We start from the raw sequence: 144,179 nt of genomic DNA, 5'->3' as shown, positions 1-144,179 counted from the left end.
GATTGTGGATGCTCTGTGATGCTTTTGGGTGGAATAGCAAATCCAGGTACACACAGGAAGGGTATGCAATTTTTTATTTGTCTGCGAGTTTCGAAGTTAGCATACTTCTTCTTCAGGACAAAAAAACATATGTAAGCTGTGAAGGAAAATATATCAATAAAAAATCATAACAGTAGTAGAGTTGCATTTAGTGGAGAAAAGGGTAAAACTGGATATAGCAGTATTGCAAGCACAAAGAGGCTTGTGCTGTAGGTGTTAAATTCAGCACATTATTCCTGGGACCATGAGCTTCAAAGGGGTTATAGCAAATGGTCTACATTAGGCAGAATATTTCCTATTGTCTGTATAGGGAGACACAGGATATTTGAAATGCAACAATTTGGCTCATTGGCCATTTACAAACAGCATATTTTAAATAGATCAATTTAGGTCGACCAGGAAATATGAGTCTGTGGTCAGGTCTATAAAAAGCTGGGTTACACAAAGATCACATGTGAGGGCAGCCTGAAAGGCTGATGTGCGCCGTGATTCCCTTCTTCCTCCCTCAGCAAAACAGACAATAACTGTGGACAGAAACGTTTTAGGTATTTCTGTTGTTTCTCCCTTTTTATTTTATAACTGTTTTGCATATTTGTGTCATTGTATTTTTACCTTTTTATTGTAAGCATTGTATATTTTTATATTAAAGCTTAAAACCTTTAATAAGTTGACCCATTTTCGCTCTAAAAGAATCCATAGCCTTTAAGAGAGTATGTGACCTTTTGATTATCTGACAGTAACAGATTTCAAGAGCTCATCACCCCGTGTGTTTGATGAGTGATGGCAGCGTTAAGTTGGGGTGCGCTGAATGTGTTGTGGTGTGATTTATGCTCACTTTATAGCCTAAAATAGAGGTTGAGTGCTGGACTGAGTGAGAGGAGATAAATTAACCCATGCAAGCGCACTCCAAGTCACGTGCTGAGAAGTGTGTACGTGACATAAGCAAACATGATACTGACACATTTATAGTGATGAGATTTCAAATAATGGCGTAAAAAAACCCCACATGATGTGTCCAAGTTCATCAAGTCCCGCTTGCAAAGAACACGTAGTTAAAAGGATCATAAGTAAAAACATAAAAATGACAATACAACAGAGTAAAGATATTGTGAACATATAATAAAAAAGTGTGATGAGTGTGTTTCTAATCAATCAAATCATCTATTCTATTGTATTGTCATTTTTATGTTTTTACTTATGATTCTTTTAGCTACGTGTTCTTTGCCAACAGGATTTAATGAACTTTGACACATCATGTGTCTTTTTGACTCCATTATTTGAAATCTCATCAATAAAAATGTGTCTGTATCGAGTTTGCTTAAATATGTTTTTTGTCCAGATAAGTATGCTAACTTTCGAAACGTGTAAACAAATAAAAAAATGCATACCCTTGCTGCGTGTACCTGGATTTGCTATTCCTCCCACCAACAGCGCGGAACATCTACAATCTCCTTTACTCATGGAGAATACAGAAATAGCATTTCTGACAATAAAGATCTCAATATGAAATGTAAAAAAGAAATCAAGCTAGCAAAGTTATCTACAGAGACACAAATCGCCAACAACATTAAAATCCCCTAAAATTTTAGAAATACATCAATGCCAAAAATAATAAAACGTATTGTATCGGCTTCTTAAAAGGTGATAATAATATAAATATAGAGGATAAAGAAAAGGCTGAGATATTAAAACCCCTTCGCAACCCTGGGATTTTCCGTTTTTGCATTTTCGTTTTTTGCTCCCCTTGTTCCCAGAGCCATAGCGTTTTTATTTTTTGGTCAATATAGCCGTGTGAGGGCTTATTTTTTGCGGGACGAGTTGTACTTTTGAACGACATTACTGGTTTTACCATATCGTGTACAGGAAAACAGGAAAAAAATTCCAAGTGCTGTGAAATTGCAAAAAAAGTGCAATACCACAGATGTTTTTTTAATTTTTTTTTTACCACGTTCACTGAATGCTAAAACTGACCTGCCATTATTATTCTCCAGGTCATTACGAGTTCGTAGACACCAAACATGTACAGGTTCTTTTTATTTAAGTGGTGAAAAAAAATTCCAAAGTTTGCTAAAAAAAAAAAAAAAAAAAAAAATTTTCCAAGACCCGCAGCGTCTCCATTTTTCGGGATCTGGGGCCGGCTGAGGGCTTATTTTTTGCGCACCGAGCTGAAGTTTTTATTGATACCATTTTGTGGTAGATCCGATGTTTTTATCGCCCGTTATTGCATTTTATTGCAATGTTGCAGCGACCAAAAAACGTAATTCTGGCGTCTAGAATTTTTTTCTTGTTACGCCATTTACCGATCGGATTCATTTTTTTTTATATTGATAGATCAGGTGATTCTGAATGCGTTGATACCAAATATGTGTATGTGTTTTTTTTTTAATTATTTTATTTTGAATGGGGCGAAAGGGGGGTGATTTAAACTTTTATATTTTTTTAATTTTTTAAATATTTTTAAAAACATTTTTTTTTCACTTTTTGCTTGCTTCTATAGTCTCCATAGGAGACTAGAAGCAGCATTTGTCTGATCGCCTCTGCTACATAGAGGTGATCAGCAGATCACCTCTATGTAGCAGAAATGCTCCTGTGCTATGAGCGCCGACTACTAGGTGGCGCTCATAGCGATCAGCTCATGACAACCACTGGAGTCTGCTGCAGACCCAGGGTTGTCATGCCCACGCATCGGTGACCCGCGATCACGTGATGGGGTCACCGATGGGTGGGGTAAGTGACGCGCTTCAATCTCTGACAGTGGCATTTCACATGTTAACAGCTGCGGGTGGATCGCGATTCCACCAACGGCTGTTGCGGGCACATGTCAGCTGTAAGAATCAGCTGACATGTGCCCGCTTCAGTGCGGGCTCACCGCCAGAGCCCTCACTGAACCGGGGGTTACAGCCTGGAGCGTACTAATACGTCCCAGGCTGTAAAGGGGTTAAACAGGCACTTTTCATTCATGTTCACCAATGAACTGACTGATCCAGGGATCATTCCACAAGGCAAAAATAAAAGTTCACCACCAAATATGACTAGTTTAACACAAGAAGAAGTATGCCTATGCCCGAGCAAATTAAATATTAAAAAATCCCCCGGGCCAGATGGCATTCATCCACAGATATTGAGGAAATTGAGCTCTCATCTTCTTAGACTCTCTTGTTACAGGGTTAGTGCCACAGGATTGGAGGATGGCTGACGTGGTAGCGATATTTAAGAAAGGTAAGTAGGTGGATCCTGGCAACTTCCATCTGGTAAGTCTGACATCAGTAGTGTGCAAAGTTTTTGAGGGCATTATAAGAGATGACCTGTACAAATATATTGTAGAGAATAATATAATAACTGACATCCAGCATGGATACATTAAGGATAAGTCCTGTCTAACCAACATTATGGGTTTCTATGAGGTGTAATGACAGCGCCGGTGTGCTTGCATGATGTCTCCCCCTCCTCTGGCAGGGACGCCATTGCGCACTCACCCTCTCTGTTCCAGTCCCTGCCACGTCTGTTTCCTCCCAGGACCTGCACACAGTGTCTTAAAGGGGCAGCGCGCTTCTGAAATGTCCCCGGCCAATGGCTAGGAGACGTCTCATATTTAAGGTACCCTTCAAGATAGGGAGGTACCTTAGCAACATTAGTGTTTAGTGTGTATTCCTGCCACTTACTTGTAAGGTCTCTGTACTTGTGTTCCCTGAATCTGATCCTGACAGTCCAGTCTGTATCCAACGCTGTCTGTCCAGCCTGAACTTAATTCTGCCCATCCTCCTGATCCCGTCCTGCCTATACCAAGTCCTGACCCTGACCCTCTTGGTCTGTAACTGTCACCACCTTCCCCATCCGTCCAGTCTGAACCAGCTCCTGTGATCCTGCACCTGGCTGTCCTGTGTTCCTGTAACCTGACCCGTCTGTTCTTGTGCTCCAGTTTCCATCCTGTCTAACAGCCATATGTAGCGCCCCGAGGGTTTGGTCGCTACAGAGGTATTGCATCTCACCCAGAGGTGTGATATCTCACTTCCAGGTAAGGATGGAGTGTGGCTCAGGACCCTAACACCCACATGCACTACACCACATTTCCGGGGGACAGGGCGATAATGCTCCCGGGTGTGAGCACAACTGCCCCTGTCCCTGGCTGTAGTGGGGGGAGGGAACACCTAGGAAGGGGGAACCCGGTAGTGTGTGGGTGGGGAGAGTAGATCCCGAGTGCACTGTATAGAGGAGTATATATGGTGGGCACCATCTTAGAGTCAGAGAAGAGAAAGTGGGAGAGAGCAGAGAGAGAAGGAGGCTGGGAGCAGGGGCTCTGCATGGGCTCTGCTCCGCAGGCAGGCCAAGTCTTAAGGCCTGGGCCTGGAGGAGAAGGAAGGAAAGGAGAGGAACGGAGGAGGCTCCAGGAGTGGAGTGAAGGGACCCCAGGGGTGCAGACCGGCCAGCCGCTACCGCACGCCCGCCGCTACCAGAGTAGGGGGGTCAGGCGAAGAAAGGGAACTGGATCCCTCATCTAGTGGAGGAGAGCAACTACCCTCAGCTCGTCTGTCCTTGAGTGGTACCTGGTATCCACCTGGGATCAAGTTTAACCACACCATCAGGTGCTCTAGTGAAGAACCAGGTGGTCACTTATTTATGCCCCTCCAGGCTCTCCCAGGACCGTGGCACAGTGGTTCCATAACCACATGTGTAACATGAGGAAGTAAGTGCAAATATGGATGTTGGTAATGCAGCTGATGTGATTTATCTGGACTTATGCACCACATAACAGCCTTATAAGGGACTAGGGGGGAAACTAAATGCAGATGGGTAAGGAACTGGCTAAAAGACAGGAAACAAAGAGTCATAGTAAATGGTACATTCTCTAAATAGGATATAGTCAGCAGTGGAATACTGCAAGGATCTGTATTAGGACCGATTCTTTTAAATATCTTTATTGTTGTTACCACTAGATGGAAGTAATTGTTGTTGCCGTTAGATGGAAGTTGTTGCTGCTGCCGTTAGATGGAAGTTGTTGCTGCTGCCGTTAGATGGAAGTTGTTGCTGCTGCCGTTAGATGGAAGTTGTTGCTGCTGCCGTTAGATGGAAGTTGTTGTTGTTGCCTTTAGATGGAAGTTGTTGTTGTTGTTGCCTTTAGATGGAAGTTGTTGTTGCCGTTAGGTGGAAGTTGTTATTGTTACCGTTAGATGGAAGTTGTTGTTGTTGTTGCTGTTAAATGGAAGTTGTTGTTGTTGCCGTTAGATGGAAGTTGTTGTTGTTTTTGCCGTTAGGTGGTATTTGTTGTTGCTGTTTGATGGGAGTTGTTGTTCTTGTTGCCGCTAGATGGAAGTTAGTGTTGTTGCCGTTTGATGGAAGTTGTTGTTGCAATAAATGGAAGTTGGTGTTGCTGCTGTTATATGGAAGTTGTTGCCATTAGATGGAAGTTGTTGTTTTAGCCGTTAGATGGTGGTTGTTGTTGTTTCCGTTAGATGGAAGTTGTTGTTGTTGCCTTTAGATGGAAGTTGTTGCCGTTAGATGGTAGTTGTTGTTGCCGTTAGATGGAAGTTGTTGTTGCTGCCATTAGATGGAAGTTGTTGTTGTTCATGCCGTTAGATGGAAGTTGTTGTTGTTGATGCCGTTAGATGGAAGCTGTTGTTGTTGCCGTTAGTTGGAAGTTGGTGTTGTGGCCGTTAGATGGAAGTTGTTGTTTTTGCCGTTAGATGGAAGTTGTTGTTGCCGTTAGATGGAAGTTGGTGTTGTGGCCGTTAGATGGAAGTTGGTGTTTTTGCCGTTAGATGGAAGTTGTTGTTGCCGTTGGATGGAAGTTGTTGTTGCCGTTGGATGGTATTTGTTGTTGCGGCCATTAGATGAAAGTTGTTGTTGTTGCCGTCAGATGGAAGTTGTTGTTTTTGCCGTTAGATGGTGGTTGTTGTTGTCGTTAGATGGTGGTTGTTGTTGTTGTCATTAGATGATATTTGTTGTTGCTGCCGTTAGATGGAAGTTGGTGTTGTTGCTCTTAGATGGAAGTTGTTGACATTGTTGTTGTTGTTGTCGTTAGATGGTGGTTGTTGTTGTTGCCATTAGATGATATTTGTTGTTGCTGCCGTTAGATGGAAGTTGGTGTTGTTGCTGTTAGATGGAAGTTGTTGACATTGTTGTTGTTGTTGCCGTTAGATGGTATTTGTTGTTGCTGCCGTTAGATAGAAGTTGTTGTTCTTGCCGTTAGATGGAAGTTTTTGCCATTAGATGGAAGTTGTTGTTTTTGCCGTTAGATGGTGGTTGTTGTTGCCATTAAGTGGAAGATGTTGTTGCCGTTAAGTGGAAGTTGTTGTTGTTGCTGTTCAATGTAAGTTGTTGCCGTTTGATGGAAGTTGTTGCCGTTAGATAGAAAATGTTGTTGTTGCCAGATGGAAGCACAATTTTCCTACATAGAGTGGAGATATAACGAACAATAATGTTAAATCGCATTCCAGTCACAACATTGATGAGCGATTCTCAGGACCGATCTCCAAAGATCAACTGTTATAAGCTGTAAATTGACTGGGACTACATATTAAAACTCTATTTCATGTGTTTATATTCAGTCGGAGCTTATAATAGCTGATCAGAGGGAGTGCTGGGTGTTAGACCCCCACTAATATAATATTGCTGACTTGTACAAGACAACCCCTTTAAGTAACAGACAAGCTATATTTTTGTTTATTAACATTTAATCATCCTGGTTAGTAATGAATAAATGATTTACTTTATAGTTTGCTAGAGCTACAAAAAATGTCATTTAATGCTGAAACCATTCCTATATGTGATGGTTAATGGTGCACGATTTTTCAGAAAAAAATTAAGGAAATGCCTTTAAAATTATATGGTCATTGGCAACCCCATACACTGTAAAAATATTTATGTTTTAATAACCGTTCATTTAATAGGGTACTCCCAAAAGCATACAGTATGTATGTACAAAACTAAGACCATATATATTTTGTATGCCAATGCAACTCATATTTAAATCTCCCCCTTTTAGCAGCAAATCCCCCCTCATGTTGCCATCTCATGGCTAAAATGGTATCAGTCGAGCATGTGCACTGTTGTCTCTATTTCTCCATAGGCTGTTTGGCCGAGTATAAACGGTGAACTGGCCTGAAGCACCAAGGAGAAGCCGTGTGTTTCTGGGAAATTAAATTTGGAACAATAGGATGGTCCGCTCAGCCCTATTATTCTCCTGTTATTCTCCTTCAGCACAGAGGGGCTGAAGGAGAATAAAAAAACTCAAAAAAGATGTAAAAAAGTCTATATGCAAAAAATGGTCTGTATATTAACAATAACTATACAGATTTGGAGCTTTGTGTAAAACATTGCCATAGGAAGGGAATGATGTTTAAATGCCCAAATGCAGACAAAGAACAGCAGACGTTGACAACTGCCATGAATTATACTAGCTAGTAATAAGTTAGTAAAAATTTAGCGCACTGGAAATTTCAATCTTAAAGCTAGAGGCAGCATATTACAGAATGATGGTAAGACCTAGGGGTGTGTATGTTCAGAAAGAATCTTGTATACTCACTGTTTTTAGGTTTATCTGAAGCAACAGAAACAGGCTAAGAAGGACTGAAGCCTAAACAAAATAGATAGAAACAAGGTAACATGAGTGTTAAGAAAAACATCCTCCATTTCCAGAGATACCATGATGTTGAGTACACTCGCTATCTCTACAAATATGTCCAGAAGACTCATGAAACATGAGGGGATCTCCAGAACTCATGGGAAGTAGGCAAGTAGCACAGTGTATAGACTGTTCTGGTCACCGTCGGAATGAATGGAAGTGCCTGTTACTGCAGCTCGCACCATTCAAGTGAATAAAACCACCATCGATTAACTCTTTATCGACATCCACTACACATGTACGGTGCAAGTCAGTAGCGGGTGTATGGAGAAAGCTCATGGGGTGAGCCCAACCCATACCCGGCAAATAATGGCTGTAACACATAGCCAGAACCTACCTCTAATAGACGAGACTGTTAATCTATTAAATGACGCAGTCAAACTCTAACAGTGGCATTAATAGTTGTCATTGTGGCGCATCATTACATGCACCCATATAAAGTGATTGCAGGACACTGATGAAGTCCTCCATGCCAGTTAACACGGAGATCCTTTGAAACCCAACTAGTGACTGGCTTCAAAGGCGAGTGTGATTTTTACTCTGTGCAGCAAGTATAGTACAAGCAATGAGACTATCATATGTTCAAGTCCCCTAAGTGGACTAATAAATACAGTAAAAAGTTTTAAAAAAAAGTTTTAAGAAAACATGGAAAAACTAGAAGTATAAGTTCGCATCATTGCCTTTATCCCACATTTAGAAATCAAAGATAACAAAAAAATATACATCTGTGGTATCACCACTTCCATAAATGTCCAATCCATCAAATCATAAAAAGAAACAACCTGATGAGTAAACAACATAAGCAGAAAAAAATTCAAAATGACAAAATTACGTTTTGTAAAACAAACTGTAAAGAAAATGCTGTGATAAGCAATCGAAACGTCATATCTATCTAAAAATGGTATAAATAAAAGCGTATCACCCCACAAAAATAACTCACACAGCTCTATCGACAAAGAAATTAAAACATTATGAGTTTTAAAAAATGGCGACATAATCCCCCCCCTTTTTTTTTTTTTTACAAATATCAGATTTTTTTCACCACTGAAATAATGAAAAAAATTGTACAAGTTTGGTTTTGCCATAATCATATTGATGAGAATGATATTAGGAGATCATTTTTTACCACACAATGTCAATGCCAGAATTGCATAGGTTTTTTTTCAGTTTCTCCGCACTTGGAATGTTTTTCCCTTTTCCAGTACACTTTGTGGTAAAATAAATGGTGCCATTCAAAAATACAACTCGTCCAAGAAAAAACAAGCCCTCATATGTCAATGTGGACAGAAAAAAAGTTATGGCTCTTGGGAGACAGGGAGAAAAATACGAAAACACAAAAAACAGAAATTGGTCATGTCCAGAAGGGGTTAAACAATGCTTGTGTATTCTAGGGATAGAACATGTTATAGTCCTGGAGAAGCCTTTTAGCTCTACTAATTACTATCCCAGACCTGTGCTCGGGCAGGAGGTAGAACTCTAGAACGAACATTACTATAAAATAGTCCCCAGGCTTAGAGAGCAGAAAATAGAAAAAACAAATTTCCTATTAATTAAAGCTTCCCTGTTGGTGTAAAGACGTGGAGGGGTCAATATCACTAACTTTAATGCACAAGGGTAAAATAAGGAGGTAATGGATCTATTCTTAGTGTTGCTCTGCAGCTTGTGTATTATACACATAGAGCTTTACAGTACTCACATTATGTAAACTCTCTGCAGCACGCACATATACACCACACTGTTGCATGCACAGTATATGCACACTCAGCTCTGCTGTATATGCACAGCTCTGTAACATACAAACACAGCTCTGCTGCACACACAACTCCAATACATATTCACTCTTCTCTTACATACATATACACGCACCCACACAGCTCAGCTCTACAACATCAAAAAACACCCAGCTCTGCTACATAAACACACACAGCTCTGCTACATCACTAAACAAACCTCTGCTGCACACTGTGTATATACTAGCACAATTTGAAGTTCCTTCTATGCACATAAGTAACCTGAAAGGTCTTTCAGCTGGTCATGCCCTGCAGCATCTATGCAGGTCCTGGTACCTTCCTTTCCTGCCCTGCATAAATCAGATTGCTCAGTGTTGGGCTGGAGGAGAAAGAGCTGTGCAGCTGCATAGTTTTCTCAGTAACTGGGAATGCTGCTGTGTCCGCGCTCTCCTGATTCTGGATTATAAGGTGCACATACTTTAAGCATAATTTTTTCTTGCTAAAACAGTGCATCTTATAGTTCAGAAAATACAGTGTATGTGTCATATGAATTATAAAAAAATACATGGAATGTGGCTTTAGAAAAGTATATATTAGTTTGTAAAACAAAAAAAATAAATAAGTCGTCTTGTCAGTGTGATTGTACTTGGCTTGTAGAATAATGTTATCATGTATTATATACTGAACGGTGGGTGCTGTGACTATAAATCCCAATGAGCAATGGTGAAATTACTGCAGATTTAATTTCATTCCCTAAAAAACTCACAAGTTTTTCAACATTTATTACTTATGCAATACTTATTCTGTTAATAAAAATTACAATGCATCTCGCAAAATGAAATGATTTCTATTGAATTATCATGATGAAAAAAAAGGTATAACCACTGGAACAATGAGGGGAAACACATTATACCAGACCTTAAGAGTGTATTCACACTAAGTCTTTTCCCTCAATCTTTGGAGTGAGATCCAAGCAAAAATTCCTAGCTTTTGAGGAGTTTCGAAGTTTTGATGAAGATTTTCGAGATTCTGCTTTAAAAACTAAGTAAAAAGGGTCAATGTGAACACATTGTAAAGCTAACTGTAATACTATTGTAGGAACTCGAGGATTCTGATAGCGTGGGGCAATGAACAAGCAGAGACGGGTTTCTTTAATGCAAATAATGTATTTGTGCAACAGCAATAACACCCAAAAACAATATACAGATAACCCGTAGTGACATAAAATGAAATAAGTCCAGCGATATTAAGTCTTTGGAACCTATATAGCAAAGTCTGCAATGTTCTTACGACGGAGTCCTCACACAAATGTGATCAAAAGGAAAGTCTGACACACTGGTGACGTGGCCACAGGGAAGTCCAAGAACAAGTTCACAAGTTAATCCTAGATGAGGCGTAGATTCAGGGAAGTCCAGAAACAAGTTCACATTTAAGTAATATTCCAGTAAATAGTTCCATCAGCCCTCACCGGAGGGAGTGAACGAAGGGTTAAACAACAACACAGTTCAGAAACACAGTTCTTACCCGGTAGAGTGAGCCAAGGGTTAAATTCCAAAGTCAACAGGTTAATGATAACACAGTGAGTGTAGCTTACATATGCAGAGAATGTCCAGAGCCACAGGTAGAAGCTCGCTGCTGCTGAGAAACACGTGAAGATTAACCTGGTAAATACACAAGAGATCTGGGAGATAATAGTAGGACAAGGCAGCTGGACTGAAGGGAAACGGAAGCAGAATACTCCAGCAAGGAAGCCAGCATCTGAGCCGAGTTTTAAACAAACGAACAGGAAGTAGGGCATACAAAAACAGCAAACTCCATCTTAACAAAGGGCAAAATCATTCACAAGGTTACCTAGAAAACCCGGAATACTGACACTAACACTTGGTTACATCACAAAGAGTATGTGCACATAGAATTTTTTGATATTTCTTTTTAAGCAAATTCCCCTCCAAAATCCACCTCAAAAATTGCTCCAATAACTCTTGGAAAAAAATTCCAATTCAATCCTATGGGAAATTCACTTTGTTGTTTATATGAGATTTTTTAGCTTTTTTTTCTTCCTTGAAGAGGTTAGAAAAAACCTGGCAAAAAAAAATTTGCATACAATTTCTTTGAAGAGAATCCAAAAGGAAACCGTTGCAGACATGGCAGTGTCCAATCAAAAGGCAGCAAAGAACCATTCAGCAAAAACAAAAATTCCAAAACTTCTAAAAAATCAGGAATATAAGATGCTAAGTGGTAAGCAATAAATGGCTGCAATCTGTGCAGTCAGATATATCCAGTAGTAAGGAATCATCTCTATCATTATCATCTACAAGGTTTGCTCAATAAATCTCTGCTCTTACCTGCTCTTGGTGGTGGTTTTGTTTGCTTTGTTTTCGGTGGTCTCGTGCCTACAATAGATGAAATATATATCATATCATCTCATGTAAGTGTGCAAGTAACAGTGGGGATTAGGATTTGTAAAAGGTTCGTTTTCAGGAGCGTGAAAGAGTAAATTCCCCAGTTTCTTACTCCAACCCAAATACTCTCTATGCAAAATCTGTCTATTTCCTCCATCACGGCTCACAGAAAAGGACTTAAATTCAAAAACATCACAGAAAAGAAAAGAAGCCTTACCAACACTAGGTCAGATTACCAATGCGTTAGCAATATTTTTCATCTTTTTATTGCACTTTTTAAATTTTTTTGCGGGGTGCAGCCAGGCCCTTTAGTGTTGGTTGGGTGAATTAGGGCATCTGTCCTGTGTGGTGCACATATATAGTGCTGGGCAGCCCGCTTGATTTAAAATTATGGGCGTCATCAATAGGCTGTAAGCCAGACACTGTGCATCACACGTATCTGTGTGACTGGCATCCTATGCAAGTCTCTGCTGCCCCCCGCCTTTATCATGGGGTTCTACTGCATCCTGCTAGTGCATTGGTAATCTGACCCGGTGTTGGTAAGGCTGGTTTTCTTTTCTGTGATGTCATTTCCTCCATTACACAGATAAAGGGGTCTCCCAGTAGTAGAATACTGATGACCAATCATTAGGATATGAACCAAATACCAGGAAAGCAGACGTCTGAATTCAGATGGAGACCCTACTGATTAGCTGACACTGACTGTTACCTAGTAACAGCCGTGCAGACAGGGGGCTGCAGTGTCTACAATTTATTAGAATACATTAATGCCTCGATCAGATGTCCGTGAAGCGCGGTCTGAGTACAGACCTTGAGGCACTGACTGGCAAAACCTGACAGCCTCATAGGCAAACATAAGACTGTTGACTCAGTGACATTTTCAGGACGATTTGTATAATTGGACCAAAGTGGAGAAAATGGTGTAAAATAATAAAAGCCATTGCTCACAAGATAAATCTTGTACTGCAGCAATTAAGTTAGTGACCACCCACGTCACCACTGCACCTAATCACTGTCCTTCTGCCATTTTCCCATTTTTGGCCAATTTTTTTTATATTCGAAAAATCACAGAAATGTGACTGATATGGGTTATGGAAGGCATGAGAATTAATGATGTTGGAATCTAGATTCCATTTCTCCTACAGGAACACATCTATATTTTCTTATATTAACAGTAAATATCTGCACTTACATAACTGCGATGTTCTCATTCACCGTGTTCTCCTCCCTTATCTGTTCGTCAGTCTCCTCCCTATAGTACATGAAATAGTTATCATCCTATGTGTTAGGCGAGAGCTGAGACTTTTCGGAAAATGACGGTAATTGATTTTAACTATATACTGTACAATATACACACACTATATACTACATACACACTTTATAGTACTCTGTATACTGTATACATATACACACTAATATACTGTATACATATACACACAATATACTGTATACATAAGTACTCTACACTCTGTATACATATTCACACACTATATACATAGACACACACTATATACTACATATATACATACGCACTCTATATACTGTATACATAAATACTCTACATACTGTATACATACACACTATATACTGTTTACATACACATACACACTATATACATATACACACACACTGTATACTACATATATACATGCACACTATATACAGTACAGACCAAAAGTTTGGACACACCTTCTCATTTAAAGATTTTTCTGTATTTTCATGACTTTGAAAATTGTACATTCACACTGAAGGCATCAAAACTATGAATTAACACATGTGGAATTATATACTTAACAAAAAAGTGTGAAACAACTGAAAATCTATCTTATATTCTAGGTTCTTCAAAGTAGCCACCTTTTGCTTTGATGACTGCTTTGCACACTCTTGGCATTCTCTTGATGAGCTTCAAGAGGTAGTCACCGGAAATGGTTTTCACTTCACAGGTGTGCCCTGTCAGGTTTAATAAGTGGGATTTCTTGCCTTATAAATGGGGTTGGGACCATCAGTTGTGTTGTGCAGAAGTCAGGTGGATACACAGCTGATAGTCCTACTGAATAGACTGTTAGAATTTGTATTATGGCAAGAAAAAAGCAGCTAAGTAAAGAAAAACGAGTGGCCATCATTACTTTAAGAAATGAAGGTCAGTCAGTCCAAAAAATTGGGAAAACTTTGAAAGTATCCCCAAGTGCAGTTGCAAAAACCATCAAGCGCTACAAAGAAACTGGCTCACATGAGGACCGCCCCAGGAAAGGAAGACCAAGAGTCACCTCTGCTTCTGAGGATAAGTTTATCCGAGTCACCAGCCTCAGAAATTGCAAGTTAACAGCAGCTCAGATTAGAGACCAGGTCCTGGAGCATGGTCTGAAATAACAATGTTATCAATGTGTACAGTTATCAATTTAGCCAACAGAGAAGGAGAGACAAGAATATAGTTGATACGAGACCAAGAGTCATTGGCGTGTGAGAAATGTGTAAATTCTCTATTACTAGGGTTCAGGAACCTCCATGAATCAATTAAATGGCAGGTAGACATAAGAGGTGCTAGCGCTTTGTCATGCGAGGTTATTGATTGCGGAGTACCAGCAGTATTTTTCCTATCCTCGTTCACTGAAACCACCGAATTAAAATCTCCGCCTACTATTTTGTTAGGATTGGAGTCAAGCAAAAGTCTAGTCTCCAATTGTTTGAAAAAGGATTTGTTTCCTATATAAGGGGCATATACATTATAGATAGAGAAGGATCCACAAGATGTAGTTAATGTTAATTGTATCAACATTCCCTCTCCATCTTGTTGCTGGCTTATGATCTGGTGTATAAATTGTTTATTGATAAGGATTAAGACTCCAACCTTTCTATCCACGGACAATGAGCCATAGACACCACCCACCCATAATTTTTTCATCCGGGGGAAATCTGCCTCCGGTAAATGTGTTTCCTGAAGGAGGGCTATATCGGGCTTTAAACGTTTTAAATGTCTAAGGACTTTCATTCTTTTGGGGAGACCTCAAACCTTTAACATTCCATGACACTATAAACATATTCAGAGACTGTAGAGATAAATGACTTGCCCCCTGGGCTGTGGGGCACTCGGAACCGGGCTTCTGCGCGGTGATGGGGGGTAGTAGTGGCAACCCGATCCCGTGGCTCAGGGTGGTCAGACCAGTGGAAGTCTTCTCTATGTTTTAGGTCAATGTCCGACTACGCCACCCGTGGATTGCGGTCAGGGTGAAGCGCCGCTGCGGGGCAGATGGTTGAGGCTGGTGTTGTGGGTGCAGCAGAGAATAGTATAACTCCCCACGGGAGGAGTGTAGCCTCAGGGCAGTGAGAGTAGATGGTGGGGGTTGTGGTGCAGGGCGTCCCAGTACCGTTAGTGCTGGCGCGGTAAGAAACGCAAAGACAACGTGTTGCAGTCCAGGGTCTTTACTCATAGTTAATGTGAAAGTCACTTCCGCCGGTAATGACTGCCCAAGCCGTGCTGCGTCCACCAGGTGAGGGGCTCGGTCAACCCCCAGGCAATTCAAGAATATGGCACAGGACTCCCTTCTATCCTTTCTCTGGCTCGTGCCCCACCAGTGACCAAACTTCTGTCCAGCTGCCACGGATCTATGTGGGTAAACGTGGGCCCCGTTTCCCGCTATCCTTTATGGTGCCTTCCTAGCAGGTTTGGCGGGGGGTCGCACCAATAAATGATAACGACCTCCGGTCTTTGGCTGAGGGATAATTTACCTCCACCAACTTGGGAATCCGGTACCCTTATTCTACCTGACCCTTCACCTGTTATCTCGTGGGTTCTTAGGGTCCCTTCTTCCTTCTTGTTTCTGAGCCTTTCTACTCCTCTGTCTTTTCTCCTTCTTTCCTGTTCCTTCTTCTCCCCCTTCCCTCGGCCTCTTCTCTAGGCCTACTTCTCCTTCCTTCCTCCTCTCTGGCCCCGGCCTTTTCTCTAGGCCTGCCTTCTGAGCAGAGCTCCTACAGAGCCTCTGCTCCCTGTCACTTCTCCACTGAACTTCTCTTCTTCTCCTAGAACTAAGATGGTGCCCACCTTTTATACCTCCTCCTCTGTGTGTGAGCTCAGGTGACCAGCACCCAATGAGCTCCTTCCTATGCTCAGAACCCAACCCCTATCTGCTCATACACCACTGGGTTTTCCTCCCCCCTCCCCACTCCAGCCAGGGATATCGTCAGATGTGCCTGCATATATATATAAAAGGGAGCACCATAGAGCTGTCCCCCGGAAATGGGGTGTGTGTGGTGTATGCAGCTTACTGAGCCCTGGTCCATACTCCATCCTTACCCGGGAATGGAATATCACACCTCTGGTTGAGGTGCAATACCCCTGTAGCGGCCGAACCCTCGGGGCGCTACATAAACATGCCTGGTGAAATACTTACAAGACAATCATGACATGTAATTAGATTATGCACTAAGGAGCAATGCTTGAACATGTGTAACAAATTTAAGTAACAATAAACCAAAATTTTAAAAAACTGACCTAGCAAGAGCGAAGACAATTTGTAGCTGCTCGCTAGGAAAAAACAAAACAAAAAACCTTTCCCCTGGGCCTCACTTCTGCCCGACCATGTGTGTAACATTACAAATTACAAATTAACCCTCTTTTCCTAAGTTGTTTTTTAGCAGAATTTTTCTTCCTTTTGATCCCTTGTTGAATCCATTCTCCCCTCCCACCACAATTATGGAAAAAATAAATAACTTTAGTCAAAGTTGTAAAAGTCCGAGAGGGGAGACAGTCGGAAGCAGTTGCCTTCATATATACCTTTACTCCGGGGTCTCCAGGTGTATAAAAGGAGAAACTCATTGAATCAACGTTTGTTATAGCTCTTGTCTCCTCTGTCTCCTCGCCTCGTAGATCCCTTAGGGGACCGTGAGCGAGGAGTTACCTCTTGGTGGATCTGTTCAGGGCTAGCCCTTGGGCACAGGAGATTATTGACAAATGAATCCGCTTTAACAGGTGAAGTAAATTCCCGGAAAGAGCTATGTGTGTGTGACGCGCCCCCTGGGCCAGTGTTGTTGGGGATACCCGGAGCCGGATCAGATGGGGGTTGTAGTCTCCGAGTGGCTGTGACCCGGTCCGTGCCCAGGGTGTCAAGCTCAGTGTGTGGCAGTCCTTATGATGTTACTAGATGTTCTTTTGTGTCGACTACGCCACCCGTTGATTTGCGGTCAATACGGCCGCCGCTGCAGCAGGGTCCACTGAGGCTGATGATGTGAGTGCAGCTTAGGTAGTATAACCCCCAACGGGAGGGGTATAGCCTCAGGGGGTCAGCCGTGGAGGATGGTGGTTGTGAAGGTGCAGCAAGGAGACTCAGAGGCATAAAATGCAGTTCCAGGGTTTTACTTACTGGTGTTGCTCGGGTCACTGTGTACAGCAGTGACCACCCAAGCCGTGCTGCGTCCACCAGGTCCTGGACTCGGTCAACTCCCAGGCAACTCCGGAGTGTGGTCCTGAGCTCCTTTCTGTCTCTCCCTTCTTCTGGCCGTTCCCACCAGGGATCCACCTAAGTCCGGCTCCCTCGGGCCTCTTGTTGGTCAAGCCTCCTCTGGGCTCCCTGACCCTATTCTTGGTCTGCCTTCCGGGTGGATTTAGTGGGTGATCGTGGCAGATCCTGCCCACGACCTCCGGTTCCTGGCTAAGGTGTGCTGTAGCCTCTGCCAGCTTGGGATCCGGTACCCTGTTGCCGACCCTTCACCCTATTAGCTCTCTTATGGGCTCTTGGGGTCCCCTCTGCGCCTCTGGGTCTCTCTCTCTTCTCCTCTGCTCTGCTTCTCAGGTTACACTCTGACAGACTGACGTCTCACAGACTGACAACTGACTGACTGACTGACCCTGATCTAAGATGGTTCCCACCTTATATACTCCCTCTATGTGTGAGCTCAGGTGACCAGCACCCAATGAGCTCCTAACTTTACCCAGGCTGCTCCCCCTATCTGCCCCTACACTACTGGGATGTTCCACCCCCCTCCCACTCCAGCCAGGAACAGACACTGTCGTACCTGCACATTTCTCTAGTGGGAGTACCATCGGTCTGTTCCCCGGAAATGGGATGTGTGTAGTGCATGCAGCCTACTAGCTCAGTTCCACACTCCATCCTTACCCGGGAGTGGAATATCACACCTCTGGGTTGAGGTGCAATACCCCTGTAGCAGCCGAATCCTCAGGGTGCTACATGTGCTTCAAGTGTAGAGTAGCTGGGTAGCGGAGTTGAAAGCAAATTTTTTCTTTGTGCAGTCTGGTGCATATAGAGCTGAAGGACTTCCTTTCCCTGGTTACTTCGATGGAGTAGTCTTCGAAAAGTAAGATTTTATGGCCTTGAATGATCAATGGGTGGTTTAGTTGTTTGTATGCTCGGATAATGTCCGCTTTATCATTGAAGTCCAGAAATTTCATGATGACCTGTCTTGGTCTGATTGTATTATGGGCTCCAGAGATAGCAGGTGGAGAATCAATTCTGTGAACCCTTTCCCCCTTTTACATTCAGGTAGTTTTAGGGCTTTTGGGACTTCATTTTCACATAGGGGTTTCAAGGTGTTTTAAAGATACGATTCAGGTAGACCCACAAAACGCAGATTGTTTCTACGAGAGCGATTTTCAAGGTCATCTATATGGTCTCTCAAAATTATGTTTTCACTGACAATAGCAGATATTTTGGAATGGTCCTCTTTTGAATCATCCTCGATGTTCGATATTCGTGATTCTAACTCAGTAAGCTGTTCGGCTTGTTCATAGATCCAGCAAGGCAGTGTTTAGTGTGGATTGTATTATGGATTTGATTTCAGGTAATAGCCTAGCCGTGACCTCATCCGCTGGTTCTGAAGGGTCCACTTGTGTCTCCCCTTTCTTTGAATTAGAAATGCGGGGCGTTTTTGGGGGTTGACGCAAATCTTCTCCACCCTCAGATTGGGCAGTATGTTCCTCTTGGTCAAAAGTAGGAGCCATAGTATGATGATTGGAGGAGTCAGAGTGGTTGGAAAAGGAAGATTGTTTTTGCCCGCTACGGAGAAGGTAGCGGTCCATACAGGCCAGTGATATAGTTTGAAAATGGCCTTCAGCTGTGTGAAAATTTCAAAGAATTGCTGAGCTGCAGGAATCAAGAATCAGGAGCCCGGAGTAGATGTATAGGGGGGGTGAACATGAGCGGTTAATCAGAGTTCACATGGTCGGCGCCTGGACCGGAAGACTCACAGATTCATAGTTCGTAGATTGTAACTACTACATGATAAGAAAAGAAGAAGTCACCAGAGCAGATTATCTATTGACCAGTAATAGACTGGATATGTGAGGCCAAAGCTGGTTATTAGATGGCCATGGAGTGTTGGATGATCTCACAAGAGTAGTGAGTGAACAATATTTGTAATAAATTGAGGCTGAAATGTCCTTGTGGACCCCAAGATGGCGTTTGAAGTAAATAGTGAAAAATAGCTGTTATATTACAAATGTCCACTGGATGGAGTTTAGATGTACCACAGGGACAGTGAAGGTGAACGGTGAAGCGTTCTCAGAAATCAGCAATGGAAGGCGGTTACTTGGTGTTTAACACACTTCTATATAACTCCCCTGATGTGAGAGATGTCACTGTAATGATCAGAGTTCCATAAAGGAGTATTCACAGGGTTTTGGCACACTGCTTGGGCCAAAATCAAGGCACACTGACAGCCTCAAAGGTCTCTGTAGCTCTGCCTCACTGGCGGTGTTAAATCTTCAGAGAGAGATGGGCCATAGATTGATCCCCAGTCCCCAGCTCCTCTCCAGTCCACCTCCGCCGGATCGACACAGAGCCCAGGACAAGCGGCGCCCTCACACCTGCACCACATACAGTCCAAGGGAAAGCCCTGCCGCTCCGCGCCGCAAGACTCCACAGGGGACGCGGCGCACTCCACACCGGCCGCCCTGCCGTCTCCGGTCCACCAGGGAGGAGGAGGTGAGTGTCCCCTTAGAAGTGTCCAGGGGGTGCCGTTCCAAAGCACTTACCCCTAGCTAGTAGAGTCTCCTGTCAGGGGAGTGCAGCAGGAGCGGAGGCAGGATCCGGGGATGCGTCTCCTTGTGTCCAAGATGGCGGCCGCTCACGGTCCAGGACCCCGTCCTCAGCTTGAGACTCCGGCAGCTCCCACCAATGAGTGCAGGGGAGACCCGGGGGCAGTTTCTGCAGGCTTTGAGTGAGCAGCAAGCCGGGGAAGAAATTTAGGGTATAGTAACCCCAGAATTTGAGCCCACATCCTCCTATAAATCAGTGCTCTGCAGGAGCTCTTCACAAACACGTCCTGCTCCTTCAGCTTCCGATGAGCGGGCCACCTTAATAAGTTTTTATGTATGGTTGTCCTGAAGAAGTAGTGGGGGTGACTCTGAAACGCGTTGACAATAAACCTACATTTTACCTTACTATTGGATTGTTATGACTCCAGAGAGCACAGAATTACCTCCCGCTTTTTTATACACTAAAGTTATGACAAGTATAGACCTTTCAGACCAGGTGCTTCAACTATATCTGGTGAAGCGGAAAACGAGGGCCTGGTATAAAAAGCTAGCAATCTACTTCATCCAGATTGCTACCTACAACAGCTTTGTACAATCGCAAGGACCGCTCACTTTTCTCCAATTCCAGGAGAAAATTATTGAGTGTCTCCTATTTGACTCAACGGCACATGAGGCAGCCTATGATCCGGCGGTTTTAGTTTTTTTAAGAGTGCACATAAGCGTGGTCAACTACAGTTTTGTGCACCTCTGAAAAGAAGGCCCCGCTGAACAGAGGCCAGACGGAGTCCAGAGTAACTCTGCTGCTTCATTATAGTGAATGGATCCCTTGGGGGTTTTATCTTAATCACGTCATTTTTAGATATAGATGGAAACCCCAATGTAAGTGCTCAGTGTAGAGCGCCGGATAAACATGATCCAAAATGTTATGTAAAATGTTCCCAACTCAATCCACAAAAAAAAAGTCCCCACTCAGGTGCGTCATCAGTCAATGGAAATATAGGGGCTTCCACGTTACTGGAACTACAAAGGATCTGGAAAAGCGAAATGGCTCCTCGCCCCCCAAAAGAAATCCAGCGGATTCTGCACTCCCAAATTAAAATACCCTTCTGAGCCCCACAGTGTGCCTAAACCACATTGAGCGTCTACACGTTTGGCATTCTGTAGTGATAAGAGCCTACTTAATTTACGGGGGGTGGGGTGTGCGTGTCTCCAGAAGCACAAACTGGGCACAATGTATCGGCACTACAATGCACGGGCATTACAATGTACTGGGTACTACAATGGCAGGTTTGCAATTTTCACTCAGCAACATCCACTGCTGCTTGTTTCTGGAAAACATCCATGAAGTCAAAATCCTCACAACACCTGTAGATAAATTCCCAGAGGAATGTAATTTCTAAAATAGGGTCACTAGAGAGGGTATTCTGCTCTTCTGGCACTTAGGAACTCTGTATATGGAGTCCGCAAACTATTCTACAATAATTTGTTCTCCAAGAATCAAATAGCGCTCTTTCCTTCCCGAGTCTCGCAGTATGGCTAAGCAGTACTGTACAGCCACATTTGAGGTATTGCCACGATCAGCAGAAATTGTGCGACAAATTTTGGTGGCATTTTTACATGTAAAAATTAAAAATCTGGGGCCTAAACAAAATTTTTTTTCTTCACTACCCAATGGTATAAAATTCTGTGACACACCTGTGGGGTCAATATGATCACTGCACCCTCAGATGAATTCATTGAGAGGTGTAGTTTGTAAAATGGGGTCACTCATGGGTGGGATTCTACTGTTCTGGCACCTCAGGGGCTCTTCCAGTGGGTCATGGTACCTGAAAACCATAACAACAAAATCTGCACTATAATGTGGTGCTCCTTCCCTTCTGAGCTTTGCACTGTTGGTGCACTCAAGAGAGATTGCACAACAAACTGTGAGGTCCATTTTTTTTCCTATTAGCCCTTATAAAAAAAAACTTGGGGCTAAAACAACTTTTTAGTGGTAAAAATGTAATAATTCTTTCTTCACTGACCCAGTGGTATAAAATTCTGTGACACATCCGTGGTGTAAATATGATCACTGCACCCCTAGATGAATTCATTGAGAGGTGTAGTTTGTAAGATGGGGTCTCTTGTGGCGGGGATTCTGCTATTCTGGCACCTCAGGGGCTCTGCTGATGTGACATCGCACCCTCAAACTATTCCAGCAAAACCTGAACTCCAATATGGCGCTCCTTCCCTTCTGAGATTTGTACTGTGCCTCAAAAGTAGTTTTTGACCAGAAATGGGGTATTGGCGTACTCAGGAGAAATTGCATAACAAATTGGATCATTCCGTTTTTCCTATTATTTCTTTTGAAAATTGAAAACTTGGGGCCAAAGCAACATTTTAGTGGAAAAAAATTGTAATTTTCCTTTTACTTAGCCCAATGTTATACAATTCTGTGAATCGCCTGTGGTTTAAAAATCCTTACTACGCACCTAGATGAATTCCCCAAGAGCTGTAGTTTCCAAAATGGGGTCACTTGTAGGGTTTTTGCTGGTTTGGCATGTCAGGGGCTCTTCAAATGTGACATGGCATCCGCAATCTATTCCAGCCAAAATTGCGCTCCAGAATTCAATTGGAGCTCCTTCCCTTCTGAGCCCAAACAGGAGTTTTCCACCACATATGGGGTATCGATGTACTCAGGAGAAATTGCACAACAAATTGCATGGTGCAATTTCTCCGGTTACCCTTTAAAAATACAAAATTGGGGGCTGAAAAACATTTTTGTCCATTTTCAAAATTTTCGCCAAATTTCCATTTTTTTATACAAATAAACGATAGTCATATAGAAGAAATGTTACCACTATCATGAAATGCAATGTGTAACGAAAAAACAATCTCAGAATTACTGGGATACGTTGAAGCGTTCCAGAGTAATTACTTCATAAAGTGACACTGGTCAGAATTGAGAAAAATTGGCCTGGTCAGGAAGGTGAAAATAGGTTTTGGGGCAATGGGGTTAAAACATACGTTTACTTGTCAAACACAATAAAAGACTGTTTTGGCAAGGTATTTAGCAAGAAATATACAAATGCTGGTGGGTTGGAGGGCATGGGAGACCTAGCAGGTTCCCTTTAAAATGCGTGTGATATTGCCTCACAATAACTGGCTGTAAGGGTCAGCATTATACATAAAGCAGACTTGATGGGCTATCTAATTTCGCACAGAGGTTGTAGTTTTCATTTGCCGTAAGCACTGCAATAGTTCCTGGTACACACATGCTGTATATGCATTGACCCAGTTGTGGTCTTTTTGCCTCCATCATCTTAGTATTTTCCTTCTTTATTTGCTACATAGAATAGCGCAGCCTCCAGAGGTGTATCGCACAGCATTCTTGTTTTTACAATGGAAGCCCATAGGTGACAGATGCCACTGTATCACTCAACAATGGATTCCATCCATCAGGGAAACTGTACATGTCAGGAAATCTTCCCAAAATTTATCTCTGAAAGACACCAGAAAAACTCTGTGGAAAACGAGCCGTACAGGTAACATGCTATTGAAAAATTGAGTGGACAGTTTAACTTTTGTGTCAATATCACAGTCCCCAAGGACACAGCAAACTCCAAAGGTTGTTCTAACACTGGGTGATGCCACGCACGCTGTCAGGAACCATGGCACCTTACACTGCATTATGTGTCGTCCTCTCACTTTACTTACAACTGAGTGAGCCTTGTGGTATTTCAACACATATAGAGATAGGTAAGTCGGGCTCTGTATTGGTATATAGTATAATATCTAAGAATTACGTTAAAATAATGTAAGCAGCTTATTCTTTAAAGAATATTTTGAACTATATCCATCAAGTTTCAATTTTTCAATGTATAAAAGGGAGGTTATTTTTCTATTAATCTTACTTTTCATTGTTGAGCTGTACCTTATGCTATGTAATGCAGGGGTCACCCACCTGTGGCTCGGGAGCCACATATTGCTCTTAGGCCTATGATGCGTTGCTTGTGGCTCTCTGCCAGCTTGGTGCATTAGCACTAGGTGTAGCAAACAGGTATGAAGAGCAGGTCTCCAGATGGTGACTTTTGTGAGTAGCCCTACACAGAAGAGCAGATCTGGATGCTCATATACAGTACTGGCTTTGGAGGTGGAAAGGGGTTGTCTGAAATTAAAATGTATTTTAATCCTAAATGTCTGTTCATTTAATGTCATAATTTAATCTATTTTCAAATAGATTTTAATTAAAAAGTCCCTATTGTTCCCTCACTACACTATCTAGCTGTTTTTTTTTTTACAAGTTCCTCTTTGAAGATTTTACTGCCGCAGCCTCTGCCCGCACCCTGAAACAAAGTGTCATCAATGATGTCCGTTTCTGGGGTTGGGCTACTCGCTGCTCTATTGACCATATGATGGCTGTCAATTCTGACGTATGCACAGTAGGGTCTTGTCAATATGTACGGTGACAATGCGCTCCCTCGCCAGCTCTGATCAGAAGTGATAAGCCGGCAAGAGAGTACACTGTCAGTGCGCATTGTAAGGAGAGAACGACTGAGCAGAGACCAGCCCCGCTCCTGCAAGTGACGTCACTTTCGATCAAGATCCTACTGAGCGCACGTTGGAATTGACAACAGATGCATGCTCAGTAAAGCAGGGACTAGCCCAGCCTCCCTGGAACAGATGTCACTGATGACGCTTCGTTTCAGGGAGGGTGCAGGTGCATTTATTTTTGCACACATGAAAATCACAGATGAAACACTGATGGTTAATACTGATTAAACACTGATTGGATCCAAAATACTGATGATACACAGACTGTTTTTTTTTGCGTATGTGGAAAATCACTGACTTCTGAATGAGGCTTAATGGTGTCCATGTGGTTTCCTTCATGGCATTCATACTTTCACCAGTATAAATATTGTAGCATTTTGATGTGATCCTCCTTATCCATCACTCCCCCCCCCAAAAAAAAAAAAATTCCCCCATTGCATTACACAGCTGAATCATGTTCACAGATCTTGCTAAGGAGAAAGATAGTCTCTTGAGACTACTGGTATTCTGCCTTGATGAACTGGTATATGGAGAGATTGGTCACACAGTTGTTGCCGTAATTGCTCTTCCTTGAATGTCTCTCGCTCATAGACTTCTATAGAGCAAGCTCTGCCATATCCTAGCCGATTCAGACAACTTTTAGCTAATGTATATATGTAGGCACCATGAAACTATTTGTTTAAGAAACCTGAAAAAAAAATATTTTTTGTTATAGCTCACAGAGGACTGGAGTATTTTAATGAAGAATATGGAAAAGTAAATTACAGAGAGGTACAATTACAATCTTACTGAAAATAGTGTGGAAGAAATTGATATTGTGATTATGGTCTACCCACTCGCCCATAATAAACATTAGGGGAGAGGGCACACATAGGCATAGCAAACAAAATTGTTCAGGGTGTACTCATATATCACTAGCAGAAATAGGGGTATATCACCACACATTATACAATATCATTATGGACTGAGCTACACATATTTCTTTTTACACATTTCGCAAATGAAAATTACAAAATGAAAGAACGATTATTCCTAGTAATTGGGGGCACAATTTTTCATGATTGCTTATACTTGACTCTTATAGTTATCCCTAACTCAACCACTAATGGTGGACAGTCCATCAGGTGTCAGCTTCAGCCTATGATTTCTGTATGTCTGATATTCTACACATGACTCTCTGCCTTTCTCCATTATCTACTCAAAGAGGATGACCCAAGAAGACAAACCATGTCTTCAAAAAATGCTAGGGCATATCAACGTGGATATCATAGATGAGGGTTTATTGTTGTGTTGAAGCTTGGGTGCACTAAATGAGTTTACTGATTTTGTCTGAGAAAAGCTATTGGTAAGAAAGAAATAATAAAATACATTGATAAGGTATTGGTCATCAAGGGTAGATCTTATGGTAATTCACATTAAAGCAGGAATTGTCAAATTCAAGCACACAAAGGGACAAAATTAAAAACTTGGACAGAGTCGCGGGCCAACCAGTATACGGTATAATGGGCCCCACATAGTCCTCTATACAGAATAATGGGCTCCATATAGTCCTCCATACAGAATAGTGGGTCTCATATAGTCCTCCATACAGAATAATGGTCCCACATAGTCCTCCACACAGAATAATGGTCCCACATAGTCCTCCATACAGTATTATGGGCACCACATAGTCCTCCATACATAATAATGTCCCCACATAGACCTCCATACAGAATAATGAGCCCCACATAGTCCTCCATACAGAATAATGGGCCCCATATAGTCCTCCATACTGTATTATGGGCACCACATAGTCCTCCATACATAATAATGTCCCCACATAGTCCTCCATACATAATAATATCCCCACATAGTCCTTCATACGGAATAATGGTCCCACATAGTTCTCCATACAGTATTATGGGCACCACATAGTCCTCCATACATAATAATGTCCCCACATAGTATCCATACAGAATAATGGGCCCCACATAGTCCTCCATACAGAATAATTGCCCCTCATAGGGGTGGTGGTTCTGGTGTTGGGGCCAAATAAAACCATCCTGAGGGCCAGATTCGACCCTTGAGCCAGAGTTTGACATGTCTGCATTAATGGGAGGAAGTAGATATTAATGGGTAATTACTTTACTTTCTATATTCCACCATCTTTCTTCCATGGAAATGGGTGAGATTGCTTTGTTTGGTAATTGGATGGGGTAATAATGATGTTTTTTGGGGAAAGTAAAAATGGTGTGTTTTATATGATTAAGATAAGTTGATTCCAAGTGCTCATTTAGACGTTCGATTGTCAAATACAAGTGCTATCCATGTTTTTCATTGATAGGACTCGTACCTGTGATAGTCTATGGGGCCATCCATATTTCCGTGATTTTTTGGTCTGCAGAAAATGAAAGAGATACACTACCGTTCAAAAGTTTGGGGTCACCCAGACAATTTTGTGTTTTCCATGAAAACTCATACTTTTATTTATCAAATTAGCTGCAAAATGATTAGAAAATATAGTCCAGACATTGACAAGGTTAGAAATAATGATTTTTATTAGAAAGAATAATTTTCTCCTTCAAACTTTGCTTTCGTCAAAGAATGCTCCCTTTGCAGCAATTACAACATTGCAGACCTTTGGCATTCTAGCTGTTAATTTTCTGAGGTAATCTTGAGAAATTTCACCCCATGCTTCCTGAAGCCACTCCCAGAAGTTGGATTGGCTTGGTGGGCACTTTTTGTGTACCATACAGTCAAGCTGCTCCCACAACAGCTCAATGGGGTTGAGATGTGGTGACTGCGCTGGCCACTCCATTACAGATAGAATACCAGCTGCCTGCTTCTTCCCTAAATAGTTCATGCATAATTTGGAGGTGTGCTTTGGGTCATTGTCCTGTTGTAGGATGAAATTGGCTCCAATCAAGCGCTGTCACAGAGTATGGAATGGCATTGCAAAATGGAGTGATAGCCTTCCTTATTCAAAATCCCATTTACCTTGTACAAATCTCCCACTTTACCAGCACCAAAGCAACCCCAGACCATCACATTACCTCCACCATGCTTGACAGATGGTGTCAGGCACTCTTCCAGCATCTTTTCAGTTGTTCTGCGTTTCACAAATGTTCTTCTGTGTGATCCAAACACCTCAAACTTTGATTCGTCTGTCCATAAAACTTTTTTCCAATCTTCCTCTGTCCAATGTCTGTGTTCTTTTGCCCATATTAATCTTTTTATTAGCCAGTATCAGATATGGCTTTTTTTTGCCACTTTTCCCTGAAGGCCAGCATCCCAGAGTCGCCTATTCACTGTAGACGTTGACACTGGCGTTTTGCGTGTACTATTTAATGAAGCTGCCAGTTGAAGAGCTGTGAGGCGTCGATTTCTCAAACTAGAGACTCTAATGTACAGTACTTGTCTTGTTGCTCAGTTGTGCAGCGGGGCCTCCCACTTCTCTTTCTACTCTGGTTAGAGCCTGTTTGTGCTCTCCTCTGAAGGGAGTAGTACACACCGTTGTAGGAAATCTTCAGTTTCTTGGCAATTTCTCACATGGAATAGCCTTCATTTCTAAGAACAAGAATAGACTGTCGAGTTTCACATGAAAGTTCTCTTTTTCTGGCCATTTTGAGAGTTTCATAGAACAAACAAATGTAATGCTCCAGATTCTCAACTAGCTCAAAGGAAGGTCAATTTTATAGCTTCTCAAATCAGCCAAACCATTTTCAGCTGGGCTAACATACTTGTGCAAGGGTTTTCTAGGGTTTTCTAAACATCCATTAGCCTTCTTACACAGTTAGCAAACACTAAACACTGGAGTGGTGGTTGTTGGAAATGGGCCTCTATACACCTATGTAGATACTGCAATAAAAACAAGACATTTGCAGCTAGAATAGTCATTTACCACATTAACAATGTATAGAGTGTATCTCTGATTCATGTAATGTTAGCTTCATTGAAAAAAAATGTGCTTTTCTTTCAAAAATAATGACATTTCTAAATTACCCCAAACATTTGAACGGTAGTGTATGTCCGATTTTGATCCAAGGGACGGATCAAAATCGGCAATGCAAGTCAATGGGTCAGTGAAAAAATCAGACCATACATGGATGACATCCAAGTGCGGTCTGATTTTCACGAACTATCAGAAAGGAGAAGGTGGAGAAGCTTATTTTATTTAAGTTCTCCACATACGAGAAAAACGGATGACATTCGGACTATACTCAGATCAAACTCTGATGAAAGTCGGAGCAGAATATTCAGTCCATTTTTTTCTGTTGAAAAACTGGACATGTGAATGAGACTTAACTCAAGCTTCATGAACAATGGGTAATTTTGCAGCATGGGATGTCATTTTGATCATTGCATGAATCTTCTAAAAATAACTAGCAAAAAGACATTAACAGACAAGGGCACCCGACACTCATGTGTAGCTATATCTCCCTAATGTCTCACTTCATCAATATTGTAACAGCAAGGAGAGTATCAATAATAAAACTTAACTTTTAATAAATATAGATATAAAATTATCAAAGTATTAAATACAGTGGCATGTAAAAGTTTGGGCACCCCTGGTCAAAATTACTGTTATTGTGAACAGTTAAGCAAGTTGCAGATGAAATTATCTGTAAAAGGCCTAAAGTTAAAGATGAAACATTTCCTTTGTATTGTAGGCAAAAAAAAAAAATCTATTACATTTTAAAAATTTCAAAAAGGAAAATGGGCCGATGTAAAAGGTTGGGCACACTTGGAGATTTTGGTGCTCAGATAACTTTGACCAAGGTTTCAGACCATAATTAGCTTCTTAGGGTTATGGTTTGTTCACTATCATCATGAGGAAAGGTGAGGTGATGCAGATTTCTCAGCTTTATAAAAACCCAGCCTCCTCTAACCTTGTGCCAAAAAAACAGCAGCCATGGGTTCTTCTAAGCTTCTCCCTAGCACTCTAAAAATGAAAATGGTAGAGGCCCATAAAGCGGGAGAAGGCTATAAGAAGATAGCAAAGCGTTTTCAAGTTGCCCTTTCCTCAGTTCGAAATGTAATTAAGAAATGGCAGTTAACAGGAACAGTGGAGGTTAAGATGAGTTCTGGAAGACCGAGCAAACTTTCAGTAAAAGCTGTTCGCAGGATTGCTAGAGAGGCAAATCAGAACCTCCACTTGACTGCAAAAGACCTTCAGAAAGATTTAGCAGACTCTGGAGTTGTGGTAAGGTGTGCAACTGTTCAGAGACACCTGAACAAATATGGCCTTCTTGGAAGAGTCATCAGAAGAAAACCTTTCCTGCATCCTCACCATAAAATGCAGCATCAGAAGTATGCAAAAGAACATCTAAACAAGCCTGATGCATTTTGGAAACAAGTCCTGTGGACAGATGAGGTTAAAATAGAACTCTTTGGCCACAATGATCAAAGGTATGTGTGGAGAAAAAAGGACACAGAATTTTAGGAAAAGAACATCTCGCCAACCATTAAACATGGGGGTGGATCAATCATGCTTTGGGGTTGTGTTGTAGCTAATGGCACGAGGAACATTTCACGGGTAGAGGGAAGAATAGATTCAAGAAAATTTCAACTAATTCTTGATGCAAACATAACACCAACTGTAAAAAATCTGAATTTGAAAAGAGGATGGCTTCTACAAATGGATTAATGATCCTAAACACATGTCAAAATCCAGAATAGACTACCTCAAAAGGCGCAAATTGAAGGTTTTACAGTGGCCCTCACAGTCCCCTGATCTGCACATCATTGAAAATCTGTGGCTAGACCTCAAAATAGCAGTGCATGCAAGACGACCCAGGAATCTCACAGAACTGGAAGAATTTTCCAAGGAAGAATGGATGAAAATCCCTCAAACAAGAATTGAAAGACTCTTGCCTGGCTACAAAAAGCTTTTACAAGCTGTGATACTTGCAAAAGGGGGTGCTACTAGGGACTAACCATGCAGGTTGCACTTCCGGCCGGCACCAATAACAGCTGATCGGCGGGGGTGCCGCGTGTGGGACCCTGGATGATCATACATTGATGCCCTATCCTACGGATAGGGCATCAATGTAAAAGTAGTGGACAACTTCTTTAACTTTAGCTCCATTGGGGCTCACAACCTAAATTCCCTATCAGTATGTCTTTAGAGTGTGAGAGGAACCCATCACAAACACAGGGAGAACATACAAACTCCTTGCAGATGTTGTCCTTGGTGGGATTTGAACCCAGGACCCCAGGGCAGCAAGGCTGCAGTGCTAACCACTGAGCCACCTGCTGCTGTATGGAATACACAGCCTGTATCATGGATGTTAAAGACTATTCATAAAAATGCAAGATGTTTATCTCCTACACTGAACTACAATTTTTGTATTGTTTAATATACTATATTCTAGTATTGTTAGTTAATATGAATAAATATAAAAACATATCAGGAAACTGCAGGTGATTCCTCACTATTAAATGATATTTTAATATGAATGAATTCTATTTTCATACATACAATGTTGTACCAGTTATTACAGAAACATTCAGATGCTTTCCAAGCTGGAAGTGTTTATCCTGACACCTTTTATCAGGACCTGTGCAGGCAAGGTGGGTATATTTTTCCATTTATTATAATCGCTTATACAACGCCATTAATTTCCACAGCACTTTACAGACGTTATTGGCACTGTCCCCATTGGGGCTCACAATATAAATTCCCTATCAGTATGTGTTTGTAGTTTTGGAGGAAACCAGACAACACAGACAAAACCCATAGAAACATTGGTAAAACATACAAACTCTTTGCAAATGTTTTCCTTGATGGGATTTGAACTCGGGACCCCAGCTGCAAGGATACAGTGCTAACAACTGAGCCACTGTGCCCCACTGTATCTGAATGTTGACAGACGGATTATTCCATGACATTTTGGTTCAGTTGTCATCAATACAGTGAGGACTCTATCAAACATATAGACAAAATGAGATGTACCCAGAGGGGTATAATATGAGGGTGAAGTTTGGAAGTGTTTACTATCCCCCTCGGTTTTCCAATTCCATCTTAGTATATGTGCACACAATGTGCTTCAGGAAATGCTTTTGTTAGTTGTTTAATCCTGAAGTGCATTTTTTAAGGCTTCGTTCCCACGATCAACTCTTGGTGAGTTGTTTACGTAGCCTTACCGTTTTTGGTAATTTCCAGAGCGCTTTTGCAACATGTTTTCACCATCATTTTCTGGACCTTTTTTTCAACTCTGTTCAACAATGAAGAAACTGCTAGAGGTTTTTGAAGCTGAAATGCTGGAAAAATGCTCAAAAAGACACCAGGGCGTATTTTGACCCTTCCCCTTGATCTCGATTGTAAAGTATGGTGCATCTTTAGAACGTAAAATGCCTGAAGAATGGTCAGGTTATTTCTTTTAACTGATTGGAATCTTTGAAACCTGAAGCATTTAAAAGATTCCCAAAAGATTCCCAAAAGAATGAACATCTGCACAGCAGGTCATTTTTACACAGAAATGCATATGTTACATAGTTACATAGGTTGAAAAAAGACCAAGGTTCATCAAGTTCACCCTTTCTCCATTAATTATACATTTTTTGTCACTAAATTATCTATAACCTACAATGTTGTGTGTACTGAGGAAATCGTCCAGCCCTTTTTTAAAAGCTGTTATAGTGTCGGCCATCACTACCTCTTGTGGTCGGGCATTCCACAGTCTGACTGCTCTAACTGTAAAGAACCCTTTACTGTTTAGGTGCCGGAGTCGCCTTTCTTCCACCCGTAATGAGTGCCCCCTGGTCCTTAGCATGGTGTTTGGAAGGAATAAGTCATGTGCCAGTACTTTGTACTGACCACACATATACAGTTGAAGCCAGAAGTTTTCATACACTATATAAAAAGACACATATGCATATTTTTCTCAATATCTGACATGAAATCAGAATAAACCTTTCCCGTTTTAGGTCAATTAGGATTACCATAATGTTTAATATTTGCCAAATGGCAGAATAATGAGAGAGATAGAATGTTTTAAGGCATTTTTATTACTGCAAATTCAAAAGTTGACATACATTTCATTAGTATTTGGTACCATTGCCCTTAAACTGAATGACTTGGGTCAAACATTTGGGATATCCTTCCTCAAGCTTCTCACAATAGTTGGTCAAAATTTGGGCCCATTCCTCCTGACAAAACTGGTGTAACTGATCCAGGTTTGTAGGTCGCCTTGCTCGTAACTGCCTTTTCAGCTTTGCGTTTTTTTTATTCTGTTTGCCCATATGGTGTGAATTGGCTCTTTGTAAGTGCATTTTTTATGGAAATATCATTCTTCAAATAAATGGAAATTTTAATTACACCACATCGCTGGAGTCTCCTCACTCACTGGATTTTGGTCTGAAGTTTCCTTTTTAGCTTTGCCCACAAATTTTCAATAGGATTGAGATCAGGGCTTTGTGATTGCCACTCAAAAACATTGACTTTGTTATCCTTAGGCTATGTGCCCACAATGCAGAAATGCTCTGGATTTTTCCTGAGCGTTTCTGCATCTCCCCTGGCAGAAAAAACGCATGCGGATTGTACATGCGGGTTGACCACCGCTTTCCAAGCGATTTTAGCATCACTTGGAAAGGGCTTGTCAACTTGGTCACACTATATAATCCATGCAAACAGCATAGCATCGCGATCTGCCGGCATGAGAGGACGAGTGCACCGGGGGCCGTCAGAAGGTAAGTATAACATTTATTTTTTATTTTATTCTTTTTTTTTACAGTTTTCTATGGTACCTGGGTCCAGAGGAGAGTCTCCTCTCCTCCAGACCCGGGTACCATCCGCACATTGAACGCATGTATTCCACATGTGCTTATCTAGTGAAGCTGAATACATGCGTTCTAATGTAAGTCAATGGCGGCGAAAACGCAGCGCTTCCGCAAAATAATTGGTAGTGCTGCGTTTTTTTCCGCAATGATAATCCGCAGTGGAAATTTCCGCAGCATGTGCACAGCACATGCGGATTATCATTGGGGAACATGGCAGGCCTTCTACCAAGTGTTTTTTAAGCATTTCTGCAGCGTTTTTGCCGCTGCGAAAACGCTTAAAAAACGCATCGTGGGCACACAGCCTTAATCCACTTTGTTACTTTTTATACACCCTAAAATCTTGTTTGCTTTTGCCACTGCTGCCTGACATTGAGTACTGCTGCTCAGCTTACTAGTAACCAGAATACCCAAGTCCTTCTCCTGTTCTGTAGTCCCATGTATACTCCCATTTAATGTATATGCAGCAATTGGATTACTCCGTCCTAGATGCATTACTCTACATTTATCAACATTAAATCTCATCTGCCAAGTGTTTGCCCTTTCAGTCATCTTATCCAGATCGTTTTGTAATATTATTTTTAGTATCCTACATAGTTTAGTGTCGTCAGCAAAGACTTACACTTTACTCTCAATCCCATCCACAAGGTCATGAATAAATAGATTAAAAAGAATCGATCCTAGCACAGATCCTTGTGGTACCCCACAAATCACTCTTTGTTTCCTATCATTTAGCCAGTTCCTTACCCATCTGCATATAGTTTTACCTAGTCCTTGCTTCTGTAGAGTCAATATAAGCCTGATGTGTGGAACCATATCAAATGCCTTTCAAAGTCCAGATAAATCACATCAGCCACATTACAAACATCCAGATTTGCACTTACCTCCTCATAGAACCCCAACATGTTGGTTAGACACGACCTACCTGACGCCCCCCCTGGGCCGTGTGTGCAAGTGTGTGGGATACCCGGTGCCGGGTCTCTGGGGGTTGTAGTCTCCGTGGCGGCGACCCGGTCCCGTGGCTGAGGGTGGTCAAACCAGTGGCAGTCTTTATAGGGTTTTTGTGGTTTAATGTCCGACTACGCCACCCGTGGATTGCCGTCAGGGTGTACCGCCGCTGCGAGGCAGTCCGCTGAGGCTGGTGTGGTGTGCGCAGCTAAAGATGGGATAACTCCCCACGGGAAGAGTATGGCCTCAGGGCAGGGAACGTGGATGATGGGAGTGATGGTGCGCGGGCGTCCCAGTACTAGTAGTGCTGTATGCGGTGAGAAAGCAGGAACGACTCAGAGTCTTTGCAGTGCAGTTCAGGGTCTTTACTGATGATATTAAGGCAGACCCTCCCAGGAGTACTGGCTAGCATAAGGGGCCTGGTCAGTCTGCGAGCAAGCAGGAGTTCCCCTGGCCAGGTGGAGTTGTAGGCCTCCCCGTCTATCTGCACTCTTCCTGGCTACCTTGCTGTAAGTGAGTGGAAGTAGCCCACGTCCCTGAGTATACCGTGTGGTGCTCACCCGTATGGCTGGTGACTTGGGGCCTTCTGATAGCCTCCGCTCCGCGATGGTGGTGCTGGTCCCTTCCTTGTGACTGAGCCTCCGGGCTTCTTTGGCCAGAGGACCTGGAATCCCCTGCCGGCTGGTTTCTGCTGCTGAACTTAGAGGTTTCCACAGCCTCGGACTCCATTGTCCGGTAGTAGTCTCTTCAGCCAGGACGAGCAATAGATCTGCTTCCAGTCCCTGGCACTCAGCTCCTGCTCCTACAGAGCTCCTAGCTGTTTCTCGCCCTGTGTCTGGAACTTCACTCCAGGCTCTGACTGACTAATCCCGCCCCAGACCCAGTTTATAAGGGCAGATTCCTCCCCTCCCAGGACTGGGAAGGAGGTGTTGCATGCTTAAGGGCTCCTGACCAGGAAACCTCCCACTTGCTCTCAGACTTAATATTTCTATTACTGTGGTAACCAGACCCCTGGGGTGCCACATTCCCCCCTAGTAAATTTTAGTACTCCAGGACTAAACACATTTTTAAGAAAACACAAGTACAGGGTATAAACAATAATACAACAACATATGTACAAGAAGCTTTAGTCTTTAGAGGTCACGGCGTGTCCGTAACCGGGTGTCCATGTCACCCAACAAGGTGAAGTCTTGGAGTAGAGTAGGGGACCTGTCCAAAGCAAACCCCAAATGTTGGCCCTGTGCGTGGCTGCAAGGCTGAGGCTAGCTACTTTGGGCCACAAGGAGGCCACGCCAGACAGGTTTTTCTCTTCCGCGGCCATCTTCGCAAGAGGCACCAAGGTGCAACTATCTACAATTTAGTTCCGGTTACTCAGCGTCCATAACCTGTCAGTCCAAATAAACCTGCAGGGTAACTAGAGAAACATAATCAATGAACAGGCAACAAAAACATAAACCTTTTTCAGCATTTACGTATGTACAGGTAAATATATACTTGGCATTAGACTCTCCAGCGAGTGGGCATCTGTCCTCTAGTGCTCCTGGTGGACGTACGTAACCCACTATCTGGTTCTGCACTACAGGGTGTAGAAGGTGTTACGGGCAGGCCTGGCAGCTTTCTGCGTACTCTTTGGCTTACTAGGGGCACGGCAGGCTCACTACTAGCAGAGGGTTGATTCTCCTGGGCTGCTGGTATGGATTCTTCTGCCTCCTGTGCCGGCTGCTCTTCTGACACTACCTGTTCTTCTGTAGGCCCTTGAGGGGCTGGCTGGAGAAAGGTGAGGACGGGTACCACGACTGCGTTGTTGATTTGAGTCCAGGACCTGGGAAAGTCTCCGAGTACGGTACTGATCATTTCTTCCCTTTCCTCTGCGGGTTGAGGGTTCTCTTGATCTTAGTAACATAGTAACATAGTAACATAGTTTGTAAAGCCGAATAAAGACTTGCGTCCATCAAGTTCGACCTGTTAGTTCTGTAATTGCTAAAGTTGATCCAGAGGAGGGCAAAAACCCCAAATGATTTGGCCAATCTTCACCTGAGGAAAAATTCCCTCCCGACTCTGAAACCAGCAGTCAGAATAAATCCCTGTATCAACCTACTATTTTATTTTATTTTTAAGTATACGCTGAAATCTGCCTGGTATCTAGAAATGCATCCAGTCCCCGCTTGAACTGGTGTAGTGAATCCGACATTACCGTCTCCTCACTCAGTGAATTCCATATTCTCACTGCTCTTACCGTAAAGAACCCCTTCCTATGCTGGTGCTGAAACCTTTTCTCTTCCAGTCTTAGTGAATGCCCTCTTGTTACCGTAATATCCCTCCTTTTGAACAAATCCCGGGCAAGATCTCTATACTGTCCCCTAACATATTTGTACACATTTATTATGTTCCCCCTCAACCTTCTCTTTTCCAGGCTGAATAGTCCTAGTTTTGCCAACCTCTCTGGGTATTGCAGTCCCTCCATTCCCTTTATTAATTTTGTTGCCCTCCTTTGTACCTTTTCAAGCTCATTTATATCCTTTCTATATATTGGGGCCCATAACTGAGCACAGTATTCCAAGTGTGGTCTGACCAGTGCTTTGTACAGTGGAAGAACAATGTTCTCATCCTTTGCAGCTATACCTCTTCTGATACATCCCATTACCCTGTTTGTCCTTACAGCAGCGGCCTGACTTTGGGCACTCCAATTTAGTTTGCTATCAATCAAGATGCCCAAGTCCTTCTCCATCTCTGAATTCCCCAATGATTTCCCATTCAGTGAGTACTGGTGACTTCCATTTTTCCTTCCCATATGTATGACCTTACATTTCTCCTCGTTAAACCTCATTTGCCATTTAATGCTCCACATACCCAGCTTATCCAAATCCCTCTGTAGGTCTGCACTGTCCTCTTTTGTATTAATTGTTTTACATAACTTTGTGTCATCTGCAAATATTGATATTTTACTATTTATCCCGTTGACTATGTCGTTAATAAAGATATTAAATAACATTGGGCCTAGTACAGACCCCTGTGGTACCCCACTAGTGATGCTTACCCAATCTGAGTATATTCCATTTATAACCACCCTCTGCCTTCTATCCTTTAGCCAGTTAGCTACCCACTTGCAGACATTTTCCCCCAGCCCCATCATTCTCATTTTGTATACCAATCTATTATGTGGCACGCTATCGAACGCTTTTGAGAAGTCAAGATACACGACATCCACTGGATCCCCCTGATCTACTCGAGAGCTAACCTCCTCGTAGAAGTCAATCAGGTTTGTTTGGCAGGAGCGATTCCTCATGAATCCATGTTGGTTCGGGATTAAAAGATTATTAGCATCAAGATGCTCCGTAATTGCCTCTTTAATGAAGCTTTCAAAAATTTTGCCCACAACGGACGTCAGACTCACCGGCCGATAGTTTCCGGCGTCACTTTTCGCTCCCTTTTTGAATATTGGCACTACATTCGCCTGTCGCCAATCAAGTGGCACAGACCCAGTCTCAACAGAGTCCTTAAATATAAGATATAACGGTCTGTCTATCACATTACTTAGTTCCCTTAGTACCCGTGGGTGTATGCCATCAGGTCCTGGTGATTTGTTTATTTTAATGTTACTGAGGCATTTCTGTACCTCAACTTGGGTTAGATTTGTCATACTTAGTGGAGGATTAAGCTTGTCACTTCTCATTTCTCCTGTTAGTTCGATTTCCTTTGTGAAAGTTGTCGAAAAAAAATTATTTAATAGATTAGCTTAATCCTCATCTTTCTCTATGATTTTGCCTTCCTCACTTTTTATCGGTCCAATATTATCCGATTTAATCCTTTTACTATTTATATACGTAAAGAACAGTTTGGGATTTGATCTACTTTCCCTAGCAATGCGTCTCTCTGTTTCCTCCTTCGCTATTTTTATTTGTTTTTTACAGGTTCTCGTTTTTTCCTTGTAACACATTAGTGCCTCCTTACTGTTTTCCTGTTTTAATCTCTTGAATGCCTCTTTTTTGCTATTTAACGCCCCTTTTACGTTCTTGTTCAACCATATTGGTTTCCTCTTATTTCTGGCCCTTTTATTCCCATACGGTATATACCTCTCGCACTGAGTATTCAGAATTCTTTTGAAGGTTTCCCATTTACTATTCGTATTCCTTTGATTAAGAACTTTGTCCCAGTCAATAAATTGAAGGCTTTCTTTCAGCTGATCAAACTTCGCCCTCCTAAAGTTTAATGTTTTTGTTGTTCCCTTATTGATAACCCTACTGAAGGGCATTTTGAAGTCGATAATATTATGATCGCTATTACCTAGGTGCCCCCCTATCTGTACCTCAGTTATTCTATCAGGCCTATTAGTCAATATGAAGTCCAGCACGGCCTTCCCTCTCGTTGGTTCCTGCACTAATTGGGAGAGATAATAATCCTTAATATTTGTCAAGAACCTTTTTCCTTTCTGAGATCTACAGGTTTCTGTTTCCCAGTCAATAACCGGGTAGTTGAAATCCCCCATTACAATCACTTCATTATGTTTTGCTACTTTGTCTATTTGTCCTAATAGCAGATTCTCATTCTCCTCTGTTATATTTGGTGGCTTATAGCAGACCCCCAGTAATATTTTATTATTATTTTTTGCCCCCTCTATCTCTACCCACATGGGCTCGACCCCCTCTTCTCCCTCTCCTATATCTTCCCTTAGTCTGCGTTTTAGACATGACTTTACATATAAGCAGACTCCTCCGCCTTTCCCCTGTTTCCGGTCCCTTCTAAATAAACTATAATCTAATAAATTTACCGCCCAGTCGTAGCTATCGTCTAGCCAAGTCTCTGTTATACCTACGATGTCATACCTCTCCTCCGATATAAGCGCCCGCAGCTCATCCGCCTTATTGGTCAGGCTTCTTGCGTTGGTCAGCATGCAAGATAAAACTTTGGGGTTATTTAGCATCCTATTCTTCTCTAACGATCTAACTGTACTATCCCCACCCCCCTCTCCACCCTCATTATATTCACTTCTCCCCTTCCCCCTTGCTTGCCTCACATCCCACCTATTTCCTTGGTTTCCCCCCCCCGTCTCTAGTTTAAAAACTCCTCCAACCTATTAGCCATCTTCTTCCCCAGCACCGCTGCACCCTCCCCATTGAGGTGCAGCCCGTCCCTACGGTAGAGCCTGTAGCCGACCGCGAAGTCGGCCCAGTTCTCCATGAACCCAAACCCTTCTGCCTTGCACCAACTCTTTAGCCACTTATTCACCTCCCTAACCTCCTGTTGGCGCTCCTGTGTGGCTCACGGGATTGGTAGTATTTCTGAGAAAACTACCTTGGAGGTCCTTGCCCTAAGCTTCCTACCTAGGTCCCTGAAATCATTTTTAAGGACCCTCCATCTACCACTCACTTTGTCATTGGTGCCGATGTGGACCATGACCGCTGGGTCTTCACCAGCCCCACCCAGTAACCTGTCAACCCGATCCGCCGGACTCGAGCGCCAGGGAGGCAGCACACCGTTCGGCGATCCCGATCTTCATCAGGGCTTTGCAGCTGCTCGGGACACTTTTTCAGGTGGTCTCTGGAAACAATGGCTGTGGTTTCTCCTCCATCCTTACTGATTACACAGACTTTTGGGTTATCATGACTTGAAGGCAGTACGGTGTACGGGTCCTTCTCCCACTGGTCGTCCAACTTGTGGAGTCGCCTCTTTCTCTTCAAGACCTGCTCTCCAGGTACCAGGGGAACAGCGGGAGCATGCTGGTTATAAGTCTTCTCTTGCCTTTCTCTTGCTTGAGACAGACTCCGCTCGACGCTCTCCTATACTTTCCGATATTGCTGCTGCCGTTCTGTATCCCAGTCTGCCTCTGGCGAGGTGTCCTCAGGTGTCAGGACTCCCATATCCAGGTCAATAGGCAGCTTACCAGGTCTTGCTCTCATTAGGTAAGCCGGGGTACAGTTGGTGGAAGCTACGGGGATGTGAATATATAAGTCCACCAGATCAGGCAGTTTTTCAGGCCAGAGACTTCCAGGGGCGTTCTTCCAGGGGCAACGTTTTTAGCAAGTCTATCACCACCTGGTTCATTTTCTCACATAGTCCATTGGTCTGAGGGTGATTGGGCGTTGTTCTTATCTTCCTGCAGCCATACAGATTGCAGAACTCTTGGAAGACCTCCGCTTCGAAGGCTGGCCCTTGGTCCGTCAGCACTTGCTCCGGATACCCGTGTGGACGGTAGAAGTGCTGCTGGAAGGCTCTAGCTGCTGTTTGAGCCGTTAAGTCCTTGACAGGGACCACCACCAGGAACCGGGAGTAGTGATCTACGATTGTGAGGGCGTAGACGTACCCAGATTTGCTTGGTGCCAGTTTCACATGGTCCAGAGCTACCAGCTCCAGTGGCTGCCTGGTGATGATGGGCTGCAGAGGAGTCTTCTGGCTGGCACGGTCCTTCCTTCTTAGGTTGCACAGGCCACAGTCTCTGCACCACCTCTCGATGGCTCCTCTCATGCCTACCCAGTAGAACCGTCCAAGCAACAGGAACTCCAGCTTCTTCCATCCGAAGTGTCCTGCTCCATCGTGGTATGCCTCCAGAACCATAGCCGCATCTCGTCTTGGGACCACTACCTGCCAGGTCAGCTCATGTGTTCTAGAGTTGACCATTCTCCGGCACAGCTTCTCCTTGTAAAAAAACAGCTTACTTTTCTCTTTCCACAGTTGCTTGGTCTCCTCCGGAGCGTCTGGGTCAAGACGGGCATCAGCCTGTGTCAGCATTTCCTTCACCAGACGGACTGCGGGATCACTGTCTTGTGTCTCCGCCCAGCTGTAGTGGGGTAAGGGATTGAACGTAGCAGAGCACCTGTCCCTTACACGGTGGGAATACAGGGTAATCCCATGACGGTGAAACGCAGGGAGCTCGACTTCTTCCAGTTCTTCTGGATCTTCCCCTACGTCCGGTAAGTTTGGCATTCTGGACAGGGCATCCGCATTGGCATTTGAGCGTCCCGCCCGGTATTTGATGGTGAATTCATAGTTGGACAGGCGGGACCATCCATCTCTGCTCCAGGGCACCAAGTCTTGCAGTGTCCAGGTGTGTCAACGGGTTGTTATCCGTGTACACGGTGAACTTGGAAGAGGCAAGGTAATGCTTGAAATGTTCGGTCACTGCCCACACCACTGCCAGGAACTCTAGCTTGAATGAGCTATAATTCTCAGGGTTTCTCTCTGTGGGCCGTAGTTTTCGGCTGGTGTAAGCGATTACCCGTTCTTTCCCCTGCTGGATCTGGGACAGTACGGCTCCTAGCCCAATGTTGCTCGCGTCCGTGTGGAGGATAAAGGGCTGGCTGTAGTCAGGGTACGCCAGGATTTCATCCCCCGTGAGGGCCATTTTCAGCTGGCGGAAGGACTCCTCTTCCAGCTTTTCCCACCTGAAGGGCGGCTTCTGGTTTTTGGCCTTCCTGGATTGACCTATCAGGAGGTCCTGCATAGGAGCTGCCATTTTGGTGAAACCGGGAATGAATCTTCGGTAGTAGCCTACCAACCCGAGGAACTGCCGCACTTCCTTTATGCTGGAGGGTCTTGGCCAGTCTTTAATCACGGTGATCATATCGGGGTCGGGAGCCACTCCGTCAGCACTCACCACGTGTCCCAGGTACTGCACCTTTGGTTTCAGCAGGTGACACTTGGAGGGTTTCACCTTTAGGCCGTAGCTTGCCAGGGCGTCAAACACTTCTGCCAGGTGTTTCAGATGGTCCTCGTAGGTTTTGGAATAGACGATGACATCGTCCAGGTATAACAGGACCGTCTCGAAATTCCGGTGTCCCAGACAGCATTCCATCAACCGCTGGAAGGTTCCTGGTGTGTTGCAGAGCCCAAACGACATACAGTTGAATTCGCTGAGACCCATCGGGGTGGTGAATGCAGTCTTCTCCTTGTCTGCCTCTGCTACAGGAACCTGCCAGTACCCGCTAGTAAGATCCAAAGTGGAGAAGAAGTTAGCAGATTTTAATGCGGCTAAAGATTCTTCTATTCTAGGTAACGGGTACGCATCTTTGTGTGTGATACGGTTGACCTTTCTGTAGTCCACACACATTCTCATTGTGTTGTCCTTCTTTTTCACTAGAACTAGTGGAGCTGCCCAGGGGCTACAGCTGTCCCTGATTACCCCAGCCTCCTTCATGTCCCGCAACATCCCCTTTGCATGCTGATAGTGTGCAAGGTGTACAGGTCGGTATCTTTCCTTTATGGGTGGATGGTCTCCTGTGGGGATGTGATGTTCTACCCCCTTTACTCGCCCGAAGTCTAGCGGGTGTTTACTAAAGACTCTTTCGTACTCCTGAACCACCCGGTAGACTCCCTGTTTTTGGTGTGAGGGAGTGGAGTCAGTACACAAATGCAGTTGCTGACACCAGTCCTCCATTTGTTTCTTAGAGCCGTTACCTTCCTCTGGTTGAGATGGAGTCAAGGGTTCTACGGCCTTTACAGAATTTTGGTTTATGGTGAACAATTTGGCTAGCGTGGCATACCGGGGCAGGTGTACTTCTCTCTCCCCGATATTTACGATGCGGACACGTACCCTCCCATGACGTACATCGACCACTCCCCGTGCTGTCAAAATGGTGGGCCTACTGTCTGAGTAGATGGGCTCTACCATGGCTTGGTAGTCTCTACCTCTTAGACCAATAGCTGCCCGGCACCATATCATCATCTCACTTTTCGGGGGCATGGCAATAGGGAACGGGTCACACATTCTCACGCTACCAATCTCACCACCAGATAATTCCACCTGTTGCCGTTTCATCAGTGCCCGGATCTCTTTTTGGAGGACACGCTGCTGGCTGGAACTGGCGTTCTTGGCAACCTGCTGTAAAATGAGAATCACCTCTGCAAGACAATTTTCAATCACGTTAGTTCCCAAGGTTATTCTAGGGTGACTCTCATGACGGTCAATGTCCACAATGATCAGTCCTTGTGCCGCCAGTTCGACTTTACCAATTTTAATGGTCACCTCTTTGAATCCCACCTGCGGCACGGGCTGACCATTGCTGGCGATCATACTCAGGTCGTCATCTGGGTAGCGGGTTATGTCCGAGTCATTCCAGTACCGCTTAAAGAGCACGTACGGGATGGTAGTCACCTGTGACCCAGTGTCTAGTAGGGCACTCATAGGAATGCCATCCAGTACCACAGGCAAGACTGGACATCCCCCTACGTATTTATCACGCCAGTTCGATGGGCCTGATGATCTTATGCCTGGGGGTTGGCCCTCTGCCCCAGGTTGTGCCCGTTTAAATGACAGTACCTTGCCATATGTCCGGGTTGATTGCAGCGGCGGCAGATGGGTTGTCCGTCCTCGTTGTATCTGTCGCTGGGTCTTCCTCTGGACGATGGGATCCTCCTCTGTCGGTGCCACGGGACGTCCTCCGGACTGGTGGCCAGCTTGATCCTTCCTGGAGGAGAGACCTGTAAAGACTGCACATTTCGGGTTAGCGCGGCTACGCTCTTAGTTAGCTCTTGGACCTGATGGTGCAGGTCTGTAGCCGGGTTGTTGTCCAAAGCCTGCGCACCAGCTCCTATAGGCTCTGAAGACAAGGGCGCCGCCTCTTGATGATAGGTAATAGCAGGGCACCGGTGGGTTACAGCGCTACCCGGTGCCAGTTCTCGGAGCACCCGGATGGCCCTGTCTTTGAACTTTGCAAAGTCTAAACCAGGGTTCTGCAAGGCCATTGCACGTAATTGGGTTCGGTGGGCGTTGGACAGCAGACCCTCAATGAATTGCTCAGTTAACAGTTCATCTGCATTCCGCACACTGTCAGGGTCTGCCTGTTTAATGGCTCCCAGGGCCTCTTGCAAACTCAAAGCATAGTCTCTTATACTGTCTTGGGCCCGCTGCTTGCACCCATAAAATCTCATTTTGATCTCGGCTGAGGTGCGGGTATCAAAAGTGTCCTTCAGACGGGCCAAGATCTCCTTTACGGTCTCCTTGTCCCGGACTGACCAGGACTTTACTTCACGCTGAGCTGCGCCGGTTAGCTGGCCTATCAATATGCTCACTTTCTGGCCCTCTGTCAGGGGGTATACCTTAAATAGCTTGTACAGTCTCTCTTTAAAGTCGCTTAGGGTATGCGACTCCCCTGAGTATTGGGGCAGCCAGGCCGCTCCGGGGATGTAAGGCATTGTAAATGGCATTACTGCGGCAGTGGCCGAGCTGGTGGTAGAGGGTCCCTCCGTGTCCGTCATCTTCCTCCCCCCTAGTTAAGTGTGGCCTACCTTCCGATGATCCTTTTCTGTAGGCCGTGGCTCCGCTGGTGCTGCTCCGGACGAGGACCTTGCGTCGCGTCCTGGTGACATCAGCGTCGCTCTCTCTCCCTTCCAGGACCTTGTGCAGCGTCGGTGCGTAGGGCGGAGCTTCAGGTCTCGCGCGCTTTCGGCGTCCACGCCCCTCTTCTTCCCGCGCGGCGTCCCGAAGATGGCGTCCGATGGCGGGAAAACGACTGCGGATGGCGGGAAAACAGCTGCGGATGGCGGGAAACTTCTGAAGATGTCGGGAAACGGCTCCGGATGGCGGGAACCTTCACCACGGCAGGTATGACAGTCTTTTGAAGGCACGCAGTACCCGGTGGTTGCGGGCACGAAATCCTGCCGACTACGCCAAAGTTGACGCACCCCCTGGGCCGTGTGTGCAAGTGTGTGGGATATCCGGAGCCGGGTCTCTGGGGGTTGTAGTCTCCGTGGCGGCGACCTGGTCCCGTGGCTCAGGGTGGTCAAACCAGTGGCAGTCTTTATAGGGTTTTTGTGGTTTAATGTCCGACTACGCCACCCGTGGATTGCGGTCAGGGTGTACCGCCGCTGCGAGGCAGTCCACTGAGGCTGGTGTGGTGTGAGCAGCTAAAGATGGGATAACTCCCCACGGGAAGAGTATGGCCTCAGGGCAGGGAACGTGGATGATGGGAGTGATGGTGCGCGGGCGTCCCAGTACTAGTAGTGCTGTATGCGGTGAGAAAGCAGGAACGACTCAGAGTCTTTGCAGTGCAGTTCAGGGTCTTTACTGATGATATTAAGGCAGACCCTCCCGGGAGTACTGGCTAGCATAAGGGGCCTGGTCAGTCTGCGAGCAAGCAGGAGTTCCCCTGGCCAGGTGGAGTTGTAGGCCTCCCCGTCTATCTGCACTCTTCCTGGCTACCTTGCTGTAAGTGAGTGGAAGTAGCCCACGTCCCTGAGTATACCGTGTGGTGCTCACCCGTATGGCTGGTGACTTGGGGCCTTCTGATAGCCTCCAGGCTTCTTTGGCCAGAGGACCTGGAATCCCCTGCCGGCTGGTTTCTGCTGCTGAACTTAGAGGTTCCCACAGCCTCGGACTCCGTTGTCCGGTAGTAGTCTCTTCAGCCAGGACGAGCAATATATCTGCTTCCAGTCCCTGGCACTCAGCTCCTGCTCCTACAGAGCTCCTAGCTGTTTCTCGCCCTGTGTCTGGAACTTCACTCCAGGCTCTGACTGACTAATCCCGCCCCAGACCCAGTTTATAAGGGCCGATTCCTCCCCTCCCAGGACTGGGCAGGAGGTGTTGCATGCTTAAGGGCTCCTGACCAGGAAACCTCCCACTTGCTCTCAGACATAATAGTTCTATTACTGTGGTAACCAGACCCCTGGGGTGCCACATACCTTTCATGAATCTATGCTGGTTGTCAGTTATTATATTATTCTCTACAATATATTTCTGCAGGTCATCCCTTATGATGTCCTCAAAAACTTTACACATTACTGATGTCAGACTTACCGGTCGATAGTTACCTGGATCCACCTTTCTTACCTTTCTTCAGTACCACGTCAGCCATCCTCCAATCCTGTGGCACCACCCCTGTTACAAGAAAGTCTAAGAATATGAGATACAGTGGTCTGTCAATTACTGAGTTCAATTCCCTCAATATCTGTGACTGAATACCATCTGGGCCGGGAGATTTGTCAATGTTTAATTTGCTCAGACGCAGGTATTCTTCTTCTTGTGTTAAACTAGTTATATCAGGTGGTGAACTTTGATTTTTGCCTTGTTGAATGATCTCTCGAACAGTCTGTTCATCTGTGAAAACGGATGAAAAGTGCTTGTTTAATATCTCAGCCTTTTCTTTGTCCGCTATAATTATCTTGTTATTACCATCTTTTAATGGACCGATATCATCCGTTTTTTTCCTTTTTAGCATTGATGTATTTATAACATTTTTGGGGATTTATTTTGAGGTCGCTGATGATTTGTCTTTCAGTAGCTAACTTTGATAGCTTGATTTAGTTTTTACATTTCTTATTGAGATCTTTATACTCCTGAAATGCTATTTCTTTATTCTCGGCCTTCACGATTTTGAATACCCTTTGTTTTTGTCTTATTAAACTTTGTACTGTCTTATTTATTAATAATGTTGTGTTTTTATTCCTGGACATTTTATTACTAGAGGGTACAAGTTTTCTACAGAATTCTAGTAGTATATCCTCAAACATGCCCTATTTATGTTCAGTATCCCCAGTTACCATGACACAATCCCAGTCTACATGCTTAAGCTCTTCCCTTAATTTGTGTAAATCAACTTTCCTAAAGTTCCAGGTTTTTGCATTTCCTTTTTGAAATGTTTTATTGAATATTACATTGAAACTGACCATATTATGATCGCTGCATTTCAAATGCTCCGGACCTGTAGATTTGAAATTGTATCTGGTCTATTTGACAGGACAAGAGTCAGAAAATTATCTCCCCTGGTTGGTTCATCTACCAACTGAGAGAGGTAATTGTCTTGAACTGCAGATAAGAACTTGTAGCTTTTAGCACAACCAGAAGATTCTATGTCCCATTGTATGTCTGGATAGTTCTGGGTCCTGATTTTCCCCACCTGCACCCTCCTCCATATCACTGGTCCCAGCCAGCGCAAGCTCAGTGAGCTCTAAACGCCTATACAGGTTTGCAATGCTTCTGAGTGTTACAAGATGCAAATTTAGATCCGTTACCTGGGCTCCAAACACAGCACAGATATATTTACCATCAAACGGCTGTTCAAGGAATGCATACATCTCACGGACGCACACCTGGTAGTATTGTCGTTACACTCATTAATATGATATCTGGGTTGATGAAATCCATCCTGTGGTTCTTTTTTAATCCTTATTTTCATTTTTAGAGATAATGATATTCTCGTGCTTTGGGGTGGGGCTTTGGGGAAGGGCTTTATCTGGTGCTCTGCTTATGTATTCCACTGTATGGCTTATGACAGGTCACTGTGCCCTCAGTAACCTGCTTCCTTTTTTAAATACTGCATGTGTAATTCTGTGGAACAAATCCAGAAATTTGCCTGCAGCAATAAGGCGCCAGCTCCCACACATGCACAGTAGGATGTCTCATTTGCCGAGAGATGCAACTGCACAACAACGGCTGGCGACACCATATAGCTGTAGGCAATTTTTTTTTCCTCCAAAAAAATGGCGCCGCTGCCGGCGCTTGTGCAGTACCATCTATAAGCAAGCGATAGATGCTACTGCACACGTTCGGGTGCCATTTTGCTGGAGGAAAAAAAAAATTTGCCTGCAGCAATATCATCAGCCGCGCTTGCACTGTAGAGCGTGGGAGCCGGTGCCATATTGCTGCAGGCAAATTCTGGTTTTGTACCACAAAATTACACATGCAGTATTTAAAATGGGAGGCAGGTCACTGAAGGATCAGTGACTTGTCAGAAGGCATACAGTGGACCTGTTCTTCATGGAGCAGGTTACAAATCAGAGTAGAAAGCTCAAATGTGAAAGTTCCTCCAATACAGCGGTGAGAAGCTGGCCACAGGCTAAAGACTATTGGACCAATGGATGTAAAGCTGCGTCCACGGCTCTAAGGGATGCAGACTTTTTCCAGCATGGAGCTCCTGTTACGTCGATCTTATTGTTGAGTTTTAATAGAGATTTCCTTGCTGTGTTTTATTAGAGATTTGCTTGCTCATCAGTTCAGCTTCAGGAATGAATGTTTCCTTTCAGTCACAGTAGTAAGCAGAAGACTGCTGGATCTTATGTATACATAAGGCCAGACAGGAGATTGGTAAAGGTAAATATAAAGCAATCATTATATTACTCTCATCAGTGTCTCAGGGGCCTCAATAAAGCCATTGTTCTCCCAGCCACTAGTCACATTGTGTGGATGGGGGTAGTAGACCCAGTGGAGCTGTCACCATATCTCTGGAATAAAACATCGGACTGCAGATATCAAGGTATCATTTTGTTCAACCTACTATGACCTGCATACCCAAATAGATGGCTTAGGAGGGTAGGTCCTACTGACAGATTCCCTTTAAAAAAATCTAAAATTGATCATGGCTGCTCAACACTTTTCAAGATTCTGAATGGGGTAAAACTTTGAAACTCTGAACACTCTATGGATTCTAAAACCTAACTAAAATCTGTGGAAATAATATCTGGGATCAGCTTTGTGGTAGCAGTCAAACAGGGACCCGTTATTCCCATTTATCAGACTCATGGCAACGTTAACTAAGAATCGGAACTACACAAAGTGTAAGACTGTAAAAGTATGTTTATGGCATTATACATTACTCCAACTTTTATCTAAACAATGCAAAAAACAACATACTCAACACATTGATTAGATGGAAAACAATTGGCCACGGCCTTTATTTAAATATTTAAAATATTAAAAACTCATAACTTTAAGTATAAACCAATAAATATTTCAACTTTATTAAAAAACAAGTTCAAACCTTTATCAACCCGCAGCTTAGCCATAAGGCTCAAGCCCGTTAACCAAAATTACCTGTCCATCCAGATCCCTGGACGACTAACCCCGGCCGTGACTAAACGCATAAAATAGGGGAGGGAGGGTGGGGCAGCTCCCAGGTATGACAGCGCCGGAGAACAGACACACACCTCCGGCACTGCCCACTTATATCACCCTGCACTTCCCCGGTAACCAAAGTCCAGACCAATCAGGGGCAGTCACCAGGGCAAAAAATACTGTCTGCCCTACTACTGACCCCTGAGTGGCTGGACCCACTCACCAATCACTTCACCCTATCACCTTGTTGACGTGACCTAAGAAAAATAGCGGGAAAACATCTTCCTTCCATTTAACCCCTTCAATACAAGGCACCAGATAATGCCATGTATTCCCCTCCTGAAGGTCCGGGGAAAATCATGGCATTATACATTACTCCAACCTTTATCTAAACAGCGCAAAAAACAACATACTCGACACATTGATTAGATGGAAAACAATTGGCCACGGCCTTTATTTAAATATTTAAAATATTAAAAACTCATAACTTTAAGTATAAACCAATAAATATTTCAACTTTATTAAAAAACAAGTTTAACCCTTATCAACCCGCAGCTTAGCCATAAGGCTCAAGCCCGTTAACCAAAATTACCTGTCCATCCAGATCCCTGGACGACTAACCGCAACCGGCCATCTTGCCTAACCAGGCAAGCATGGCCACACCCCACCAAGGGCTATTTCCACTATTGCTTGCAAATTTAAATTAAAGATATCATTACCAATATCCGATAAATTAACCAAATCATTCCGAAACAGGCCGCGGATATCACCCTCTAAATCAATGTGTCGAAATGCAAAACCTCCTAAGGATGGCAAAAAATTACACATATATCTATTCAACCTTTTTCTAATCTTGTTACAAAAGCGCAGCTCCTTTGACTCCGACCACACCAATCTTGGGATAATCTCAGAAAAGATGATCTTCACTCCTGAAAATAAACTGGTGATTCTCTGCAAACTTCTTTTCATCATAAACAAAAGGTTCACAGTTCCTAATTTTCCGATATCATTACCCCCAAGATGCACAATTATAATGTCCGGCGCTGGAAAGGTATCACCCATGACCGAAATTTGCTCCAGAAGTTCATCCCATTTTTGCCCTCTCACGCCCATCCTATACACTCTTACCCGCTCCGTGGGCAAAGATAGATTGGGTCCATAACACCTCTCCAGCGCTCTCTGCTCCACCCAATGTACAAATGAATGGCCTAGGATCCAAACTGTGAAACCTGTAAAAACTACATAAATAGACATTAAATATTTCTTCCTAATATGCAATTTATAACAATTTGACTGCCACCTCCCCAGCTTCTTAATAACTGATGCGTCCAAACCCAGTCTCGCCGCCTCTGTAGCAGCTCCAATGCGAAAAGAATGTGTGGAGAAGAATTTATGACCAAAACCTATGTCAGCCATACACTTGTGAAAGATGCTTCTAAATTGAAACTGCGTCAGAGGCACGCCAGACTGGTGTAACAGTAAAAGCTCACCCTTGTTAGGACGTATATCCAAATATTTACGTGTTAAACATATTGGACATATATTGATTTCTGGGAAACATATCAACTTTAAACAAACCCCTTTGCCTAACTGATCAGTTTTGGATCTAGCAATATTAATTAACATATAGACCGATCCAACTGTTATGCACCCCAACTTCAAACCGTCTCCTCCTCTCTTCCCCCTAGGTAACAATTCCCCAATTCTAAGGGCCCCAAAAAATAACAAAGATGCTGCTGTGGAAAAAAGCACTGCTTCAAAAGCATTATAACAACAGGACTCGGCTGCTTTACATACAGTGCCTACAAGTAATATTCAACCCCCTGCAGATTTAGCTGGTTTGATAAGATGCAAATAAGTTAGAGCCTTCAAACTGCAAACGAGAGTAGGTTTTATGAACAGAAGTATAAATCTTACAAACCAAAAAGTTATGCTGCTCAGTTGAATTTTATTAAATTTTAAACATAAAAGTGTGGGTCAATTATTATACAACCCCTATGTTTAATAATTTGTGGAATAACCCTTGTTTGCAATTACAGCTAATAATCGTCTTTTATAAGACCTGATCAGGCCGGCACAGGTCTGTGGAGTTATCTTAGCCCACTCCTCCATGCAGATCTTCTCCAAGTTATCTAGGTTCTTTGGGTGTCTCATGTGGACTTTATTCTTGAGCTCCTTCCACAAGTTTTCAATTGGGTTAAGGTCAGGAGACTGACTAGGCCACTCCAACACCTTGACTTTTTCCCTCTTGAACCAGGCCTTGGTTTTCTTGGCTGTGTGCTTTGGGTCGTTGTCTTGTTGGAAGATGAAATTACGACCCATCTTAAGATCCTTGATGGAGGAGCGGAGGTTCTTGGCCAAAATCTCCAGGTAGGCCGTGCTATCCATCTTCCCATGGATGCGGACCAGATGGCCAGGCCCCTTGGCAGAGAAACAGCCCCACAGCATGATGCTGCCACCACCATGCTTGACTGTAGGGATGGTATTCTTGGGGTCGTATGCAGTGCCATCCAGTCTCCAAACGTCACGTGTGTGGTTGGCACCAAAGATCTCGATCTTGGTCTCATCAGACCATAGAACCTTGAACCAGTCTGTCTCAGAGTCCTCCAAGTGATCATGAGCAAACTGTAGACGAGCCTTGACATGACGCTTTGAAAGTAAAGGTACCTTACGGGCTCGTCTGGAACGGAGACCATTGCGGTGGAGTACGTTACTTATGGTATTGACTGAAACCAATGTCCCCACTGCCATGAAATCTTCCCGGAGCTCCTTCCTTGTTGTCCTTGGGTTAGCCTTGACTCTTCGGACAAGCCTGGCCTCGGCACGGGAGGACACTTTCAAAGGCTGTCCTGACCGTGGAAGGCTAACAGTAGTTCCATAAGCCTTCCACTTACGGATGATGCTCCCAACAGTGGAGACAGGTAGGCCCAACTCCTTGGAAAGGGTTTTGTACCCCTTGCCAGCCTTGTGACCCTCCACGATCTTGTCTCTGATGGCCTTGGAATGCTCCTTTGTCTTTCCCATGTTGACCATGTCTGAGTGCTGTTCACAAGTTTGGGGAGGGTCTTAAATAGTCAGAAAAGGCTGGCAAAAGAGATCTTTAATCCACACATGTGAAGCTCATTATTCTTGGTGCCTGAACTACTTCTTAATACTTTAGGGGGACCAAACAGAATTCTTGTGGTTTGAGGGGTTGAATAATAAATGACACTCTGAATTAACTTTTAACGTTTTAAAAAAAAAAAACAACAAAAAAAAACAACAATATTTGCTGCAGTGCATTTCCCACTTCCAGGCTGATCTACAGTACAAATGTCACAATGCCAAGTTAATTCCGCATGTGTCAACCAGCTAAATCTGCAGGGGGTTTAATACTACTTGTAGGCACTGTAAATCAAATAGAATACCCGGAGTGATAGGACACCTACCATCTCTTACACAATGATCCTTTCTATACCCTTTCAATACCTGTTTAACTACAAAATAACTATTCAAAGGACGCTTACCTGCTATTTTCAGGAAAAATGAAATACCTGCCAACTGCTTCAGTAACGTACTATATGCCACACCTTTCTACAAAGATAGACATGCAAAAAGACAAAGCGCTTGTTCTAGTACTCCTAAACCTATCCCAACCTCTACTACTACAAAATGAAACCCACAATTCCCACGCCACTAAATAACCTTTCCATGTGGACGCTGCAACCGAACGCTTCAACAATTCCATAACTAGAACCATATTAAGCCCCATAAGTAATCCGGACACCTTTCTCCTGTTGCTCTGGCCTCCGGCACCAGCTCGAAAAACTTGCCGAACTGCAAATGAGAAAGTGCATTGGCTATTAAATTCACCTTCCTTTCAACATGCACAGCCTTCAACCAAATATTACGCTTGAGGCAAATAAGGACTAAATGGCGCAACAACTTCACCACCATAGAGCATTTAGAGGACACACAATTAATAGCAAAAACTAACCCTTTGCTATCTGACTGTAACAAAATACTTCTATTAGCCAAACTCTGCCCCCATAAAACTAAAGTGACTACCACTGAAAAAAGCTCCAACCTTATTAGCTACCCACATATGCTGGCAACCCTCTGCGCACCAATTACCGTTATAATATACTCCAAAACCTACTGCACTTGAAGCGTCTATACACAAATTCAACTCATCACTTGTTATAAATGGCTCCTGCCAAACTGCCATTCCATTAAAATCCTGTAAAAATTCCAACCATACTTCAAGGTCCTCCTTAATCTCCTTGGTAACACGGACATAAAATGATGAATTCCTAATACCTGCTGTATGCAATGATAATCTTCTACAAAACACTCGACCCATAGGAATCACTCTAGCAGCAAAAGCTAATAAGCCGAGAACAGATTAAATTTCCTTAACTTTAGTTTTCTTCTTGACATACAGCGCTAAAATTGCCGTCTTACATTTCTCAACCTTATTAGTTGGTAATCTGAGCTCCCCTCTCAATGAATCAATGACAATTCCTAAAAACTCCATACAACAAGTTGGATAAACTGTCTTTTCAAATGCTAGTGGTATACCAAAATCATGACAAATATTCTCAAATATCCTCAACAATTCCAAACAAACCTCACTCTCCTTAGGCCCTACAAACAAGAAATCGTCTAAATAATGGACCACGCCACCTTTAGCACACTGCATGGCAACAACCCATTCTATAAAAGTAGAAAATGCCTCAAAATAAGAACATGACAACGCACAACCCATCGGAAGACATTTATCAACATAAAATGAACCGTCAAACTGAAAACCTAGAGTTAAAACTATCTGGATGAATAGGCAATAATCTGAACGCAGCTTCCACATCAGCCTTAGCCATCAGCGCACCAGTCCCAAACTCCTTTACTATCTCCACTGCAGTATCAAATGAAGTATAACACACTGTCTTTAGATTCTCATCAATACTGTAATTAAGGGATGCACCATAAGGAAAAGACAAATGATGAATAAGTCTGAACGCATTAGGTTCTTTCTTGGGTACAACCCCAAGCGGTGATAAACGAAAATTGACAAAAGGTGGAACATCAAATGGTCCCGCCACTCTACCTGCCGTAATTTACTTATCAATTTTCGCCTTCACCACCTCCGGGTGTAAAGCTACAGACTTTAAATTATTTACCCATTGACAACCAGTACCACCAAAAGACGGTATAACAAAACCATTTGTAAACCCATCAATTAACAGGCTGGCTGTCATGTGATTTGGGTACTGATTTAACCATACCCGCATGTTCTCCACCTTTACCGGCGTCAATGCCCTTGTTAAGGTACTCCCTTGAGGAGGGCTGCCCTGGCAAGCTGGCTTTTTTAAAGCATCTCGCCATTGGGTGAGCCCCTCCACAAAAGGAGCACTCGTGTCTATATCTGCAGGTGTTAGGCCATTTACACTGATTTTCATTAAATGCAAAACACGTCCCTTTTCTCAGCAGATAAGCACTCCGTGTATCCGAACTCAGCCCATGGGTTTGTGGCTTCTGAAATGTATTAACATTAGTAGGTGTCATTAAATTTAACCACAACCCCACATCTTTAACCCCCCATTTTAAGGACGGGTACACAGCTAATTTCCGCCTGAAATTCTCATCATAGAAGAACCAGCTTAATCCATTAAAATTTTTATACGCTTCAAGGACAATATCTACATGCTGGAATAAGCCTGAACATCTGCCAGGGAACCTTTCCCCCATTATGCTAGCGTATATACAAAACGCCTGCAACCAGTTATTAAAAGACCTCGCAATAGGTCTCCTCCTATCTTCCTCATCCTTCCTCTCTATACGTTCTAACACTTCTTTAGACGCTGGTAGTAATAACAATACATCTATAAACTCACCGCGCCATATTTTTTCTTTAATAGCCATAGGCAAATGATAACCTAATGGCGGAACTGCGCACGTTAGTGCCTCTTTAAAACATGTCTCCCCCACCCCCTTGGCTCCTGACGCTATGGGTGTCACTACCAAGTCATGCCCCCCCACCGGCCCGTCCAGACCCTTATCCAAATGCCTCCATACTTCAGCAGCATCCTGAAGCTGAGAAGACCGGCTCGCAGAGGCTGACATGTCAGACTGACAGGGGAGCATACCCTTCAGCGACCCCAATAAACTAGCTAGCTGAGACAAGGAAGTGGGGAGTTGGGGATGAGCAGTGTCGTACTCACCACTCGATGTGCTGTCCTGGATCCTGCCGCTGTGACCGCCAGCACCTCCAGCCTGCACATTGCCTGACCCGGGACCATCAACGGCGTTAGGCAGCCGGAGGTCAACCGAGTCCTGGCCAACCCGCAGACACTCTGCACTTTCTCCTGGTGCCCTCCGCTTCCTCCTCCTGTCAGACCGTCTGGCCACGGTGCCCTGTGGTGGTGAAAAGGCAATCCTCCTCTTCTTCATGCGCGCTCCAGCGCGCACACCGGCGGGTCCTGATGATGCTTCCTCACCAGGCGTCGCATCATCCGTGATGTCCTCGCTCACTTCCTGGTCCCGGCTCACTTGCGCTCCGACCGCAGGCACAGCAACATCACCGCTTGCTTCGGCAAGGCACCGCTGGATTACAGCCCGCGCTCCTTCTTCTCCCATCTTCACCCGCAGCTCGTCCAGGAGGGCTCCATGTCCAGATGTCCTGCAGCTCCCAGGTATGACAGTGCCGGAGAACAGACACAAGTCCAGACCAATCAGGGGCAGTCACCAGGGCAAAAAATACTGTCTGCCCTACTACTGACCCCTGAGTGGCTGGACCCACTCACCAATCACTTCACCCTATCACCTTGTTGACGTGACCTAAGAAAAATAGCGGGAAAACATCTTCCTTCCATTTAACCCCTTCAATACAAGGCACCAGATAATGCCATGTATTCCCCTCCTGAAGGTCCGGGGAAAATCATTATACAAAGGGAAACAAGATTATTCAGAAACAACCGTGAGCAAACAGACACATCAATAAAAGTCTTGGCAGTGGCACACTCAGGACTCAGTCCGTCCCCTTGTTTCAACTTCTGCGAGTGGTGCCCCATGAAGAAACCAGGAGGGTAAAACTCCAGGTGGGGTTGAGTACTGAGTATTCTTGCTATTTCTTGCATAAAAAATATACTTTTACAGTCTTACACTTAGCGTAGCTGGTTTAATACTATAGTTAACAATACCAGAGATAGAAGTCTAGATTAAAAATTATGTTAAATTAAAATTAAGTTAAAAAGAACAAGACCTGTTGTCCCGTACCTGGCAGTGGCTGCTACACATTGAATGCAGCTGTGCTTTGCATCTCCATTCAAACTGTCTATATCTAGTGGCTGACGGAGCAAATAACAGCTGTTCGGAGTGAGTGGCACATGTTGGAATCCCACCGATCTGTTGTGCCTGGACAACAACTCTAATCTACAGGTCAACAATGAGCGTAACCTACTTACCAGTATAACATATGAAGATTAAAAAAAATGATCTCTGTGTTATCTTTAGGGAAATATCATGATGTGTCAGAAGACTCTCATTGGACACCGTTTTTGGAGACTAGTGTTAATTACATAAGGAGAACATATCCACTTCCCTGGAATGAGGTATTACTCAACTCTATCACTGTTCTTTACATGTCAGCTGAAGTTTGCTTAAAGGGGTATTCCCATCTCCAAGATCCTATCCCAATATGTAGTAGGTGTAATAATAATAATATTAGCCAATACCTCCAATTAGAAATGTAGTATAGTATTTTTGATTCGCTATCTCTCTTTCCTCATGTGCAGTTATCACAGGACCTTAGGTATCCATGGTTACGACCACTAGCAACTAGCTAACTAACTGTGACTTTATCAGTGGACGTAACCATGGATACCCAAGGTCCTGCGATGCCTGCACATGAGGAAAGAGAGATAGTGAATCAGAAAAAATCTACTACATTTATAATTGGAGATATTTGCTAATATTATTATTATTACAGCTACTACATATTGGGATAGAATCTTGGAGATGGGAATACCTCTTTAAGCATCATCATTTCTTTGGTCTGACATGACATCATATCTTCTTTGTGGTGTGCTGTGCCCATAGGCCTTTATTGGGTATTTCTACATTTTTGTTCTTCACTATGACACAGGAAGCTCAGAAAATGGTGGCCTTCCTCTTTGGCATAGCCTCCCACCAGGTGGCTGATGTGAGCTGGCACAGCTTGGGAATTGACCAAGGCTTCCTACATGCTATGGCGGAAGTAAGTTTATGTATACAGAAATGTACTCGGAATTTCACTTCTTTTCTACTACTGTCATTACATAAAAAGTAAAATGAATACGTTGGTAGTAAATGAGATTATACAGATAATGCCTTGTTTAATTTATATTCTTCTTGTAATTATTTCTATTTCCCTTTCATGTCTAATGTATTCATTGCTATAATTCTATATTAATTATTATATTTCTTTCCTCCAGATTGATTTTCATGGTTCATATTCTGAAGCACATCAGGCTGGTGATTTTGGTAAACCTAAGTTTAGTTCTAAGCTACAACATATCCACTTAGAATTAGCGCCTTCCAATATGTAAATAGTCTTGACTATTAGTATTACATACGGTGCAATAGGAATATTAACATATCCGAAGAATCCATAGTCTTCAGTAGTTTATTTCCCATTAAACTGGGTATACATTAGTAAGATTTTTTATATATATACAGAACAGACCAAAAGTTTGGACACACCTTCTCATTTAAAGATTTTTCTGTATTTTCATGACTATGAAAATTGTACATTCACACTGAAGGCATCAAAACTATGAATTAACACATGTGGAATTATAAACTTAACTAAAAAGTGTGAAACAACTGAAAATATGTCTTATATTCTAGGTTCTTCAAAGTAGCCACCTTTTGCTTTGATGACTGCTTTGCACACTCTTGGCATTCTCTTGATGAGTTTCAAGAGGTAGTCACCGGAAATGGTTTTCACTTCACAGGTGTGCCCTGTCAGGTTTAATAAGTGGGATTTCTTGCCTTATAAATGGAGTTGGGACCATCAGTTGTGTTGTGCAGAAGTGCACAGCTGATAGTCCTACTGAATAGACTGTTAGAATTTGTATTATGGCAAGAGAAAAGCAGCTAAGTAAAGAAAAAAGAGTGGCCATCATTACTTTAAGAAATGAAGGTCAGTCAGTCCGAAAAATTGGGCAAACTTTGAAAGTGTCCCCAAGTGCAGTTGCAAAAACCATCAAGCGCTACAAAGAAACTGGCTCACATGAGGACCGCCCCAGGAAAGGAAGACCAAGAGTCACCTCTGCTTCTGAGGATACGTTTATCCGAGTCATCAGCCTCAGAAATCGCAGGTTAACAGCAGCTCAGATTAGAGACCAGGTCAATGCCACACAGAGTTCTAGCAGCAGATACATCTCTACAACAACTGTTAAGAGGAGAATTTGTGCAGCAGGCCTTCAGCCTGGAGGTGTGTTTGGGGTCACTGTCCTGTTGAAAAATAAATGATGGTCCAACTAAACGCAAACCGGATGGAATAGCATGCCGCTGCAAGATGCTGTGGTAGCCATGCTGGTTCAGTGTGCCTTCAATTTTAAATAAATCCCCAACAGTGTCACCAGCAAAGCACCCCCACACCATCACACCTCCTCCTCCATGCTTCACGGTGGGAACCAGGCATGTAGAGTCCATCCGTTCACCTTTTCTGCGTCGCACAAAGACACGGTGGTTGGAACCAAAGATCTCAAATTTGGACTCATCAGACCAAAGCACAGATTTCCACTGGTCTAAAGTCCATTCCTTGTGTTCTTTAGCCCAAACAAGTCTCTTCTGCTTGTTGCCTGTCCTTAGCAGTGGTTTCCTAGCAGCTATTTTACCATGAAGGCCTGCTGCACAAAGTCTCCTCTTAACAGTTGTTGAAGAGATGTGTCTGCTGCTAGAACTCTGTGTGGCATTGACCTGGTCTCTAATCTGAGCTGCTGTTAACCGGCGATTTCTGAGGCTGATGACTCAGATAAACTTATCCTCAGAAGCAGAGTTGACTCTTGGTCTTCCTTTCCTGGGGCGGTCCTCATGTGAGCCAGTTTCTTTGTAGCGCTTGATGGTTTTTGCAACTGCACTTGGGGACACTTTAAAAGTTTTCACAATTTTTCAGACTGACTGACCTTCATTTCTTAAAGTAATGATGGCCACTTGCTTTTCTTTGCTTAACTGCTTTTTTCTTGCCATAATACAAATTCTAACAGTCTATTCAGTAGGACTATCAGCTGTGCACTTCTGCACAACACAACTGATGGTCCCAACCCCATTTATAAGGCAAGAAATCCCACTTATTAAACCTGACAGGGCACACCTGTGAAGTGAAAACCATTTCCGGTGACTACCTCTTGAAGCTCATCAAGAGAATGCCAAGAGTGTGCAAAGCAGTCATCAAAGCAAAAGGTGGCTACTTTGAAGAACCTAGAATATAAGACATATTTTCAGTTGTTTCACACTTTTTTGTTATGTATATACTGTAATTCCACATGTGTTAATTCATGGTTTTGATGCCTTCAGTGTGAATGTACAATTTTCATAGTCATGAAAATACAGAAAAATCTTTAAATGAGAAGGTGTGTCCAAACTTTTGGTCTGTACTGTACATATATATGAACAATTTTTTTTAAATCTGACTTTTATTTGTATTAATATTTCACTCTAGCTTTATGCAGAAATAAAAAGTTAATATTATAGTCCTACAGTATTTCCCATTATTTAAGTGTAGAACATTTTTTAAAGAGTATTTAAACTTTTTAGCATTTTATTATATTTTCCATGCACTTCACATGCCTGAAGATCGTTAGGGGTCTTAGGATCCAGGCCTAAACCAATCTGTGCCTGCAAAATATAAAAAAATGCAAAAATGTTTAGATACTTTTGAAAGAGTAGCCACCGCTTTAATTTTATAAATCAATAGTAGTAGTACACATGAAACTAATCAACTTTGTAATACGGCTATAGGCTGGAAGGACAAAAGAGTGCAAGGCAGGGCATTAACCAGACAACAGGCACAACTCTATGAATAACTCCGAAACAAGGGTCCCGCTGCTGCTGCTCCGCTGGTTGGCAAATCAATTGTTGTGGAGAAGCTGTTATGCTGCACTGCTGGCGTCTCAAAGAATGAGGATGTCCAGAATCAGAAATGTTGTTTAATCTCTACACGTTTCGAACTTTAAGTGACTTCTTCATCAGGAGAACCACAAGCACATAGAATGACAGTAATTCTGTGTACTTGTGGTTCTCCTTAGGAAGAAGTCAATTGGACTTCGAAATGTGTAGAGATTAAACCGCAACTTTATAAAATATCTTATCGAAGAAATCAGCTTCTTTCTCCTTCTGATGGATCAGTCATTCCCAGTTCATGAGTAAAATCTGTATTCAGTGAAGATACATTATCCTATTGCTGAGATAGGAGATGATAGTTGGTGCTTATAAGATTCTACAGAGAGGGGAAACGGGAGGAGCTAGAGACAGACACAGACATTATGCTGTAAGATTTCCTAAAACAACAGCTACAGTTCTCCATAGAACTTTACAAGCACCAACTGCCATCTCCTATCTCAGTAATGGGAAAATCTGTAGTCAATGAAGATAAAATTTTCAATTCACTTGAAAATCTAAGAATGAATGATCGGTCCAGGAGGAGAAAGAAGCAGATTTCCTCCAATAAGACATATTACAAAGTTGCCTATTTTCAAATGTACTATTGATTTATGAAAAGAAAAATCAAAACGATGGTTACTCTTTAAGCTTTGCCTTTGCCCTGTACAGGAATGCTCCCAAAACAACCTAAATTCCTCTTTTTATTAAAAAAATGTGCATAGGCCTTATTCCTTTTGAAGATAATTGGTAGATGTAGTGTAGATTATGTGTACAGTGAAACTATCAATCCTATGTCTAATGTCAAATACGCACAATATCACAATATGTTTTATTATTTTTTTCTTGTAATTTGCAGGTGGTGATGTGATCAGTCAATATGAAGTTAACTTTGATTATTTAGAGAAAAAATGGTGAGCAACATCTTATATAATATCTCTGACTCCACTGTCTTGCCCAGAGAGGAGGGAACAGACTGCCCGATATACTGTACATGCACAATTTACAAGTATATTTACATGCGATGTTGCCTCAGATAAAAGCTCTCACTTTTCCAACATCATGGTTTTTTTTTTTTAACATGATTATTGTAATTCATTTTTTTCAGTTACTGCTTTACCCACACATGCATTAAAACAGATGACCATCCATTGCGGTCCCTTTCTATTCAGTGGAATAAATAAAACCCTTAAAGGGGTTTCCGATGTATAAAATGTCCTGTATAAATATTTGTTTTAAACCTTAACTACTTTTGCAATTTGATTTATCAGTCATTTTTTTGTAATTTGATTTATTATTATTTGCCGCATTTTTCCTGTGTTTTATTTTCAGTGAAAATTGCAGCATTTCACTGTCCCAGTAAATGAGATTTCTGAAGGCTCATGTACACGTTGCTTAGATTTTTCTTTGCAATTTCAAGCAGTTTCCGGTCTGCAGTGCGTCAATTCTTTCAGCGTTTTGGCAGTTTCTTCACCCATTCTAATGAATGGGAAAAAAATGCATTTAAAACGTATAAAAAACGCATGCAAAAATTAGGCCAAAACGCACATTTTTTATGCAGCATTTTTTCTGCCAAAATACTCAAAATGTCAACAATTTTTTTATCATGTGCGCATATCTTTACTGTTCTCCCTGTACAGCTAATATCTGTTTTCTTACTTTACTTTCAATGACATTCCATTTGTCACCCGGCATTCACGGTGGATTCTTAACCTGGACGTCATCAGTAAGATGGCCCTAGAGTCACTTCCTAATGGCTTCACCCCCCTTTCAAGTAAGAGGTCATAAGGGGCGGCGCTGTGTTCACTTACCACAGCTCCTTTCTTCACATGACATCCCAAGTCAATCGTAGTGAAAGAAGCATGAAGAAGTGGCCGCAGCGCCATCTCAAAGCTTCTATCATTTGCTCCGGCAGCACTTGAATAGGAGTTGTGCTGCAGGACCCGGCAGCAGCCACTACACGTAGAATGCAGCAGAGTTTTGCAGCTGACTTCAAAATGTTTATATCTGGTGGTCACAGGAGCAAATAATAGCAGATCAGTGGAAGTGTTGGGAGTCCCCCCCCCCCCACTAATCTCATATTGATGATGACCTATCAATAGGGTGTCACCATACAACCTCTCTAATGTCCCTCTGAAGACCTAGTTCCCAGCCCCAAATGTCTGAACAGGTAAATACGAGATTTTACCTTGTATATTAGTTACTAGAGCTCCATTTATTACAAACCTATGGCCGGTCACAAATATATTAACGTATCTGAAAACTTGACAAAATTGTGTTTTTCAGTCTAAGGCCATGATCACACATTCAATATTTGGTCAGTTTTTTACCTCAAACCAAAACCGGGAGTGGGTGAAAAATACAGAAGTGGTGGCGTGTTTCTATTATACTTTTCCTCTGATTGTTCCACTACTGGTTTTGGCTCCCACTGAGGTAAAATTCTGAATGTGGACGTGGCCTAATAATGTGTATCAATGAGAGACACAAACATGGCTCAGTATGTTTTCTTCTTCTTAAGGTATATACCAGTGAAGGACCTTTTGCACATATATCAGGAGCTTTACAACCAGACGGTCATCACAGAGAATGTAATCATTGAGTGCACTTACATACTTTACCTTCAACTGTGAGTATAGAATATTATAGTTTCAGAGTCACAGTTATAAAGTAATGATTTTAAATAGTTTTGTATTCCTTTTTTTAGTTATGGGGAATATATGGCTGTTTCCAAGGTATACAAATAAACACAAATTAAATATATGAAAAATCAAAAATAGTTGGTCTATATTTGTACTGTTTTTTTTTTTATGGTTCATCAGCTTTACTCAACATATGCTAGAAAATCGCCCTTCCTGGTGGAGAGATTCCATGAATATTTTCTTGGTGGTGTGGATGACATGGCTGCTTGGTCAACAAATATATTTCATGTAATGAGCTTCCTTTTAGACAATGGTACAAGGTATGTTATTTATTTCTAGATTTCTTGGTAATTTCAGATTGAAAGGAAATCTTAAAAAGCTATTCCAGCCATGAACATTCATTCTCTACCCATGACATGGCTGATAAATTAGTGGGTTCTCCTCACACTTCTGTTCCATGCAATATTTATCTGTTTTCCTAAAACTCAAAGAATTGTATAGAGCTGCATTGAGGATGCTCAGTCACCTTGTCCCTACTGGTTTTGTAATACTGCGGAGGAATTTAGGGATCCTGGGGGTCCAAGTCATGTGCAAAACTTGAAGTTCCCCAATGAAAAATGTTTTGAAAAAAGCCCCAACTATCATGATTGTCGAATAGAACTGGTCTTTTCACATGGTCCTACTGCACTCCAGGGCTCAGGAGCGACTGCAAGCCCTGCAGCCCCCGCAATTATGCCCCTGTTCCTTGCATTGGACACTATTTGACCTAACATTTAACACATATCCCATAAATATGTAATAATTGTTCACGGCTGAAATACTTTTTTAATTATACACATTTATCTTTCAACCAGTTAGTCTCAGTTTTCTACATTTCGTTTAGTGGCTGCTCCATGCCTGAGAATCCAATCTTCATACAGTGCAATGTACAGAAGAGAGAATTCAATCTGTAAGTAAGAAGCTTGATGTCTATTAATCCACACATCTATTTCATATAAAACGAATTGATATAAAAAAATGAATAAATTCTGTGCAGCTTCTTGCACGCTGCTCTGGTGGCAACACTTGTTTCGAAAAAGTAGAGACAACAATATCACCGAGAGCTGACATTATTATTATTTAAATTTTTTGTTTGCAATTTTTTATGCTTTTAATCAAGCCAGAAGCCCATGCTATGATTTCCATTAACAAACACGGAGTTACTCCAGAGTTTACTGACCTGGTGTAACAATTCACATATGTGGACTTTTTAGGACTCATTTACATTGGTGTGGACTACTGCAACAGACATGGAGTCTATTGAGTTCACTTTTGCTGAGAAGAACCAAAAGGTTATGGCACATGACATAGGCACCAAAAGATTAGACTCACTGATCAGAATATCAGAAAGGTAGATAAGTAAACCAGGAATGGTACTGGAGGGCAGGATCAGTGCCCAGAGACAAAACCATGAGGGACATAAGAAAGTCGAGGGTGCAAAACATCAAAATTAGAATAGCCAAATTGCACATATATGAAAGGATCATCGGACATGGTTTCAGTGAATCATTCTACACTGTGTGCACAAATAATAATACAAATTTTTATTTCTATAGTACCAACATATTCCCCAGCACTTTCCATTTCATAACTGTAGTATTTGTTTAACCAGTATGAAGTAGAAAAATACAACACTTAAAGGGGTATTCTCAAGTTTGAGAGATATCTCCTATCCAAAGGATAGGGGATAACTTCCTGATCCCTGGGAGTCCGACCGCTGGTACTTCCACCAATCTAGAGAACCGGGGCTCTGAAGAGTAGTGTTGAGCCACCCCCGTAGTGTTCGGGTTCGGTTCGTCGAACACCGGCATGTTTGCTGAACGGTTCGTCGAACACCGTTAAAACCAATGGCAGGCAAACAAAAACACATAGAAACACATAGAAAACACATAGAAAACACCTTCAAAGGTGTCCAAAAGCTGACAAACTGCTCAGAAGACACAACTAACACATGGAAAAGTGACAAGTACATATAGTCATGCGAAAAGAAAAGAGGTGGAGGAGTAAAAGGAGGAGGAGACACAGATATAGGCATGTCATGCCCTTCTAAAATCAAGAAAGGCTGGAGTAAAAATCTAAGATCAGCCTACCAACACCTAGACGTCGTGACAAGAAAATTAAAAAAAGAAAAATGGCTGTTCCATTCAGAACACTTTCCTTACAAGACATAGTGGTATCCCCGTTGGGAGTCGAGCCAAAAACGGAACCCAATACATTCGGACTAATCCACCATTTGTCATATCCAAGGGGCAGGTCAGTAAACGACAACATCGACGCGGAACCAAGTACAGTAGTATATACTGTACATCCTTTGACAAGGCAATCAGGCTGGTTAAGAAGTTGGGAAGGGGCACCCTAATGGCCAAAACAGACATTGAGGGGGAGTTCCGGTTACTTACTACCTGTGCCTCTGAATAGTGTCCGCCTATTGGGCTGCTTCTGGGAAGGAGCATACTATATAGATCGCTGTTTGCCCATGGGGTGCTCCATATCCTGCTCACTATTTGAGGCGTTTAGTTGCTTCCTCAAATGGGTCGTCATGGACGTTTCTAAGGGGGCACATATTATCCATTATCTCGACGACTTCTTATGCCTGGGCCCAAAAGATTCACCACACTGTGAATACACGCGGTAGTCCACCTGTGAGAAGGAGAGAGCTGGAGGGAGAGCGGACACCACAGAGCCGAGGGATTAGATGGAGAACGGAAGAAGGAAAGAGAGCGAGGGAGGTAAGGGAGTAAGGTGGAAGGCCGACCTGAGCTCCCCCACGTTCCTGCTGGGCGGGGAACAGCCCTGGGAAGAAAAGCCGCTTGCGCATCCCTTTGAGGTTACCGGCGCGAGCGGGCAGAGGGACTACGCTGGAGTGCGAAGCCGACACGGCCAGGCCGTTCCTGCCCGTGCGACCTCCGTGTCGCCGGGTTTGTGCCAGAGTCGCAGTGGACCCTGACGGCCAGCCCCCTCTCCCAATACTGGTGCCTGTCCGCTGGGGGGTCGAGACCCCCCGCGGTTGAGGCCAGTCTAAGCTCTGCAATTTAAATTGGCTCTGTAATTTGAATGAGTACACTTTAAATCCTTTTACAAGGATCTATTGGAGGGCAAGTCTGGTGTCAGCAGCTGCAGTAATTCCAGCTCCAGTAGTGTCCACTAAAGCTGCTGCAGTTAAAAAGCTTTTATAAGGATCGAGCTTGGCGGTCCATCGCAAGGCGTGCTACCGCCAGTCCCAGACCCTTTGCCTTGGGGCGCCTCCCCGATGCTCTTCACTGAGTGTCCCGGGGGCCCGAAGTGTTTCCTTTGAAAAAATTAAGTGTCCAAAGCACAGGTGGTGTAGCTTGCTTAACAGCTGGGCTACTCCGCTGACTAGCAGACACTGCTACTAGGCCCAAAGTATTGCCTGGGCTAGATGCAGTTAAAAATTGTTATTAGATACAAAGGCGGTGTAGCTTGCTTCAGATGGGCTACTCCGCTGACCACGAGACACTGCTACTAGCCCAAAAGGATTTCCTGGGTTAGATGCAGTAAAAAATTGTTATTAGATACACAGGTGGTGTAGCTTGCTTCAGATGGGCTACTCCGCTGACTATGAGACACTGCTACTAGCCCAAAATGATTGGCTGGGTTAGATGCAGTAAAAAATTGTTATTAGATACACAGGCGGTGTAGCTTGCTTCACAGCTGGGCTACTACGCTGACTAGCAGACACTGAAGCTTTGGAGCAGACCTCTGATTCCCAGGCTATAGTATGAGTAAACAGCTCTGCAGACTCAACCATCTGTGTTACCCCAAGCCATAGTGTATGTAGTTTTTTACGGTTAAAAGGGAGGGGGGGAGAGCCAACCCACCTGGAATTGACGATGCCAACGTCATGTAAAACACAGCAAGGGGACTCCATAAAGAGACTCAATTTTTTCCAAAAATTTTGGCACAGACACCACTTAAGTGGCACCAATTGCCCCAGAGTTGCTTAAAATGGTTGGTGAGGTAATTTTCCAAAATCCTCAAGCTTTTAGTCTCCCCAGGATGACACAGGGGTAGAAAAGTCCTTGCAGATCCATGATTTGTTCACCTTTATGAATTTGAGTCTGTCTACATTCTCAGTGGACAGCCGCGTGCGCTTATCTGTCAGCACACCACCAGCAGCGCTGAACACACGTTCAGAGAGAACGCTGGCAGCGGGGCACGACAAGATCTCCAAGGCGTGAGTGGCGAGCTCAGGCCATTTTTCCAGATTGGTAGCCCAAAATGAGCAAGGGTCCAGTGACACAGTCATGGCTTCAATGTTCACTTGGAGATACTCCTGTACCATCCTCTATAGGCATTAACTATGTGTCAGACTTCTTGTCTCCTGTGTCCTTGCAAAGGATGGTCTAAAAAATTGGTGAAACGATTCCACAAAATTGCTGTTACCAGCAGATCTGGTGTTACTGTTACGGTTTGAGTGATGAAGACTCGACAGTCCTACGGTTGGCAAGTTAGAACTGTGAGATTCACTACGTGCACCACTGGTGTTTTGTGGAAAAGCAGATGTAAGATTCTGTAACAGCCTCTGCTGATAGTCCTGCATGCGTGAATCCCTTTCTATGGCAGGAATTATTTCAGCAAATTTACTTTTGTACCGGGGATCTAAGAGTGTGGCAATCCAGTAGTCGGGATTACTTCGAATTCTGACAATCCGAGGGTCATGTTGCAGGTAGTGCAGCAAGAAGGCACTCGAGTGTCTTGCGCATCCAGGAGGGCCAAGTCCTTGTTGTGTTGGTGGTGAGGTAAGAATCATGCTTCCTTCCTCTGCCCTCTCCCCCCAACCTCGCACAACAGAAATGTGATCAAGGTCTCCCTCATCTGATGAATCTTCCATGCCCATCGCCAGTTCGTCCTCCACTTCTTCCTTGGCTCCTGCACCTTCCTCAACAGTTTGGCTGCTACCATGCGCCCTCGTTAATCCCTCTACCCCACCCTCCCATGCCTGCCGCCTTGGTGCTGCTGACCGTCTGGACCTTCGAGATGTTATCCCTTCCGCATACGACTCCTCCTGTACTTCCTCCCCCTCCTCTTGTCCCACCACCTGACTCCGAATACTGTTTAAAGTGTGCTCCAGCATGTAAATGACCGGAATAGTCATGCTGATAATGGCATCGACAGCACTAAACATCTTCGTCGCCATTTCAAAACTGTGCAGAAGGGCACATAGGTCCCTGATCTGAGACCACTCCTGCAGTGTGATTTTCCCCACCTCTGGATCTTGTTGGCCCAGGCTACACGTCATAACGTATTGCACCAGGGCTCGTCGGTGCTGCCACAGTCGCTGCAACATGTGCAGAGTTGAATTCCATCGTGTCGGCACATCGCATTTCAGCCGGTGAACTGGCAGGCCCAACGACTTCTGTAGAGATGTAAGTCGTTGAGCTGCGGGATGCGAAAGGCGGAAGTGAGCACACAGCGACCGTGCCCTCTGCAGAAGGCCATCTAGTCCGGGATAGTGGGCTAAAAATTGCTGGACAACCAGGTTCAAAACGTGAGCCATACAAGGCACGTGTGTGACATTGCCCCGGCGAAGGGCCGCACCCAGGTTTGCAGCATTGTCGCACACGGCCTTCCCTGGCTGCAGGTCCAGTGGAGACAACCATTCATGAAACTCGGTCTCCAGAGCTGACCACAACTCCTCAGCGGTGTGACTCACATTTCCCAGACATTTCAAAGTAAACACCGTCTGATGCCATTGAGCTCTGCTGCCAGCATAGTAAGGAGGTGTGAAGGATTCCTTCTGTGCAGTTAGAACGCGGGTGGCATTACCAGACAGGCTTTGGGTGCAGGTGGAGGACCGAGGGGAGATTGAGGAGGCAGAAGCAGTGGAGGAACTTCTAGATAAAGAGGATTGACGCACAATTTGTGGGGACGGCAAGACGTGGACAGCAGCCCCTTGTCCTGCTGTCACCATAGTTACCCAGTGCCCAGTCAGCGACATGTAACGCCCCTGTCCATGCCTACTCGTCCAAGTGTCTGTGGTGAAATGCACCCTGTCACACACAGAGTTTCTCAAGGAAGCGGTGTTGTTGTGTGCGACATGCTGGTGGAGCGCAGGCACAGCTTTCTTTGAGAAGTAGTGGCGACTGGGCATCTGGTACTGGGGCACTGCGACGGACATAAGGTCTCGAAAATCCTCTGTGTCCACCAGGCGGAAAGGCAGCATTTCTGTAGCCAACAGCTTGCAGATGGTGAAATTCAACCTCTTAGCTTTGTCATGGCTAGGAGGAAATGGTCTTTTACTTGTCCACATCTGAGGGACCGAGGGCTGGCTGTTGTGCTTAGACGGGGTTGAGTAGGGTGTCCCCGGCAAACTGCCGGTCTGTGAGGAAGATGCAGGCGTACATGTTATGTTGCCTTGAACCAAAGGTGGTGCTCTCGATGTCGGAGAGCGCTCAACACCAGAAGGTGTTTCCACTTCCAAATGAACTGACGACCTGCCAATCACACTGGCTGTTGCGGGTAAAGAGGTGGCAGGTCTGCGTCCAAAAACATGTGTGACTGCTGTCCCCCCAGTCACAGAGGATGAAGAGGCCGCGATTGCACAAGATGGGGCAGACGGTGGTTGGCCCGGCCCGCTTGGCCGCATTGTAGCACAGTGAGCTTCCCACTGCAACTTATGCTTCATATCCATGTGACGGTTCATGCATGAAGTACTCAAACTATGGATTTTTTGGCCTCTACTTAGCTTTGGTGACAAATGTTACAGATAACATGAGTTGGGTCATCCTTTGCGATCTCAAAAAATGCCCAGGCTATGCAAGGCTTAGAGCCCATGCGACCTGAAGAGCCACCACGACTTGTGGTCAGAGGCAGAGTTGTGGTTGAGGATGCAGTTGTTGACGTGCTTCCAGTACTCCGTCTCTGTCCAGGCAGGCGCAACCTAACCTCGTTGTCACTAGCATCCTCCTCCACCTCCTCTGTTGACCTCATCGACTGGCTGACTGTGGGTTGACAGTAAGTGGAATCTCCAACCTCGTTATCATCACCCTGTGTGTTCTCACACCCGTCGTCCTCAGAGCCAACCTCTTCCTGCCCTGACCGAAAAATCAAGTTGTCGCTCAGGTATCTGAGTCTCATCATCATCTTCCTCATTGTCTCCACCAACAGGAGTTACAGTTTGGGAAAGAGGGTCTACATTATGCTCAGAACCTTCTTCATCTGGGCCTGGATCCGACTCATAAACATTCTGGGCATCAGTGCAGATCATTTCCTCGTCTGGATTCACAGAAGCTCTGGAGCAGACCTCTAATTCCCAGGCTATAGTATGAGTAAACAGCTCTGCAGACTCAACCATCTGTGTTACCCCATACTCAGAAGGGCAGCTGGAGACTTGGGAGCTGTGAGGAAGCAAGTGCGATTGGGGTGACACTTCTGAGGACTGGAGTATTTGTGATGTTGAAGTTGAGGTGGAGGAGAGCCCACTTGAAGGAGCACTTGATATCCGTTGAAGCGCCTGCTGTTTTTGTGCCTCATCTGGAATTTTTAGCGATGGGCATGTCCGTAAGAAAGGGATCATATCACATTGTCCACTAAAAGAAGTAGACATCTTAGTTTGGCTGGAAGATGGTCTTTCTTCTGCAGATGTTACTGTTGCTTTACCACCTACCCCACGGACACAACCTTTTTTTCCCTTTCCAACATGCCTATTCCCCTTTCCACCAACAGCAGGCCTTTTGCCACTCATTTTGGGGGTTAACCAATTGGCAACTCTGTAGTTGTTTGCACAAAAAACGATGGATGGAAACCGAGCAGAGCTGAGTGGCCAAATTGTGGTACTAGCCCAAAAGGATTGGCTGGGTTAGATGCAGTAAAACAAGTCTATTAGATACACAGGCGGTGTAGCTTGCTTCACAGCTGGGCTACTCCAATGACTATGAGACACTGCTACTAGGCCCAAAAAGATTTCCTGTGTTAGATGCAGTAAAAAATTAGAATTAGATACACAGGCGGTATAGCTTCGTTCACAGGTGGGCTACTCCGCTGACTACCAGACACTGCTACTAGGCACAAAAGGATTTCCTGGGTTAGATGCAGTAAAAAAATAGAATTAGATACATAGGCGGTGTAGCTTCCTTCACAGGTGGGCTACTCCGCTGACTACCAGACACTGCTATTAGGCCCAAAAATATTTCCTGGGTTAAATGCAGTAAAAAATTAGAATTAGATACCCAGGCAGTGTAGCTTTCTTCACAGGTGGGCTACTCCGCTGACTATGAGACACTGCTACTAGACCCAAAAAGATTTCCTGGGTTAGATGCAGTAAAAAATTAGAGTTAGATACACAGGTGGTGTAGCTTGCTTCAGATGGGCTACTCCACTGACTACCAGACACTGCTACTAGGCCCAAAAGGATTTACTGGGTTAGATGCAGTAAAAAATTGTTATTAGATGCACAGGTGGTGTAGCTTGCTTCAGATAGGCTACTCCACTGACTAACAGACACTGCTACAGGCCCAAAAGGATTGGCTGAGCTATATTTTGCCAAATGCTGTGAAAAACACTTGCACAGCACTGGCAAAGACCTGCCTTGCAAAAAGTGCTATGAACTGCTGTAACCTAGCCCTCAAAAGGGCTGCAATTAGAACTAGTCCCTACTCCCTAAACCTATCTCTCTATGTAACTGGAAATTCGCTCGCAATTCACACAGTTATACTGTATAGCGCCCACAGCAGCAGCGGTGCCGTCTAACACTTAGCTGCAGCAGTGAGAAAATGGTGGCGACGGGGAAAATGGCTGGGTCTTATAGGGCAAGGACATGTGACATACACAGCCAATGATACATACCCTTGCTTGTGTGAAAAAAAACACTTCGCTGCGTGTGTGCGCTGCTGATAGGCTGACAGACTGCACCGCCCCACTGTAAATGCGGGAAACAAAAAAAAATGGAGATCGGCATTATTTCTGCAGAGATCCATCCCCTGCCCCTCCCCCACCCACTCTACACTGAAACTGTCTATTAACATTGATTAACAGTATTACTGTGAAAAAATCCAGTTACGCTTTTGGTGCACGAACAGTTATTGAACATAACCTCGAACAGCCGAATTTTTTGCAAATCATTTGAGTTCGTCGAATGACTCGAACACCGCCCAAAACAGCTCGAATTTGAGATTGGCGAACAGTTCGAGTCGAACACCGCTCATCTCTTCCTAAGAGCCCTGTGTATAGAGCGATGGTCGATGCTCAGCTATCTCCGGCAGTCCCATCAGAAATGAATGGAGCAGCAGTATGCATTCTTCGGAGCACCGGTTCTTAGGAGCCATGGTGGTCCTAAGAATGGTCAGACCCCCAGCGATCGGGAAGTTATTCCCTATCGTATGTATACGGGATATCTTTCAAACTTGAGAATACGCTTTTAAGATGTATTTATGGTGTAATGTTGCAGGTCTCCATAGTATGCCGCTATATAGACATGTAGTGGCATATGTAGCCTATAAAAAGAAAATGTTTCCCCATGATATGTCTTTGTATTCTAAGTAAAAAATATATCTGCGCAATAAATGTCAAAACGGACTTTTCAGATATTTTGTGCCAATATGGCCTTATGGATATGCTTGGTGTATGTGCCGGGATATTTCCTGGAGCATGTGGCAAACATACACTGCAAACGGTTTGTGAATTCAGCCTGGTAGCTTGAGTAAACTAAGTGTCACACCCATTGATCAATATGTTTTTATTCTTGCAGTAACACTTAGATTACTATTTTATAGTCCGGGACAGATGCGACTACAGAACAATGAATCCTACAGAGACTTTAATTCATCATCATCTATGAAGTCAGTGGGGACTGATATCACCTTCTCAGAATCTGGAGTCTATTACCAATTAAATGAATGGGCAGAGGTGGGGACTTCTTTTTGCTCTATTTCCCATTGTACAGACTAACCAAGTATATCTCCAGTATAGTATACCTAGTTATAGTATACCTCCAGGTATGGCGCTGCTATGGCATAGCACTTACTTATAGAAACCTCATTGCTAGAAATACCATTAGAGGATTCCAGCTAGCTCTGATAATATTCTGAGCTGGACATGCCGCTGTATAGTTGCAAACTTATAGGAAAGTGCTCTGTCTCTTAGGCTTTGGCTTTCAGATGTCATGCCCCCCATAAGGTCATAAAAGACCTTTGGGGGGGCATTTGCACATTTAAATCCTTTTGTTTACTGATATCCGCTGTAACTGGGGCTGGTATATTAGTCCCAGTTATAGGGGAAATGCGGCTTCCTGGCTGTATTGCAGAGCTCACTCGGTCCCCTAGGATGAAATTATAAAATTTGTAAAAGAAATGTGTTTATTGTCACTGAATAGAAGCATTTATGTTTACACTTAGAGACTAAAACCCTATACTAAACTTCTCACTGAGAGGTAACATTTGTGGCCAGTTTAAGTAATCATCTTAGAGCTAAACAACCCAAAATGAGTTAAGGGTAATATGTCGCCAAGATCAACTCCCCTAAAACGTTAACATGGGCATGTAGATCAGAGAAAGGTAAACACGTTGGTACCTTTATATCCACATCCTGCTGCCTGAATTCAGAAAAATACATGATTTTGCAATATGTTAATGAGGAATTAAGTGGTTTGTCACTTAACAATACCGGCTCCTGAGGTTATTTTCACCCTTAGCTCCTACATCTCTATGAGCGCTAGCTCAATTTGTCTCTAGCGTCAAACGCTGGCCAGGAAATCTAGTACCTGCATATTAGATGACTATTTCATAAAGTGCTATGGGCGTGGCAAAGCAATTAATGCCTCATTTGCAAACATTGTGGATTTATCTGCTTTCATGGAATGGAATGGACAGCGAATATAAGCTACCAATGTGTTTTATCTTTTACTGACATACATGGTTATTTAAACGGTTTATGGGGACTGATCATGCTGTCAGATTTCCTTTATGTTTTCCTAAAGGTGTTTTCATATTGCACTTTTAGGTATAATTTGATTTACGAAATAGGAACTCATGAGCGATAATAGCCACTGTATGCTGTATGGCTGGAACCAGCGTAAAAATGGCAAAAGTTTGAAAATTTAAGTGTAACTGCAAGTTGTGAAAACATTTTGCCACAGTTCTATCAGTTTTTTTCCAAAATTTTGGAGAAAACGGCTTGATGTATTGGGGTCTAAAAAAATGTCCTATCATTTTTTGTTCACAGCTGTTAAATAGGACTGTGTTTCCATAGTAGAAGACTACAAATAAATGGTGCAGTCCGACTAGGCATTCATTGTACCTTGTCATCTAACATACAGTTGGTAAGTTACAAATAGACAGAAAATAGAGAGAAGAAGTTTTAGAGCAAACTTACTCTACACAAAGTTTATTTGTCAACTGTCACTATGGAGGGGGTTTATACAACCCAAAGACACAAAACAATAGGACATTTTTCATGAAGCCTTGATATCCAAGATTTGGAAAATTGTCATTTTTCACTTAATTTAGCATTTTACATTGGTAACCAGCATTTTAGGTTTCCTGATCTATAGAGATGAGAGAATAAATAGCTATGATACTATTCTGGTCCTACCAATCAGCAGAGATGCCAGAAATACTGACAGGTAGGGTGCAGTTTGCAGGGCTCCCATCCAGCAGTCACGGAATGGTGACATGACACAGGCCCAGGGTGCTGCAAATGGATTTGCTCATCTCTAATCTTTCATATCATGTGAATTGCCTCCCACCTGTTGGAATCCCTGATGTCTGTTTTGATGTGTAGGCCAGGCGTGGCATCATCAATGTGGCATGATACACACATGATGTTGTGGTGGGCCTACAAATTATAAGAGGCGCAAGTAGGTGCTACCATCCAACAGCCATGGAATAGTAACTTGACTTTGGCTTCCTCCCCTGCCCAGGAGCTGTGGTATGATCAGACCATGTTCCGTACACGGTCAGACACAGCCATTGATTAAAATTAACTTTTGTTCGTGGGAAAACCCCTTTAACACTTCTGGAAACTTTTGGAAACTTTCTGATGTAAATCATTGCTAAGTAAAAGTCAATTACTCACTGGTCTTAAAACATAGAAATCGTCATATCTTGGTCTGAACGGGGTCTTATAGCTAGAAAAAACAAAACGATATAATTGACATTAATATGTAATATTTTGTCACCATTGCAGAGCACAATGCAGCTGATAGTCAGTGCCTCCCAAACTTTAAATATGAAAAGGCTCTTTACATTCCAATACTCAAACCACGTCTATGCACCCTCGGCCACCTACTTTGTGAACTCTCCGTATTCCAGGCTGGGATGGTAAGTTGTTAATTTATTGTAAGGAGTGTTCTACTGCTCGCTCCCATAAACAAATACATGGCCACCTTGCCACCTAATTTTATTATTTTTTGAGTGCCAAACAGGAATGAGGAATCCCCAATTCTGCCACACAGTGCATTATGAGTACCACCTATCCCGGCTCTCACGATCCTCTCATCTCTGACATAGAAAACACATGGGGGAAGCCAGCAGTCAAGCAGATCTGTGACCAGAATGTTGGGGGCCACATACAATAGCAATGTCGACCTCATGTGACACACCTAAACCAAATAATTAGAATGGAAGTCCTCATACTTTTTCTCATGTAGTGTATATTCTCTACTAATAATTCATTTCTTTCTGGACATTCAGCCTGGATCCAAAAATATGTGTATGGAAAAGACTTACAAAGTAATATTTTCACAGGTCAGTCACCACGGGTGATCTTAACAATGATGGCTGGGAGGATTTAGTAGTAGGAGCCCCCGGCTGTGGCACTTTGGGCAATGTTCAAGTTGGCTGTGTGTATATTGTCTACAGTAATGAATCAGGACTTCCTCCTGATAACATGGACTTGGATAAGAATGCTGATGTCTTGCTGAGAGGCTCTGAGGTAATAAGATGTAGAACAATTGGCTCTTGGATAAATAGCCAGGAAGGTGAGGAGATGTGTGTGACATACACTATGGCAATATTCTACTGCTAATATCTCCAAAATGTGATGCCATGTGCACTTAATAGGAGAGGTGTATGAGAGTGCCAAATGGTACAAGGTTGGCTCATACATCCAGAACCTTATATGTTGGGCACTCATCCATAACACTTGTTTGTGCTCCCCCTTATATTCCTTGTAGAAATTAAGGATATATTATAAAACCAAACATAGGATTATCAGCCCTGAAATAGTTTGCTTTATTATCTGCTAATAATACTGTGTCCATAGTAAAGGAAAGACCTAAGATTTACACTGGCCATAAAGAAAGAGCTGGTGTTAAACACAGTACCTTTTTATTAAGACCTACATTAATCGCTAAATATATTTTATATACAGTACCAAATAGGGCTTTTCCAGGTTTGGGATGAAAGTCTACTGTCACTCTTTGTGACTGCAGACTTCTGAATCCTCACAGTGTGTGCACTGCACGCTGTCAGGATTCTCTGGTGCCGGTGGCAAAAGCAGGCCGTCACGTGACTGCAAGTGCCGACTAGACATGCCCGGCCTCTGTCAATTCACTAGTATTGAACGAGGCCATGCACATCTAACTGGAATGTGACCAGAAGTATGCGTATCACATTACCACTAACTCTTGCACAGGCCCTGGAGAATCCTGACAGCGTGCGGGGCACACACTGTCAGGATTCAGAAGTCTGCAGTCACACAGAGTAACTGCAGACTTTCGTTCCAAACCTGGACAACCCCTTTAAATTGGTTGCCTCCAATTCGCTTGTGGTTAAAATTGCGAAGTGCTTGTAAAAACAAACAACTTTGCAATTTACTTCTTATTAAAAATGCTCTCTGAAAGGATTTTCAATTGTATAGTGTACAGCTTTTTGCCTGGGTTACTAGTCACTTTGCCAGTTACCTAGGTAAGGAACGTGTGACATTAACAGACTCTATGCTGCACAGTCTGCTTGCGCTGCTCCTAAGCTGGCCATATCACTGAATCTCGCCAGCCTTAGTCTCCAATGCTGCAGAGGCAAAGCAAGCTCTGCTAGCAGCCTGGGAGATTAAATAATAAATAATAATAAAGAACCTAACTGAAACGTATCTGCTATAAACTGTCTTGTACTTACTTTTACTCTACAGTCCGGTGGCAGATTTGGCTCTTCTGTAGCAGTGCTGGACTTCAATTTGGATGGGCAACTAGATCTTGCTGTGGGAGCTCCTTCTGTTGGGTCTAGTCAACTTACATACAAAGTAAGAAAATGAGAATTATGTACTATAAAGCATCCACAGACTACTAATTAATATGAAACATGACAGTTCAGCTATTTATGTTAGAAAATAAAAAGAAATATTAATTTATGCCAATAACCAATGCTAAAACAAGACAGACAAAAATCAATATAATCAAGTCAACAACCCCATGAGAAATCAGTAATTATAGAAAATCAAATTGGCATAGTTATTCATTTGAATCAAAATAAGACAAAAAAGACATATTCCAGAATCTTAAAGGGAATCTGTCAGCAGATTTTTGCTATGTAATCTGAGGACAGCATGAGGTAGGGGTTAAAACACTGAATTCAGCGATGTGTCACTTATCAAGCTGTGTGCTGATGTTTACTTAAAGTGAAGGTTTTATCACTAGGACATTACCATTGCTGTGACCAGCTGGCAAACGAGCAGTTGTCCAACCACTCTCACTCCTGCGATAAGCCGCTGACTGTCAATAGACAATAATGCTAGAAACTTGACCCTACTATAGCTATAATGGTGTGTGTGGGGGAAGGTACCTCCCACAGACACCATGAGGTGCCAACTCATAATGCACATAAACAATGAGAATAAAGAGTTTTTATAAACGGCATTAAAAGATTAAATTTTATTGTGTCATATTTAAAATAGAAAAAGTTTCTTTTGCATACAAAAGTGAAAGTAGAAATATATGAGGATGGCAGTGGTAGTCACTGACATCATGGCCAGTAGTTCAGTTTATAAAGAGCTCATGTATCATATACAAATAGATAGAGGTAATTGTAACCTAATTACATAATCAGGCAAATGGTCGGGTCATTTCACATTATATATAAAATTACTACTTAAAGTAGACATAATTAGTTACTGGCTGAACCAAACACATAGCTTATATGTTGTAGGGGTAATGATACACACAAAAGCAAAGATATATATTGAAGAGATTGTGTCATCACTGTTCTTACCACGTAAGGGGCCAGATGAGAGTCAGTGACTAAAGGAGCGCAATGGCGGACCCCGACGCGCGTTTCGCGGCCACCAGCGGCTGCTTCCTCAAGGGGAGTGCAGGGAAGTGAGGGGTCTGCCATTGCCAGTTGCCAATCAGTGGTGGGGGTGGGGTTATACAGATCTCATGAATATGGAGGACTACATGGCAGAAAGTTTACTAGTCCTCTAGTGATAATCTCCTGCTGATAAAACAGTGATTTTATCAAAACTACAGCAAGCAGACTAAGTGATACATCGCTGGAGTCAGGGTCACTGCACCTGCATTATGCTGCTCTCAGATTAGGTGGCAAAAATCTGGTGACAGATTCCCTTTAAAGTGTCTTTACATACTTCTAAAATCCATACTATCTGAATATTAATCAATGCTTATGATACTGGTATATGACCTTGTTAGATTCCACTTCAGATATACTAGAAATTTATGAAGATCCACCAAAAATGCATGTTAATTCAACGGTTTCACCATTAAACCACCCTTTACTAATTTTGATGATATTTTGTAATACTTTTTGTTATATTTCTTGATTCTAGGGTTCTGTATATGTGTACTATGGGTCAAAAGAAACAGGTTTCTCATCTCACCCGAATGTCACTATAAAATGCCGAGTGAGTAATTCCTACAGATGTGCCATTACAATACTAAAATAAAATTGTATATTTGCCGTTCCATCTAGTTGTCAGTAAGTAAGCTATATATTATTCACATTGCAGTTCTCATATTGTAACTTCGGATGGACTCTACTTTCTGCTGATGTGAACAGAGACAAGAGACTTGACCTAGTAGTCGGTTCACCTTATGCACCTGGTGGAGGAAAGCAGAGAGGTTTAGTGGCTGCATTTTATTCAAGGCCTAGAAGATCCACGAAAGGTGATAGTTATAGAGGTTATAAAGGTGATAGAAGTCATGTCCATGCTGGACACATTGGATACATATTTCTATATAGCATTACAGGATGTAGTGACTGGTATGTGTTTCCCAAGGCATTTTATATGTGGAGGAAGCTGACTGGAGTATTTCTGGAGAACAGGATTATGCTTGGTTTGGTTATTCTATTCATAGCCATAAGCACAAGAATAAAACGGTGCTAGTGATTGGGAGTCCCACCTGGAGTTCGTGCAAGAGGTATTTTTATTAATTGCATCTATTTAATTAATTGTTTTATTTTGTGTACACAAAAGGTCGATTCACCAAGCATTTTGTACGCTATGTGGTGCTTGTATCAGCTATCATGTGCCAGTGGTTTCAGTACATTTCTATTGTAAGATATGCAACTTTTGTAGCGCAAATTATGTTGAAATTGTTAGGCGGTGCCGAGCTGCCCAAGAAATATGTGTGCACTAATTGTGTGCAGGGGCGTAACGATCGTGATTGCAGAGGGTGCGATTGTGACTGGGCCCATGGAATCAGGGGCCTGCTGACACCATTGTTGTTTTCAGCTGAATGTGCATCCTTGGACACACAGTCAGCTGAAATGTATTGTGGTGCAAAGAGCCACCAGCTCCCTGCACCGCAATAGTTATACACGCCAATCAGGGGTTAGCAGCTGACGTCGATGTGCCTGTCATCACCGTCATGCGCCACTCACCCCCCCCAAGCCGGTTATGGTTCAGGAAGAGGATGCTACTCGCAATGGAAGCTTGGACAGGTAGGAGGAATAGTTATTTATTCTTTAAATGTTGCAGAAGGGCAAGAGCATAAAGACATTATTAACGAAAGAGGCCAGGACAGGGAACATTGTTACAGTAAGGGGCCCAGCATAGGGGGTATTATTAAAAATGGGGGCCTGGGACAAGAGATATTACAGAATGGGGAGTCAAGGACATTGGACATTATTACAGAATGGGGGCCAGGACCGGAGTGGGAGAAGTGGGGGGGCACATTATTACAGCCAGGATAGGGACCAAGATGGAGGTTATTATTACAGAATAGGGGCCAGGAGAGGGGACATTATTACAGGATGGAGGACATTATTACAGGATAGGGGCACGGACGGATGACATTATTATAAGGGCCTAGACATCTGATCAATATGTTTGTGGGGGCCCAAGTCCAAATTTTGCATCGGGCCATAGGACTCTAGTTATGCCACTTGTGGTAGATCGGCTCACTCGGCTGCATATGGCGGTAGACACGGAACGCTGTCTCTTTAAATTTCTTATTGGTTTATTTAAAAGATGGCATACATCAATGTAGAATTCATAAAAATAAACACGGTCCTTCTGGCATAACGGCAAAGCAAAAGAAAAAATATAAAGCACAGTCCTTACGTTTGCAGGGATCCGGCTGCTCAGGGTTTAGCAAACACACAAGGTTTAGTTTAACACAAATACAAGCTCCCCTCTCTGGAGCTAGCTTCTTTAGATACACTGAACGCCACATGATTCAACAGGCTGGCTTTTTATATCATAGACCACACCCTGGGGTGGAGGTATGGTGAATAGCCTCCCACCCACTATACAGCTGTTCACATAAAACCTAGCCCATTAAAAAAGCTGATTAACCCCTCTCAGCGATTAGTGTGCTGGAGCAAACTTCTAGGTTTCAAATCACTGAAGCTAATAGCCTCAGTGAAACATATCTGCCCTACAGTACTTTGCCAGTGACTTTGTCACACACTGCACTGATTGGTAGACCACTAAACAAGAAAATATATAATGATTGGTCCTTTCACAAAATTATTTGTTATGATTAAGAAGAAAAGTGTGAAAAGTGCATTTATTTAAATGTAAAGGATTGTTTTATCCGCAGATTAACTCAATAAACTTGGAAGATGTTTTCTGATTATATGTTGGACTATTTCCATTCAATAACACAAAATTGATTTTACTTTTTTATAGACATTACTGTGACAATCCACAAAGTTTAGGCAAAACATATGGATTCTATCCACCGAGTAAAAACATATCTTTCATTCTGCATGGGAATGAAGTAAGTGCCCTTTCTGTATTATTACTGTATAACTGGTGACCTATAAACAAAAATTAATTTACTTTAATACAGTCCTGCTCATGATCAGGGTTTCTTATAGAAATAATATTCTGCTGTCAATCATTATGAATGATGGATTAAAATAATTTATCATAGATTATGAGGATTAAAATGATTATTAGATAATGGATTATAATAATATCACAGATGAGGTTTTATAAGTCTGTGTTTAAGGATTGATCTCCTATTTTACTGGAATTATAATTTCACAAATCAGTCTAAATCTCAAAGCATAAGTTTAAATGTGGGAAATTTAGTGCCACCGAATCTGAGAGCAGCACAACATAGGGGCTGTAGTTTTGATAAAATCCCTGTTTTATCAGCAGGAAATTATCACTATAGGACTAGTAAATCTGCTGTTATGTTGTCCTCCATATTCATGAGCTCTATATAACCCCACCACCACTGATTGGCAGCTTTCTGCCTATGCACAGTGCACACAAAAAGCTGCCAATCAGTGATGTGGGTGGAGTAATACAGAGATTAGCATATTTTTGGGGCAGGATAGATGACTTATGAAGTATACTGACCTGTAAATTAAGAAGTAATGGACCATACAACAAGAGTGTATGATATCATTAAAATGTTTCTGTTATTTATGTTCTAGTTTAAAACAATATATTTTCAATGGTTAACATTTTGTAGGACCAAAGTAAGATGGGCACATCATTTGCAAGTGGGACCATTGCTGTGAATGGAGAAATCAAACATGTGCTGATAATAAGCGCACCTACACAAAGTATGTGAATGATTCGAGCACTACCTTTCTTTCAAATTAACAGATAAAAAAATGAAAATACATAAGGTCCCAGAATAGGCTTCTTATGAATTAAAGGTCAACATTTTAAGTATGGTTAAAACCAATAAGGCCACCATACCAGCTTCCGCAGCGTTGCTGTGCTGGGAGCCTTGATACCACATGCAACAGCTCAACCTGGTTTTATGCTCAGCCACACTCAGGTGGCAGAAAAATCAGTTTCATAAATGAGTATTGGTACAAAAATTTAAGGATAGTAACACGGGCAGTTGACTGAAAGTAAGTGGAGGCCTGCCGGTCTGGGAGGCCTACTGCTACAGGCAACACACATGAAGGAGACCTAACCAGGAGTCATCACATTTCCCAAAATTATGGGCAGACACCACCAAAGTGGCATCAATTTCAGTAGAGTAGAAATCGTATAATTAGGCCCGATACCTCTTCCATTACAACCAACCCAGCAGATGGAGACCCAACCAGGAGTCCCCCCATTTTCAGAAATTAGGGGCTGACAAAACCAAAGTGGCATCAATTTCAGTAGAGTAGAAATAGCATAATTAGGACCGACACCTCTTCCTCTACAGCCAGCACAGCAGATGGAGACCCAACCAGGTGTCTCCGCATTTCCAAAAATTAGGGGCTGACACCCCCAAAGTGGCATCAGTTTCAGTAGAGTAGAAATAGTATAATTAGGACCGACACATCTTCTACTACAGCTAACCCAACCCAGTAGATGGAGACCCAACCAGGAGTGTTCACATTTCCAAAAATTAGTGTTAACATCTGCACCAGCAGAGATGCCATGCTAAAGATATCACAGACTGCAATTCTGCGAGATCAATGCGGTACACTAAAAACTACAACATTGCCTAGTCTGTACAGTCTGCGATTAGGGTGCAGAAGTCCTTGGAGATCAATGACTTGTTAATCTTGATGAAATTTAGGCAGTCTACACTTTCAGGGGACAGCATGCTGCGCTTATCAGTCAGGACACCACCAGCAGGGCTGAAGACACGTTCTGAGAGAATGCTGGCTCCCGGGCATGATAAAGCCTCCAAGGCGTGACAGGCGAGCACAGGCCACTCTTCCATTTTTGAAGACCAAAATGTAAAAGGGTCCAAACTCTCCCTGATGGTATTGATATTGAGCTCTAGATACTCCTGCACCATCCTCTCCAGTCGTTCATTACGTGTCAGACTTGTACTCTGTTGTGCTTGTGCACGAGCTGGTCTAAAAAATGTATGAAAGGACTCACAGAAATAGCTTCTGTCACTTACACTTCTACTGCTGCTGCTAATCTTTTGGCGTTGATGAATTGTCGTTGCGGAGGTTGGAAATCACTGTGTGCCTCACTGCTGTCGTGGTAAAAACCTCTCTTAAGGTTATGTAAAAGCATGTTTCGATAATCCAGAATTCACGGGTCCCTTTCCAGGGTGGGAAGCATCTGGCAAAATTTACTCTTATAACGTGAATCTAACAGAGTGGCAACCCAGTAATCAGCACTATTTCGAATCCTAACTATATGGGGATCATATTGCAGATAGTGCAGCAAGAAGGCACTCGTATGTCAGGCTCTTCCATGAGGTCCAAGCCCATGCTGTGTTGGTTGCTGGGTAACACTGATACTTGTTTCCTCTGTCCCCTCCCGCTTACCATGAACAACAGAGAGGGGATGATTATCCTCTTCATCTCCTAACTGTTGCTCGCCCATCACCTCTTTCTCCTCTATTTGTTCCTCGGCTCATGCACCTTCACTAGCAGTTTGTCTGGTATCACCAGCCCACCTCGATCGCTGTAATCAACCCTCCCTTGGCACCTGCCTGTGTGACGACAGTCTGGAACTTTGAGACATTGTTATCCCTTCCGCATCCTCCTCTGCTTCCTCCTCTTCCTCTGGGACCACCCCCTCTTCCCGCAGGCTATTCAAAGTCTGCTCCAGCATTTAGATGACCGGAATAGTGATGCTGATGACGACATCGTCAGCACTAACCATCTTAGTAGCCATTTTGAAACTGTGCAGTAGGGTGCAGAGATCCTTAATCTGTGCCCACTCTGTAAACGTGATATGCCCCACGTCCGTACTGCGTTGACCCAGTTGTTGCTGTAACATACCTGGCGGCGCCCTTGCATAGTGGTCCATCTCCCACTGTGCAAGAGCGCGCCCTTGATCTCCAATCCAGAATGTCTCTCTGGCTTCCCTCCATACTGTCTGTTTGCTTCTGTGTGCTGCTGCTTAAGGGCGGAGCCCGATCACTTCCTGCTTTTTGTACCTGCTGCAGGCACACCCCTTGTGCATCCTCAGCCTATTGCTGTCTGTCACCTGGTATTTAAACCAGCTGCTCCAATTAACCCATGCCTGAGCATTGTGTTTCATTCAGTGTGGTCTTTCACTCTGAATGTGCCAGGTCCCCTTCTGTGTTTGCTTGTCTGCCTATCCTGGAGGCTGTATTTCCAGGCCTGTCTGAACACGCTCCTTGCCTGTTCGTTTCGCCTTCTAGGGGCCGCATACCTAGACCCGCTCCTGTATCTTGTCTGTCCTGTCTGAACACGCTCCTGGCCTGTTCCTCCCGCCTTCTAGGGGCTGCATACCTAGACCAGCTCCTGTATCTAGTCTGTCCTGTCTGAACACGCTCCTGGCCTGTTCCTCCCGCCTTCTAGGAGCTGCATACCTAGACCCGCTCCTGTATCTTGCTACTGTGTCTGTTCTTGTCTGTATACTCTTCTAGCCTGTTTCCCGTGTTTCTCTATGTCTGTACCTTTCCTTTTTCTGCAGAGTCTGAACTCGTACCTAACTCCTGCTCGTTGTCACTGTACTCCCATTTGTGAGTTTGTGGTCCACTCGCTACTTCACTGCAAGTACCCTGTGGGTATCTGGTTCTGCCTTTCCCTTCCTGTCTGTTCCATGTGAACAGAGCCCTGTCCCCCCTGCTCTGCCTTGCTCACCGCTCCGGCGGTTCTAGCCTGCTCTGCCTATGCTCACCGCTCCGGCGGTTCTAGCCTGCTCTGCCTTTGCTCACCGCTCCGGCGGTTCTAGCCTGCTCTGCCTTTGCTCACCGCTCTGGCGGTTCTACCCTGCTCTGCCTTTGCTCACCGCTCTGGCGGCCTCGTCCTGCTCTACTCTTGCTCACCGCTCCAGGCTGCCTCGTCCTGCTCTACTCTTGCTCACCGCTCCAGGCGGCCTCGTCCTGCCTACTCTTGCTTACCGCTCCAGGCGGCCTCGTCCTGCTCTACTCTCGCTCACCGCTCTAGGCGGTCTCGTCTTGCCCTGCTCTCGCTCACCACTCTGGGCGGCCTTACTCTGCTGTGTTTGTCCGCCACATCTGTGGTTCTGTTCCTGAGTCCCAGTGTGTACTGGGTCCTATCCCGCCTGTGTTCCTACCTGCTAGTGCCTCCCTGTCTATACTCTAGCCATGCTTGCCTGTACCCCCCTGCCTGCATACCCGCCTGCCTGCATACCAGTCGTGCCTGCCTATACCCACCAGTCTGTGTGCCAGCCTAACCTGTCTGTTCCTGTATTCCCCTGTGTGGGTCAACAGCCGTGTCCGGGGTCTGTCCTGGATTAGCACCTGGTGACTCTGCTCGGTTCCTCCTTGGTGCAATGGCGTCGTATGCCGTCGTGCGACCCTGGTCGGATCGGGTGAATACCTAGTTACGCCCCTCCAGGCATTCACTCTCCGGCACGGTCCAGTGGAATCACACGCACACGCCGCTCAGCCCGGGCGTGTGCATTACAGTTGCGTTGTAGAGTGGAACTCTACCGTATCAGCACATCGCATATCAACCGGTTAACTAGCATGGACAAAGACCTCTGTATCGATGCATGTCGATGATCTGAGGGGTGCGAACGGCGGAAGTGACCACACAGCTTCTGTGCTTTCTGCAGAGAAATCACTGTACCACCAGGGTGAGGACATAATCCATGCAAGGCACGTGTGTGAGCTTGCCCCGGCGTAGGGCTGCCACCAGGTTTGCACCGTTATCACACACGGCCTTCCCTGGCTCCAGGTTCAGAGGAGACAGCCATTGCTTAAACTCGACCTGGATAGCTGTCCACAACTCTTCAGCTGTATGACTGCGATCTCCGAAGCATATTAATTTTAACACTGCCTGATTGCCGTGAGCCCTGTACGGAGGTGGTGGGGATTCGCTCTGCCCTGCTGGAACGTGTGGCTCATTAAGGCAGATGTTGAGGGCGCAGGTGGAGGCCCTAGAGGAGTTAGAAGCAGTGGAGAAAGTATGAAATACAGAGGTTTGTCCTGCAAGAGTTGGGGATTTCAAGACTTGTGGAGCAGCCCCTTCCCTGCCTGCCCCCACAGCCACCAGAGTCACCCAGTGCCCAGTCAGCAAGATGTAACGCCCCTGGCCATGCTTACTCGTCCAGGTGTCTGTGGTGAAATGCACCCTGGCATAGATTTAGTCAAGGAACGGATGATGTTGTCTGCGACATGCTGGTGTAGCACAGGCACAGCTTTCTTAGAGAAGTAATAGCGACTGGACAACTGGTACTGGGGGACTGCAATGGCCATCAGCTTTCGGAAGCCGTCTGTATCTACCAATTGGAAAGGCAGCATTTCCATAGCCAACAGATTGGAGATGATGGAGTTCAACCTCTTAGCTTTGTCATGTATAGGAGGAAACAATCTTTTACGTGACCACAGCTGCGGGACCGAGGGCTGGCTGCACTGCTGACAGAGGGCAATGTAGGGTGAACAGGACAAGCTGCTGAACCGTGAGTGAGGTGCAGGCGGAGATGTTACGGTGGATTGGGTAAGATGTGGTGTGCTCGGTGTTTGAGATCGGTCAAAAACAGCAGGCCTGTCCACTTCCGTTACAGCTCACAGGTTCTCACTCAGCCTGACTGGAGCAGGTAAACAAGTGGAGGTTCTGCGGTCGGAGACCTGCGTGACAACACTTGGCAAGATAACAGAGGAGTAGGAAGAAGCAGCAGATGCGGTTGATGGGGCGGCCGATGGTTGGTGAGGTCTGCTTTTCCGCATTTTATTGCAGTGAGATTACCAGAGTAATGCATGTTGATTGCGCATGTGAAGGTTCATGCATGAAGTATTCAAATTATTGCATTTTTTCCCTCTACTTTTTTTTTTTTCAAAGTTGGCAGATAAAGTGAGTTGGCTCATCCTTTGCGGTGTCAAAAAAGGCCCAGGCTAGGCAACCCTTGCTGCCCCTGCAAGCTGCAGGCCCGTGACCACTGCTGGCCACAGCCACAGTTGTGACTAAGGATGCAGTGCTCTTCGTGGTTGCATCACTCCGTGTCCGTGCCATAGGGTGCAACGTAACCACATCGTCTTCCTCCTCTTCCACCTCCACATATGACTTACTCAGCTGAGTGCCTCTAGGTTCACACCAAGTGGGATCTACAACCTCATCATCATCCCCTCTGTTCTCCCATTCCTTGCCCCGAGAGTCACCTTCCTCCTCTTCCTGCCCTGACAGCACACTGCAGTCGCTTGAGCCTCAGTTATCTGAGTCTCATAAGGATCACCTCCCCCCAGGGTTAACGTCTGGTGATGAGGGTCAGGATGCTACTCGGGCCCTACTTCATCCTGCCCCGGATCCTAAAAAATTTTGGGCATCGGTGCAGATGCTTTCCTCCTCTTGAGTCTGTGAATCTTTGGAGCCGACTTCTGATGCCCATGGCATAGAATGTGAGAACAGCTCTGCAGACTCACCCATCTGTGGTTCTCTACAGTCAGTTGGGCGGTTGGAGAGTTGTGACGTGGAGGGAAACAGGTGTAATTGGGGTGCCAACTCTGAGGACTGTACTGAGCGTGATGTTGAGGTGGAGGAAGAGAAGGAGAGGCCTCTTGATGCAGTGCTTGCCATCCACTGGAGCACATGCTCTTTCTGGCCCTCATCTACAAGACGTACCACTGTGCGGCTGCCTAAGAAAGGGAGTGGAGTAGTCTGTCCAGTAACAGAAGTTGTCATTTGTGTTTGGATAGGACGTGACGGTGTTGGTTCACTAGTGCATTCACTAACATAACCATCTACCCCACGTATACCTTGAACACCAAGCCTATTCCCCCTTCTACCATGACCTCGCTTTTCCCCACTCATGTTGCTCATATAGTGTGGTTGGAACATGCTATTAGCAACAAAAAATTTGTTTTTTTTCTGTTGATGAGGCCTGTATTAAATAGAATATATGCTCCAAATAATTTCAAGCTGAGATCTCCCCTGCTGTATCACGTTAATAACAGAATAAATTATTATTTTTTTACTGTGGATGAGGCCTGTATTAAATAGAATATATGCTCCAAACAATTTCAGACTTAGATCTGGCCTACTGTATCACGTTAGTAACAGAAAAAAATAGATTTTTTTACTCTGAACGAGCTCTGCATACAGCTGAATTTCACCCCCACAAAATGACAAACTGAGTTATGGAGTGCTGTATCACGTTAGTAACAGGAAAAAATAGATTTTTAAAGGTGTATGGAGTACAATAGAAGCAGTGCACAACAGAGTTCTATATTGAAATGTGCCCTGCTGTCTTTGTCTGGACCTCACTAATGGCACAAAAAAAAAAAACGGCTGGAAGGTCGATTTCACAGCCACACAGGACCCTATCTATCTAAACTATGTGACTTGGAAGCAACCGCCAAGCTAACGATCTAAACACACTCAGTATGCAGGAGCAGACCAGGAGCAGCCTCTCTGACCTGTTATACTCACAAAACGGAGCTAAAAGAACATGTCTGCTCTTTATATAGAGAGGGACATGTGATTTCAGCAGCCAATGGATGGTTCTTGCGCCCTCATTGGCTAGCGGCAATTTGCACACATAAAGTTAGGGGGAAAAAATTAGATTACAAGCACGCCGCTCCTCTGACCTCTCCCCACCCTCTCCCCCCCTCCACATCCACCCCCGTTCATCATACAACACCACTATCCTAGTCAAAGTGATAAAAATACCGTAGTTGAAACGCAATCATTTCCCGCACTTTTACCGAACTTTGCTGATTTTAAGTAAAAACCCTCAGGTGACTGATCACAAATCCGAATGTGCAATGTTTGTGCCGAATTTGAAATTGGAGAACGTTTTTCGAACATGTTCACTTATCTCTAGTTATGACGGCAAGTTTAAATGAGGAGGGGAAAATACCAAAAGAAAGAGAGAGGTTAAATATTTTAGATTAGTGGGTAGTGACAACTGTGGAGAGAGACTGAAGGAAGTATAAGGTCATCGATGCAGGTTGTAAAGCGAGAAAAAGCAAGGAGCCTGGTAACTTCCTCTTCTGTGACAAGTTCAAAGGTGGAAAGTGAATTTAATGTGCAGGAGGGAAGGGCATCCAAGCTCTGAGGGTATTGGGCAAAAATGTCCTGATGGATATGGTTGATTTTTTTCTTGGAAGTTAGTGGTCAGATCGTAAGCACTGAGGATTGTGACGGGGGCCTGTACTTTAGGGCTCAGAAGTGAGTTGAAAGTTCTTGAAGAGTCGTTTTAGATTGTTGGATAGTGATGTGATGAGGATGGTAAAGTAGGCTTGTTGTCCAGATGGAGAGCAGAGTTGTAAGTTTTAAGCACAAACTAATAGTGGATGAAGTCTTCTGCTGAAAATAGTTTTCTCCAGACGCTCGGCACACCTAGAGCACCGCTGGAGAAAACATGTTCACAGCTTGTGCCAGGGTTGCCACTGTCTGTTGTGTCAGGTAGAGGGCGCTGTTTCATCCAGGGCATTTTCCAATGTCTTATTGTATTGTGAAAATGCTAAGTCTGGATAGGAGAGAGATCGGAGCGAAGGATGGCTGTAGATTGTTCAAAAGTTGCTGGTTATTGATGGCACGTAGATTTCAGTATGTCTGGTAAGTTGGGGTGTCCTATGTGGTGAGACAGTTTCTTGGCAGAGAAAGAAAGAAGGTTGTGGTCAGAGAGTGGTAGAGCGGATTTAGTAAAGTCATGCACTGAGCAGTGCCAGAAGAAGACCAGGACTAATGTATTCCTATCTTCAAGTGTAGGACAGTTAATAAATTGTGAAAAACTTAAAAAGGAATTTAGAGAAAGAAGATGAGTAGCAGATGCAGAGAGTGGATAATCAAGGAGGATGTTAAAGTCACCCATGATGAGAGTCGGAATATTACAGGATAGGAATTGTGGAAGCCAGGTGGCAAAAGTAATCAAGGAACTGGTTGGTTTTGCCTGGGGCGTGATACACAACTGGCACTTGCAGAGATAAGGGTTTGAAGAGTCTAATGGTATGGACCTCAAAGGAAGAAACATAAGCGAGGGTACTGGGGGGATAACTTAGAAAGCACATTGTGATGAAAGGATCAGACCAATGCCTTCACCTTGTCTGCTCTCAGGTCTGGAGGTATTTGAAAATTGTAGGCCACCATACAAGAGAGCAGTGGTGGTAGTGTCCAACTGCTGGATCCAGGTTTCAGTGAGAGCCAGAAGGTTAAGGGAATTTGAAAGGAAAAAGTGGTGGATGTGTGGGGGAATTTGTTGCACATTACCCATGAGTTACAGAGAGCACAATTAAAAGAGACAGGAGAAGGCATACACTAAATGTTGATAACATTAGCAGTATTTATATGTGTAGCAGGAAGAAAGTTATATTTACTAGTGGAAGGAGGGCCAGGGTTAGGAGAGATGTCACCAGTGACTAGGAGAAGAATAAAGAGAAAGAGCAGATGGTTCTATGGTTTGTGTGAAAGTTTCTTGCACTCAAAAATGAGCAGTGCCTGAGCGCTGTACATGGTAGAGGGGAAGAGAGATGGACTGATGTTAAGAGAGTGCAGAGCGTTTAAAAGGGCGATAGTTGAGAAAGAAAGCAGCAGCTAGGATATAGATGAAGCAAAGAGATATGGGAAATAAATAATGCAGTACAATTGAACAAAAAAAAGTATGTTTGTTTGAATATCTGGCATAACCTACCTGTCTCCTGCCCTGTCCAACTGCCATGTTTAACAGCTGTGCACTTCGAAAGATATTGCACACTAACACATATGTATCCAGCACATGTGTTTCCCCTAGGCCACATCTGAATATGACGCGCCCAGGGGATGGGGACGACTCGGCGCCCGGGCCTTGTTGTTGCCTGATCTTGGGGGATGTCGCGGTGGTCGGCTCCCGGGCCCGTACCCTGGGGTCACTCTTTAAAAGAAGGGGGGAAGTTATATGGGATAGGGGAATGTTTGTGACGCCACCCGTGGTGTCTGGTGATGATCACCAGCGCTACAACAGTCCTCTGAGGCCGGTGTTTAGGCAGCTTAGTTGGTACGACTCCCCACAGGTGGAGCGGGGCCTCAGGGCAGCGTAAGTGTAGGGATGCAGGACAGAGGGGACCCAGCCGGGTCAGAGGAGGAATAGGCACACACACGACAGTTCACTTCAGTACCTTTACTGGTGGTGTTTGTGGCACGGTCCAGAGTACTTCAGGGTGAAGGGTGCATATCAGGACTCTCCCCAGTGAGCGGGTGTGGGGCCTCCTGTTTCTTGCCTTTCCTCGATAAGTATCTGACCTGCCTGGAGCTAGGCCTAACTTGGTCTCTGTCTTGCACCTGCTGACCTGGTGGTAGGGCCTTCTGTTGGAGATCACACTCCCTGGTCTCTTGGGCCTCCGTGACTCCTGATCCTGGTATAACAGTCAGCTTTTTGGTGTTCCTGGGACATATAGTTCTCCAGGGGTTCCGGTTATTCCTGCTGGGGATATAGGCCCCCCTGTAGGCGGGGACCCAGTGTCCGGTAAATGGTTTTGGGGTGAGCTGGTTAAGCTCCTCTGCCCCCTATGTTGCTCTCTTTCCACTCGCCTTCGCCCACGCTCGGGGCCCTCACTAGCTTCACACTGCAGCAGGCACACTGCGCTTCGCCGCTCTTTTGGCATCGGCACGCCCTAAGCTCACTAATCTGAGCTCACTGAGTCTGAACTGACCTGACAACCTCTCTGGCTGCAGCAGACTTCACACAGACTTCACTCTCTGTGGACTCCAGACTTCAGACTCTGCTGCCTAGCTCCACCTTCCCTTTTTATATCCCTAATGGGCTCCCTCTGCTGGTCTGAGGTGGAAGGTGGAGGTGTGTGAATGCTATGAGGGCCTCTTGTGGAGGAATCCGTCCATGTACCCCTCTGGGATCTGTGGCACCAATGCGCAGCAGGGCGCCACATTCCCCCCTAGCAAAGCTCAGTACTCCCGGACTGAAGTAATTTTTATAACAGGCGACAACAATAACTCTTCCCTTTATGGGAGGCACTTTTATTGAACGTTACATATAAAACATTAGAGATAATAAATAGATATGTACAATACAATAAGCAACCTCAGAATTCAAGTCTCTTCCTGTGAGGTCCCCTGACAGGGTGTCCTTCTCACAGGTTAAAGTACTTGGTAACTTGAGGGACCTGTCCAAAGCAAACCCTTCACGTAGGCCCTGGGGTGGCTGCAGGGCATGGCGATCCTGAGTTGGACCTCCACTTGTGCCACACCAGACAGGTTTTTGTTCTGAGGTCACCTAAAGGGGCACTTCAGGGAGTGCAATTATTTTCAGTAAACAGTTTTTGGGCTGCACACAGTCCTCAGCCACAAAGTTCTTTATGTACCCTTACGGGTAACTAGAGATAACAAGGGAAGTGTCCATATCACTTAAATAGTCCATTATAAAGCAAAACACAAGTTAAGAAATTCATACATGAAAATACACAATATAATGCCCCGGGGGCAACTATTTACACTGTCAGAGTTTCCTTCTCTATTCTCTGTATCTGACAGGGGTCTGACCTCGTGTGCTACGTGTCGACCTGCGTAGTACAGGGAGTGTGGATGGTATCTGTGTCTGCACCGTCTGCTACCCTGTCAGTTCTACGTGTGGGTAGATTGTAAAACTGCCTTAACCTCTCTATGGGACTGGCAAGTCTACCATTGGCTGGGCCTTCTTGCTCTGCTCCAACCGGGGATCCTTCTCCCGGGGATGATTCTTGAGCAGGCTCTTCTGAAGTACTTACAGGTTATACTTGCTGTGGAGGGTCTTCTGGCTGTTGAAAGAAGTGGATCACACGTATTATTACTGCTCCTCCTAGTTGAGGCCAATCTGCCGGGAAATCTCCTAAGTCAGTATGGAGTACTGCTTCTTTAGGCTCCTCCGGTACGGTGAGAGGCACTTCTTCTTGGGGCTTTAGTAGGTCTGGACACAACTTCAGATGGTCTCTAGATACCGTTGCAGTCGTTATTCCTCCGTCTTTGCTAATCAAACAGGTCTTCCTGTTATCAAATCTTGAATTTAACACAGTGTAGGGTTCTCTTTCCCACTGGTCATCAAGTTTGTGGTTTCTCCTTTTCCTCTTTAACACCACTTCTCCTGGTGTGAAGGGTTCTGCGGGCGCACTTTTATTGTAGTGGGCTTCCTGCTTGTCCCTTACCCGAGTGAGACTGTCTTCGACACAGGCCTGTACTCTTCTGTACTGCTCCTTTCTGGTCGTGTCCCAGTCCTCAGTGGACATATCTGCCTCTGGTTCTACTACACCAAGCTCCAGGTCCATGGGCAACTTCCCGGGTCTTGCCCGCATGAGATATGCTAGAGTACAATTGGTGGAACTCACAGGTATGTGGTTGTACAGATCTACCAGGTCAGGTAGTAGGTCTGGCCACTGATTCTCTCCTCTAGTGGTAAGGTCTTCAGCAGGTTGATGACGATGTTATTCATCTTTTCACAGAGACCGTTGGTTTGGGGGTGGTACGGGGTAGTCCGGATCTTTTTACACCCGTACAGATGGCAGAACTCCTTGAGCAGTTCAGCTTCAAAGGCTGAGCCTTGATCTGTCAGCACCTGCTCCGGGTATCCATGGGGCCTGCAGAAGTACGCCTGGAACGTCTTCACCACAGTTTCTGCCGTCAGATCCTTGACGGGGGCGACCACCAGGAACCGGGAGTAGTGATCCATCATGGTCAGGGCATAGGAATATCCTGACCTGCTGGGTGACATCTTGACATGATCCAGGGCCACGATCTCCAAGGGATGAGTCATCTTGATGGGTTGCAGGGGTGCCTTCTGGCTGCTGTAGTCTTTTCTTCTGAGGCTACAGGGTCCACAATTCCGGCACCACCTCTCAATGGAACTGCGCATTCTTACCCAATAAAACCGACACTTCAGCAGGGTTTCTAGCTTCTTCCAGCCAAAGTGCCCCACCTGATCGTGGTAGGCTTCCAACACCATCTGGAAGTCTGTCTTGGGCACCACTATCTGCCATACCATCTCATGGGTTTTAGGGTTGACGTACCTACGGCACAGTTTCTCTCTATAGATGAAAAACCGGCTCTTCTCATTCCACAGCTGCTTGGCTTGTAGAGACGCGTCCTTCTCCAGGGAGGAACCTTCCTGGGTTATCAGCTCTTTGATACGGCTGACAACCGGGTCGCTGTCCTGGGTCTCCTTCCAGCTGTGGTGAGGCATGGGGTTTAACATTTTACCGCTATGCCTCCTGGAGGCTCGTTGCTCGTGGACCACTCCATTACGGTGGAAGGCAGGTAGCTCAATCTCCTCCAGGTCATCCACTTCTTCTTCAGTGTCCGACTGGTGAGGCATCCTGGACAGAGCATCGGCGTTGGCGTTCTTGCGTCCCGCCCGGTACTTAATAGTGAATTGGTAGTTTGACAGCCGAGCCATCCATCGTTGCTCCATGGCTCCTAACTTGGCTGTTTCTAGATGAGTCAAGGGGTTGTTATCAGTGAAGGCAGTGAACTTACTGGAGGCTAGGTAGTGCTTGAACCGCTCGGTGATGGCCCAGACCAGGGCCAGGAACTCCAACTTGAAGCTGCTATAGTTCTCTGGGTTCCTCTCGGTCGGGCGGAGCTTACTGCTTGCATAGGCGATCACCTTCTCTTTGCCATTCTGCTTCTGACTCAGTACAGCTCCTAATCCTTCAATGCTGGCATCAGTGTACAGCAGGAACGGTTGGCTGTAGTCAGGGTAGGCTAGGATCTCTTCGCCGGTCAGGATCTCCTTCATCACCTCAAAGGATTCAGCTTGCTCCTTACCCCACTGGAACGGGGGGTTTCTGCCTCTCCCGGACTGTCCTACCAGGAGATCTTGCAAAGACGCCGCTTTCTTGGTGTAGTCCTTCACAAACCTCCGGCAATACCCGACTAGTCACAGGAACTGACGTACCTCCTTGAAGCTCTTTGGCTCCGGCCATTTCGGGATGGCAGTAACCTTCTCTGGCTCTGGTGCTACTCCCTCTGGAATAACGATGTGCCCCAGGTACTGTACCTTTCGCTTGAGCAGGTGGCACTTTGAGGGCTTCAGCTTCATCCCATACCGGGACAGCGGCTCAAATACCTCCGCCAGGTGCTTCAAGTGGTCCTCATACGTTTTGGAGTATACTATCACGTAGTCCAGGTATAGTAGTACAGTCTCGAAGTTGCGGTGTCCCAGGCAGCACTCCATCAATCTCTGGAAAATTCCGGCGGCGTTGCAGAGTCCAAACGGCATACTATTGAACTCGCAAAGTCTCATTGGGGTGGTGAAGGCCGTCTTCTCCCGATCCTCCTCAGCAACAGCTACTTGCCAGTACCCACTAGTGAGGTCAAGGGTGGAGAAGTAATTTGCAGACTTCAAGGCAGCCAGGGATTCCTCTATACGTGGTAAAGGGTATGCATCTTTATGTGTAATGCGATTTACTTGTCTGTAATCTACACACATTCTCATGCTTCCGTCCTTTTTCCTGACTAGCACTAGGGGAGCTGCCCAGGGACTACAACTATCCCTTACTACCCCTGCCTTCTTCATGTCGTGCAACATCTCCTTCGCCTTCTGGTAGTGTGCTGGTGGTATAGGCCTGTAACGCTTCTTTGATGGGTGGATGGTCACCTGTGGGGATATGGTGTTGAACCCCCTTAATCCTCCCAAAGTCAAGTGGGTGCTTACTGAATACCTGCGCGTATTCCTGAACCACCCGGTGTACACCCTGCTTCTGATGGGCAGAAGTGGTGTCTGTCCCAACATGGAGCTGTTGACACCAATCCTCCACCTGGGTTCCCGGGTCATTACCCTCCACTTCGTCTGGTGAGGTTAAGGACTCCGCCGTGTGTATGGAGTTGTTATTTACTGTGTACAGTTTGGCAACAGTGGCGTAGCGTGGAAATCTAACCTCGTCCTCCCCATAGTTTAGGAGACGGATGAGCACCCTCCCATTGTGTACATCCACTACCCCCCTATCAGTTAAGAGTGTAGGTCTATGCTCCAAGCTAAGGGGCTCTACTACCGCCTGATAGCTCCGTCCTTTGAGACCTATTGCTGCCCTACACCAAATCAGCATTTCACTTATCAGGGGAATCACAATGGGTACCGGGCCTGTCACCCGTACATTACCAATTTCACTGCCTGTTAGCTTTACCTGTTGCTGGTACATAAGGGCTCGGATCTCTTTCTGGAGCGCCCTTCTCTGCCCTGGTCTGGCAGTGTCAGCTATCTGTTGGAGCAAGAACAACACTTCTCCCAAGAAGTTACTAACAATATTCGTGCCAAGTACCATATACAAGTCTGTATCATCAGGATTAGTCTCTACTACAATTAGTCCCTGGTCCTTCAGTTCCACTCTTCCCACCTTTACTGCCACATCCTTAACCCCGACTAAGTTAAGGGGGAGGCCGTTTGAGGCATACATGGAAAGATCTGGATCTGGTGGGTGAAGTTAGTCTATGGACCAGAACCTTTTGTAGAGGACATCAGGCATGATGGTTACCTGAGATCCTGTGTCCAGCAGAGCAGGTGTCACGATGCCGTCCAGTACGATGGACAGGAAAGGTCTTCCTCCCACGAACCTGCGCTACCAGTTTGATGGGCCTGAGGGGTCTACTCCTGGGTGTCGGCCCTCGGCCCCAGGGTTTGCCCATTTAAAGGACAGCTCCAAACGGCGTGACCGGTCTTGTGGCAGCGGTGGCAGACAGGGTCCTTCGGCGGGCGGCGTTGGTCACTGGGGTGGCATTGTCCTCCTCCTCCTTCTCATCCAGGGGACATCCTCAGGGCTGTCGGCTAGCAGGATCCTTCCTTCCTCCTCGGGATCCGTCCACAGCTGCAGGGCACTCAGTACAGTGGTCAGGGTTTTGCTCAACTGACGCACTTCAGAGTGCAGGCTGTGCAGCTCACTAGGGGACGTTGCTTGCACCTTGGCTTCAGCAGCCACCGGGGAAAAGGTGGATGCTGCGGGCACTGGGGTGGCCCCACCCTGGTAACATTGGATAGCAGTTATTTCCAGGGGCTGCAGTCCTTTTATAGCCATGTCTTTAAGGGTGTCAAAGGTGGTATCTGGATGATCCAGGGACCACCAACGCACAGTCCTGCTCTCCTCTTGAGACCTCAGTCCCCGGATAAACTGTTCCTTCAGCATTTTATTTTCATCATCGATGCTGGTTAGACTAACCTGTTACAGAGCTCGCAGGGCCCCTTGTAAACACCAGGCATGGTCCTGAACACTGTCCTCCGGTTGCTGAGAGCAGTTGTAGAACCTCATCCGGAGGTCTGTCTCAGTACGATTCTCAAAGACAGTCTGTGACTTTTTAAAGATTGCGGACACTGACTCCTGGTCTGCAGCCGACCAGGTTTCTACTTCTCGCTCCGCAGCACCAGTCAATTGTCCCAATACAACAGCGGCTCTTTGCTTGCCTGTCATAGAGTACATGTCCAGTATACCGCATATTTTCCTTTTGAATCCAGACAGGGTATCTGGTTTGCCGCTGTACTGGGGGAGCCACTTCGCTCCAGGGATGTACGGTAGGGCCATGGGTATGACAGGGGTTACAAGCCTTGCTGGTGGAGTGGCTGCTCTGGCCTGCTCGGCGCCGAGCGCGGGTTGATCATCAGGGCGGTTAACCGGTACTCCAGCGTTGTGCTGTTCTTCGGACATTCTGGCGCCCCCCTAGCGAACCATGGCCTACCTTCTTTTCTTTTCTTCCGGTAGGCTGCAGCTCCGCAGGTGACGCTCTTCCTTCAGGACCTTGCGTCGCTTGCGTCCTACATCAGAGAGTTCACCGGGGCTCCTTCCAGGGCCTGGCGCTTTCTGGTTTGATGTTGAGGCGTGGGGCGTGTCCGAGGCTTCGCGCACTTTAACAGGTACGCCTCTCAGTTTCCCACGGTTACGCCCTTCTTCCCGCTCGGCGGCACAACAATGGCGGCGATCTTCGCCACAGTTAAATACACAGTTCTGATTAAAGGAGCACAGGACCCGGTGGCAATGCGCATAACACTCCGTCGTTGCAACGGGTACGGAATCCTGTTCGTGACGCCAGGAAGAGGTGACGCGCCCAGGGGATGGGGACGACTCGGCGCCCGGGTCTTGTTGTTGCCTGATCTTGGGGGATGTCGTGGTGGTCGGCTCCCGGGCCCGTACCCTGGGGTCACTCTTTAAAAGAAGGGGGGAAGTTATGTGGGATAGGGGAATGTTCGTGACTCCACCCGTGGTGTCTGGTGATGATCGCCAGCGCTGCAACAGTCCTCTGAGGCCGGTGTTTAGGCATCTTAGTTGGTACGACTCCCCACAGGTGGAGCGGGGCCTCAGGGCAGCGTAAGTGTAGGGATGCAGGACAGAGGGGACCCAGCCGGGTCAGAGGAGGAATAGGCACACACACGACAGTTCACTTCAGTACCTTTACTGGTGGTGTTTGTGGCACGGTCCAGAGTACTTCAGGGTGAAGGGTGCATATCAGGACTCTCCCCAGTGAGCGGGTGTGGGGCCTCCTGTTTCTTGCCTTTCCTCGATAAGTATCTGACCTGCCTGGAGCTAGGCCTAACTTGGTCTCTGTCTTGCACCTGCTGACCTGGTGGTAGGGCCTTCTGTTGGAGATCACACTCCCTGGTCTCTTGGGTCTCCGTGACTCTTGACCCTGGTATAACAGTCAGCTTTTTGGTGTTCCTGGGACATATAGTTCTCCAGGGGTTCCGGTTATTCCTGCTGGGGATATAGGCCCCCCTGTAGGCGGGGACCCGGTGTACGGTAAATGGTTTTGGGGTGAGCAGGTTAAGCTCCTCTGCCCCCTATGTTGCTCTCTTTCCACTCGCCTTCGGCCACGCTCGGGGCCCTCACTAGGCTTCACACTGCAGCAGGCACACTGCGCTTCGCCGCTCTTTTGGCGTCGGCACGCCCTAAGCTCACTAATCTGAGCTCACTGAGTCTGAACTGACCTGACAACCTCTCTGGCTGCAGCAGACTTCACACAGACTTCACTCTCTGTGGACTCCAGACTTCAGACTCTGCTGCCTAGCTCCACCTTCCCTTTTTATAGCCCTAACAGGCTCCCTCTGCTGGTCTGAGGTGGAAGATGGAGGTGTGTGAATGCTATGAGGGCCTCTTGTGGAGGAATCCGTCCATGCACCCCTCTGGGATCTGTGGCACCAATGCGCAGCAGGGTGCCACATTTATATGGGAAAAAATCTGCTAAGATCTATGCTCAGTTTACCTAGCTAAAAAATTTATCAAATAACTAAACACAAGAACAGGCCATGCTTTGCAAGATAAAAAACACCCATCCTGGGCAGAAAAAAACATAAAAAGTGAAGTGATTGAAATCACTTTTAACATTTGCAAACAGACACAAGAACAATTAATACAAACATGAATCTTGCAATAAATAACAAGGGGAGATGTTAACACGTATCAGAATCTGTGAGTATGTACCAAACAAGAATCTTGTCTCAATATCAATTGACAATATAGGACCGATTCATTATTGTATTTATGTCTTATTTTGTCTAGATTTGGGTGTTTTTTTGTTTGTAAATCAATTTCGCCTATTTTTTTTTTAACTTAAGCCATTTTTAAAGTCTGTTTCATTTGATCGCCTATTTTTTTTCCATGTTTACCACTGTGGGCTGAGTGTAGGGTTTCTAGATGTTTTTGCTTAATTCATCATTTGCAATTTTTCACAAAGCCGAAACATTTGTCACAGATGTATTTCATTTCCCCGTGGAGTGATTTTATGTATGCAAAGTATTTTGGCACAATATTTAGCAAAATGTGCGACTGTGTCCTAAAAAGTTTTAAAAAAAGATTAAAGATAAAAATAAAGACCATTTGTGGTTGCGTAGAAATTCATGATCTATGTGCATCATTTTGAAAGTTTTGGCGCAAAAAACGATGAATACTACAAAGCATAAACAAAAATAAATGACTTAAAAACCACACAAATGAAGAATTGAAGCCTGTGTGTTTTTCAGATGAATACGCCATTGTTAAGGATCAAATGTAGTATGCACAAAGCCTGATGAAAATAATTAAGGTATACTACATACAGTGAAGGAAATAATTATTTGATCCCTTGCTGTTTTTGTAAGTTTGTCCATTGACAAAGACATGAACAGTCTATAATTTTAAGGGTAGGTTAATTTTAACATTGAGAGAATATCCCCCAAAAAATCAAGAAAATCACTTTGTATAAATTAGATACATTTATTTGCATTTTGCAGTGAGAAATAAGTATTTGATTCCTCTGGCAAACAACACTTAACACTTGGTGGCAAAACCCTTATTGGCAAGCACAGCAGTCAGACGTTTTTTATAGTTGATGATGAGGGTTGCGCACATGTCAGGAGGAATTTTGGTCCATTCCTCTTTGCAGATCATCTTTAAATCATTCAGATTTTGAGGCTGTTACTTGGCAACTCGGAGTTTCAACTCCCTCCATAAGTTTTCTATGGGATTAAGGTCTGGAGACTGGCTAGGCCACTCCATGGCCTTAATGTGCTTCTTTTTGAGCCACTCCTTTGTTGCCTTGGCAGTATGTTTTGGGTCATAGTCTTTCTGGAAGACCCAGCCACGGCCCATTTTTAATGTCCTGGAGGAGGGAAGGAGGTTGTCACTCAGGATTTTACAGTACATGGCTCCATCCATTCTCCCATTGATGCGGTGAAGTAGTCCTGTGCCCTTAGCAGAGAATCACCCCCAAAACATAATGTTTCCACCTCCTTGCTTGATAGTGGGGACTGTGTTCTTTGGGTCATTATTTCAGTTGTTTCACACTTTTTTGTTAAGTATATAATTCCACATGTGTTAATTCATAGTTTTGATGCCTTCAGTGTGAATGTACAATTTTCATAGTCATGAAAATACAGAAAAATCTTTAAATGAGAAGGTGTGTCCAAACTTTTGGTCTGTACTGTATATATATATATATATATATATATATATATATATATATATATATATATATATTGCACACTCCATTTTATATTTTGGAGAGCAATGATTGCTCCACAGCCTTTTTTTTAAATACATTTATTATACATTAAAGGGGTTGTCCATTGCTCAGAAAACCCCTTCTGAATCGCTATGCTTACACTCAGTATACTCAACTCTGGTGCCGGCGCCGTTCCAGCGGTGTTGACACTGGCTCTCCTGGGGCTCACATCAGTGTTTTATGTCACACAATCACTGCAGCCAATCACTCTCCTCTCCTATGGACGGAACTGAAATCCGGAGTAAGGGGCAGCAGCGGCACTTACTTCCTCTGGATATTTTAATTTGTCCGGAGGAGAGGAGAGTGAAGTCAGCGCTGATTGACCGGAGGGATTGCGTGACATAATGTCCCGTGAGCCCCGAGGGAGTCACTGGCACCGGAGGGAGTATAATTATTATTTTATGGGAGGGAGGGGAACAGAGTTTCAGAAAGGGTTTTCTGAGTAGTGGACAACTCCTTTAAATAAAATATAGAATAGTAAGAGTAATTACAACATAAAAAAACAGAAGGCATACCTCATCATTAAAAGGTGCTGTGCATTACTTTACTACTGTTAATACTGATAGACTATCTTTAACATAGTTAAGCAAAACCAGATCACCGAACACCCCCACTGATCAGTTGTTCTAGGTATCGATAGCAGCTGGATGTGATCAATTAAAGAAGCACTCCCATCAACATTTTTATCCTCTTAATACATTGCAATCATTATATTATATAGCGCTGTACACTTTAATTGCTCATTTTGCCTTTCTACCCAGTTAATTCTTCTGTTTTCCATTAGGTTGATCACATCATGTGATTAAAAACTGACTAGCTGAATCCTTCTAAGCTCTATGTAGAAACAGTAGGCCAATTTACCCTGTATGACTCATAAGTCACAGCAAAAGTCCCTGGCAGGGGGAGAAGGGAGCAGCTGGGTCAGGAGTTGAGGAAGGGAATGATATATGCAGGCAGGGCCAACATTAGGGCAGGGCAGATTAGGCATCTGCCTAGGGCCCCCCCTCCCTGGGGGCCCCCAGTGGCTACAGCAGGAGCTTCACTGATAATAGCATTATCACTAGTGAAGGATCCGATGTAGAGACTGGTTGATGACCTGTAGTGACATCATGATCATGTGACCATGATATCACTGCAGGCCTTGCAGTCTGAAGAGCTTCAGGACCTTTCGTGAAGGTGTGCAGTGAAGGACAAAAGCAGCGGCCACTGAACCTCCCCCATCAGAGTGATAGAAGTGCTCACTGCCAATGCTCCGGTCCTCCTGCACAGACCCTGAGGGGGAGGGAGAGCCAGAGACCCTGCACCTACCGAGTTGAGCTGCCAGATAAGTTTTCCTGTGTCCAACTGTGTGCTGTGCTGCTCCTGCCAGCCTCCTTCTGCTCCTGTCAGCCTCCACCTGCTCCTGTCAGCCTCCTTCTGCTCCTGTCAGCCTCCACCTGCTCCTGTCAGCCTCCTTCTGCTCCTGTCAGCCTCCTCCTGCTCCTATCAGCCGCCTCCTGCCAGCCTCCTTCTGCTCCTGTCAGCCTCCTCCTGCTCCTGTCAGCCTCCTCCTGCTCCTGTCAGCTGCCTCCTGCTCCTGTCAGCCTCCTTCTGCTCCTGTCAGCCTCCACCTGCTCCTGTCAGCCGCCTCCTGCTCCTGTCAGCCTCCACCTGCTCCTGTCAGCCTCCTCCTGCTCCTGTCAGCCTCCTCCTGCTCCTGTCAGCCGCCTCCTGCCAGCCTCCTTCTGCTCCTGTCAGCCTCCACTTGCTCCTGTCAGCCTCCTCCTGCTCCTGTCAGCCGCCTCCTGCTCCTGTCAGCCGCCTCCTGCTCCTGTCAGCCTCCTTCTGCTCCTGTCAGCCTCCACCTGCTCCTGTCAGCCGCCTCCTGCTCCTGTCAGCCTCCACCTGCTCCTGTCAGCCTCCTCCTGCTCCTGTCAGCCTCCTCCTGCTCCTGTCAGCTGCCTCCTGCTCCTGTCAGCCTCCTTCTGCTCCTGTCAGCCTCCACCTGCTCCTGTCAGCCGCCTCCTGCTCCTGTCAGCCTCCTCCTGCTCCTGTCAGCCTCCTACTGCTCCTGTCAGCCTCCTCCTGTTCCTGTCAGCCTCCTCCTGCTCCTGTCAGCCTCCTCCTGCTCCTGTCAGCCTCCACCTGCTCCTGTCAGCCGCCTCCTGCTCCTGTCAGCCTCCACCTGCTCCTGTCAGCCTCCTCCTGCTCCTGTCAGCCTCCTCCTGCTCCTGTAAGTCTCCTCCTGCTCCTGTCAGCCTCCTTCTGCTCCTGTCAGCCTCCACCTGCTCCTGTCAGCCTCCTCCTGCTCCTGTCAGCCTCCTCCTGCTCCTGTCAGCCTCCTCCTGCTCCTGTCAGCCTCCTTCTGCTCCTGTCAGCCTCCACCTGCTCCTGTCAGCCACCTCCTGCTCCTGTCAGCCTCCACCTGCTCCTGTCAGCCTCCTCCTGCTCCTGTCAGCCTCCTCCTGCTCCTGTAAGCCTCCACCTGCTCCTGTCAGCCTCCTCCTGCTCCTGTCAGCCTCCTCCTGCTCCTGTAAGCCTCCTCCTGTCAGCCTCCTTCTGCTCCTGTCAGCCTCCACCTGCTCCTGTCAGCCGCCTCCTGCTCCTGTCAGCCTCCACCTGCTCCTGTCAGCCTCCTCCTGCTCCTGTCAGCCTCCTCCTGCTCCTGTCAGCCTCCTCCTGCTCCTGTCAGCCTCCTTCTGCTCCTGTCAGCCTCCACCTGCTCCTGTCAGCCGCCTCCTGCTCCTGTCAGCCGCCTCCTGCTCCTGTCAGCCTCCACCTGCTCCTGTCAGCCTCCTCCTGCTCCTGTCAGCCTCCTCCTGCTCCTGTCAGCCTCCTTCTGCTCCTGTCAGCATCCTCCTGCTCCTGTCAGCCTCCTCCTGCTCCTGTCAGCTCCCAGCAGAGGAGAGGGCAGGGAGGTGTCTGTTGGGACAGTGCTGCTGTGAGCAGAAGCTGCAGCTCATAGTGAGGAACATCTTCATTCCCTTCGGCATAAAGCAGTGTGTGTATGTGAGGTGTTTAGTGTGTGAGGTGTGTGTTGTCTGTGGGAGATTTGTATGTGTTTATATGAATGTTTGTTGTCCTGCATACATGTGCTGTGTGTAATGTGTGTATCTACTGAGCATTTGTTGTGCAGCATGTGTGGGCCGTGTACAAGTGTGCGTATAAGTGTGTGCATGTTTATATATTTTATTGCATTATTCTAACTTGTATATATGTTAATAGTCTATGTAGATGGTCGGGTACAGACACACAGTATGCGTGCGTGCGTGATGCACGTTTATAAATCCCGGCAGTGTGCCCATCATTCTTCCTCAACAGAGGCCCGGAAACAAGCGTCGAACGACTTCAATATTGTCGATCATGTTCATTACGGCCTGAACTCAGTGCACGTAAATACAACCGAAATGTTTGAATGTGATGGTGCAGAATGTCAGCATTTAGGACCCCACATTAAATTTTGCCTAGGGCCCCACTTTGCCTAAAACCGGCCCTGAATGCAGGGATAAGAGACTTCCTGTTTCAACAAAGAGCAGAGAAAAGAGAAGAAATAACTGGGTAGAAAAGCAAAATGAGCAATTGTAAGTGCACAGTTCTATGTAATATGATGATTGCAATATATATTAAGAGGATAAAATCTTTGATAGGAGGAGGGCTTCTTTATGGAGCGGCACATTACAGCTTTGTCAATTGCATAGTGGCCATAGCCGGGTGCTGCACTGCAGTTCACCGCGGTGGCCACTATGCAGTTGATGGAGCTGTACAGTTTGCCATTCTGCTCTACAGCTAAGCACATTTGACCACTGGTGGTGCTGGGTGTCACACCCCCACTGATCTGACACTGAAGATCTATCCTAGACGCCTTTAATCACCTTCTTATCTTGTAGATCGATTTCATATCGTACCGCTCTTCTTCAAAACGTAGTTCATTCCCCACAATGCCATACACGTTTGTAATGGCACAAAACTGTGTGCAATGATGGCATTACTTAGTTATAGATATTTTACTTTTTTTCTTCAAGTTTTTTAATATGACTTTAACCTTATTTCTTGAGGGAATAGTTCATAAGAGGAGCCTTTTTTGCTGCCAAGAGTCTCAAATGTACAGTTTTTGGAGCTACCCGGTCAGTATAATGAAATCTTCACATCCAATAGTCCCACAGCCTTGTTATTAGTAAAGCAAACTGCAAAAAGACAAAAGGTAACAATGACTTTTACTTCAGGGCTATTTAAGCTGTGGATAGAAGTGACATGGAAAACTGTGTTTACATGGTGGTGTTATGTCCCCATAAAAATTAATGATGGCCAAGAAAAAATGTTGAGTTTCATTTGCCTTGACAGTGTCGTCACACAAATGATATAGGCCCTGATTCTTTATTTGCAATTTACCTAAGTTACTTTTCTTTTGCTGAAGTTTTTGGCACCAAATTATTTAAAAGGTTAATGAATTTGGTGTAGAATAAAAATTGCTCTTTATTTTTATCTTGAACTGTGTTTTGTGACTTATTAGTACCAAAAGTCACGAATCTTCTAACAAGTTGCATGTTTGTCTAAGAAATGCACCAAATTGAGAACACCATCGCAAACCTTACTCCTGGCAGGGACTGGAGTGAGATGCGCCAAAAAAATGCAACATTTAGTAAAAGTCTCATTTCATGAATCTGTCTAAAACATCTGGATAAGAAACGTTGTAAAGAAAAAAAAAAACTTAAAAGAGATTAAAAAATGTCACAAATGGTATAGAGAATAAGGCACAAATACTAAGGCCGCTAAAGAAATACAAATTACTCCAGAATGCTGGGGAAACAATGATGATGAATCGGGGCCATAATGTCTACTTTACATCCACGATAGTTCTCTTTGTATTCCAGGCACAATGTCCAAGGTTGTATTTATACGAAGAGAACTGACGCATGCAGGTACAGCAATCATGTATGAACTGAAAGGAAACACTGGGCCATCTCTCCTTGGCACAATGAGGGGAGACAGAGAGTTTTCACATTTTGGAACCAAACTACATTTAAGAGACCTGGATGATGATGGGCTTGGTAAGACTGGACATCTCTTTGTTCTATAGATATCAATAAGGGTGTGTGCAGACGATCCGGAGCTGCTGCGGGTTTGACGCTGGGGACTTATGCAGCATCAAACCCGCAGCGGCCAGCTGTTACAGCATAGTGGATAGGATTTGTACAAATCCCATGTCCACTATGCGTCTCTGTGCCCCTGCGGAAACTGACATGTGGGGCATATTTCCAGACCGCAGCATGTCAATTTCTCCAGCGGGTCTGCATGTAGACCTTCCCCATAGACCTAACCTCTAAGTCCATAGGTTGAAAAAAAAAAAAAAGGCGGAGCTCATTTACATATCCGCAGCGTTGGGGCCGCAGGCTGGAATGCTCGTCTGCACATACCCTCTGGCTATGTTCAGACAGAGTTGTTTATTTAGGCGTTAAAAAAGCTTTTCAAGCAGAAAGCACTTCAGCAAATGCTCCCTTTTTTGGGAGTTTTTTTTCCCAAATTGTTTTTTCTATTATCGCTGCAGTCTTTTGTCAGTGATAAGTTTGGAGAGGATTCCGGGAGGATCCACTTGAAAGAAGTGACATGCACTTTTTTTTTTTTTTCATCAGACATGCAAAGTTTTTTTTTTAAAGCATTCTTTGGAGAGGATTTTTGAATGGATCTGCTCCAAAAAAAAACCTCTCCATCAAAATCCTTGTATGAGCATAGCATAATATGTGCACGCACGTGGAGTTTTTTGTCGAAGATTTTTTTGAGTGTGATCCCTTAACACCGACCCCTCTGAAAAACTGGTTCAAAAACGCTTGAAAGACTCTTCCTATTTATTTCTATTGTAAAATCACTTCATTGTTCATATGTTCAGTCTTGAGAGTTTTTTTTATTATTTTTATTATCTGCTTCAGGTTTTGAAAATCAGCTCGTGGGGAAAAAAAAAGTACATATCATTTTTTTTAAAGTGACTCCTAATGGAATCAGCTCCAAATTAGGCAATGTCCAATTAGAAAGCTGCAAAAAATGCTTAAAGGGAATCGGTCACCACATTTGAGCAATCTGACCTGTAATATTGGCCTACAGTTTATAGACTGCTGAAAGAAGTCCTACCTGTGTCATAATTTATCGCTTCATGCAAAGGAGTTCTACCAGGCTATGGGGTGGATGCTGCTCGGAAAATAACAATGCCTCCTCCTTTCATTACCCTATCTTTCTCCTCTTACATCGTCACTTTGTCCCTGTGACCTCAGGTTTCCCCCTGGAAATCCCGTGCCTACTCATTCCGACTGCTGCCCCCTTCACTGTTCCGCCCTCCTATGGGCTTTGGCTTCACTTTTGTTCTGCGCAGGTGTCGGCAACTCACTGGCACTTCCGCTCCTATTGTTCGCAGGCGCGCAGAGATTGTGCACACCCAACTTCCTTCCTCCCGCCCGCATAGTAATCATGTCATTTTCCTGCTCCACCAACATTTTGGAAAGTGGGCAAAGCTTAGCTGATAGAAGGCATGGGCAAATGCACACAAATAATTCATTATAATTTACACCATGAGTGCCATAAATTATGACAAGTGTACTCCAGTCCCTCACTGGAGTACATTACTTGCAGTGGTGCACTGCAGCTGAAAGTTGCATTAACATTATTAAAATGCACATGCCTTTTAATGAGTTTGGCACAATTTATTCTAGAGCAATCTTCATCAGAACTGGATTACAAAATGTCAGTCTTAATAAATCAGGTCTATAGTGCTGGCCATTCAGCAATTTGAAAAAAAAATGAACGTAACTTTCACACTTGCAGACAAAAAAAAAAAAAAAAATGAAAAGGTGATCGGACAGCAGCCTCAAACACTGCATGGACCGCAGGCAGCTTAAATTAGAGATCAGCTCCCATATTGCAGTAGTGTATGTAATACGCAAACGCTGCAGCCGCCGGGGACAACGCGGCTAGGATAACTAGTCAAAGATGCAGGACTCCGGCACCTACTCAAAAAGGTCGACGTGTTTCTTCTAATGAGTGTATGGTGAACAGGAAGGGCAGAAACTGCCAGGGACCTGCCTCTTGAACTAGCTGTCTGAGTCACGTCACTCCAGCTTTTAAAAGTATGGTTTCAGATTTAAGGAAGCATAAATCAGCTGTCAGGATTTCTCTTAAGTGTTCATCATATTAATAAAATACATCTCCCATGCTAATCAATCAAAACTCACCCAGAGATTTCTCCCTGCAAATGCCCTTTTGGCTTCATTTGGTCAAGTGAGAGCCTTTTACATCCACGGGCATCTAATATTGAGAAGAGCCTTTAGATTTTTAACAAAGCCAATATACCAGTAGCTTCCACTTCAGAACTGAACAATGCCGATGACGTTACTACCCCCATATCCGATGAGACATGTGAATGCTCGGCAGGGATTATGGACGTGTCCTATTTTACTGAACAGTACAACCAAAGAGAGTATACATCCCTTTAGGGATGAGTACATACGTTTTACCAAATTACCCAGAGGGTAAATAAACCCTGATTAAGGGATGTATTAAAACATGACTTTTATTATTAAACTTTTTAAAAGTGGTAATTTAATATTAAAATTACATCAGGTTGTTCATGATATTTCTGGAAAAAATCTTCTCTCTAAAACCTATCTGGTTCATTAATTAATCTGGGTACATACCTGAAATTACAGACTCTAGGATTCATATAGTTCATAAATCAATCAAATCATTTGTCAGTTCAGTACTAACTCCCCTATGCTGCAGTTCATAGGTTAGTTTATCAGGTAGATTTGCTAACTATGATATACACAGATTCCTTGATGCTCTCTAAAACAAACATATAGCCACACCAACAAGTTTCGCCATTACTGGCTTCCTCAGGGGTTGGGGATATAATGCATTTATATTTTACTGAACAGGACACATACACAATACCCACTAATCATACACACGTTTTGGTAGGTGTGTGGGGGTCACACACTTACAAAGCAGAATGACCCCCTTAATCGCCTCTCTATATCGATATATAGATTGGTTGGAAAGGTCTGTCCACCTTTACTTATATTACAGGATGAAGTGTTACCTCTTCAAATCAACATTCATTTCACAAAATAAATTTAAAGCAAGTCTATCAAGTGGTGTGCCATCTTTGTTAGATAATGTCTCTGTTGTTGCCAGTCTATCTGCTCCATACTTTTCTTCTTGGGACCTTTGAACTGAATTTGTTCCAGATCATACAGTACTTACTAGTAGATCCAACAGAACAATGATGAATGGAAATATTTTGACAATGTCATTTCTTTTCCAGATGAAATTATCGTGACCTCACCTTTAAGGACTGGAGACATTACCACAACAATGCTTGGTTCCCAGACTGGTAGAGTTTATATCTACAATGGCAATATCACCTCTACAGGACTGCTGACAGGAACATGCAAGTCGTGGTTTACTCCATGCCCTGATGACTGGGTATGAGAATAAAGCAGTTGGATTTCTGAGGGCACCTGGAATATTCCTCATTAACCCAATCTGTGGGATAAAATGCATAAGGGAATTACTAGAGGTGACTAATCATCGGTCATAAGCTGAGATCACGCTGGCATCATGGTTGCTATTAATTTTCATTTTAATATTTCATAGTTTTTTTTCCAACAAGTACAGACATATCTGCCATTTCCACCATCCAGGGAACTTATTTACCCCAGCAATTTTGACATTAGAACTATAACTGTGGGACAAATGTCTGGGCTTTGATCCTGCTAAAGGTATCGTACCTAAAAGAGTTATGTATCCAATGGGTGATAGTTGGGTCTACATTTCTTCCATAGACGTGCAACAAGTTTAGGCCATCAAACAGCCGCCAAGCATCTACGGCTGCCAGTGTAAACGCACTATTCTACAAATGGCTGTCATTTTGTTCCTAACCATTTCCTTTTCTTCACCCTGTAGGCACAATACGTCCTGGTTTCTCCCGAAGTAAGTATAATACCTGCAAGTACTGCAAGAAAGGCTTGATCTTAAATCTGTATATTAATCTACATCAATATTTTAGGAAAAGGCAAGATTTGGAAGTTCAGTCACCACCATCAAATCAAAGCACAAAGTAGGTCAAGCTTTACCGAACTCATATGGTCATCATGTACATGCCCAGATCTGACAGCTGCTGTGAATTGTTGCAATTTACCAGCACGGTTGATGAATCATATGTAAAAACAAGTGGCAAATGTGAGAAAAATATCATGCAGCTAATTTTTATTATTTCTGATAGCATAGAGGAAAAAGTTACTTGGAGAAGGAACCTTTAGCTTGCTGTACTTTTAAAGAACATTCAACTTAATGAACTACTGCATTGTATATCAGACAATTTATGGGCAAGATTGGTGCAAGGGGCAGCAGACCTGTAGCCACCACTAGAGGGAGCTGACTGCATACAGATTTACAATAGAGTTCAATGGGAACAGTATATACTGAGACATTTAATCTTTTCAGAAACAGGTTGTGGTAGCAGCTGTAAGAAGTTCTAGAAAAGCAAGACTGGCTGGAAGCCTCTACATTTACAATCTCTACTGAATATTCTACACGTCTGGAAAACATGAAAAACTACTTGTAGAGGAAAAGTGATGTAAAAGGACAAATGTTCAAGCTTTTACAATGATCTCATAAATCTATGTAAATATAAGTATATTGAATTTACATTGAGCCTACTTGGAAGTGGACAGATCTGACCAATAAAGAGAACCTGTTTGGTTGGAAATTTTGTGAAATCTATGGGCACTATGTTGAACAGGATAATATGAACATCTTGATATATGGGATTATGGGAAAGATTCACTATAACTCATATCTTATTCATTTAGAGAGCAATTATTAATTTCATTAGTGATCAACATTTGCAAAGTTATGTTTTTTTGCAGCATTCACTACTCTCAAAAAGTTAGGGATATTTGAATTCCCGGAGAAATTTTTTGTAAAATGTAGAACGTTCACGCTACAGTGATATTTTATAATGAAAGTAGGGCATTTAAGTAGAAGCATGGAATGGTGATTTCCTCATCTCAAATAATTTATTGAAACAAAAGCCAACAACAGCGGTGGGTATACTCCAACAAAAAATGTCAATGTCTTAATTACTTGTCATGTGGCCTTGAGCATCAATTACAGCTTAACAACATCTCTTGCTGTTCACAAGTGGAGTTATTGTCTGCTGAGGCATGGCATCCCGCTCTTCTTGAAGGGCGGCCCTCAGGTCATTGAGGTTCTGGGTTACAGAGTTGGAAGCTTCTACACGGTGACTCAGCTGAGTTTGGCATTGCAGTTCAGCTTCTTCCACTTTCAAGCATAGTAGACCATGTGCAATATCAGACAACCTGTAGAGAAGACCGGGACATTTTTTTTATAGTGCAAAGAAGCGGTTGTTTTGTTTGTTACATACGTCATCTTTAGTCCTTTTTTTTTCCCCAAGGGTACCTACTGTTACATAGTGACATGTCAGGAGGTATAATGACTGGGATCCAGGTGCTAAGACCCTGACTGATCCCTAAAGCAAAGGTGCAGAAGAGAGCGTGCATGGGCTCATGTTATTTGTACACTTTAGCCAAACTGACCTTTATTCCTATTTATCAGCAGACTGCACTAAATTAAAACTTTACTTCTGGTATATAGTATTTATTGCTCATGTTTGCATTCTTCATAAAAATTACGTTGTAATAAAGTACATACTTTACATAAAGCTCTTTTCCAAATGTAATAAATAGACAAGTTGTATTAAAATTACACATAAACTACCGTATTTAAAATATTTTTACATGTGAAAGTATATACAATAGATACTAAACATGACAGCACAAACCCATCAAATTTACTGATATAAATCCCTGTACTCATCATAAAGTAATAACTGCATACAGCTTTTAAAAGCAGTAAACAGAAAGTGGTACGAATTAAAGTCGGGAGGCCCCCATATACATCAGATAATCGTCTACTCCCCACAAAATCAATGGGTTTGGATGACTGTCACCTAATGTGGCCACAAAGTGTGCTCAGATGGAACAGATCAGTTGGAGCCTGCACAATCAGCAGAATGGAGAACCTGCAGCTTTCACTGGAGCTTTTTCGCTCCTCTACTTCAATTCTAAGGCCACAGCCCCACTATCAGTATTTGGTCAGTATTTTTTCTTCTCAGGAGCTGGAGCCAAAACCAGGAGAGGAACAATCAGAGAAAAGGTAGAATAGAAACAAGTCACCAATTCTGCATTTATCACCCACTCCTGAGAAAAAATACTGACCAAATACTGATAGTGGGGCCGTGGCCTAATACAGAGATGCTCTAATCTACTATTCACATGGTTTTCCGCTCAGCAAATGGGTCAGAGCTGCAGTACCAGACACAGAAACATGAACCTCACTGTACTGGGTACAGGTTGGACCTCTACAGCCACTGCATTGCTGAGCTGTGGGAGTCCTAAGGATCAGATACCCAAAAATAATACAATGATGGCCTACCCAAGCACAACCAATCAATATCAAAAGCCTGAAACCTACTTTAAACCATTGTAACTCTTCAGATTACTCCAATTTTGGTAAGTAGTAGCAGTCAGCAAGTCTTAGAGCTTATCCATATGGCACAGTGGATATTCAGTCTATGGCTTTCCCATAGGACTCCATGCTTTGAAGAGGCAAATAATCTGCGTGCCAGCATACAATGCTTTGTTAGATGTTACTTCTAACCTTAGAAGTGATATTTCTGATAAAACATGCCAAGATTCTCTTCAAATCTGCTGAGGCTCCAAAAAAATAAACTCAAATGGAGGTAAAGTAAGGATGCTAAAAATTACTATGGGTGCTCTACTCTTGCATAATTTTTTTATAACAATATGGTAATATTCTTGATCCCTTAAAACAGGGTTCCCCAACTCCAGTCCTCAAGGCCCACCAACAGGTCATGTTTTCAGGATTTCCTTAGTATTGCACAGGTGATGTAACTATTGCCTGTGCTGATGATGGAATTATCACCTGTGTAATACTAAGGAAATCCTGAAAACATGACCTGTTGGTGGGCCTTGAGGACTGGAGTTGGGGAACCCTGCCTTAAAAGGTAGTCTGTCACCAGATTTTTGCTACCCCACTTGAGGGTAGCATGATTGATTAAGGGGCATAGACCCCAATTAAAGCGATGCATCACTTACTGGGCTGCTTGCTGTAGTTTTGATAAAATAACTTGTATCTTCTGCAGATCTACCAGTTCTCTGAATGCGGAGATCTGTATAACCCTGCCCACATCACTGATTGGCAGATTTTCAAGCAAAGCGTGCATAGGCAGAAAGCTCCAATCAGTGGGGGTGGGGTTAAAAGAGATCATTAATATGGAGAACTACATGACAACAGAAGTACTGATCCTATAGTGATAATCTGCTGATAAAACCAGTTCCCTGAACGGTGAGCTTTGATTGACAGCTGTGTACACTGTGCATAGGCAGAAGCTGCCAATCAGTGGTGGGGGTAGAGTTACACAGAGCCCATGAGTATGGAGGACAACATGGCAGCAGGTTTACTAGTCCTCTAGTGATTATCTCCTGCTGATAAAACCATAGCAAGCAGCCCAGTAAGTGACATCTCTGGAATCAGGGTCTCTGCCGATTAGGTGGCAAAAACCTTCTGACAGATTCCCTTTAAGATTGCAAGGAACAACAGTCAGTAAGGCACAATGCATTAGATCTACAGATAATAAATAGATATACATAATATTTTTTAGATTAACAGCAGCAAAGTACAACAGGGAACATGAAATCAAGGACTGGCATCCTCAAGGCACTGTGGTGAGGGACTAACCTACAAAAAAAAAATCACATTAACCACACACTGTACCTTAAAGTAGTATCAGTCTGCTAATCTACTTCAACATTAGACCAATAAACCTGATGTTTTCATTACATATTTTTTTCTTTTTATAAAAGTTGTTACATTCTAAAAATTATAAACAAAAAATATTTTAAGGTGCAAGCGAATATGTTCAGGGGGCGGTGTATTCTTTAGGAAAATGGGTTTGCTCGGTGATACATCTATGCCTTGTGGTGCCCCAGGCAGATCTGATTAATGTGTGTACAAGCAACATGACTGCCACATCCTGGAGTGTGCAACCGGATGGCAAAGAGCAGGATTGTAACAGTCAGAAGTTCAGTAGCAGTCCGGTCCAATGTGCATAGCTTTCTGGCCTCACAGGGAAACTTATACTTTATGCCCATTTGTAGTATCTGCTCTTCCATTGAAGGGGAATGCTCTCTTCCAGATCTTAAAAACAAGATAAAAAAAACAATTAAAAATCAAACATTTTTGAAAATCAACATGAATGTTACTAAGTGATCTACTCAATTATCCATATTCATCTATATGTTCCTGTCTGTCTCAAGTCACGTGTGTGTATGTATATACATTCCTCAACTTTGAAATTGAAACACCAAGAAGGAAAAGTCTTGGCGTCCTGGCAGTCACAAGTCTGCTTGTGTCCAGCTCAGCGTTAGTGATTTGTGGGTGAAAGCAATTACTCCAAAATTTTTCAACCAGACACCAGGCCACATCTTGCTTGTGATATTGGAAGCAGCCCACAAGACCTAACCGTGCAATGGCCTGGAGCATCTCCAGATTTGTCTCCCATACAGCACACCTAGGAAGGCCTAGGTCGGCAATTGCTAAGGGAGCTGCCAGCAGCGGATCTTTATGATTTGCAGGCCCAAATGCATTCAGTGTTGAAAAATATTCCTCAACCAATAATAACCTCATTGATAGCAGCCAAGGCAAGTGCAAGGATTTCTGCATGTGTCGCTCATAATACTAAAATAAAGATGATTTGAAAATTTTATTTCCATCTTTTTTTTCATAATTTACATATCATTAACATGTCTAGTAGCCCTGTCATTTTGCATGATTCCACAACTTATCCTTCTTGGTATTGCAATCTCAATGTTAAAGAGAGCGCACAGTTAGGTCCAGAAGTATTTGGACAGTGACAAGTTTTGTCATTTTAGCTGTTTACTAAAACATATTCAAGGTACAGTTATATAATCATTATGGGGTTAAACTGCAGACTCTCGGCTTTAATTTGAGGAAAAGCATTCTTTAGACAGATGAAACTGAGATCAACCTGTCCCAGAATGATGGGAACAGCTCATGATCCAAAGCACACCATATCGTCTGTGAAACATGGTGGAGGCAGTGTGATGGCATGGGCATGCATGGCTTCCAATGGCACTAGTGTTTATTGATGATGTGTTTGAAAGCAGAAGCAGCAGGATGAATTCTGAAATGTACAGGGCTATACTGTCTGCTCAGATTCAACCAAATGCAGCAAGGCTGATTGTCCATCTGTACTCTGAAGCACCGTCCAATGACCTAAAACTTACAGCGAAAGCAACCCAAGAGGTTTTTTTTTTTTTAAGGCAAAGAAGTGAAATATTGTGCAATGGCCGAGTCAATCACCAGATCTCCACCCCATCGAGCAGCATTTCACATGCTTAAGACAAAACTTAAGGTAGAAAGACCCACAAACAAGCAACAACTGAAGTCATCAACAGTAAAGACCAACAACACATCACAAAGGAGGAAACCCAACGCTTGGTGATGTCCACGGCTTCCAGACTTCAGGCCGTCATTGCCTGCAAAAGATTCTCTACAAAGTATTAAAAATGAACATTTAATTTATGGTAAAATTTATTTGTCCAATTAGTTAGTTAGTTTGGAGCCCCTGAAATGAGGAAGCTTTGTAGAAAAATAGATGAAACTCCTAATATTTTTGTTCAACCCATTTAAACCTGAAATTCTACACTTCAATTGCATCTCAGATCATATTCCAAACAATAGAAATAGAGGCATAAAAACACTAATAAAGCTCCTTTCTTGATTGCAGTCTATTGGACCTACAAATATAACAGAGGTCTCCTCAAATCTCAAAATATATAGGGGCAATTGGTTATCCAAATCCATGGACCCAATAGGCTCCTATATTTACTTTCTTCTATCTATATATGAAAGAGAAGTTTGAGATAGATATACAGTACATATATTTTACTATTACATACTGAAGGTGGCTTTGATGGCTCAAGATGTCTTCCAAGAAAAGAAAGCAAGCGTCGCCAGATCAGGCCACTTCCTAGGAACATAACTCCAGTAACGAACCAAAAAACTTGGGGATCCTAAGACAGGGGAGGAAAAAACAAAACAAAGAAAATAACAATGAAATGTGAAGTCAGATTCAGTAAGAAACTAATTTTACTGTCATGTACAAATACATTAAAAGGGATTGTCCAAAGTTATTTTTTTAAAAAACAACAACTGGAAACGCTGTAATAAAGCGACAATCCCCCCCCATCCTAAAAACACGACTATCCCATTTAAACCTCCACAGCATCAGCACCACTGTTCTGTCTGTCATTACATGGCCATGTTAACTTTTCTACAGCTAATTAGGTGCCATCAACTGTTACAGCCATTGCAAACAATCACTGGCCTAGGCAGTCATGAGGGTAGACTGAATTGCGTACCTTTCCAAAAAGATTTTTATATCCCTGATCCCTGCTTTGGGCTGGATCTACATGGCACCAAGCATCACATTGCGCCTTTCCATCTCATGATGTCCTATGATGTTGCACTGAGACCTGCGACACAGTCGCAATTTGCACGTGACTCACTTGCTAAAGACTTTAATGCAAGTCACATGCGACTGCGATTTGCCTGAAACTTATCTGCAATTTGGCAATTTTGCTCCAAAAAGCAGCAAGTTGCAGACAAGGTGCACAGATATTTTGGGAGAATTGCTGTTGTGCAGCATGTAGTTGTGTTGCCCGGGCCTCCGTGTGAATCCTAAAGTTACACAATATAATGATCAATGGGGTGTGTACTACTGTTCACCTTAATATCCAGATGTTAATGTAGCAGGGACCAAATGAATGTTTTGCACGCTACATCTATTGATTTAAAGGGAATTAGGATCAACCCTCCAAAGCCATTTACATGGCCATGTAGATAATAGGAAGCTGAATAAAATAATATCTGCGATTTGATGTCTTCTTATTCCAGAGAAATCTACGTTTCTTTATGTAAATGACCTCTTCCAGCCTATGGGGAGGATGCTGCCTGGAAGATAACAGTCTCCAGAGCTTCGTTTACATGAAGGGGAAGACACCAGTGTGAGACAAGTAACTAACACAGAACAGGGGAAATTAACTTTGTCTTCTTGCAAACACATTGTTTGCTTTTCTCTGAACTCTGCTGTACTGTAACAATATTGCTGCCCTGTCTGCCTGTGAGATGGAAGCTGAGAGGAACCTGCAGATGTGTGAGGTATAATCACACACAGCTCTGCAGTGATATCAGGAGAGCAGAGAGCGGCCGTTAAACGTCACACTGGCAACTCCCCTTCATGTAAGATAATCTCTGGAGGCAGAGTTATCTTCCAGACAGCGTCCTCCCCATAGCCTGGAAGAGGTCATTTACACAAGTGATAAAAGATGATTTATCAACAACAAGGCATCTGATATGAGACAGAGATAGGACTTTTTTTTTTTTAGTATTCTATAATCAGTATGCCCATATTAATAATTTAGATTCAGATTTCCTTTAAAGTGCCCTTAGCACATTTAATCTACATGGAAGGCAAATCGCATAGGCACGCTACATTGTAGCCGTACCATGCAGCCCCCGCTATATAGGTGCTGGATATATCTCTACGGTTAAATTATCCCATATGTCAGAAAAAATAAATAAAAACAAACCTCTTCAAAAGTCGACTCCAAGTTCATCCCAAAAGCCACTCCAATCAGACCAAAAAGAGAAAGGGAGAAAGTTCCCATGGTCAGCTGCAAATTCAGTCTCATCATCACATTCCGATGACTGAAAGACAAAATGTGGACAGATCTCTAGTTTGTAGAGTTTTACATCAGGAGCAGCTTTAAAGAAATGTCATGTACTCACTTTCTTTTCTCCCACCAAGCATTTTTGAAAGCCTAAAGCATTTAAAAAAGACGCTGAAAAGACTGAATATATGAACAGAAAAGTCGTTTCTCCATAGAAATGAATAGGAAGATTTTTTGAGCGTTTTGCAAGTTTTTCGGAGCGGACCTACTCAAAAAACACCATAAAAACAAAACACAGGGGTCGATTCATTAGAGCTTTTACGACAGAAAACTGGCGTAAAAGCTTTGAAAAATTGCAAATAAATGTTGCAAATTTTAAAGTTTTCACACCAGTTTTAATCAGCTCAGCCAAAATGGGTGGATCTGGTGAGAGACTGGGGCATGGCAACGCTCACCTGTTAAGACTCATAATAAATGCTGGCGTTTTGTACTCCAGTAGTATCTCTGTTGTGGCGCATGGAGGGATGCGCCAAATTCATTAAGTGGTGCTGTGTACTCCATGTTTTCTTATTATGTAAATGAGCTGTTCAGAGTTATGGGCCGGACACTGATCTGCATGAGAATCAGCCTCTAGAGATTTTAGTAAATGAAACGGGGCATTACCAGTGTGAGACATGTAACTAACACAGAACTAAACTTTGTTTCATAGCAAAACACATTAGCTGCTGCAGCCTTCACCTTGGCGGTGGAGTCGGAGTCGTGGAGTCTGTGTCCATTTTGGTGGAGTCAGTATAACATGGACCGACTCTTAAAATATATAATAAATTGGGTACAGTAGTTCAATGCAGAACGTGCTGTAAATTTTCTCATAAGAATTTGGGACAGTTCTGAAACGTCCTATAAATGCCTGTTCTGTTCCTGGTCTAAGGATCTCGGCTTTTAGTTGAGATGAATCTGTGCTGCACTTTACGCACATGCTCAGTAGTGAGGCCGTGCTGTGGCATCGGCGTTTGAGGTTTGGCTTACAGACTCCACAGCTCTGCTGTACTGTAACAATATTGCTGCCCTGTCTGCCTGTGAGATGGAAGCTGAGAGGAACCTGCAGATGTGTGAGGTATAATCACACACAGCTCTGCAGTGAGGTCAGGAGACCAGAGAGCGGCCATTACACGTCACACTGGTAACCCCCCTTCATGTAAAATAATCTCTGGAGGCAAATTATCATGCAGATCACTCTTGATATGCTGACATATTAAGATAGACTTCTCTTCACTGGAACTAAGGGGGTTAGACAAACTCCTGAAAAACAACCTCATAGCATTATCCCTCCATCACCAAACTTTACAGTTGAACAATGCAGTCAGGCAGGTAATGTTCTTACATGACTTCATTAATTAACATTAAAGTTCTTAATGTTCTTGACTCGTCCATTAACCTGCCAGATAAAGAAGCGTAATTTGTCAAGCCACAGAAAACATTTCCACTGCTCCAGCCTCCAGTGGCAGGGTGCTTTACATCACTCCATCTGACAGTTGGCATTGCGCCTGTTGATATAAAGCTGACGTGCATCTGCTCTGTCATGGAAACCCATGATACAAAATTCCCAGTGCAGTTTTTGTGCTGATGTTTACAGAGCATTGGGGACTTTTATGCAGCTCAGTGGTCTGTCACTCCATGGGGTCTGTCACTTCATGGTCACGTTGTTTGTCGTTCCTAAATGCTTCCACTCTTCAATAATACCCACTCACAATTAACTGGAATATTTAGGAGGGAAGAAATCTCACAAATTGATCTTATAACGCTGGAATTCTGTGAGCTCTTTAGAACGATCCATACTTCAGCAGGTATCAGCAAAAGACACCTGTCAATGGGACTGAATGAAAAACCTGAATTCAATCATTAAGAGGTGTGTCCCAACACTTGTGTATTTTTCCTTTATGATATGGACAACAACGCCAAAACACTATATACATTATATAAACACATACTTACTCACACACATCACATACAAGATAAGACATATAAACTGACCTGTCTAAGTTAATAAAAATCACACTTTCTGAGTCATCAATTAGAACACGCAATTCTCTGGCAACATTTGCCAGATCTTCTGCTTGTCTGTAATAATTCTCAAGAAGCAGCTCCATTTCTTCTGTGTGATCTATCCGAGACGTGCCCTCTTCACTGCAAACATTACATATTAGTACCACGCAGTAAACATGCTTTGATATCACACACCATGTATTCCCTCATTAACCCTTCTAAAGATGCTCTTTTATGTAAACCAGCTACTTTTAGCTTTCCGAGTTAGAGTACCTATCAATTACATTTATTTTTTTTTAATTATAGGTTCTCGTTAAAGGGGTTTTCCAGGACTATTTTTTTTTTTTTTTTACTATGGACCCAAGAACAGGTAGGTAGTTACTAACTACCCGCGCCAACGCAGAACAGACTCGCTGATTCTGCTGCTTCACGTCAACAGAGCAGCTCTTTGTCGATGGGGCGTGACGGCTTGAATCATGCTGACTGACAGCCAGCTTACCATAGTTAGGTAGCGAGGAGCCGGCTGTCAATCACTGACATCAGCTGTCACGCACTGTCGACAGAAGGGTAGAAGCTGCTCTGTTGTGATGTCAGTGGAAGCCACAGAATTGCCAACAGGAGAGGTCTGTGACCGCACTGAGCAAGCAGGGATCGGCGGTGGCCAAAACAGGCAGATAGTTAGCAACTACCTGCCTGTTAGTTCATAGGTCCATAGTAAAAAATAAATGAATAAAGAGATTAGTCCTGGATAACACTGTTAGCATGTGCAGCAGATCTGTGGGGGTTGTGGTCCAGATCGCTTGAAAAGCCCCTCTCCAGCACACTGTTAGGGAGGCTTAAGCGCATGCGCAAAAGTGGTGTATAGGCTCAATAGAAAGTCTATGAGCCCATACTCTGCCTGATTTCTAACATGACCTCATCAGCAGCATGCCATTCCCTTTTATAGTGTAATGGTAAATGAGAATAAATTGTGACTGCTCTAGTTGTTATCAGAAATAGTGAGAAAATCTCAACAGCAGCCAAAATACTCAGGAATTCTATATTACTACATACTGGTTTCCTAGAGTATACAGAAATTAACTGCATTGTATTCTAATGTTTATTATGTTAGACAAAATACTTTTTTAAAGGGTGTAGCTCGGGCAGCACTGGGTATAAATTATGACAAATATATGGCAGCCCATGGCTTGCATACATTTCTAGCGTTGGCTCATGGCAGTTGAAAGATGCACCAAATTAAGAGGCACACCTCTTCATGAATTTGGCGCATCTTATGCCAACATTCCCTTTATCAAGACTGGTTTGCAGAATGCCAGCCTTCATGAATTGGGTCCTTTGTAGTAGTACAGAAGGTGCTAATATGAGAGGCATGTCTTGGGTCAAATCTCATAAGTTTAAAAGATGTATAGTCTCAATAATGAATCAAAAGGTTGTACTACTTTTCATGGTGACCCATAGAGAGCTAAATAAATACACATTCAAATACTGTGTAAAACAATCTTTCTATAAGCACCGTGTAAGGGTCATACATACAGTGCTGGAGGGGCAGACAGCTTGGTCAGGCACAGCTCTTCTATCAGCTCATCTTCATCCAGGATTTCCAGAATTGCTTCTTTAAAAACTTTTATATCAGTTTCCAGTTCAGAAAGACTGTAAAATAAACAGGTAATAAATAGAAGGAAAATATTTGTATATTTTGCCTCCTCTTGTCCAATGCAGAAGGCAATTTGTCCTCTCCTCCGCCAATGTAACAAACTCACGTTTTCCCATTTTGCAACAGGATATGCAGTTTACTTCTATCTACAGATAAAAGCTTGGGGTCCACCAAAGATTCCAAAGTTTCTAGAATTCGAGGTTGTAAAAAATGAAGTCTTCCTTGGAGAGTGCTAATCTGGAAAGAAAAAAAAAGTATTTAAATTATCCATTGTATAATATATGTATTTCCGCTTAAAGTGTGTCCGTCAAAAAAAATAAAAGGGAACACAAACAGAATATAACTCCAAGTAAATCAAACTTCTGTGAAATCAAACTGTCCACTTAAGACCCCGTCACACTAAGCGACGCTACAGCGATCCAGACAACGATAAGACCTGTCAGGGATCGTTGCTGCGTCGCTATGTGGTAGCTGGTGAAACAAGTCAGATCTTCCCAACGACGCAGCAATGATGCGGCGACCCGTAACGATCTGTATAACGATGAACGCCTATGTGTTTGTGTCTGAGTCGTCAACAAGGTCGTTGGTAAGGTGTCAAACACACCGATGCATGCTACCCAGCGGGACCTCAACGATCAAAGAAATGTCCAGACCATTCCAACACGACCAGCGATCTCACAGCAGGGGCCTGGTCGCTGCTACGTGTCACACGTAGCGAGATCGCTACTGAGGTCGCTGTTGCTTCACAAAACTTGTGCCTCAGCAGCGATCTCGCTTAGTGTGACGGGGCCTTTAGGAAGCAACACTGATTGACAATCAATTTCACATGCTGTTGTGCAAATGGAATAGACAATAGATGGAAATTATTGGCAATCATCAAGACACCCTCAATAAAAGGAGTGGTTCTGCAGGTGGGGACCACAGACCACATCTCAGTACCAATGCTTTCTGGCTGATGTTTTTGGTTGCTTTTGAATGTTGGTTGTGCTTTCACACTTGTGGTAGCATGAGACGGACTCTACAACCCACAGAAGTTGCTCAGGTAGTGCAGCTCATCCAGGATTACAGATAAATGCGAGTTGTGGCAAGAAGGTTTGAAGTGTCTGTCAGCATAGTGTCCAGAGCCTGGAGGCGCTACCAGGAGACAGACCAGTATACCAGGAGACGTGGAGGTGGCCGTAGGAGGGCGACAACCCAGCAGCAGGACCGCTACCTCCGCCTTTGTGCAAGGAGGAACAGGAGGAGCACTGCCAGAGCCCAGCAAAATGACCTCCAGCAGGCGACAAATGTGCATGTGTCTGCACAAACTGTTAGAAACCGACTCCATGAAGGTGGTATGAGGGCCCGACGTCCACAGATGGGGGTTGTGCTCACAGCCCAACACCGTGCAGGACGCTTGGCATTTACCACAGAACACCAGGATTGGCAAAGTCGCCACTGGCGCCCTGTGCTCTACACAGATGAAAGCAGGTTCACACTGAGCACATGTGACTGACGTGACAGAGTCTGGAGACGTCGTGGAGAGCGATCTGCTGCCTGCAACATCCTTCAGCATGACCCGTGTGGCAGTGGGTCAGTAATGGTGTGGGGTGACATTTCTTTGGAGGGACTCCTGGAAACCCTATTACCGGTAGGTCTAATGCCTACTTTCCAGGACATCCTTCCTGACAGCACCGTCAGGAGAATACCAGAGTATACATTTTAGGGTGGGACCACTGCCTGGAGGACCTTCCTTCCGTAGGCCATCTTTTGGCCTGATAGAATGTCCAATTTATAATGTTTACAGAAGGTGTTCAGATTTGTCCAAGTTGCTGCTTTGCAGATTTGGTCCACAGATGCCCCTGCTTTTTCGGCCCATGATGAAGACATAGCCCTGGTAGAATGGGCTCTAATTTTCAGGAGGGGACTTCCCCTCAGCTTAATAAGCTAGACTAATTACTGATCTGACCCATCTTGCTAATGTAGATTTTGTTGCCTTTTTCCCCCTTATTTTTTCCTCCAAACTGTATGAATAGGTTGGAATCTACGCGCCAGTCCTTCGTGACCGCTAAGTATTGTAGAACTACTCTCCTGACATCAAGTGAGTGGAAGGCTAATTCCTGGTCCTGACAAAAAAAGGGTAGGACCACCTCCTGATTCATATGGAAAGGGGTAACTACTTTTGGTAAAAAAGCTGGGTCTAACCTGAGGATAATACAATTGTCTAGTCATTTCAGGTATGGGTCTCTGATTGAGAATGCTTGAATCTCCCCTATCCTTCTCGCTGTGGTTTTTGCAACTAGGAACACTGTCTTAAGTGAGAGGAATTTTATGCTCAATTCTATGAGAGGCTTGAAGGGCTTGTTGCATAGGCTCTTTAGGACCATGTTTAAGTCCCATGGTGGGATGTGGGATTTAATTGTTGGTCTTAACCTTGTTGTAGCCTTAATTAATCTTTCTACTCATGGATGGTGAGCTAGCGGATAATCTATGAAAACGCTCAATGCAGTAATCTGTACTTTTAATGTGCTGGGTCTTAGACCTTTTTCAAACTCTGTCTGCAAGAAATCTAGTATTTTAGGGAAGTCTGGAACGGAACTCCCAGATGCTGGTTGATACTGTGAACAGAATCTCTTCCAGATTTTTGTATAGATGGCCGATGTTACAGGTTTCTTACTATTTTGCATGGTTGAGATTACTACGTCTGATAGGCCCCTAGATCTCAGGATCTGCCTTTCAGGGTCCATGCCGAAAGTTAGAGAAACTTCACATCGGGATGAAATATCGGGCCCTGAAACAGCAAGTCCTGCCTCTCCGGAAGGATTATTGGATCCTCCAGGGACATTTTATTCAGTAAGGGGAACCAACTTCTCTTGGGCCAGAAAGGTAGGATTATTATCACCCTGGCTTGGTCTTCCTGAATCTTCTTTAGTACCCAAGGTATCAAGGGTAAGGGAGGGAATGCATATACTTGATTCATCTTTGAGATAAAGCATCTATCCCTGCTGGTCTGTCTTCTGGATTGAGGGAGAAGAATTTTTCTGCCTTTGCGTTTTTCCGTGTGGCTAAGAGATCCCATTGGGGAATGCCCCATCGATGTGTTACCTGAGGAAACACCTCCCGGTTCAACTCCCATTCTGACTGTAGAACAGTTTCTCGATTGAGGAAGTCTGCTACTGTATTGTGGGAACCTTTTAGATGCACTGCAGATATTGAAAGGACCGATCTTTCTGCCCACTGGAAGATCCCCCCCCCCAAGGATTGTAGAAGGTGGTGATGTGGACTGCCCTGATGTTTGAGAAAAGCCACTGATGTCATGTTGTCCATTAAAACTCTGACATGTTGACCTTTTAGATGTTTTGACACCTTTTCAACACCTCCCAGACGGCCTGAAGCTCTCTCAGATTTGATGATCTGGGACGATCCTGCGTCCCCCAGGTACCTTGCAAGTATTGACTGCTTATGTGAGCCCCCTAGCCTCTGCTGCTCGCATCGGTAGTGAGAGTTACGAATGGGGTTAATTTCCACATGACTCCTTCCTGTAGGTTGGCCTTGGAGGTCCACCAAGTCAATGATCTTTTGGTAACCTTCGATAAGGAAACCCTTTTGTCCAGATCGACCATTTTCCACCGATTCCAGGTTGATAGAATTTGTTGCTGCAATTGTCTTGAATGGAATTGGCTCCACCTGACTCCCGGTATGGAAGCTGTCATGAGACCCAGGATTTTCATACATTCTCGAATGGTAACTTTCATCCTCCTCCTGAGTTTCTTGAACTTGGCCCTGAGTTCTGTCTGTTTCTTTTCCGGCAGAAAAGACATTTGTTGTTCTGAGTCTAGGAGGATTCCCAAAAAAAATCTTCCTTCTTTCTGGAACAAGATGTGATTTTTCCCAGTTTATAATCCATCCTAAATTTCTTAGGGTCAGGATGGTTGATGTTAGGTTGGTTTTCAGCTGCTGTGGAGAGTCTGCCAATACCAGGAAGTCGTCTAGATATTGAATGATTAATATTCCTTGTTCCCTGAGGAACGTGATAACTTCGGCCATCAGTTTGGTAAAAGATACGTGGAGCTGAAGATAGGCCAAATGGAAGACAAGTGAACTGGTAATGTAGAATGGTGTTTCCTTCTTTTAGTGCAAACCATAGAAACTTGACTGTGACGGTGCATTGGGACATGATAATAGGCCTCTTTGAGATCTATTGTACACATCACCATGTTGTGTCCGATTAAGGGAATTGTCGACCTGATTGATTCAATTTAATATGGTGCGATAATCGTCCCCGGGTTTTTTTATTGAAAAAAGACCCGAGTAAAAGCCCAGGGACTGTTCTGCTTCTGGTATCACTGCTCCTGAGTTTATCGGTTTTCTCACATCAGTTAGCAGTCTTTGAGACCTGGGCGGATTGGGTTGTTGTCAGGTGAAACCTTCCCTGCGGGATCTGTCCGAATTCCATCTTGTAGCCCTGAGCGATAGATTGGAGAATCCATGGGCTGTTGGTAATCTTCATCCATGCTCCGTGGAAATGTTGGAGTCTTCCTCCTACTTTCCTGGCGTCATCTTCTACGTGTGTTAACACTTGTAGTGGGAAGGGGATTCCTCGAGATACCCCCCTTCTGGTAGCTCCATCTACCTGACTTCCCTTTTCCGGAATATTATGGCTTTTGCTGGTAACGAGGTTTCCGAAAGGAAGACACCTTCTTAGGTTTCTCCTCTGGAAATCCCTTTTTTTCATCTGAGGCTTTCTCCAGTATTTCATCCAATACTGGACCAAACACCCGAAGGCCTGAAAAGGGAATGGCACACAATTTACTTTTAGAATGACTGTCTCCTGACCAGATTTTTAGCCATATTGCTCTTCTGAATGCAGTAGAAAGGGCCCCATTCCGAGCAGCAAATCTTAGTGATTCTGCCGAAGCATCGGCGACAAACCCTGTTGCCATCTTAAGTAGCGGAATTGAGTCACTTCTCTGGATGTCTTCCTCCTCAGGTGGTCTTCCAGCTATATGCTCATGGATCTTGCCACTGAAGTGGATGCAATATTGGCTTTTGTTATAATCGCAGATGTTTCCCAGGTCCTTTTAAGGAGATTGTCTGCCTTCCTATCCATTGCATCCTTTAGAGATGACGAATCCTCAAACGGGATGGATGTTTTTTTTCGTTACCCTGGCAATCGGTATATGAGTTTTTGGGGTTTCGTCCCATAATTTTTTATCTTCTGGTTCGAATGGTAGGAGAGTTCTGAAGCTTCTGTGGATTACTAGCTTCTTCTCTGCGTTCTCCCACTCCTCCAGGATCATTGCCTTAATGTGATTATTCACGGGAAAAACCTTATTCCTGCGGGTTCTCAACCCCCAAACATCTCATCCAGCACTGATGATGCTTGGTAAGTGTCTTCTATCAGCATAGTGTTTCTTACTGCAGTTAACAGTGTATCGGTATCTTCCCAGGAGAAGAAATATTTTTTCTTCTCTTCTGGGGGGGGTTAGTGATAGAGTCTTCCTTGTCCTGATCGGGGGCAGAAAAATCCGACAACTCTTCTTCCCCAGAACTGGACTTTAGCTCCTGACATGGCCTCTTGAGACGGGGCACACACTGAGGAGCGACTAAGTTTGTGACCGTACTCTGCACTTCCTTTCTTACTATTGCTCTTAAGTCTGACTTGAAGGAGGAATGTTCTTCTTTGACAACTTTTGCAATACAGATAGAGCTTAACTGTTTCCCGTATGTGTACTGTAGTTTCTTGTTACAGATGGCGCATCTCCTTTTCTTAGGAGCTGATGTCATCGTTTCTTTTTTAGGTGTCTCCTTGTCCTAAAATGACAAGGAGTAAAAGACTCTTTACTACCGCAGACAAATAGGAATGTGGTAAGAAGAGGGGAAGTACTCAGTAACTTACTTGGACTGGAGGTTCAGTCGGAGTGTCAGAAAGGTTTCAGTGGTTTGATCTGCCATTACTGGGGAGCCGGTTGACTGATAGCTTTTCTCACCTGTCTTCCATCTGCATCGTCAGAAAAAAAGGTGTTTCCCCTTTAAATTTTCAGTTTGGCGCCATTTTTTTTCAAAATTTCCGGAAGTGCGTTCCACTGTGAAACGCACGCCGGCTACTAGAGGTTCGCGTATCGCTCCCTCTGTAACCAGAAGTGCTGTCTCCGCCATCCTGTGGCACACGCTGGAGCTGTGCGCAGGGCAACAGCGGCCGGAATCCCCTTTGCGGGGGAGACTGTTCCACTCCTACCGGACATAGGCTGAGGGACCCCTGGTTTCAGCGGGGTGTTGGCCTCCAGACCCTGGGAGGAGGGAGGGGAGGAGTACGAGGACCCCGGCCCGATCCTCCTGCGCCCGGCTTTAGGAACTCCTGCACCCGGTAAAGTAATCCTCTTCTGTATCCATCCCTGATAGGGACAAGAAAAACACTGGAGTTGGGGTGGAGGGAGGGGCCTTTTATCCTCTTGAAGGACGACCTCCTGATGGTGCTGTAAGGAGGGACGTCCTGGAAAAAAGAGTTCGAGCTCTCAATATACCGATGTAAAAATGATTTTTCTCTATCTTTTTGTGTAAAAGTGGCAGAACATAAAAAAAATTATAGAAATTTGGTATCGCTATAATCGTACTGACCCGAAGAATAAAAACTGCCTGATCACTTTTACCATATGGTGAACGCCATAAACAAATCTAGCTATAAACAATTCCTGATTTGCTGTTTTTTTCCCTACCACAGACTGCAAGGAAGACTTCATTTTTTACAACCTCGAATTCTAGAAACTTTGGAATCTTTGGTGGACCCAAAGCTTTTACCTGTAGATAGAAGTAAACCATAAAATGGGAAAACGTGGGTTTGTTATATTGGAGTAGGAGAGGACAAAGTGCCTTCTGCCTACCAAAAATTGGAATAGAAAGCGATCAAAAAATGTTATGTGCCCGAAAATGGTACCAATAAAAAGGCCAAGTCGTCCCGCAAAGAACAAGCCCTCACATGACTGTTGGCAGAAAAATAGAAAAATGATAGCTTTCAAAATATGTTGATGCAAAAAAAAAAAAAAAAAAAAAGCGTTGTCTGTGACAGCAGCCAAATTTAAATCAATATAAATCTGGCATCGCTGTAATCGAACTGATCCAAAGAATAAAGTAGTCTCATCACTTATAACGAACGAGGAAAGGCGTAAAAAATAAATGAAACCAATTCTTCACCTGGTCTTGATTTTGCTTTCCATAGATTGCAGTAAGGCTTGGCGCAAATTTATCCTGTGCTCTACGCTGAGCGCTTAAATCGGAGTTTCCATGTAAATCTCTGAAATACGTGATTCAGACAGAACTCCAAGCGGAAGATTCCCTATAATGAGGCAGACAGTCAATAGTAACTCTGCTGGCTCATTATAGTGAATCGATCCATCGGGGGTTTCATCTCAATCACATCATTCGGAGATTTAGATGGAAACCCAGAGTAAGTGCTCAACGTAGAGCGCAGGATAAATGTGATCCAAAATGTTACGTAAAGTGTTCCCAATAAAGGCTTCACCTCAATCCACAAAAAAGCAAGACCCCACTTAGGTCACTCATTGTCAATGGAAATATAGAGGGCTTCCACCTTACTGGTAGTACAAAGGTTCTGGAAAAACGCTTATGGCTCTTCACCCCCCAAAATAAATACTATGACGGCAGATTTGCAATTTTCACTCAGCAACATCCAAGGCTGCTGGTTTCCGGAAAACACCTATGGAGTTAAAATAGTCAGTAGATCTACAGATAAATTCCTAGAGGGGTGCAATTTCCAAAATGTGGTCACTTGAAAAGGGATTCTGCTCTTTTGGCACTGTATATGGAGTCCGCAAACAATTCTAGGAAAATCTGCGTTCCAGGAGGCAAATAGCCTCCAGAGTCTCGCAGTACTGTACAGCCACATATGGGGGTATTGCCATATTCAGCAGAAAATGTGTGCTAAATTTTGGTGCCATTTTACCCATTTCCCTGTGTGAAAATGTAAAGTTTGGGACTAAAAATTTTTTTTGTGGTAAAAATTTAATTTTTTCCTCACTGCCCAACGGTATAAAATTCCGTGACACACCCGTGGTGTCAATATGATCACTGCACCCGTAGATTAATTCACTGAGAGGTGTAATTTGTAAAATGGGGTCACACAAGGGGGGAGGGGGTTCTGCTGTTCTGGCACCCGTAAACCATAACAGTAAAATCTGCACTATAATAGGTGTTTCTTCCCTTCTGAGCTGTGCACTGTGCCTGAAAAGAATTTACAGATTACATGTGAGGTACTGGCACACTCAGAAGAAATTGCACAACAAACTGTGATGGTTAATAAACTTCTTGAAAGTGCTTTTGAGCACTTTGAGGGGTGCAGTTTTTAGAATGTCACTTTAGTGTACATTCTGTAATTTAGGCCCCTCAAAATGTGGCCTGTGGTCTCCAAAAAAAAAAATTTTTTTTTTTTTTTTTTTTTTTTAAACTTTGCTGGAAAAATGAGAAATAGCTGATCAATTTTTAACCCTTATACTTTGGTAACAAAAAAAAAAGTTATATTTCGAAAATTATTCTGATGTAAAGTAGTTATGTGGGAAATTTTATACATTAACTATTTTGTGTGATATAATCATCTGTTCAAAAAAGTTGACATAAAAGTCAGAAAATTGCAAAATGTTCAAAATTGTTGCCAAAATGCCAGTATTTTCACAAATAAATGCAAAAAAATAATCGGCCTAAATTTATCACTAACATGAAGTACAATGTGTAGAGGAAAAAAATATCTCAGAATCCGTGGGATCCATTGAAGTGTTCCAGAGATATTACCACATTAAGTGAGTGACACTGGTCAGAATTGGAAATTTTGTCATGGTTAGGGAGGTGAAAACAGGATCGGGGGGTGAAGGGGTAAAGGACATATAATCTTACAGATTGAATGAGATCCGTTCCCAAAGATATCTGAAATATCCATAATATGTAACACAATAGACATCTGGGGAGAGTACATCCGCTGTTAATTGACCCAAAAGTTAAAGAGAACAATTTTATTTCCAGTTAATTTATAGGGTAGAAAAAAAAACAAACAAACCAAGTTTCTTTACAATATCCAACCCAGCTGTAAGCACACTGAATGACCAATAATGTCTTACCCTGTGCTGCAGGATTGCTTCCAAAGCTCGGAATTCAAAAGGTAAAGAGTACGTGACTAGCTGTCCTTCTCCTGCTAACTGCGGGGCCAGCTCTCGGAGGAACCACTGCTCCAAATGGAAGTTCCGATAATCCAATATTAGAAGATATTCAGAAGTGATAACAGCCTTTACAAACTGGAAAAACCGTAAGGGAAAAAAACAAACAACTTAAAATTACATTACAGGATGAGATACTGAAATATTAAAGAAATTCATTCCACAGAATACCTAAAAATGCCATCTATTATACGAGTGGAGATCGGGTGAAGTGGCTTCTCTGAGAATACTGAATATGGTGCATATTTAAGGAGGAGTTGTTTACTACTTGGACAACCCCTTCCTAATTACTATAGTCCGCCAAATAAAAAAAAAAAAAAAAAAAAAAAAAAAAAGCTTATACTCACCACCTGCACTGTTATAGCAGCTGATTGAGTGCAGCCGAGGGCTGGGAGATCCCCCCTCTCCTCCCTAATGACAACGCCGGAATGGCACAGGTGCGGGAGAGGAGAATAAGTTTTTTTTTATTTACTTGGTGGACTAGAGCATTTAAGAAAGGGTGGTCCAAGTAGTTGGCAACCCTTTATGAGTTTAACTACCAAAATTAATGAGTCTCTCACCCTTTTAAAGTGAGCCTGACAGCTGATACATGCTGCCACCGTGGACACACCTGTCTGACTAGTCTCCAGTGCTGTTCGGGATCCCCGGAGGCTTCTTCCTACCGGCTGCCCTGGATTGTCAAATATTTCTGGTAGTTCCCCACAATAGTCAGTCTTAATGCCAAATATTAAATTTTCTATTTTGGGGTACTTGAACTTCAACAGCAATACTATAATGGCAAATATTTGGTCATTTAATTAAATTGGCCATTAACTTAATAATATGCTCCAGTATTACCATAGTGGTTTTGTGTATGGGGGCTAGAGAATACTATTTTGACAGTTCATTACACAGATCCCAGTGTGGCCTTGTTACATTTTTGTCCATATATGATGTGTGGAGCCATTGTTATCATGCATTATACCCCTTATAATACACAATTACTTTCGTAACTGTTACCCTTTTCCAGTTCTATACAGTCCTGTGGCTGTAAGCATGTGTGATCTGAGGGTTTCCATGACTTCCGTATTGATAGACTCAGTGGGCTTGGCGTCCCTTTCACCCCCTTATGGCAGGACAGACTGATGTATGCTTCACACCACCGCAAGTCACTTTTACTTCCGGAGCTTATGCCGGGCACGCATGCACCGCAAAGTCCACATGTAAGTAACGTCGCAATGAGCCAATTTCTCATTGGATCATTGACATTTATACAGGTGACGCTCCCCCTGCCCTGACAGCCCCCCCCCCCCCCCCAAAGATGCTGGAAGAAAAGCACGTTGGGGCAGAGGGAAGCTGTGCTACATTCATTCCCCTACTAAGAGTTGACATCTTTTTACAGGTATATACTGTGTACTTTGCTCGCTTAATTAACTTGTGATCTCAGTATATTGTAACATCTGTTAGGTTTTGTTGCAGGATTTATAGGTTGCTATGACTATATGAATTGCCACTTTACTGCAACACTATAGATGTATGCCTATCATTTGCATTACTTAGCATCATCTGCCACGTCTCTTATCTTTCAGTGCCTTTTCTGATTTTTAAATGCATTACTTAATAAAATATATTTATTTTATAATGCATACATCTTCACTTCTCGTTACTGAGCAATACAAGTCCTTAGTTTATAATTATAGTTCATAGAGCCAGTGCCTGATAAATGCTGCACATGAAGAGGGCAGCATGTATTAGCTGTTGGGTTCACAATAAACTGCTTGTAAAAACAAGAAACTTTACAATTTCTCTCTTATTAAAAATCCTCTGTTCAAGTACTCAAGAACTGAACGATTTGTAACTATATACTTTACCGTTTGTTAGCTAGGTTACTGACCATATCTGGAGACCATCAGCAGTGGTCAGTCTGCTAAGCAAGGAGCACAACTCTTACAAGATCTGTGCTGTAGAGCTTGCAAGTGCTGCTCTGAAGCTGGCGGGATTGCAGGATCTTCAGCTATCAGCTTCAGTGCCCCTGTGCTTCTACAATGCTATAGAGGCAAAGCTTCTGGCAATGCAATGCGTGGTACTGGTCCGAACTGTCAACTGTCAGAAGCATACCACCCCTGACAAGCACGAGGCAATGGGCTGTGTGCTACTGAAGACAAGAGAATAAACCCTTAAAAAAAAAAAAAAAGTTTTTTTAAATTTAGAAATATGCCATCTCATTCATTTATGGGATATACTGTTTTCCATTTCTCTAATATTGATAATAACCATGTGCCTTTAGGATAGGTTATCAAAGTGTCGTCAATATCTGATCGGTGAGGGTCCGACACACCCATAGATCAGCTGTGGGCAGCGCTGGAAGAGCCCAGACGTAAACAGTGTATGGAGAAGAACAGCATCACTGCAGATCTGCTCCTATTCAATACAAAAGATCTGATATTGATCTCTTTTGACCTTGTTTGGATAAATGGATCTCTAGGACATGTTTGGCGTATACACCAGCTTACTAAAAGCTTTAGTTAGATTTGAACAGAATCTAAATAATTTTCCAATTTAAAACTGGATATGGTTAATATTACCTCCATTCTTAAAATGATCTTGTTATTTCTGGAACTGATGCTCACTAGATGCTGAAACCTCAGATCTCGTGCTTGGAGTCCCAACTCCTGGTATAGTTCGGTTTTCTTTCTTTCTGCCGAAATAAAATAACAATCACATAAGGAGAACTCAGATTTGTGCGTGGGATGTGTGTATATTTCACCATTTCTAACCAAACTGGGGCAGATTTATCAATTTATTAACATCAGTTGTGGTATAACTATGGTGTACGTGCAGAACTGTGCAAAAAACTATGAGGACTTCAGAGTCCCACTGAAACACATTTGGTTGATTAATCTGTTGCATATTGCATTAAAGCCACGGCCCCACTATGAGTATTCGGTCAGTATTTTTTCCCTCAGGAGTTGAAGCCAAAACCAGGAGAGGAACAATCAGAGAAAAGGTATAATAGAAACAAGTCACCAATTCTGCATTTATCACCCACTCCTGAGAAACAATACTGACCGAACACTTATAGTGGGGCCATGGCCTAAAGGTGAGACTTACCCAATTCAAGATCAGACCATTTCCCTTCCACTCTTGACCAAGTACATTTGTATTTTCATACATGTCATTTAAAGAGCGGTAACATTTCTTCTCATTTGGATATTCAAATAATTTGTGTCTTTTTTTCCATGATACGTGGGGCGTCATTTTTCTTTGTTATTTTCATACTTTTTACTTTAGCATCCCACGAGTATCGGGTGGGAAAATAAAAATGTGTCCGTTCACATTTTTTTTATATAACCACAAAGGACCACTAAAATACATTTTTCATTTTGGTCCCCTTTCCATTACAATTACTATCATATATGGGACACTATTTTCCGACATGGGGGGCTAAAAAAAAGCAATTTGTATTGGGAATGGCTTTATTTTTTTCCTGCTTTTTACTTATTTTTAATTTCACACATTGTGCTGCCCCCCATAAGGTTCTTTTGGAGGCATTTCAAGATTTAAATATTTTTTTTTCACCTGGCTACCCCTATAAGGGTATGTTCACAAGTTAAGTTTTTTGCTGTATTTCAGCTGCAAAATTTTACTGTAGGAGCAAAATGAATGAGATTTCTGAAGTCTTATGCATGTGCTGCTTATTTTTTCCTTGAAGATTAAATCAGTTTCAAATCTGCAACGTGTTAATTCTTTCAGCGCTACTGCAGCATTTTTCACCCATTCAAATGAACAGGAAAAAAAGAGGCATAAAACATTTACACAAAAAAGCCCCACTTATTTTAAGCAGCATTTTTCGTGCCAACAATCAGTATTTGTAGCACATTTTCCTCCGGGAAATTCTGAACATGTGTGCATACCCTATCTGGGGCTGGTAAATTGGCACCAGTCACAGGAGAAATTCGGTTTCCTGGCTACATTGCACAGCTGTTTTCTACTGAGGGGGAAAGAGGGGAATATAGGGGGGTTTGGAAACGGTGGCATGGCTGAATAGGCACATGCCCCCCAATAAAAATGCATGGGGGGCATGTTAATAACCCAGACTCCTTTTTCTGAAAGGGTGACAAAGGTATTGTTTTTAAAAAGGGAGACAAGCACCTAATCAGCCAGCCATCTATTTCCAGAAGTAAAAACCTGCTGACAGGTATTGATTTAAAAATATACCAGGTGATTTATTTACCTTTATTTCAGACTTTATCAATTGTTGTTTTTTTTTAATTGCAACTATATCAAATTTTGCATGTATCCTATTCTCCTGGACGGCCCTATATCCTCTAAGGGGAAACCCATTCAGTATACATACTGCATGCTACAGAACAGTGTGTACTCACCAAACGACAGTATGTTCCCTTCCTTGTCAAATTTCATCTGTGAACAGGAAACACAATGTCATACAGGAAAGTACAACGTTCACCTATAGTTCACTGACATCTACTATAAAGGACAATTCTGTATAACAGTAATAATAGAATAAACATGTTATAACCATAATGCCCTTAGTTCAGACACATTGATTCCAGGACAGATTTTCACCCCTTGAGGACTGCGCATGGCAAAGGAAAAACATGTGCTGAATCCATAACACAATAGGTGGGAGGTATCATTATATATACAAGAGATTATCTGGGAAACTTACCACAGAGAACACTGGAGCCACACTGGCCAACGTGGCCTGAGACGTGTCAGACTGTGTATGCCGGGATAACAGACCTGAAAGACACAGGATGGAAGTTACCAAGGATGGGAACAAAGATGCTACAGGTTTTCGATTTTAAACCCTAATGCCAATGTGCCTCGGGATTCTTTCGGTACCTGAATATCCATTATTGATCAGCGTGCGTTGGAACGTCACTGGTTTCTAATAAAGGATATTTGTATTTTAACACAAGACTTTTTCACCCTTTCTAGGATTTATGCATCAGTCCAAAAGAGGATTCCTGGATGTTGTGGATGAACCCTGACTTATGCCTTTTAATGGCAATTTCATCCATCCGACTTTCACAGTCCAAATAGACCCGCTCCTGGTCCAGACACTGCGACCTATCTGCGACTATGTGACCTTACACAACACCTAGTAAGAACTAGCGCCTATAGTGCCAGCCCTATTAGCAGCTCTTCAGTGCAATGTAGCAGATACCCGTCATTACAGGGACAATGGCCACAGCCTCTACTATAGAGCTATACATCACCATTCCTGTATTGTAAGCACAATCCTAATATCACTTGCTGTTTTTACACCACAAGGCCGGACAACCCCTTTAAACAAGCAGCCGACTTGATCCCAGTGGATTAACATGGCGCAGTGTAAATGCTTCTTAAGCGGGGTCCTCCGGTGTACTGAGGTTACTCGGTTTGTGGACAGCACAGTTATCAGAAGTGCTGCCAAATGTGCACACAACAAAGGCATGTGCCACAAGGGGTTAACTGTCATCCAGGTGACACCAGCAGAAATGTGCAATATAAGTCTATGGGATTTACATAGGACTGCAAACCCTTTAGCCTGCAAGCTGTCTAAAGTTTAGAGAACTTTCTGGGAGCAGTTGTATAATTCTAGAAAGTGGAATTTAGTTTACAAACTCGCGCCAACTTCAAGTGGCTGATAACAGAGAACCACAAAGTAGTGATAGAGTCGGTTCGCTCACTGCTGTGCGGAAGGAGCCCGCGCCGCCGTCCACCTCTCAGCCAGGGGCTCTGCAGGAGGCAGCAGCCGGGGGAGCTGGTGAGGGTCCTCGCCTGCTGGAAGCGCGCACAGTGTACGTGCAGCCTCCTGCCGGCCGCTGCCAGCCTGTGAACTGCTCTGCCGACATCCATGACAGCCGGGCACCACGCCAATCACTCAGGAGTACAGCATGACCCTACTCGCACACGGTAGTAGTTCAGCTGCTCTTCAGCACTCCACATGCGGCCCAACCGGAAACTGTTCTGCGCTCTCATTGGTTGCCGCCACTAGGGGGAAACAAGTCACACATTATGTCTCCTCTGTGGAAGCCATGTTGTCGGAGACCTTCTTACATTGCAGCCAGCGCAAGGAGGGTGGACATCACTGCCCCCTATAGAGATGCAGCATTGCTTTTGTCGAGTTTGTTTCATTTTGAGGAAGGAGATAACTGCTGCTGACATTGCCCTCATAGGAAGCGCAGAGCTAAGGACACCATGACATCTCTAGTGATGTAGTGGAAACAAGAGGAAATGTATGGTTGTTTTTCATATTTTTGCTACAATCTCAAAAGATTACTAAAATATATTGTTTTTGTGATGGGGGAAGAGCTAGACATAATGATGTGATCCAGCAGGGGCTCCTTTCACTTTTGCTTTCTTTTCCCCTATAATGTCATAAAAGACTTTTGGGGGAATTTCACAATACATTTTTAATCCATAGATTTTTATTATATCTGATTTCCTCTGTAACTGGGGCTGGTAAATTAGCCCAAATTCCAGGACACATTCCGCCTCCTGACTGCTTTGCAAATGGGATCTGGGCCTTCTGGCACAGCAGCTCCTGCTCCTTCCCGGTCACCGGTGATCACAAGATGGCGAAGTCCGGAGGAGGAAGCGCTGTCATGTTAGTGCTTCCTGTACTGTATACACAGCGCTCATTCAGTGCTATGTATACAGCACATCGATGAAGGCAGAGATGGGATAACCAGCTTTTCCTTCTCTATAGGGAGTCTCTAAAGAAGACTCAATCTGTGTATGTAATGTAGAGTAAGGCCACGGCCCCACTATCAGTATTTGGTCAGTATTTTCTCTCAGGAGTGGGAGCCAAAACCAGAAGTGGGTGATAAATGGAGAATTGGTGACTTGTTTCTATTATACCTTTTCTCTGATTGTTCCTCACCTGGTTTTGGCTCCCACTCCTGAGAAAAAATACTGACCGAATACTGACCAAATACTGATAGTTAGGCCATGGCCTTAGTGTGTTAATATACTCACCCATACCTCCCAACGTTTGAAGAACAGAAAGAGGGACAAAGCATGCAGCATGTGTAACGGGTCTGGGAGGCGGAACCTCTGAGCTACTATACAAGGGGGCGGTCCTTGTAAGGGAGCGGGTGGCGACCAGGCAGGCAGTCACAGCAGGTGACCGGGGCAGTCTCTGGATGAACGGGCAGATGGTCACGGCAAGTGACCGGGGCAGTCTCTGGGTGAACGGGCAGATGGTCACGGCAAGTGACCGGGGCAGTCTCTGAGTAGAGGGTTGGTACGACCTGTGGCGGCTGATGGTAGACGTGAGCTCCCAGGTGAGCAGGAGAGAGTCTCTGGATAAACGGGTGGTCACAGCATGTGACGGCGGAGCCTCCAGGAAGACCAACAGACAGGCGGCAGATGAGCGCTCCCAGGTGAGCGGGCAGGACAGGCGGGTGGTCACAGCACGTGACGGCAGAGCCTCCAGGTAGGCTAACAGACAGGCAGCAGATGAGCGCTCCCAGGTGAGCGGGCAGGAGTCACTGGACAGGCAGGTGGTCACAGCACGTGACGGCAGAGCCTCCAGGTAGGCTAGCAGGCAGGTAGCAGATGTGCGCTCCCAGGTGAGCGGGCAAGCTGGTCCATAGACAGACTGACAGGAGTAGTAAGGCAGACCGTCGGACCTCAGGCTAGCAGGCAGGTAGCAGGATATCAGGCAGGAATTAGACAGCAGACTGGCAGGAATCTGGCAGGTATCTGGCAGGTAACTGGCAACGGGACCTGAGGGCTGAAGCAGAGTAGTGAACAGTGCTACAACATTGCTCGGGCACCTCCATTTTGGAGGAGGTGCCTTTTATATGGGAGGTCCTCCGGCAATTGGCCGGGGACTCCTTAGGACGGCGCGCGCGGTCCCTTTAAGAGAGGGGGAGCGCGCGCGCGCTCTAAGCACACTGCCGGGGAAGGAGCGCGTGCCGGAAGCAGCGGGGAGAGCAGCGCTGGAGGACGCCGTGCCAGGAGCGGGGAGGTGAGAGGGACGGCGTCTCTGCCTAGAACGGGGCAGAGACGCCGATGCTACAGTACCCCCCCCTTTAGGCCCCCTCTTTTTTTGGCCAGAAAGAAATTTCTCAAGGAGAAGCGGGGCGTTGATGTTCTCCCTGGGTTCCCAAGTTCTCTCCTCAGGACCAAACCCCTTCCAATCTACCAGAAAAAAGGTTTTTCCTCTTACCCTCTTGGAGGCCAGAATACTCTCTACCTCAAAGATGTCATCAGCGGAAACCGGAGCAGGAGGGGCACCTGGATTTTTGGAAAAAAAGTTAAAGACAACGGGTTTGAGGAGAGATACGTGGAAGGAGTTGGGGATCCGTAGGGTGGCCGGGAGTTTTAATTTGTAGGCCACAGGGTTAATTTGCCTGAGGACTTCGAAGGGGCCGATGAATCGAGGACCCAACTTGAAGGAGGGTACTTTGAGCCGCATATGTTTGGATGAGAGCCAAAGCTTGTCTCCCGGACGGAATTGGGGCGGATCCAGACGTCTCTTATCAGCATATCTCTTCATCCGCTCAGAGGAGAGAAGAAGAGCGGACCTGGTGCTCTCCCAAATAGTAGAAAATTCGCTGACAAGAGACTCCGCAGCAGGGTTGTCCACAGAAACGGAGACAGGAAGTGGAATCCGGGGATGTTGGCCACCGACTATAAAGAACGGGGATTTGGAAGAGGACTCGCTCTCATGGTTGTTGTAAGAGAACTCGGCCCTTGGTAGGAGATCCACCCAGTCCGAGTGGTGAGCATCAACGAAGTGCCGGAGGTAGCTGGACAAGATCTGATTGATCCGCTCCACTTGACCATTGGACTGAGGGTGGTAAGCGGAGGAGAAATCCAGGGTAATGTCCAGCAGCTTACATGTGGCTTTCCAGAAGCGAGAGGTGAACTGAACCCCACGATCCGACACGATGTGGAGGGGCAGACCATGGAGACGGAAGATGTGGCGGATAAAGTCTTTAGCCAGCTCGGGTGCAGACGGAAGACCAGGCAGGGGAATGAAGTGGGCCATCTTAGAAAAACGGTCAGCGACAACCCAAATGACAGTGCAACCGGCAGAAACTGGAAGGTCGGTGATAAAGTCCATAGCGATGTGTTGCCAAGGAGCAGCAGGTACGGGAAGGGGCAGGAGATGGCCGGCAGGTAGATGTCGGGGAACTTTGTTACGGGCACAGGATGAACAGGCCGCGACGAAGTCTACCACGTCCTTACGCAGGGTAGGCCACCAGTAATGCCGGGTAATAAGTTGGAAGGTCTTCTTTTGGCCAGCATGGCCAGCTAGTTTAGAAGAATGTCCCCAGCGAAGAACCCTCTCCCGATCTGGCACAGCTATGAACGTCTTACCGGGTGGAAGACGAGTCAGATCCAAGGGGGCCACATTCATCACCTTGGAGGAGTCGATGATGTGCGTAGGTTCCTCCTCTTGATCGGAGGACAGGAAGGACCGGGACAAGGCATCAGCTTTGACGTTCTTGTCCGCCGGACGGAAATGAAGAATGAAGTCGAAGCGGGCAAAAAACAGCGACCACCGGGCCTGGCGAGGATTGAGTCTCTGGGCATTTTGGAGATATGCCAGGTTTTTGTGATCCTTGTAGATAATTACCGGGTAGAGAGCCCCTTCAAGCAGATAGCGCCACTCTCCCAGTGCCAATTTGATGGCTAGCAATTCCCGGTCTCCAATGGAGTAGTTGCGCTCCAACGAGGAGAAGATTTTGGAGAAGAAGCCGCACGTTACCATTCTCCCAGTAGAAGACTTCTGGGTGAGCACCGCTCCGGCTCCGGAAGAGGAGGCATCAACCTCCAGGTAGAATTGTTTATTACAGTCCGGACGGTGCAGGACGGGAGCAGAGGCGAAGGCTTTCTTTAGGGAAAGGAAGGCCTCCTCGGCTTCAGGCGACCATGTTCTGGGGTTAGCCCCCTTACGGGTAAGTGCAGATATGGGAGCAGTCCGAGACGAGAAGTGTGGGATGAAAAGACGATAATAATTAGCGAAGCCCAGGAATCGCTGTATCGCCTTCAAACCTTCAGGACGAGGCCATTTTAGAACGGAAGAGAGCTTCTCGGGATCCATTTGCAGACCTGTTTGGGAGATGACATAGCCCAAGAACGGAAGGGAGGTCTGATCGAAGAGGCACTTCTCGTATTTGGCGTAAAGTTGGTTCTGCCGAAGCCTAAGCAGGACCTGACGAACATCCCTCCGGTGTGTGGGGAGATCCGGAGAGAAGACCAAGATATCGTCCAGGTATACCACTACGCAGGAGTACAGGAGGTCACGGAAGATGTCGTTGACTAGTTCCTGAAAGACCGCGGGAGCATTACAGAGACCGAAGGGCATCACAAGGTACTCGTAGTGGCCGTCCCGGGTATTGAATGCCGTCTTCCACTCGTCTCCTTGACGGATACGGACCAGATTATACGCTCCTCGTAGATCCAGCTTGGAGAAGATCCTGGCGCCCTTGAGACGGTCAAACAATTCGGAGATGAGTGGCAGGGGATATTTGTTTTTTACCGTGATGAGATTGAGTCCTCTGTAGTCAATACAGGGACGTAGCGAGCCGTCTTTCTTTTTGACAAAGAAGAATCCGGCTCCAGCCGGGGAGGTAGATTTTCGGATAAATCCCCTAGCCAGATTCTCTTCAATGTACTCAGACATGGCTCGGGTCTCGGCTGCAGACAACGGGTAGATACGCCCACGGGGAGGAGTGGTGCCAGGTACCAGGTCGATCGGGCAATCGTATGGCCTATGGGGTGGCAACGTCTCAGCTTCCTTCTTACCGAAGACGTCCGCATAGGGCCAGTAGGGAGCCGGGAGACCAGGTAAGTTAGCTGGAGTAGGCTGAGGGCGAAGTGGACGGACCGGGACCAGGCAGGTCCTATGGCAGTCAGGACCCCATCGGAGTACTTCACCGGACCGCCAGTTCAATACGGGTTCATGTGTCTGGAGCCAAGGTAGACCTAGCAACAGGGAGTGAGAAAGTCCGGACAGCACATGGAATGAGATCTCCTCAGAGTGCAGCATTCCCACCTGCAGGGTTATGGGTTCGGTGACGAGCAGGATGGTCTCCGAGAGAAGTCTACCATCCACGGAGGCGACTGACAATGGTTCAGCCAGGGACTTGGTGGGAATATGGTATCTCTCTACCAGAGACTGGGAGATGAGGTTTCCAGCAGCTCCAGAATCCAGATGGGAGAGTTCAAAGAGACGGTTTTCTCCCCAAGCAATAGAGACCAGTAAGGTCAGAGACGGAGAGGGCTTACTTTTGTCTAGGACGACCTCTCCGAGTGGTCCTAGACACTGGCGTTTCCCGGCTTCTCCGGGCAGGAACGGATGAAGTGCTTCATACTGCCACAATAGAAACAGCTTCCCTCGGCTCGGCGAGATTCTTGGCGAGAACCGACCATCTTGGTCTGGTCGACCTGCATAGGCTCAGGAGAGTGTAGCTGAGGAGAGACGGAGGGAGTGACGGGTTTCTGAAAAGTAGGAGCTAGACGTGGAAACCTCCTCTCACGGGTGACCTCTTTGGCACGCTCCTGGAACCGCAGGTCAATCCGGGTGGCAAGAGTTATTAGGTCATCGAGAGTGGAAGGAATATCCCGACCGGCAAGTTCATCTTTTATATGGCCGGACAGACCCTCCCAGAAGACGGAAACCAGAGCGTCATTATCCCAGGCCAGCTCCGAGGCAAGGGTACGGAACCGTATGGCAAATTGGCCCACGGTGAGACTTCCATGACGGAGGCATAGCAGAGATGATGCGGATGAGGTCTTCCGTCCGGGTTCGTAGAAGACTTTCCGGAAAGCCGTGAGAAAGGCAGGCAAGTCGGACACCAGGGGGTCTCCTCTCTCCCATAGAGGATTTAGCCAGGCCAGGGCCTCTCCGGTGAGATGGGACATGATGAAGGCAATTTTGGCCCTGTCGGAGTTAAACTGGTGAGACAGGAGTTCAAAGTGCAGGGTGCACTGATTTATGAAGCCCCGAGCCTGGGCGGAGTCGCCTCCGAAACGAGGAGGTGCAGAAAGCCGGGGTCCGGGGTAGGATACCATGTTATTAGTGGGCAGAGGAGCTGCCGGATTACGAGTCATGGCACTGGCGGAGGTTGCAGGCAGAGCAGTCAGAGTGTCCAGGCGAGAATTGACATTCCGCAGGTGACCCAGGATGGACTCCTGTTGGGACCTCTGACGGGACAGTTCATGACACAGGTCCGAGAGCGAGGGAGCTTGGGGGCCACCGGGTTCCATGGCCCGAGCAAACTGTAACGGGTCTGGGAGGCGGAACCTCTGAGCTACTATACAAGGGGGCGGTCCTTGTAAGGGAGCGGGTGGCGACCAGGCAGGCAGTCACAGCAGGTGACCGGGACAGTCTCTAGAAGAACGGGCAGGAGGTCACGGCAAGTGACCGGGGCAGTCTCTGGATGAACGGGCAGATGGTCACGGCAAGTGACCGGGGCAGTCTCTGGGTGAACGGGCAGATGGTCACGGCAAGTGACCGGGGCAGTCTCTGAGTAGAGGGTTGGTACGACCTGTGGCGGCTGATGGTAGACGTGAGCTCCCAGGTGAGCAGGCGAGAGTCTCTGGATAAACGGGTGGTCACAGCATGTGACGGCGGAGCCTCCAGGAAGACCAACAGACAGGCGGCAGATGAGCGCTCCCAGGTGAGCGGGCAGAAGTCTCTGGACAGGCGGGTGGTCACAGCACGTGACGGCAGAGCCTCCAGGTAGGCTAACAGACAGGCAGCAGATGAGCGCTCCCAGGTGAGCGGGCAGGAGTCACTGGACAGGCAGGTGGTCACAGCACGTGACGCCAGAGCCTCCAGGTAGGCTAGCAGGCAGGTAGCAGATGTGCGCTCCCAGGTGAGCGGGCAAGCTGGTCCATAGACAGACTGACAGGAGTAGTAAGGCAGACCGTCGGACCTCAGGCTAGCAGGCAGGTAGCAGGATATCAGGCAGGAATTAGACAGCAGACTGGCAGGAATCTGGCAGGTATCTGGCAGGTAACTGGCAACGGGACCTGAGGGCTGAAGCAGAGTAGTGAACAGTGCTACAACATTGCTCGGGCACCTCCATTTTGGAGGAGGTGCCTTTTATATGGGAGGTCCTCCGGCAATTGGCCGGGGACTCCTTAGGACGGCGCGCGCGGTCCCTTTAAGAGAGGGGGAGCGCGCGCGCGCGCTCTAAGCACACTGCCGGGGAAGGAGCGCGTGCCGGAAGCAGCGGGGAGAGCAGCGCTGGAGGACGCCGTGCCAGGAGCGGGGAGGTGAGAGGGACGGCGTCTCTGCCTAGAACGGGGCAGAGACGCCGATGCTACCGCATGCCGCGGCAAAATTTGGCCACACCCCAATCCATGCCCATTTACGATTTCTTTCCACCATGGCAGGAGACGTCAGAGGGGCGCTGACAGTGAGGGACCTTGAGCAGACACCCGAGACTGCAGGGCGTAGACCTAAATCTGGGACTCTCCGCTGTATCCAGGAAAGTTGGGACTAGAGATGAGCAGATCGATTCATGGGACTCTGGTCCAGCGTCCACGTCAGTGGTACCTGGCTTCTGTACGGGAGGCTACAGATTTCTTACCTTCCGGCGTCCCCGGTGCGGCTTCTGATTAGTCAGAACAGCACGACGTCATCTGTGCGTCCTGCTCATCTCTAGTTGGGACCTGTGGATTAATTCTTTGTTCAGTCATTCATCGTCCGAGCCGCCAGAACTTTCTCATCTTTCTATAGCTTCACTATATGACAGCTGCATACTTCTCAACTCTTAGAGAAGGGAAAGGGGATAAA

At 44.5% G+C, this 144,179-nt stretch overlaps 2 protein-coding genes and 1 long non-coding RNA gene across 3 annotated transcripts; 1 reads left to right on the top strand and 2 right to left on the bottom strand.

Annotated features, from left to right (window-relative positions):
• Positions 1 to 4,939: 4,939 nt before the first annotated feature.
• On the bottom strand, positions 4,940 to 11,149 carry LOC141265599 (uncharacterized). Its single transcript, XR_012320131.1, has 3 exons — positions 10,915 to 11,149; positions 7,562 to 7,612; positions 4,940 to 6,424 (listed from the first exon to the last, which is right to left on the bottom strand). It is a non-coding gene; the product is annotated as an uncharacterized lncRNA (long non-coding RNA).
• Positions 11,150 to 23,363: 12,214 nt separating this feature from the next.
• On the top strand, positions 23,364 to 111,256 carry GPLD1 (glycosylphosphatidylinositol specific phospholipase D1). Its single transcript, XM_073678851.1, has 25 exons — positions 23,364 to 23,517; positions 25,028 to 25,083; positions 30,786 to 30,864; positions 56,270 to 56,367; positions 56,901 to 57,011; positions 57,229 to 57,277; positions 60,759 to 60,813; positions 62,418 to 62,525; positions 62,604 to 62,631; positions 62,719 to 62,858; positions 63,422 to 63,487; positions 72,309 to 72,441; positions 74,719 to 74,852; positions 75,279 to 75,465; positions 76,660 to 76,770; positions 78,310 to 78,384; positions 78,490 to 78,646; positions 78,760 to 78,901; positions 80,617 to 80,707; positions 81,413 to 81,506; positions 105,557 to 105,733; positions 108,994 to 109,154; positions 109,635 to 109,661; positions 109,738 to 109,788; positions 110,175 to 111,256. The coding sequence occupies exons 1-25, from the start codon at positions 23,406 to 23,408 to the stop codon at positions 110,253 to 110,255; spliced, it is 2,523 nt and encodes an 840-aa protein (XP_073534952.1). The 5' UTR covers positions 23,364 to 23,405; the 3' UTR covers positions 110,256 to 111,256.
• A 1,475-nt stretch (positions 111,257 to 112,731) lies between these two features.
• MRS2 (magnesium transporter MRS2) lies at positions 112,732 to 136,388 on the bottom strand. The gene is made up of 11 exons (XM_073678852.1): positions 136,102 to 136,388; positions 135,096 to 135,169; positions 134,791 to 134,827; positions 132,991 to 133,103; positions 130,331 to 130,504; positions 121,333 to 121,463; positions 121,106 to 121,222; positions 119,561 to 119,713; positions 117,449 to 117,566; positions 115,757 to 115,870; positions 112,732 to 113,972 (listed from the first exon to the last, which is right to left on the bottom strand). Exons 1-11 carry the CDS (start codon positions 136,268 to 136,270, stop codon positions 113,910 to 113,912), a joined length of 1,263 nt encoding a protein of 420 aa, XP_073534953.1. The 5' UTR covers positions 136,271 to 136,388; the 3' UTR covers positions 112,732 to 113,909.
• Positions 136,389 to 144,179: the final 7,791 nt, after the last annotated feature.

Source organism: Phyllobates terribilis, unplaced genomic scaffold, assembly GCF_046119375.1.
Source record: "Phyllobates terribilis strain yellow unplaced genomic scaffold, ASM4611937v1 Scaffold_4__5_contigs__length_816908805, whole genome shotgun sequence".
NCBI lineage: Eukaryota > Metazoa > Chordata > Amphibia > Anura > Dendrobatidae > Phyllobates > Phyllobates terribilis.
Note: the sequence above shows the minus strand (reverse complement) of the source record. Positions and strands in the feature narration are given on the sequence as shown.

Excerpts from the sequence above, each read along its gene's own strand:
- MRS2 (XM_073678852.1), bottom strand. The coding sequence starts at position 136,270 with ATGGATGTCGGCAGAGCAGTTCACAGGCTGGCAGCGGCCGGCAGGAGG. Across the intron at positions 133,104-134,790 it reads AGGGAACATACTGTCGTTTG|AAAGAAAGAAAACCGAACTA; the intron begins GTGAGTACACAC and ends TTATTTCGGCAG. Across the intron at positions 115,871-117,448 it reads TGGAGTCGACTTTTGAAGAG|GATCCCCAAGTTTTTTGGTT; the intron begins GTTTGTTTTTAT and ends CCCCTGTCTTAG.
- GPLD1 (XM_073678851.1), top strand. The coding sequence starts at position 23,406 with ATGCCACGCACGCTGTCAGGAACCATGGCACCTTACACTGCATTATGT. Across the intron at positions 80,708-81,412 it reads TCATTCTGCATGGGAATGAA|GACCAAAGTAAGATGGGCAC; the intron begins GTAAGTGCCCTT and ends AACATTTTGTAG. Across the intron at positions 105,734-108,993 it reads CCTGGATGATGATGGGCTTG|ATGAAATTATCGTGACCTCA; the intron begins GTAAGACTGGAC and ends TTTCTTTTCCAG.